This window comes from Biomphalaria glabrata, chromosome 13 (assembly GCF_947242115.1).
Source record: "Biomphalaria glabrata chromosome 13, xgBioGlab47.1, whole genome shotgun sequence".
Taxonomy (NCBI): domain Eukaryota; kingdom Metazoa; phylum Mollusca; class Gastropoda; family Planorbidae; genus Biomphalaria; species Biomphalaria glabrata.
Genome location: NC_074723.1, coordinates 647785 through 769830, shown reverse-complemented (window position 1 = coordinate 769830; position 122046 = coordinate 647785). Strand labels below are relative to the sequence as shown.

At 35.1% G+C, this 122046-nt stretch overlaps 1 pseudogene; it reads left to right on the top strand.

Annotated features, from left to right (window-relative positions):
* The first annotated feature begins 28489 nt into the window (after positions 1–28489).
* LOC106071576 (dynein axonemal heavy chain 6-like) lies at positions 28490–113995 on the top strand (annotated as a pseudogene).
* Positions 113996–122046: the final 8051 nt, after the last annotated feature.

The following is a 122046-nucleotide window of genomic DNA, read 5'->3' as shown; positions in this document are numbered from 1 at the left end:
CTTGCTTTGATAGGTCTGTAGTAAGAAACTGGTTCTTATTTAACATACATAAAAAGAAATGAATTAAATTAAAGTAGTTAAATGTAACATTGGAAAGAACCACTTGCCTTAAAAAGAGAAATATGGTACAAGCTTGCTACAATTCTGATTATAGGTGCTTTTTATTTCTCAGATGTCTCTTAGTCATAGTTCTCATAATCTAGATCCCATTTCTAGATCACTTGGCTGTAAACTGCATTTGGAACTGAAAATGTTATAAAATATGAGAATATGGATGTTATGACTGCAAAGAGAAAGAGTTTATTTTGAAGATATTGACTTTATTACCAAGTTAGTAAGGCTAAACCTGAGTTTACCTATCTCATAAATAATACATCAATCATAATCAGGCTTTTCTAATATGCATATATTTAAAACTAGTTTCCAAAAACTAAGATAACAGAAAAATATACAAAGTGTTATGTTAATATTAAAAACAAGTTTAATTAGCATGCAGTACAAAGTCAAAAAAACTATACTTACTGTGCTGCTCAATATCTATATATACCAACTGCCTGCCTATTCTTTATTAAGCAAGCATCAAAAGAAACTTAAGTCTAAATTACATAAATTATAGCATTTGAAGCAATGTCTTTGGAAAAAAAAAACTTGATCATCTTATCTTCACTACTTTCCATCACAACACCCTCACCTGTTCCTTTGTTGAACTGCTGGGGCACCACACACAATCTGTCAACTGTCCTTCACTTCGCTCACAAGGCTGTACACCTTAATATCTCGTTCTGAACATTTTTAATGTGATATGAAGCTTGTGTTGAAACTTTGGCTGCTAACAAAAAAAAGTTTGAATTCATTATTTCGAGATGCACATCAAGCATTATGAAATTCAACCATTGTTATGCATATATTTTTAATTACAAAATGTTCTATAAAATTAGAAAATTATTCTTTAAATGTTATATAAACATTAAAAATATATTCTCAAATTGCATGCAAAAAAAAAAAAAAAGAACATAACTGAAACATTAAAAAAAAAATACAAAAAAAAAACAACTTGCTAGATCAGTAGTTCCACAGCTTTCCTGTTCCTAATTAGCATACTTCAAATGAAACAATGAATTTAAATGAAAAATGCCTAAATCACAATGAATGGATTACTTGCCTTAAATAACACTTTGTAGCATAACACTTTACACATGTTTTAACTTCTGACCAGTTCCTCACAAGTGATGGTTATAATCATCTGATAACTAGACATTGATCTGAAAATGTTCACAAATTTAATTATGATAATGAATATATAAAACATTGGACTATGAAATCAGAGTTGTTAAGTTTTTTTGAAGATAAAATTTCAACTTAACTATTAAAAATAGATCTATAAAAACTATATGAAGCTTAATGAGTTATTAATTAACATAATTATTCTTTAAATAACTTCAATTAAAAACATGCTCAATTTGCATGCAATAACACAAAGATAAAGCAACAAACAAAAAAAGAATGAAACTTACAGATATTTGCTTTGCTAAATCAGTGGTTTAATAGCTTGCCCTTGCTTATTAGGAAAATTTTATGACAATGACATTAAATTCAAAATTGTTAAATTCTACCTTTGTCAATGACTACTTGCCTTAAAGAATGCCGGCATCCTTGATACACCAATTTTTTTAGCGTTTTTATTTACTGTCTGCTTCTCAGAGGCAATAATTTCTAGCAATCTGTATGATGTTCCCTTTTTATATTACAAAGAAGAGATCTGTGTTTTGATCTGAAAAGAAAAGTTAAAAACTATTCATTACAACACTCCTGTTTAAAATATAATTGGTTGCTAAATTTTTTAAACACTATTATTATAGCTTTTATATAGCGCTACTTTCATGCATATAGCATGCTCAGAGTGCTTTGGTCCAATCTTATTTGTTGACCAGTGGGGGGGGGGGGGGGTATCTAGGAATTGGTTTTCCGTGCTGCCTTAGGCGCTCAGTAAGCGCAACTCTGCCCGAGTCGGGTGTCGAACTTCGAGCCCCCTTCTAAGTAGCCAAGACAAGACAAGGTCAAGCACACTTAGTCTCTCGACCACGCTTCCCACTAGATCTAAGTTATATTTCTAGCATAATAAGGCACCATCTTTAATACAAAGGACTGTGAAGGTTATGGATAAGCAGACAGTCTTTAATACAAAGATTATGGATGAATAACACCATCTTTAATACAAAGATTATGGATGAGTGACACCATCTTTAAAACAAAGATTATTATGGATGAGTGACACCATCTTTAATACAAAAATTATGGATGAGTGACACCATCTTTAATACAAAGATTATGGATGAGTAACACCATCTTTAATACAAAGATTATGGATAAGTAGGCCTGCAGTATTTCACATGGCTATGCAGACCAAGTCGTCAATGCATATTTCGACACAAATGAACAACTTAAGACCTAAAATCTAAACTAAGTAACTAGTTATGTTATTAAGGCAGCATTTTCTTTTCACAAATATGATAAGTACAAAGTAAGACTAGGCCTAGGATACACTTGATGCAGGTAACAATAACACAACAGTAGTTAGATGTTTACTAGATCTAGAATTCTCTCTCTCTCTCTCTCTCTCTCTCTCTCTCTCTATATATATATATATATATATATATATATATATATATATATATAAAGTAAAGTTCCCCTTTTAGACCTTGTGGTCTATAGGGCAGAAGATGTAAAGGTCATCTGATTCTGTGGCCTACGGTTAACGAGGGTGTCATGTGGCCAGCACAACGACCAACCGCCTTTACTTTTCCCAACTAATGTCAGGTACCCATTAGAGCTGGGTGGACTCAGAGGTGCCCAAGGATCCCGATATAAAAATCCCAGCCTTCACCGGGATTCAAACCCGGGACCCCAGGTTCAGAAGGCAAGCGCTTTACGGCTCAGCCGCTGCGCCTCCATATATATAATATACTATATATATAGATCTTTAGCCTAGAAATATATAGTAATAAATATGTAGATCTAGGCTTATAGACCACTAGAATCTCAATCTAGATTAGAGCTAGATCTATCTAGACTTCTAGATACTAAGAGTCTCTAGATCTAGATACAGATGAGCCGGTTATCGTTATCGTGACGTAAGCAAATTTACTTTATCTAAAAGGCCTATATTCCCTATAAGAGTGAATAGTCTATATCTATAATCCATATTATAGTCTATAGCCTATGCATCTCTAGAATCTAGACATAAATTAATCATGTTATAAAAGTTATTTAATCTTTGACAGAATTACCATAAAGTTGATAAAGAGTTAGTTGCCAAAGCAAGTAAATATTGACTAGATAATAAGATGGCATTACTAAATTTAAATTAGATCTAGAAGACACTGCAAACATACCTGGAACCGAAGATTAGACACAAGGGACATAACGAGATAGGCAATAGATAGGATTAGCCTCATAGGAGCGTCCCATTTCATTTGAATGCTGGCAACACACTGAGCTCTATTCACTTCGACCGCATGTGACCAATAGGCTTCTGTGTCAAAACTTGACCGAGATTAGGTCTAATAGATTGGGATTGGCCAGTTTATCCGAGACATGTGCATTTGTTACATCCGGAACTAGATAGACCCACACTTCGACGTTTAGTTGCTATGACACAATAGATCGCTTAAATTACTCTGACCCGTGACCCCTCAATACACATACACACAATATACTAACCAGTGGTCGGCAAACTCGTCATCCAAAAGAGAGCAATATAAACAATACAAAATTGAAGTTTGATCAGAGTTAGTAGCCCTGGAGACACTTTTATTTGAAATAATTAGGATTTAAAGTACAATACTCGCGACTACCGTTACCTTTGTCTTAGGTTGGCGGGCCTACATCAAATTAAACTTAGTATTATACCAGGGCCGGATTTACCTATAGGCAACACATGTTAGAACTATAACTTCCTCACAAGCTACGGTCTGCGGGCAATTTCTGTGCACGGACCAAAGGTTTGGAACTCACTCCCCATTGATCTCAGACAGACATGCTACACTAAATTCAAGAAGAACATTAATAAGACATATCTGTTTAAAACTTTTTATTTAGATTAGTTTGTGTCATTTTAGCTCTCCTGTTAATGTTTGTAATGGCCTTGAGCCTACATTTTTTGTTTGTTAACTGCTCGAGTCGGGTGTCGAACCTCGAGCCCCTTTTATAGGTAGCCAAGCAAAGTTAAGTTCAAGCGTTCTTAGTCTCTCGACCCGGCGCCTTCGACATAGGTCACGGAGGTCACGCTCGACCACGCTTCCCAGATGTGCCGACAAATTCGATGGTTAAATTACACAAAGGATTGCGTAATAACATGTCCTTTTTTTTCACTAAATTATTATGTTTGTTTGTAAAATGTTTTACATGTTTCGGATGTTCATTCAGAGTTGAAGATAATTTACTTCCTAGTCCAAACCGTCCTCAGGACGACGGGATAGGGGAGTGGGTTTGAACCCGGGACCATCGCGAACGACAGTCCAGCGCGCATACCGCACGACCATCCTCGTAAATAATCCCCCATCGTAAATAATTAATAACCATTCCATCAAATATTGACTATGTTTATGACGTTGTTGATCTTTTTTAAATTAGCATTACATGTTCGTAATAAAAATAAAAGAGCTGTCATCTACAGATCGTTCGTTATCTCTGCACAGTGAATAGTGAATAATAAGATGTTTTTTTTTAATCGGTAAAAATTGAAGCTTAAAATGTTTCTCTCTATAACCAACGAACTTTGTCATAGAGCAGAATATCTGCATCATAGATACACACACACTCTCTCTCGCTCTACTTCAATTAAAAATTCTTAAAATGTGCGAAGATAAAGATCACTAGATAAAATTCAAGTAGGCCTACTTTACGAATTTCGGGAATTGTTTGCGCACTTAGTGATTCCTAATTAAAAAATCTCGTGATATATTTTTTTCTTTCAAAATTGAGACAAATCACAGACCTATAGGCCTTTATATTAACACCAATTTCTTCCACCTTTCTACTGTTGAAATCTAAACTCTTATTTTCCTAATGAAATTATTTTTTTTAAGCACTTAGTTATAAAATTTGCTAAATCTACCTCACGTATTATTCATTCAATTGGAAATTAATCCCAAAATTATTCTATTATATATGAGTATTGTGTATTGGAATGATTGCATGCCAAATGCAATCTTTAAATTAAGCGTAATGAAGGATGGCGTAACAGAGACCCACCCCCTCCCCCATGCGCTATAAAGATCAAATGAGGCGCTATTTTGATCGAGGTGACAGAGAAAAACAACTGCCAGAAAAGAATACATTTGATTAGAGTAGCACAATGATCAAAATCACTCAGAAGGTTACAAAGTAAAGTAGCAATACTACATGACACTAGCTGTACCATAATTTACAAACACGAAAGGTCATCTGTCTTCATCGAGAAGTCCATACAAGTCTAACTTTTAAAACGCTGGTTGTGAAGTCAATAGAAGTCTAATTTATAAAACGCTGGTTGTGAAGTCTATAGAAGTCTAACTTCTAAAGCGCTGGTTGTTAGGGTGTATGTGTTCCGTGTGTGAATGGTGTTCGCATTTGCATCTATATTGTTATTGTTACAGTAGTTAATGAGGTGGTCAAAGACAAAGACAGTTCTAGACAAACAATTTCCATTTGATTGGATCAATAAAAATTATCTAGTCTTAAAGTTTTCTGAAAACAAAATAAAATACTCAGAAAGACAGCAGGGTAAAGCACATTACTTGTTCCACGTGCTAGGACAAATGTGTACAAGTGCTCCTTCTTCAATGGTGCTATTAGAGCATGGAATGGGTTGTCTGAATCAGCCAGGAAAAGCAATGACTTGGAAAATACTAAATCACTAATTAACTAGATAACTGGATTCTCAAAGGCCGCAATTTTCCTTTGAAGTAACGTCTGTAATTCATCAGATAAGACAGGCGCAGTCGACGAAAAAAAAAAAGAACGTAGGCCTCAGAGAACCTGCTTTTTATGCATAAGTTGTGGCAAAATATGCAGGTCGCAACTGGGTCTGCTTTGCCACGTTAAATGGGGCATTCATCTTTAGTCACACAATCTTCGGAATCAAAGGCAAAGAGATGAGTATGTATAAAGTTACTATGAAGCAAGCAGCTGGTGATATCGTATGATGTAACCTTTTCTCACTGCTCGCTGCCACAACCGTGACCTCCGTGACCCCACAACACACCTGACCAGAGATTGATGTGCTGTTAATGAACAGATGCCCACTGTTGCAATAGGCCTACTTATCCATTCTCGCCCCATCTCTTCATTTGTATGTGTTGGAAAAAAAGAAGGTGCGAGTCAACACCTACGAAATAGAGACGGAGGTCGGTCTGCACGACTGGTTTAAAGTCCCCGAGATTGTGGGCGCCTAGCTGGATCTCAGAATTCAGGGTCAGGTCTAAACTTGTATCAACTACATGTTATAATAATGGGGAAATGAACAAAAGTAAAACAAGTAGAAAATCGTTAGAAAGCATAATTAGACTTTTTTTTTAAAACTGAATTTGTGAAACTACTCAATGAAAGCAAACATGCTTTCTCTCCCTTGTTTTTAGTACCGGTATTATAAAAAGTATCCTTTCAGACCTCACCATTTGTAGGTCAGATGATGTAAAGGCCATTGTTTTTAGGGCCGGATTTAAGTGAGATCATGCCGGGCTACAGCCTCTATAAAAAAAAAGAAAAATATTACCGAATTATGACGGGTCTGAACTTTTTTTTTTTGGTCAAACATTCTATTTGTATTTTAGCCACCACAATCTTAAGTCGGTTGGCAACATTGTCGTGATTAACAAGTGCCCGCTTGTTGCATGCTCATGAGTCTTTCATAATAATAATAATATGTAAATGTAGCTCCGGATTTAAGTACCGCTATTGTTATTCATAATAATCATATAAGTCTTTTTAAAGCTTTTCGAAAAAGTGTATGGGACAAAATCCTGCCCCGGGGCCTGGACGCATTTTAATCCGGCCCTGTCTGTTTAAAAAGCCAACGCTTAACGATAGTGTCATGTGGCCAGCACAACGACCAACCTCCTTTACCCCGCCCCATTAATGCCAGGTACCCATTAGAGTTGTGTAGACACAGGCGTCATAATTATCACGAAATACCAGTCTTCAGAAATTCTTGCTGAGAACCATAGGAAGCTAAGTGCTTCACCACACAGGTACTTATCCCTCCTCCCCTTTGGAGTTTTTAGAGCGGATAAAACAAAATGGAGCTGGGGTTGTAGCTCATAGTGCACCCACCCACGTTCCCCTGTGTCGACCAACTGACATTTATACTGTTACGAAGTGTCCAGTTCGGTTGACCCATCGAACAGTTCCGTCTTAGTCTTACAGGTCTTCCCGCGCCACAGACGTCTGCCAGTCTACCATCACAACCGTCTATGAAGTAATCTTCTATGCTTGAGATTTTTTTTTTCTGGTTGCGCTACATCGAAGAAGGCGTAAGTCACGGAGAGTTCATAAGGCTGTCTTTCCACAGCCAACGTGATATGACACGGAGGTCACGGTCTTTCCCGGGCGGGTCCTTCGCGATCAGTGCAGAAGTCGGCTCAGTGCAAAACATCGTGATTTAATATAGACCACGGCGACTCGTGCCAATAAGTTAATGGTCTTACCCAGTGCTTTTTATTTTTGTAAAAAGAAACTAGATGCCGGCACTCAGTGATGGATTGCCTTACTTTTAACTATTTATAAATTAATAATAAACGTTAAAATACAAGAAAAGCAATTTTTTGCCCACATTGAAAAAGGTGCCGGTACGCCGTAGCGGTGCGTACCGTCAAAAGAAAAGTAATGGTCATACCATATCGCCCCCTTTCCCAAAATAAACTATTCCAAATCAAATCAAAATAAACTATTCCAAATCAAACAATCTTTTACCTACAATCACTGACTGGTATATTGTTAATTACCAACACTGATTCATTGCTACACTACTGATTACCTACAATTGTGTGATCATCCTCATTTTTGAAGCAACGACTGTATTAGATAAGATAAGAAAGATACGAATTATTGATTGGTACATTACCTAGTAGGCTATTTACAATCATTGATTGGTACACAGCCATAAATTATGAGCCGATTTTTTTAAAATCTATGTTTTTAAAGACATTTATTATAAACTTGTTATGTTGTCTCTGATTGGATATTCTAACTCCCCCACCCCTAGCGGCGACAGTAAAACTTGACACTCAGACATGACAGGTAGCAAGAGTTGTCTGCGTGGGTGTGCAGACGTCTGGTGGCCTTATTCTTTTCCCTACGTGTACTAGCACAAGGTCAAGGTTATTAATGGTTGGAGATGTCGTTGCATACTTGGTGTTGCTTTGCAAGAGACATGGAATCTTTCCAACCCAATAATAATACGATACCGCTACTACAATAAATTGTAAAAATTTCATATTTTAAATAGATCTATATTTCCCGGTGTTGAAAAAACGAAAACTAAATTTCTAATATGTAGCTTATTGTTATAACAATTAGATCTATAATATACCCACACCTTTTGTTCAAGTCTAGATTCTAGACTAAATCTAGGTCCATAATTTCCCGGGTACGCTGTTCTGCCTCATCGTGGCACCTGGGTGGAAACGGATACTTGAGGGGGTAGCTAGGCTAAATGAATGGCGAAACATAACTCCTGTGGGGATGCCCACGGGTAGACGAGAGTCCACCTCTTGAACGGGCGGGGTTGTAAAAAAAAGTCCCCACAAACCTGTCACACATATATGCGCTGTTCATCAAAGGGACCGTTACATAAATGGTGAGTCCCCCACGGTTAGCTTGGTATAACGAAGGCTCCCGGTGTCATCGGCCTTCGGCCATGTGCAGCCAAGCATGCGTCGGGGGCCAAAGGCATTGGAAACAGCAATGCTTTACATAGGCATTGACTCGGGTCTCTCTCAAACAGAACTGTGTTCTCACAGGGTTTTTTTTTTTGGCGTCCAAACAGGTTTTTTTTCAAACTTAGAGCTCGAAGAGCCTTTGGCTCAGCCCTTGGACATCAACAAGGTCCATAACTTAACACATAAATCAACCTTCCTAGCTTGCCATTATAAGATTCTAAATAAAGTGGATCTTGTTGCGCAACCTTATATTATCTTATATCTCAATATCTCAATCAAAACTAAAGTGTGCACGACCGATATTGAACTACTATGTAACAGTCTCAGGCTATACTACCTGCCGAGAGAGTTTACACAATTTTACGTCATACTTGAGTATATAAAACCCACAGCCAACACAGAGAAAGCAGCAAAACATATACCCGGTACTAAACATTGTACATATAATTGGGAAAAAAAGGTCTGATGCTGTCCGACTAGTTATGGAAGATTTCGATCACCTTTCGTTAGCTCAACACTTGCCAACACATAGTCAATATGTTAATTGTCCCACAAGGCACGATAAAACCTTGGACATGTGTTATAGCAACATAAAAATGGCCTACACATCTCGATCGTTATTTCCCCTCGGAGAGTCGGACCACACTTACACCCGTGTACAAATCGGTTTTAAAAACAACAAAACCCGAAGTACAGTCCATTCAGTCATGGTTTGACGACGCTGTTTTACAGCCACAAAGTTGCCTGGAGCAAACAGATTGGGACATGTTTGTAAACAACTGCCCAGACAGATGAACTTACCACAACTGTTAATTCGTACATCCAGTTCTGTGGAAACTATAATTATATCAAAGAAGAAAACTAAAACATTCAGTAATAATAGACCCTGGATGACTAACATAAAAAAAAAATTCTGTCATCGAGAAGTATGTACTATGTCTATTTATAAAGCGCTGGTTATGCATGTGAATGTGTTTTTCGTGTGTGAATGTTGTTCGTGTGTGCATCTATATCGTGCATCTATATTGTTATTGTACAGGAGTTACGCTGAGGCTGTCAATTGTAGTCAAACTGAATTTCCATTTGATTGGATCAATAAAGTTATCTTACATTTTATAAACGTTACTTCAAAAAGGAAAATAATTACGTCATATCACGTGTCAATCTAGTACCAAGTGTCTGCAGTCAACCCGGGCTCAACCCCGCAACGTGTCATACAGCCCAAAACTATCTCCGTGCTTCAACACAGCCATCGCGTGTGTCCATTAGCGCACGAGTTTCTCGTCAAAATAATGCCAACATTGGCAAGACTGCACTGGGTCGGAAATAAGGGAAGTAATTCAAGACATTATAATCGTTTAATAAAGGCCTGCTACCACTGTAAAAAAAAATAAATATGGCAGACAGAGAAAGCGATTAGAAAACAACAAAAAGAATGGACGTGCCTGTCTTTGAAAGAGATTTTATACAAAGCAAAGGACAGAGATGGAAGGAGGAAGACGCTTGACCGATCATGAGTGGTGCCCCAACGGGCTAACAAACCAAGGGATAGGTTGAGGTCAATAAAGGCGCCACGACAAATGGTGCAGAGACAGCTGGTTCAATGACACCGAGTTAATTCCAGATGACCCTGACCTTTAAGGTGGCGCCTCGGTAGAAATGGTAGTGGAAGCAGATAGGCGAACATCGGGTAGTGAGCCTCACTTCTGTCCGTTTTTTTTTTTGTTTTGTTTTTGTTATGTGTTTTGTTTATGTTTTTTTTTTTTTACTCTCCATGTTGAGAATGAAAGGTACACCTGACACACACACACACACACACCCCAGTCCCAGTCCAAAAAGTCCGACACGCCGTTCCACAAATGGGGCCGTCATCAGAGACCCGTGGCTGGAGGAGTGGCGGTCCCCGTGGTCTGTGAACGTGTGCAACTGGAGCTCCCACGCCTGTCCGTCAAATATAAAACGTATGTTAACTCTGAAGAAGATTCAATGACAATTCTTTGAAAACAATAATTAGTTCACTGGACAAAGAGTTTATCGACAAATGGCTCACGTGACCAATGGCGCGAAAAGCATACCAGGTCAAGACTACAACGAGAGAGAGAGAGAGAAATAGAGAGAGAAAGAGGGAGGGAGAGAGTGGGTCAAAGAGAGGAAAAAGGAGAGAAATAGAGAGAGAGAGAGAAAAGAGATAGAGCGAAAGAATGAGATAGAAAGGGGGGAAGAGATAGAGAATAAGAGAGAGATTAAGGCTTAGAGGGAAAAAGAAAGAAAGAGATTGGAGCCCCACCACAAAGAGAATCTTTCGTCACCTTTAGTCCATCGTACAAATATTCGTGTCCCTTTTGGTACTCGCCCAGGGTCCCGTGCAATGCTGAGACGCCATTGATTAATTGCTCTGTAGTAACGCTATCTTCGTTGTTTTTTTTTTTTAAATAAAGTTTTGTAGAAAAAAAGGGAGGATAGTAGAATCAAAGCATACCGATCGACGAGAGAGAGAAAGAGAGAGAATAAGAGAAAGAAAAATATAAAGATGTTGACATTGTATTATGTGTTTGTATATAGAGCTATTCCCCTCGGTAAGCAAGCTCCTATTGTGTGTTATGTGTTATTAAAGAGTTTGATGCACCCAGCATCGAGTGTTAGCGTCGCATATAGAAAATCTAATCGACCACCGGCGAATAATTGTTATGCAAAATATGTAGGTCACAGCTGGGACTGTGTATCCACGAGAAATGTTGCATTCCTCGTTAATATTCGGACTCGAAGACAAGCCTTATTATTTTTATTATTATTTAAGCTAACATGGATGTCTGGAAATTTAGGCAACCGGATAATTAGGCACCCGATAATTAGACACTTTATGACAAGGCGGAAAATTAGGCACTCTTTATTTAGCGACCTTAATTTTGAACATAATTAAACAATTTTAACGGATATTTTATCATTAGGCTATGGGCTATCGTTGACCTAAAAATAAATATAACGATTCTTACTACTTTTCATGATACAAAAGAAAACCTGAAACAAAACGGGGGAAAAAATATGATCATAAGAATGTGTGGCAAAAAAAAAAGAGACTCCCAATTAAGAGTCAATATATAATATAGACATCACATGATTCAGGGGAGGGGAGGTAGAGATGATTCTCCGCTCATTGCTTCACCTCCATCACCAACCCCCATGGTTGTCGGATGAGTTTTTGAAATTGATAATTACGCGATTTGTGTACATGTTTAGTTACCAATGTAAATACGTTAGATTAAATAATATTATAAAATATTTATTGTATATTATGTCGGAGAGTATTGGTGATAAATATAATCGCTCTCTCCTCATCTACTTTAACCCTTAAGAAGTGCTCCTGAAAAAGGAAAGGGGGGGCTCGTACTTTTGAAACGGGGAGGGGGCGGTAAAAATGTGGATGTTGATGATCGGCACATAAACCTTTATTTCTTGTGAGATAGTCGCCTGTGTAATGGAGCCTGATTCATTGGTTATTTTTTTTAAGAACTCAAGGTAATACTCATAGTAAGAACTCTACCGCTGAATGAGGTAGTTCCTTATTTCTGACCTACTTTAACCAAAGTCACGTGATTGTTGGACAACAAAGAGGAGAATGGCCTTGTCTTCTTATAATTCCATTGCTGTTGCTCCTCTATTTTTACGAAATTTTACACTTACAAACATTTTAAAATATATAGAGTACATCAACGAACTCCCTGAATTTTCAAATAACTTTACAAATGTTTTCATAAAGGGCCAAGAACTGTTTAAGGATGGGTTTAAATCAGGGGTGAGCAAATTACGGCCCGCCGAAGTGTTTTATGCGGTCCGCCGACGCCTAATTCGATCAGATGTTTCCACACATTACACATATAAAAATGCAAAAAATATTTAAATAAATAATTGTAAATATCTATAGATCTAGAAATTATTGAAACTTTTGATTCTTATCACTTATCACGAAGGGGCAAAATAAACATTGTCTTTAAACGTCATTCTAAAACGTTTAAAGTAAGCGAAGATTATTTAAAATGGCAATATTTCGAAGCATTCAGTCAAAGACAAACACGGGCCAGTATTTATTCAATTCTATCAAAAACTGTGTTGAAAGTGTTGGGTCGGCTTGTACAAGATGGCAAGTGTAACAACTAACGGAGCTCGTGCTTTGACTAAGAAAAACAGGCTTTTTAATTAAATAAAGCATTGAATATCAAATATATTGTTGGAATTGATTTCTCAATGATCTTATTATTGGCACAAGGCCAGCCTTAGGCACAGACAAACAGCTTAGGGTCCCCAATTGGTGAGGGCCTTGCACTAACTACTGTTTTATTATTTAGAGAAGAAATAGCGAAACGTGTCCTCAATGTTATTGTTGAAGAACAATAGGTTTTAAATAAATTGAATATTTTACTGTTGTCACTTTGCCAAGGGCTTCCAATTATCTGCCGGCCATGACTGGCAGTTCCGAGAAGTACTTGACGATTTGGAAACAAAACATTCCGATGTTCGGTTACATCCGCTGGACTAGAAGAATATGGAATCTCAAGGAAGAAATAGTTAGGTTCATTGAAGGACATTGACTGTGTTACTAATATTTCTAATGAAAAGTTGAAGACAAACTTCATGCTTATCATTGGAGACATAGCAATGTTTTGTTTGCAAATGAAATGTATCTGCATCTTACATTTTTTCAAACAAAGTTATTCCACTTCTTGAGGCGGCGAGTGAAATCGGGTCTTATCATTTTCCTTAGCTGAAAGGTGAAACTATTTCTACTGAAATGGTTGAAAGTACAAGACTTATTTGGATTCCTTTATTGTGGAATTTAAAAATAAATTTTAAGAATTGGAACTAGTTTTTATACCATCAGCTCACCATTTAATGCAGAAGCTGATTTAGCGCCAGATGACATACCTCAAAGCAAAATATGACATGAAAGAGTTATTCCAGTGAGTTCTTCCACAGAAGTTTCATGACTGCCAGAAGCTGTATTCCTATACTTATGAAAACTTTGCTGCGAAGCTTTCACATTATTCTGAACCTGATTTATCTGTGGACACGCTTTATTTCGTTTGTTTCAAAATTATCAAGTGTTATAACAGGCCGATGCTCACTGACTGTAATTTGACAGCAGTCGCAAGAATAAAAAAACTAGTAGGCTAGTTCTACAGTTACAGATGCACGGATGTAAATAGTTAAATGCTTCACATTAAGTACAATTGTACATTTGTGGTGAAATGTTGTGATGTAAAAGGAAAATTCCAAAATTTAAAAAAACTATTCATAAAATTAGTTCAAGATATTGCTAACTTTTTTTGTAATTCCTCAATTGAGAGTAAAAAAAAAACTTAGTGGCCCGCCAGTCCCCAATTGTTTTTAATGCGGCCCTCGGTAGAAAAATGTTGCCCACCCCTGGTTTAAATTATCAATCATTCAATGATATTTCCTTTATAGTCCACAGCAAGCGTCAACACATTGCCGATGATACATACAGAAAAAGATGTTTTTACAAACGTTCTTGTAAGATTAAAAAAAAGGCTTGGTATAAACTACACAAAACACACACACACACGCATGCACGCGCGCACACACACACACACATGTATATTTTTTTATTAATTTTTTATTTATTTATTTATTTATATTTATAGGCCTATATATGGGATAATATGCATATTAGTTGAAACATTGTTATTTTCATAAACTTCAGCTATTTTTTAACGTTATATGTATTTCATATTCCGCCAATCGTTAATACATTATGCACATCGATAACATTAAGAATTATTTTTTGTGTTGGATACATGATGCATTATTATGTTATTAAAAGTTCTATCATTTTTAAGAAATTCACAAAATGTTACATTAAAGTTTCAAAAATGCGTCGACGAAATAGATCTAGATGATAGATCCATTTTATTACTTAGAAACCAAATTTAACAATGAAAGGGCGGGGTAAGACACATTTGACCTGTGTAACTGTAAGAGTAGATCTAGATTTATCCTTGACTATCAGATGTGTTATTTGTTCGCTAAACAACTCAAGCCTATTACGCACAAGGAAAACTCATGGCAGTCTTTTTATCTTTTATAACAACTAGTCGACATATCGACTACATACTAGCCCTAGAGCTATCTGACCAATGCACATTGGTCTGCTGTCCAACTTTTAGTGTTGTACTCAAGTTCAAGCTTGTTTACTTTTGGGCAGAGGAAAAAAGGGGGGGGGGATGAAAGTGTTACTTTTTTTTTCTATGACTGGTTACCCGAATGCTAAGAACTGTAAGTGTAATCATTCATTGTAGATCAAGAAATCTTGATCTCAGTATGGCAGATTATAGGCCAACGTAACTATTTGTTTTAGTTGAAACTATTTAAAAAATGTATCTCTAGATTCTCCTGTTATTAACAAATTATAGTTTAGCGCTAATGAGTAAATTGAAACCACTAAATATTGACTTAAAACGCTTCAGAGTCCCACTACAAACTAACTAAAACTAAGCACGGTGCGCGTTGGATACACACAACCACGTGACTCGGGGGGAATTCGGAACTACCTCTTCCAAGTAGAATTGTTCATTTTTAATTAATATAAAAAGAGAGAACTATAGATATTTGGATTACTATTGTATATTGTATATAAACTAAATACTTGTATTAGTTTATTAACATAAAAACCGAGACATATTGAGTATTGTTATAGCGATAACAACGATTGGTCTTGTTTAAACCTCGAAGTAACGCACGTAATGTCCTTTAGCCCCCCCCCCCCTTTTTCCACGCACTCCCACTAAAAGGAGAGGATTAGTCGTGGCTAGATGTTGAACGTGGCCGTGAAAATTACGTAATGAGTCTCAAGGTTACACACTGGCGGTGTAAGGAAAGTAGATCAGCATATAGTACAAATGGACGTTTGGGGAGTTCAATTTTATAGGCTTTGCACTGACTTTGCAGAGCTTTCAAAAACTTTGGTAGACGAATTTCAGTTTTAACCATCATAATGTTAATAACAGTAATACAAATAATAATATAAAGGAAATGCAGATAGTTAAATTTCATTGGGCAGTGTTGAAAGGGAAACGAGTGTTGTTGTTGTTTTGATCATATATATGTGTGTGTGTAAGTGTTTGTTTAATAATGTGTGTATGAAACCTTTTTTGACTTTTTTATTTTTCATTCTAAAGAGCAAAAAAATTGTACGTGGTACTGAACACAAAAGGAATGTGGGAATTGTTTGTTTTGTTTGTAAAATGTTTTACATGTTTCGGATGTTCCTTCAGAGTTGAAGATAGTTTACTTCCTAGTCCAAACCTCCCGCAGGACGACGGGGGATGGGAGCGGGCAGGATTTGAACCCTCGACCATCGATAAATCCGAACGACAGTCCAGCGCGCAAACCTCACGACCAGGCATTGTAGTAAATAGGCCATATATTAAATTTGGTTTATGATAGAGAATGCGGGGTTAAATTGGAACATCAACAATCTGCTATAAGCAGACTAAGTATCTATAAGAGACCAATATTCCATTAAAAAAAACATGACATAGAAATGTTTAACTCATCTGTCTTTTCAAAACATATTTGATCGTGATTTCTAGCCGTTTTGCAATTTCCAACCATATACCTATTAAATATTATATTACATAAATGTACATATATATTCAATAATAATTAATTACCACAAATAATATTTGAAGGAGGTAACACACCTATACACTCACACAATAGATCTTCGTAAAGGGGCTACCCATTAAAAATAGAAAGAAGGAGTGTTGATAATGGAGATTAAGACTGTTTATAAAATATGAATACTACTTAAGTTGATCAGTATATTTTAATTCCTATAAGTAACGCGCATAAAACCTTCCTCCCCATTCCCACTCTAATTTTAACACCTTGGTATACAATGCTGTTCCCTGCCCTTAACGCCAGTGTGTAGCCTTGAGACTCATTGCGTCATTTTCACGACCTAGCTCAACATTCTACCCGAGACAAATCCTCTCCTTTTAGTGGGAGTGCGTGGAGGGGGGAGGGCTAAGGAGGTGAAGAAATGAGAGGAGAATCATCATTTTATAATGGCTCTTCATCCGGAGTCATTTTTTTCACACATTCTCGTGATTGTCATTTTCCCCCGTTTTGTCAGTTTTTCTTTTATATCAAGAAAATTCAGTAAGAATCGTTATAGATGCTTTTTTTTTTTTTTTTATAACGTCACCGATAGCCCATGGTCTAAGGATGAAATATACGTTAAAATTTTAATATTATTTTCAAAATTAAGGTCGCTAATTAAAGAGTGCCTATTTTCCAGTGCCTAATTTTCCGTCTTGTCAAAAAAGTGCCTAATTATCCGGAAGCCTAAATTTCCTAAATTCGCTAAACCGAGAGGGAAATAGAAAACCAGAAAGAAAAAAAAGAGAGAAAGATTGAAGCCCCGCCTCAAAGAGAATCTTTTGTCACCTTCAGCCCATCGTACAAATAGTCGTGTCCCTAATGACACTCGCCCAGGGCCAGGGCCAGTGATGAGACAGTCTCTGATTATTTGTTATTGTAGTGATGCTATTTTAATTTTTTTAAACAAATTTTTGTAGGAACCAAAGGAGGATACAAGAATAATTGCATACTAAACGACGAGAGAGACAGAGAGAATAAGAGAAAGAAAAATATAGAGATGTTGACATTGTGCTTATGTGAATGTGTTTGTATATAGAGTTATTCCCCTTGGCAAGAAAGCTCCTATTGTGTGTTGTGTGTTATGAAAGAGTTTGATGTACCCAGCGTCGCATACAGAAAATCTAATATCGACTACCGGCGGACAATGAAGTGGCAAAATATGTAGGTCACAGATGGGACTGCGTATCCACGAGAAGTATTGCATTCCTCGTTAATCTTGGGACTCGAAGACAAGCCTTATTATTATTATTTAAGCTAACATAAGAGGGAAAGAGAAAAAGAGAGAGATTGGAGCCCCGATGATACTCGCCCAGCGCCCCGTCCAATGTGTTATTGTAGCAATGCTGTCCTCATTGTTTTTAAATAAATTTTATTAGAAACCAAAGGAGGATATTAGATTCAAAGCATACCAGACGAGAGAGGCATAGAGAACGAGAGACAGAGAGAAAGAAAGAGAGAAAAAATAGACATGTTGACATTGTATTTATGTATGTGTGTTACGTTTTACGTTATACGGATGTATGCAAACGCGACATGAAGCTCTTCAAAATCGACACTGGCAACTGGAAAGAGGTGGCACTTGACAGATCCACATGGAGAGAGAGCATAAAGAAAGGGTCACAGATTGCAGATGTCATACACAACAGAAGCAGAAAGAAGGGTGAAAATGCAACGGCGCCTGGTGATTATATATGCCCAACCTGCGATCGCAGCTGTGTATCAAGGATTGGCATCTTTAGTCACACAAGAAGTTGCAAAGGGAAAAGATCGTCTCTCGAGACGTAAAATGCCACATGTAGTTGTTCCCCTTGGTAAGAAAGTTCATACTGTGTTGTGTGTAACCTGTGTTTTAGAGAGTGTGTTATGAAAGAGTCTCGTGTATCTAGCGTGCAGTGTTCTTTAGTGTTATATTAGGCTAATGAGTGTACCATTATTTTAAGCTAACAAGAGAGGGAAAGAGAAAAATAGATATAGAAAGAGAAAGATAGAGAGGGAAAGAGATAAATATATATAGAGAGAGAGAGAGATCGGAGCCCCGCCACAAAGAGAATCTTTCGTCATCTTCAGCTCATCAAACAAATATTCGTGCCCCTAAAGACACTCGATCAGGGCCTCATCCAATGCTAAAGTCGTCTCTGAAGACTGGCCACCTTTGAGAAATAAATTACAATTTACTTATTTTAAAGATTAGAAGTAGTAATACCATCTCCCAATAGAACTAGTCCGTCGCAATAGGACTCAAGAGATGCCTACATGCCAAAATGGAAATGTGTATTCCCAGACCTGGAAATGTGTATTTTAAGGGGCAATTGTGTATTTTTCTAAATATAAAGAAATATACTCAGGAAAGACTAAAATCCTTCAATCTCAGTAAGATACACTAATACAGGCATGCAGCAATCCAAAAAAATAAAAAAAAATAACACAGTATAAGAGTTCTATAAGACATTCTGTAAAGTTTTCAAACTATTCACACTTTTAGTCTTGGTCGTAGTTCATAGACTTGTCTAGAATAGGAATAAGTTCTTTACATTTGGCAATGATGTTATGATCATGGTGCTTCTAGTGTTTTATTCCTGATTCCGTAATGGCACCAACAGAAAATTCATTTCAAAGAATATGACTTTATGCTAGAAGTGCATTTAGACTTAAACCAGATGCAATGGTTTGTTTGTCTGGATCTAGTGACATCTAGTTTTGTTTATGAGCGATTTCTTTGCAAGCTACCAGTAGAGTATGCAGACACTGGACATTTTTTTCACATTTTTAAAGTATTCAAATTTTAATTTTCAAAATATTATTTGCAGACTCAATAATGAAAGCTTTGGCATGCTTTACTATCACCAATAAAAATAAATAAAGATTTGTTTTAAAAGACATACAATCCTAACTAGTCATTGAACTTGTTTCTAATATAGTCTGCTGAATTATATAAGCTCCCTAGCTGTTGCAAGATAAGGCTATTTATTCTAGGTTCTTATGCTTGAAAACAAACAGATGTGTTGAAGAAGGGCACATGGGATAAAAAAGTTAATGCTTTTTTCTGCATAAGCAAAGGCTTTTCTTTTGTGATCAAAGTAAGCCTTGAATATTCCTGATGTTATTTTTTGAATTCAGGCTTTCATAAGTAATGGAACATAGTTATGATACTAGTGACTATAACTGTAGCTTTAGATCTTCCTACTTTCTGTAATTTTTTAATCAGGGCACATCAGTTTGATTCCCTTTGTCATGCTAAGGGAGAGAGAGATTAACCACCATTTTGTCCATTTAAAACTCTGCCCTACTCACTTTCATCTGCTGTATTATAATAGATTACAAAAATCATATCTAAATCTAGAGCAGTGGTCTTCAACCTTTCTTGGCCTACCTCCCCCCTTTTTTTCTTTCAAAAAATCTGAAAGCTCTAAGAAAAACACTTATAAAAAAGGTTAAGAAGGCAAATTTGAACAAAATGTCATTTTTAAATTAATTTTTATGCTGATGAGAGATGACCGCATGCCAAAGGTGATCTTCTTTGTTGCCCTCACTGGCATAGAGGAAAAATACCTGGTAGCAGATGTCCTCTGAAAGAGACAGTTGAAGAGCTATCATCACAAAAGCTGCGGAACAAACATTTGAGACTCAAAAGAAAAGCCATTATTGAAGACAGGCGCAAAAGACGGAAAGAAAACTAGAATAGACCGCCAGCAGACAATGGCTTTGTCTGCACAAAATTCTGGAAAATATGCAGGTCTCAACTGGGTCTGCGTAATTATGTGAAACACTGCTCTCACCCGTAATCTTCGGAATTGAAGGCGAAAACAGCCAATATTATTATTATACAAAAATGATGTCAAATAATTTGCAGTGATTACACACAAAAGTTAATCTCACTGTCATGACTTTCTTTCAAATCCTTGAGAATAACCCCCTTTTAAATATTTGGGCCTACTGTTTTAGTTTAATAGTAAATTTAGTTTTATTCTTTTAATATAAACATTATTATTGCTGAATTCACTACAAAAATAAATTAAGCTAATGGGAAACTTGTGCCTCCTGCAGTCTGACAATATTAGAAATTTCAAGCTTTAAATTAGCCAAAGCAAGGCAAAGGTCTCCTCTAGTCGCTACATCCAGTCTATTACTTTGCTTATTCATTAAGTTTGTCACCCACTAAATCTTGGTTAACCATGTATGTTGATGAAAAAGCTTAAACATAACTCCATTTTTGACCACAGTTTTGGAACTTTACTGAAACATTTAAATGCAGCCACATCTCAGTTGTGCCTGCAGGGGCGAAGCTAGGAATTTTCCATCATTTGGGGGCCAGGAGGGCTTGAACTCTTTGGGGGCCCCTGCATTTTGCGTAATATTTAATTTATTTAATGAAAAAGACACTCATTTGGGGCCCCACAAAGTGGGGGCCCAGGGGATTTTCAAATTGTTCCCCCTCCTCCCCCCACCATAGCTACACCACATGTGTGCCTTCTATGTTAACATCCCAGCGAACTTAAGTTTTAAGTCTAATCTCTTTTTTTATCATGTTTCACAAAACTGTTGAAAGATGAGATTATTTTTGGCATGGTTATTTAATTAGATTCAAATAGAAATGAAATTGCAGGCTTAACTTTTTGTGTATTATAACTTACTAGGTGAATAGTGTGAATAGGTCTGTTCTTTATTCTATATTACTATGAAGTCATTGTTGCGTTCAACCACTGATGGTTTCCTATATGTTGTCATTTATAAGCTACATAACAAGACAATTTTAAAATAATATTTCATCACTAACAGATCAGATGTATAACATATGTTTTAAAAAAATTTTTTTTGTTTTAATCAATTTTCAAACAGTATCATAAGACTTAAAAAAGCTATGCATTTTTCTAAGAGGCTACCAAAACATATCCAGCTTTGCCGTTTTATGTTTTTAATGTTGTTTTAATAGTAGATCTTTATAATTGTTCATGAATATTGTTTTAAAAATTATTTTTTATATTGCTATATGTTCGTGAAGCCGACCTGGTTTCATAACCTCATCAGAAAATGCCGTCATTCAAAGTAGAACATACTTTTTATCTAGTGGCAATTCACTAAAACTCTTAGTAAGGCTGATACGCCGATAGCGTCCCCATCGGAGACCACTGGTGACTGATCTGGAGGCTGGGGCAGATTCATTAATGGTTTGTTGGTTTTAATGTGCATAGGGCCTATGCCATAGGCTATTTAATTTATAGCTATTTTAATAATTCTATGGAATTGTAAGCTAATGTCCTCAATGTGAAATACTAGAATCTAGAATTCCAGATCTACTACTAGACTAGTCACTAGACCTATATTGCCCAATTTTTAAAGCTACAATGTACCTAGTCAGTTAAATTTAGCCTTTTTTTTTAGGTCGATAAATAAAATACTAATACTTAGACTCGTAGTACTTACTTGTACTACTTGTAGCTTTTTCACAAGAAACAGACACAAGACTATCAAGTATAATTGAGACAGACGTCAATTCAACCTACACAACTATAGTCTCCAACATCTTACAAGCAGCAAAAAAAATACATCCCTCGAGGCCAAGTTAAGAAATACAAACCTTTATGGACACCTGAATTAGATAAATTAGTAAAAGAAAGAAACAATGGCCAGGAAGACTATAGAAAAAAATCCTACTAGAGAGAACAAGACAACGTACAACAAATTGACAGGGCTTATAAGATACAAAATTAAAACAGAAAAAAAAAGAAAAAGTGGACCACAACATGCGAACAACTAGATCTAAACAAGGATGGTCGAAAGGCCTGGACCCTTCTGCACCGGCTAGCAGGAAAGAAACAAATAACAAACCCCCAACCTATAAAAGGCACTGACGACATAATAACAGAAAACCTTAAAAAGGCTGAAACCTTCAATAAATATTTTGCCAGCATTAACAAGTCAAAGCCAAGAAAACAACTGGACCAGGCCTTCAGTAATATCTTAAAGAAAGAAGAAAAAGCTCCAACAGTCAACTGTCAGATCTTTGACACACCCTTCACTCTACATGAGCTCAATACTGCCCTAAAAAGCCTCAAGTCAAGAAAATCCCCTGGACCCGATAAAATAACAAATGAAATGATTCAGGGACTAGGACCACAGGCCCAAAACTGTATACTTAACTTTATCAACCATACATGGAAAACTAGAGACATACCACAGGAATGGAGAACCGCAAACATAATACCCATTTTAAAGAAAAAATAAACCACCTGGAGACCCAAAAAGTTATAGACCAATATCTCTAACATCCAACATTGGCAAAATGGCAGAAAAAATTATCAATAACCGACTTTATTGGTGGCTAGAAAGTACTTGCTCACTCCACAATGCACAAGCTGGCTTCAGGAAAGCAAGTAGAACAGAAGACCACCTCTTTCGTTTTATCCAGGAAACAGTAGAAGGGTTTCATGAAAACAAGCACACTACAGCAGTATTTATAGATTTGCAGCAAGCCTATGATAGAGTGTGGAGAAAAGGTCTATTTTTGAAGATGAAAAAAATGGGCATCCATGGAAAAATGTACAGCTGGATCAGGGCATTCTTAAAAAACAGAACCATCCAAACCTGATTCGAAGGTGCCATCTCTAGTAAAAAAAGTTTGGAAGAAGGACTACCACAAGGTTCAGCCCTTAGCTGCACTCTCTTTCTAATCTTCATGAATGACCTCCTGGACCTCATTTCGGCCAATAAGGCACTTTATGCAGACAACCTTTTCATTTGGACTACAGAGAAATATCCAGTGCTGACTAGATCCAAACTAAATAGAGCCCTCACAACTATCTCCACATATTCAAAATTATGGAAAATGGAAATAAACAAAGAAAAGTCAGTTTATTCAATCTTTAGCCACAGCAACAAAACAGCAAAAAGAAACTACATCCTAAAAATAGACTCTCAGGCAATAAATAAAGAAGAAAATCCAACATATCTTGGTGTAAAACTAGACCAAAGACTGTCTCTAAAACACTTTATGGCAGATTTAAAAGAAAAGGCATCACAAAGATTAAACATAATAAAACACCTAGCAGGAACATCCTGGGGAGCTGAAAAGAAAACCTTAAGACAGTTATACACTGGATATGACATCTGTAATGGAAAACTGTCTCTCCATACAAGTAGCTGCCAACAAAACCTATCAATCATCATTAGATACAATCCAAAACCAAGCCTTGCGGTTAATTAGTGGATGTATGAGAACTACTCCCACAGCAGCCTGTGAAATAGACTCCAATATTGAACCTCTTAAGTTAAGGCGCAACAGAGCAGCATTAGAAGCTATTGAGAGATACAGAAGGTTGGAGGACGATCATCCAAATAAATTACTAACACAGAGAAATAGGAAAAACAACCAGAAAAAGCAAAGGACTCTGATCCAACTTACTGACGAACTAGCCCTAAAACACCACCTACCCAATAACAGAGAAAAAATTACCAGGTTTTCAAACATTACACCCGGACTAAACTACAAACAACCAACCATCAAAACACATTTACTAAATAACACCTTAACAAAAGAATCAAATCCACTGGAGCTCAAAGTAGGCACGCTTGAAACAATCGAAAGCTATCCAAAAACAGCTATCCATATTTATACAGACGGATCGGCTTTCAAAGCTACCATCAATGCTGGTCTTGGTGCCTTCCTGGTCTTCCCTAAAAATAAACACTTTGAGAAAAGCGCACCCTGTGGTGATTACTGCTCAAACTTCCAAGTCGAAATTGAGGCAATTACCATAGCACTCCAGACAGTGGAAAACAAATTATATGAAGGAGTGCAACCACCATCAGATATTGTTGTCTTTACAGACTCCCAATCTACTTAACAGCAGCACCTCAAACAGCCCAAGAGAGTTGACAACACTCATTGTGATAATCCACCAGATGATATCAAAATTAAATATCAATATTACACTACAGTGGATCCCTGGACACATTAGCATCATGGGAAATGAAAAGGCAGATAAGCTATCAAAGGCAGGTTCATCTATGGAACAACCAGATAGACCTGTTAACTACCTCACCCTAAGGTCAATGTTAGTCAACAATCACAAAGAGGAGTGGCTCAACCAATGGGCATCAGGAAACACAGGCAGAGCCATGTACAGAGAAATGACTACGCCTAACAAACTGGACAGTATTAACTTCCTCCCCCGCAAAGAACAATCTACAATCTTCCAACTAAGAACAGGACACACACCACTATTAAATTACCACCTGAACAAAATAAACTCCACACAACTACCCCTTTGCAGACATTGCGCCCACCCCTTTGAAACCGTAAACCATATCCTCCTTGAATGCCCCTCCCTAATCCACCTTAGGCAGACCCTACTTCCACTAGAGCCCAACATAACCAACACCCTGTACGGCAGTGCTGAACAGCTGAAGAAAACAGCACACTTTTTTTCCTTGGCACAGTCTGCAAAAGAGCTCACAGCTCAGCAGCAATAAAGCTGGCTAGAAGAAGAAGAAGTACTACTTGTAGTAATACTAAAACTAAAAGAATTTAATAAATAGATCTAGATTCTAGATTCAAAATTTCAATCTAGATAATAAGATATACTTTGTGAGGTTGGAGTTAGATTCATATAATATATAAATATATACTCATACGGCATAGTCATACTCATGATACTCAGGATACTGGTAGTGGTAACTGGTTCTACTTTTCTAGATTAGATCTATATAATATATATATATAAATATTGATACCAAATATAGACTCTCTAGTTCTATTAGTAGATCTAGTAATTCTAGTAGTTAGTATAGTAGTAGTAGTAGACCTATCTATCATAATCTATGGCTATAAAAAAAAATAGCCTATAAAAATAGCCTAGTAATTCTAGTAGTTAGTATAGTAGTAGTAGTAGACCTATCTATCATAATCTATGGCTATAAAAAAAAATAGCCTATATACTAGTAAATACTACTATTAGTAGCAATTACTTATTACTAGGACTAGAGACAGACTAGAGACACTAGATTTAGCTGAGACTAGACTAGATCTAATCAAATCTAATCTAGATCTATATAAAAGTATAGATCTAGATATAATAATAATAGTATAGTAACAGTATAGTTACTAGATCTAGGTAACTAGTAGATCTAGTATAAGTATAGATTATAATAATTAAACTAATTAAAGTCATTATAATTAATACTAATAGATCATGTAGTCAATAATAAATATAGATAAAAATTAATTAAGTCTAGATGTAGTAACTAGTACATACAATTAGATAACAAGTCTAGGAATAAGCTGACACATTGAAAGGTACTCCACTTTGTTGGCATCAGCAAGATCTAGATATTCTAGGTCTAATTAGTAATAATTAGTCTAGATGTCTAGTTCAGTAGTTGAAATCTTCGCGCATCAGCGCAAGAAACGAAAAAGTTAAATATCGTGGTAATATTAATCCATTTCCGGCATGGATGCACTGATCTATATAGTTCTATATGATTGAAACAACTTTTTGTTTTTGGTTTTGTTCTTTTTGTTTTTGTTAGTTTGTTGTTGTTGTTGTTGTTGTTTTTTGTATTAATTTTTTTTTATAAATTTTTATAAAAATTTTTAAAACTTTTTTTTTTTTGCTTTCGCGGGAGGAATGCGTATTTCCTTTTCAGATGTTAAACCGTACTCGCGTGTCCATTTGCGTACAAAAATACGCAAGATACTTGTAGGCATATCTGTGAAGATATAATTTTTTTTTTTCAATTTTGTATACCAAAAATTAGGTGATGCTTTCATTATCTGCTGGTGTGTGAGCATTTTAAATTACACAGACTAAGATTTATAAAAAAAAATTAAAATCTAATTCTTAATCAGTAAAAAACAAAATACAAAAGAAAACTTCGGTGTATTCATAAAGTTGTTTCTGCCTTTTTTCAGAAGCTAAATCCTACTATAGAATTTTATAGGGCCTATTGATATTTTAATATATAACTATTACATTTTTGACATCATTATTCTCATATTGTGTGTTGCTATGTCTCGCCTAGATTGTAATTTGGTTCTAGATGACAATTTCACTTTTTGTGAATCGTGTGAAATTGGGAGGGGAGGGGGAGATTCATTACTAGTAGAAGAGGAAAAGAAACTAATTATTCAAACAATGTAAACTTATCGCGAATACCGAATAATTGTAAACAGCTGTATATGGGACGGGAGGCGAAGGAGGTGGAACTACACATTAATTCGGTGACGGGTGCAGATTTAGCCAAGCTATGGTAGGCCATTTAAAACAGAAAACTATGCCAAAAAGAAGAACTAGAATCTATTCAAGTTCTAAGATGATACAGGGTGAGTAGGGGAAGGGGGAGGGGTAGACCTACAGAATAAATATGTAAGGCTTTCAAACTTTCAACTTTCAACGGAAAAGTCAGGAAATACACGATATAACAAAAGTATGATCTGTGATGTAATGGAATTAGCAATGTAATGGAAGTAGTCATGTAATTAATGTAGTGACGAAATGGAATTAGCAATGTAATGGAAGTAGTTATGTTATGAATGTAGTGATGTAATGGAATTAATAATGTAATGGAAGTAGTTATGTAATTAATGTAGTGATGTAATGGAATTAGCAATGTAATGGAAGTAGTCATGTAATTAATGTAGTGATGTAATGGAATTAGCAATGTAATGGAAGTAGTCATGTAAATAATGTAGTGATGTAATGGAATTAGCAATGTAATGGAAGTAGTCATGTAATTAATGTAGTGATGTAATGGAATTAGCAATGTAATAGAAGTAGTTATGTAATTAATGTAGTGATGTAATGGAATTAATAATGTAATGGAAGTAGTCATGTAATTAATGTAGTGATGTAATGGAATTAGCAATGTAATGGAAGTAGTCATGTAATGAATGTAGTGATGTAATAAAATGATGATGTAATGGATGTAGTTTTACAATAATAGTAGTTATGTAATGGAAGTAGTTATGTAATGGAGGTAGTGATGTAATAGGAGTAGTGATGTCAGTGACGTAATTATGTAATGGGTGTACTTATGTAATGGAAGTACTTATGTAATGGGAGTACTTATTTAATGGCAGTACTTATGTAATGGAAGTAGTTATGTAATGGAGGTAGTGATGTAATAGGAGTAGTGATGTCAGTGACGTAATTATGTAATGGGAGAACTAATGTAATGGAAGTACTTATGTAATGGAAGTACTTATTTAATGGAAGTACTTATGTGATGGAAGTAATTATGTAATGGAAGTACTTATGTAATGGAAGTACTTATGTAATGGAAGTATTGTTGTAATGCAAGTATTTAGAAAATGATGTTCGTTAAATAATGAGAATGAGGATAAAATTAAAAAGTCGTCTACTGAGAGTTTAGGCACCTGTTGTGCTCCTACACTTTTTCAAAAGCTTTTTTAAAAAAATACTTAGTACAAATAATCATGTTTATATCTAAAAGCATGCCATTTTTTACATGAAAGAAATAGAGAACTAGCAAATTTTTTGCCATTTTCCTTCTTTAAAAAAATAAATATACAAATATTCGTAAAAAAAAATAAAATATATTTTTGAGTTTATGGAGGGTAAGGCCCTGGGTTGACGCACTGCTGTAAATACGGAGCTGCATTTTTATATTACGAACACGCTACAAGCGGACACTTCTTAACCACGTCAGAATTGCCAACCGTAAGATTTAAAGTAGGCCTATAGTCGTACTAATGCGAACAAAAAAAATGAAAGAAATGTTAACAACTTAAAGCTTCTGACCCGTCGAAATTGATATGTTTGAATCTCTATTGTGGGGGTCCCTTTTGCTCTTGCGGAGTCCCCGGGTCAGTAGCCCCGCCTGCCATCTCTGAAATCCGCCAATGTGCATTGGAGAGCTTATATCCTTGCCATTTCCGGTCATAACAACTTTACAGAATCGGTAGGAGGAGTTCGTTAGCCTTGTCTGGCTAGGTAAAAGAAAATTGAACCTTTGCGGCTATATCCAAACATGGGAAAGGATTTGTGAGTCAACCCTAAAAAAAATAGGAGCTGATTACCCTTAGGCAGCATGCAGCATACAGTTCAACATTCTGGCAGAATGTGCGACGCCCCTTATCCCATATTGTATCGGCACTTGATGTTATTAGACACGTCAGCTACGTGGAGAGGGGGGGGGCTGATATGTGGGCGACATCGCTCCGAGTATAGCCAATGCCCAGGCTTTCATTTTATTATTTCTGACAGATGATCCACAGTCACTTTGCGACTGAAGGAGGCTATATATAATGTTTAGAGTACTGTATTAATATGTTATTGGGAAAAAAAGATACAAGAAAAAAAACAGCAAGAAAATAGGGGCCTATCAAATCATTTGTATAATATTTTTTAGTTGAAAGCAGGTCTCTAAGCTTATTGACTTGGCGAGCTACACAAAATGTTAGAATCTCAAGGCGCGGGCCGCACAAAATTCCTTACACAATCTGAAATAATGAGGTTATTATGTAGAGCCTCCCCTTTATCACTCAGCGTATAAGACAATGTATTATGTATACAAGTAGGATAGTATATGTATGCATTTGAGATTTTTAAATATAGTACTCTGTTTTCTTATATTAATCAGACTGTCTTTTTAGTGATTATTCTAAAATAAAACACATTAAAATTGAAGTTAGCCTACATATATTTTTAAACAGTAGTTTGATTTTTTATTTTTTTTCGGGGGGCGGGGGGGGGGGGGAGTCAGGCGTGACCTCCGTGACTGTCGAAGGCGCCTGGTCAGGAGTCAGCTGACACGTGACGACTATTAAAGGGTCGCAAAATTTGGTTATTAGGAGAATTGCGTTTTAAGACGTTTGACGAATAATAGCCTATATTGCATATTGCTGTATATTGTCTGTCCACTTGCTACGGTTGCAGAAGGGAAAATACAGTATGTAGCCTATTAGACTATAATTAGACCATAGCCAGTGGCAGTCTGTCATGGAAAAATAAATGTATGAAGTCATTATGAACATTAGTCCGTCTATCTCTGTCAGTTTTTCCTATGTTCGTGTGTAAAAAAAAAGAGGTAATCGCGGAATAGAAGGAAATAAAACTTGGGTGTAACTGTGTATGGAAATTAATGGGAAAATAATGGTAATAATTGTTTCGATAACTTGAATACCGCATATGAAATATTATATGCAAGGTTAAGACATTCTTGTTTTGTTCCCAGACCATGGAGCCTATCATCTATAACTCTAAAAATTTGATTGACCGAGCATTGTCTGGGAGAGATGCCATTCTTGTGAAGTTCAACAAGTGTGCAGAGAAAGATGGCCAGACTTATTTGTCAGAAGCAAAGAATGTGTTTGAGAAAATGCAGGTTGGACATTTGAAATACCTTGTTTACTTTCCGTATATGTGCATTGTTTATTGTGTTTATTTTTGTTGTTGATTAATATATGGATGTGTTTTTATACTTGGGAACTTTTACTTTACTTGGTTCGCCCATTTTCTAGTGTAATTGTTATGATTCTGAATGCAAACAAATGAATGCTTTCCCCCCAACAGAATCCAATGCTCCTAGATCCTAAAGCAGATCGGGAAGAAGTCCGGCAATATTTGAATGACCTCTTAGAGCAAATGGAATCTGTGCAACAAAAGTCTAAGGCATTAAAAGATCGTCAAAAGGAGTTGAAGGTTCGTCTGAAGTTCTTTAAATGAGTGCAAAGTAGGTCATTTGTAAAGTAGTTCATGATGGTCGTAACAAGAGATGCGTGGATATCAGATTTCTAGTGTGCACCCTCCCCTCAAGAACTAGGTCATGACACCATTGCACAATCAAATGCGTCTTTTGGGAATGGCAACATCCAATGTTCCTTTTTTTTTTGTTTGTTTTGTCAATTTTGCTCTTCATTTTTTTAAATTTCCATCCCGCCTCTTCGCTTGCACGCAAAAACTTAACAATCGTCTGCTAAAACTTCATTGATCGTGATGGCCAACATTTTTTTTTCTCTCCATTACTATATAATTTGTTTGTCCAGTAATTCATGTGTGAACGAGTCAATTTCATGAATGGTCATGCTTCAATGAGATCCTTCGTAGACCCCCATTAACAGGCCATAGACCCCCAATTTATTTTTTCACTTCCGTAGACCCCTTGGAAGTCCTCGTAGACCCCTGGGGGTCTATATAGACCACTTTGGGAATCACTGATCTACATGAAGTCCAAACCGAACTTAAAATAAGAGATGCGATGTGGACATGTATCGATCAATGGGACAACATCGTACAAAGATGGACAGAGGTCAGAAAATTAAATATTTGTAGAAGATAAATACTCGTTTCGATGTTCACAAGTTTTGTTTTATTACAAAGATAGACCAACCTGTATGGTATGGCAGCAACCAGGGTTAGGCCTATAACTCGGATCTATAGTGATGACTTTCCGAAGCGCTAATCATACGACTATTAGTCAGCTATCCCAACCAGGCAGTTAATTTATTATTCTCTAAATTTGAAAAACGATTATATTATTATTATTATTATAGCTTTTATAAAGTGCTACTTTCATGCTTATAGCATGCTTATATACGCTATGGTCCAATCCCATTTGTGGACCAGTGGGGAGAGGGGGCATCTGTAGATGGTTTTCCGTGCTGTCGTTAGGCGCTCAGTAAACACAACTCTGCTCGAGTCAAGTGTCGAACCTCGAGCCCCCCCCCCCCCCCCCCCCCATAAATTAAAACAACAATTAATAAATAGTTTTTCATATTATCACGTGAACTGCAGCGATGCATAACAGCCACTAGACACTCCAACTAAAGGATAATATTTTTTTTTAAGGAAATGTTTTGTTTTTTTAAGAATAAGAGATTGACCCTTTACAAAACAATTAGATCAATTATATATATATATATATAACTATATATATATAGGTCGTCCATCGTGGTTCGATGATAACCACTTTTGTCTTCCAGGGGGCTGAGGGCTTTGCACTGGGGTTTTGTGCCTCCTCATGTGGCTTGTGAGACCTATGTGAGCCTGGAATGTTCGGCTGTACACTGGGCAGGTTATTCCAGCTGGAGCTAGTGTCATTGGCCTTGCTTTTCTTCTCTGGCGTTTTTCTTCTGCCAGCGTTGTTCTGTTTTCCTCAGCAACCTGTGCGTCAGTTTTCATAGCGCGACGCCTTGATGCTCTGTCATGTGCCTCTATCTCCCATGTGGCTGGGTCTATGCTGAACGCCTTCAGAGAAGCTTTGAGGGTGTCCCTGTTCTTGGGAGCGCTTTCCTTCCCTTAATTGGCCATACAGTAGTCGTTTAGGAATGCGGCGGTCTTCCATTCTGCAGACGTGTCCTGACCATCCCAGCTGGGACTGCATCAGGATTGTGTGGATGCTTTGGTGAGCCACTCTTCGAAGGACTTCAGTCAGTATCTGGTATCTTGTCTTTCCATTTGACATTCAGTATTTTTCGATAATGAAATCGACCTGCGCATTGCCAAGGCCAGACGGTCTAAAAATGTCTGGAACAGACGATGTATCACAACAAAGACAAGCTAGGGAGCTAGGGATCTATGGAGCTATCATCCTCACTACATTGCTTTATGCCTCAGAAACGTGGACAGTGTACAGAAAACATGCTAATAAGAAACTGAACCACTTCTACATGACATGTCTAAGAAAAATACTGATATGTCTAAGAGCAATTAGATATTCATTATCAGTTCACAGCTAACTTCACATCCACTTTCACCTATCCATTGGTCTGCTGGGGCACCACACAAGATCTGTCAACCTTCTTTCTCCATTTTTCTTTGTCATTTGTCTTTGATAGAATTTCATTCTGATGTTCTTTCTGAAAATATTGAAACCTGCCTTTTTACCTGCCTGGGTGGACCACTTCGGGTGTCGATTTTGTGTTTCCACACAAACTGTCTTTGTAACCTTGTTTTAAAAAGTTGCCATATGATAATGTTCTCTCATTCAGTATTTGATCATTTTAATAGATGTAGCTCTAGCGACTAGCCGCGCTAGGTCTAGAACAAAAACAAAACCTTTACTTATGTGATACTCGATTTTATTTTTAATGTTGTAATAAATAATATTTGGCCTGCATCACAATCCGGCCATATTTATTCTTCCTTGAAGTCTAATCTATATATATCTAGATCTATATATAGAATCTGTCACAGATCGTAATATAAACAAGCATGGCGTCTGCTACACATGTTCAACATTTGTGCAGTTCTAGCTACGTTATCATTGAATGTGAGTGGCGATAGCAATATTTATAAAAACAACACCGAAAGTCTTAGTCAAAAAAATTACACCCTCACAAGACTAGATCGATCATTAGTATCATAATTATGAAAAGCCTAGATTTTAGTCTCTGCCTCTCTAGAGTACTAGCCTTTACTAGGTAACTAGGTAACTAGCTACATGATACATCTAGATCTAGATCTAGCTAGATCTAACTAGAGTCTAGACTCCTACTCCTAGAGTCTAGAGTAGAGGACTAGACTCTACTGTCTAAGTGACGTCTACTTCTACTCTCTAGACTAGAGTAGAGTAGTCTAGAATACTCTAGAATCTATATCTAGTCAATCTAGACCTAGAGGACTAGTAGTCTAATGATCTAATCAGACTAAATTCACTAATCTAATCTGATCTTGTCTAGTCAGTCTAGTGACTCTAGTCTAGAGTCTAGATCTAGATCTAGTCTCTAGTCTAGCCAGTCGATTGGCCAATTCCCTGCTTAGACCTAGGCTGGCTAGACCTAGAGATCTATTACACTATGACTATTATATTACCATTATTGTATTAATAGTATTATACTAGAATCTAGTATTGCCTATTGGTAATTAGATCTACTATTTTAGTATTTATTAATTATTAGTCTAGATTATAGAAATACATTTCAATGAATTTCGTTGTTACTGACTCAACACTGATTGTAACATTTTGATGCAGTCAATCTAATGACTAATCATATGATCTATAATAACCTAGAATAGAACTTTAGATGTAGTACAACTAGTACTATATCTACTACAAGACAATCTAACTAATAAACTAGAGCCCTTTCATGGCTCCTGGCCTATCAAACTTATACAGTTTTATACAGCCCTATCATAACTCCAGGCACATCTAATACAGCCCTATCATGGCTCGAATTACGGCCAATCTAACTGTATTAGTGTTATTTAATTAATACAGCTCTATTTTCACTCCAGGCCTGTTTAACTAATACAGCACTTTTCATGGGCTTATTTATATAATAATTTGACTCTCTCTCTCTCTATATATATATATATCTTCCCTATAACATGCACATACACCTACACAATAAACTGACTTTTGACCAGACTTTAGAAAACATTTTAAGTTCATTGATAACATGTGGAGCAGCTGTTCAACTATTCAAAGTCACAAGGATAGATATTAACGAGTGGCAGATGCATTTTCTTTTTGGTTCTAATAAGAAGGTTGCAGCAGTGTCTTTCATTTATCAGATGTCTTTGTAAAGATAATTCTGTTTCAAATGAAAATTAGGAAAGCTGTGTAAAAACAAAACCATTGTATTGTTAAATAAAAAGATTTACTGCTACATATAGGAAACCCTTAATGTGAAAAGGGTAATCTATAAAATGAATGTCTGCATATGACTGTTAAGAATCTAAGCACTTCACTGTTAGGTGCACTGTCCCAATGTTTCCCTTGTTTATTTAAATAATAATAATAATTGTAAGCCCTAATATTTTTTACATTAAGTTTTTTAAGTTTTATATATATCTAGGTTTAGCACCAAGTCATTGCTTGCATTTATTGAAATCATTATATTAGACATGCATATTGCAAATATTGCTGTAGTTTATAAGATTTTAAACACAAAAAAAAAAAGATTAAATAAAAAAATATATATATATTTGCAATAAAACAATAAAAAACTTTTAGAATTGTGTATTAATTATTCCTTTGGTTGTGTGTGCTACCAGGTTCCATTCATGAACTTGGAACCAGAGGAGGTGACCTCCACCACTATGAAATACCTGAAGACGGTTCAGATGCTAGAGAAAGGTCTACCACCCAATGATGTGGTCAGCCTGTTGAAGAAGAAAGTTGAAGTTATGAAACAGAGAGTAGGTGTTTGTTTTCTGTTTATTAGAGGCGTAATTCCTCAATTAGGTTTGCTTCATTTAGATTTTTTAATTAACACATAAAATATTTTTGTCATGATACATTTAGATGTGAAGTTTTTAGCTCTGTTACACTAGATTTCGGGTATACTTTTGGATGTTTCCTTTGTTGTTACCACAATATAAATTGTTTTAGAGTGTGTCTCAGTAGCATTTCAGTAGGAAGTAAGGTTATTGTTGACAGCTTGAGATTTTCAATGGTTTCATTGTCATGGCATGTTATTGGGTTTGGTAGGCCTTGGTGGCACCCATCTCTTCTCCCAAAACCAATTATTTTTTGAGGCTTTCTCCAGACAATGGAAAGTATTACATGACTAATCCACTCATCCCTTGTTTAAGATTGATGCTGGTTTTGATCTCCCCTTGGTATTTGATTTTCCTTTAGCCTGCCATATCTGGGGGGCATTCTTCTACTAGAAAAAAATTTCAGTAATGCCATATGAAGTTCGTAAATAGTTCAGAATACTTACACAATTCGGGAAAAGAGAGGTGCAGGAGGAAGCGTCTTAATATCTATTGCAGACATAATTAAATAATTACATTCTACCCATACCCATGTGTCAATCTAGTCATGTAGACCAATACCCATGTGTCAATCTAGTCATGTAGACCAATACCCATGTGTCAATCTAGTCATGTAGACCAATACCCATGTGTCAATCTAGTCATGTAGACCAATACCCATGTGTCAATCTAGTCATGTAGACCAATACCCATGTGTCAATCTAGTCATGTAGACCAAAGCTGACCAATACCCATGTGTCAATCTAGTCATGTAGACCAATACCCATGTGTCAATCTAGTCATGTAGACCAATACCCATGTGTCAATCTAGTCATGTAGACCAATGCCCATGTGTCAATCTAGTCATGTAGACCAATACCCATGTGTCAATCTAGTCATGTAGACCTACATTTAGGAAGTTGTAGGACACATTCAAGCAGTCTTATAAATTTCACACATATTTGAGTTATTTAATTGGTCTATTAAAATTAAACATTGAAAATATAAAGTAAACAGTTGACTAAATGTGAATAGTTTAATATTAAGAAAGGGCGGAAGTTGATAGAACATATAGAATCAGAGAGTGATTGCAGGCTAGTGTAAGGTACAAAACAATAAAGTTCAATGAAATTTAAATGCAAATTTCTTTTTGATAAGACTTCCAAAATTTGAACAGCACAATTAAAATTTAAAGTTTTTTTTTCTTCTCATTACAAAAGTGGTGTGTTAACTAGACTGTTGGTAAATTGTACAATTCTTGAATTCATTTTATTCTTACTCTTGACAAATGGTCGAGCAAAAACTTTTGTTATTGCATGTACTCACAGCTTCAGGTAATAACTGACATGAGAAACCCACATCTTAAAAAAGTTTTGTTATTGCATGTACTCACAGCTTCAGGTAATAACTGACATGAGAAACCCACATCTTAAAAAAGTTTTTGTTATTGCATGTACTCACAGCTTCAGGTAATAACTGACATGAGAAACCCACATCTTAAAAAAAGGCACTGGGACTTGATCCAGGAAGCATTGAATTATAAATTTATCAAAGATGAGCCTCTAACACTTGGCCTGTTGATTGAGATTGATGCATTTGACAAGTCTGAAGAAATGATGGAGATAGCTGGCATGGCGTCCTCACAGGCAGCTCTGGAAGCCATTCTAAAAAAAGTAATTTAACACTAGTATTATAGATCTACCATTGTTTTGCATTTTTTTAGACAATTCATTATTAAGATGAAAATTATCTTAGATTTGTAAGAGTTTTACATTTAGTCCAAATTCTAATCATGACTGTTGACTACTTCATAATTCTTATAGTAGGCTAATGAATGCATCATGATACTATTTTTAAAGCACCTTTGACAACCTTATTTTAACCACCCTTATTGACTTTTTTAAAAACCAACTTTGGTGACTTCATTTACACCTTTTGGAGACCTTACTTTAACAAACACACTCTATTTTAAAGTTAGTGACTATGGTATTGATTAGTGTCACATCATTGTTTTATAGCTATTGTGACATGCACTAGTCAGGAATCACTAATTAAATATGATTTATAGTGTTTATTATTTTTCACGTCTGAAACAAGGGTCCACAGTTGAATGGTGGGTAATAAGTCTTGTTCTGAGAGTTGACCACATGGTCAGAAATCATTAGACGCCATGGACTAGGAAAGAAGATAGATGTTATAAGTATTCGAGGAATTCTATTGGACTACATTATCAGTTTATGTGAAGTATTACATGTGATTTCTTGATGGCTGAAATTGCCAGTATATTATGAACTGTTGTTTTATTTTAATAAATGTATATCTGTTAAGTCGACTTGAATCAGTGAATTTTAATACATGTTGTGTTGTGCTAATGTAAGTAGATATACCTGACGACATGTAGAAGAATACATTGAAAAAGATAAATTTACAATTAGTAATTCATTGTTTTGGTAAATTCCACTTAAAACAATAGGAAACTTATGTCTCAATATCTTGCTCAGGTGGTGGATGCCTGGAAGCATGTGGAGTTCCCTGTATTGCCTTACAAAGATCAGAAAGATGTCTATATAATTGGGAGCACAGATGAGATTCAACAACTGTTAGATGATAGTAACATTAACATCCAGACCATTCAGTCATTCAGTCATCAAGACATGTAGGTCCCATTAAAACCAAAGTGGAAGAATGGGCAGCTAGTCTCAGTTTATTTAATAAGACTTTGGTAAGTAGTTAGAAGTTAATTCGTAATGAACTATTAAAAGTTTAGAAAGTCTTACAGTTTGTTGTTTCTCCCAAGGGTTCCTCCATCAAATGTTAAATATATATTTTATTAAGTTTCCTGACCATGTTTGTTGCCTCTGTATATTTTTGGTTTTCCAGTTGATATTCAGAGGCCATGGTGACTGATTGGTAAAACACTTGGCTTCTAAATCAAGAGGTCTCTGGTTCATATCTTGGTGAAGACTGAGACTTTGAATTTGATTTGTGTATGAAGCTCCAGAGTCCACCCAACTCTAACTCATTCGTTGAGAAATGTAAAGACAGCTGTTTGTTGTGCTGGTGACATGACACCCTCATTAAGTACTGAACAGAGAAACTGATGAACTTTATATCATCTGCTCTATAGATTGCAAGATCTGAAAGATCAATGTGTACACTTCCGTTAATCTAACTCAATGTTTTCCAAACATTTTCATAAATGGACACTTTTACATTCTGAGTATTTAGAGGAACACTTTGCTTATTTTTTAAGAGAGGTTAGAGTTAGGCCTACTAGTTAATTATTCCAGTAGTTCATGGACCACCTATTCAGACCTCGTAGAACACAGTTGGGAAACACTGATATAACTCATCAATCCCGTCCTTTTTTTTTGAATTGCTTTCCAACTATGTTATTGTTATTTTTATACCTTCTTACATACAATTTATATCCTGTTTATTTTCTTTAAAATATTAAGGTCCTATTTTTTTTCAATTGCTTTTCGTCTATTTCAACACCTCTTATCTCCGTTAGAGAGGCGTGTGCAGACGTGTGGGCAGCCCAGCACTCACAAATTTACCGCCCAGGCTTTCCCCCAGCTATGGAGAGGTCACTCCATCTCTGACAGTAATGTCTTTGAAAAATCAAGGATTGGCCTCTTTAGTCACACAAGAAGTTGCAAATGGAAAAGATCGTTTCTCGAGACGTAAAATGCCACAGACCTCCATTACAGTTTAAATCCATTTATCTGACTTTTATTCTATCAAACTTTTTGCTACCCCATTTTATCCTAATTCATTATACTACTATCCTAGATCCTTGTTCCATGGATTGCAGTTTCTTTCCCCTGTCTTTTATTGTGCCATCTCATTATGAAATAGATTTATTTTCCAGGAATCATGGATCAACTGTCAGAGGACATGGCTATATTTAGAATCAATTTTTAGTGCCCCTGATATTCAGAGGCAGCTTCCAGTGGAGGCCAAACTGTTTGTTGAAGTTGACAGATCTTACAAGGAAATTATGAGGAGAGTAAAGAAAACTCCTCTAGCTATACGTAATGGAACACAGCCAGGTTTGTTTTCAGTTCAATTTGTACTTCTTAGCCCTACACAATAAATATTTATTTCATTGATATAATCAAAGCTATGGTAATATTTACATTGTATATATATATTACTGATTATGATTATGGCTCTTAATCTTCAAGTTCATTAGTGTAGTGCAACCATTTAAATTGTAGAGCAAGTATCAAAATGTAGGAACAGGGTTTGAGAAATGTTTGTTTGTCTGTTGTCTGATTCTATTGAAGGTGTCAAAATGTCATTACATTTTTATTTTTTTTTTCTCTTTCAGTAACTTTAGGAAGTATTTGAACAAAACATTAACAAATATTTAAATGAAACATTTCTGCATTAAAAGTAATGACATCTTTACAGGTCTCTGGGAAACATTTGAATATAACAATGAATTATTGGATAAAATTCTGAAATGTCTTGAAGCCTACCTGGAAACAAAGCGTGTTACATTTCCAAGGCAAGATTTAAGCTTAGCTATAGACAGAAATTATTGTTAAGCTTTAGGTTAGATTACATGCACTAATAGAATCAATGACTTGGTTAATGCTCTAATTAACATAACCTAACACTACATGAATGATTAAGTTAACACATAGGTACAAACTGTACACTAAAATCTTTATTTAAAGAAATGTCTCTTCTTTATGTCAAGAAATTTTCTTCAAAAAACAATTACTTAGCTTAAGATTTATTTTAGAATATTCACAAGCAATTTAAATTTTGAATCTTTTTTCCCAAATAGAATGCTTCCTTTGTTTTATAATTTAAATAATTTTTTGGTCCAATTTTCTCATTTAAACAAAATTTAGAAAATGCAGAATATTAAAAAAACAACACCTTTGGGAGCTTTGAGTTACCTAAAGATGTAATAGCTAAGAATGTGAGCTAGTGTTTTTTTTTAGAAGAGATTAGATTGTATTTTTGTCCATATAATATTTGTAGACGGCATAAATTTCTGTCTCTTCTAGGGTTCTACTTTCTCTCCAATGATGAACTACTTGAGATACTTGCACAGACTCGAAACCCATTGGCTGTGCAACCACATTTACGTAAATGTTTTGATGCTATACACAGACTAGAGTTTGCTGTGGTTGAGGGACTTCCACCTGGTATATTTATAGTAGCTTAATAGTGTCTTCATATTTTCCAACTTGAAAAAGCTTGAAAAAAATACAAGTAAGTTATTAAATTTATTTTTTAATTGCAGAGGAGGAGATTCAATTTACAAATGACATATTAAGCATGATATCACCAGAAGGAGAGAAAATTGGATTGGGCAAAGTAAGTAGTTTCTTTTTTTTTTGTTTAGGATTTTATGGCTTAGGAATTACACATACTTTTTATTAAAACATAGATCTCTTACAGAAACTGATTAGCTTTATATTTAATAATGTGGCCAAAGACAGGTGCAGAAGACAAAAAGAAAACTTAAATAAACCCAGGCTTTGTCTGCATTAGATTTGGCAAAATATGCAGGTCAATATTGGGTTTGCAAAGTCATGAGAACCACTGTGTTCACCCTGAATCTTCAGAATCAAAGACATTGCCATTAAATACATTTTATTATGGACTCTGTAAAGAACTACTTAACAAAAAATTGAGAGTTATGTTTTGTCATTGTAAAATGTAATGTGATTGTGACCTTAAACATTATATTTTCTTTCTACTAAATGCAACTATAAGCCTACTAATATTGGTATTAGGGACAATAACAATGAGAATAAATTGAGGTTGTGGCTTCAAAATCAAACTTTGTCAATGACTCAACAAAGCAGAGTCTAACGTAAAGAAGAAATGTTTACCCCAAATTATGGAAATAGTCTACATTATGGAACAAATCTTTTTTTTTTTACCTACAATTCATTTTTTTTTTTTATAGGGCTTGAAGGCAAGAGGTAATGTCGAAGATTGGCTTGGAAAAGTGGAAGAAGCCATGTTTGCCAGCATACGACGATTGTGCAAAAAGTCAATCAAAGACTATGAGACAATGTCATTTCTTTCTTGGATTATGTCTAATGCTTCACAAGTAAGTAAATAACTTTTGTATGTCATTTTATTTGGTGTTAGCTTGAGAAAAGTATTAGAATTTCTCCATTCAATTAGTTTGAATGCAGAAATGATGGGTACTATTACTATTCTTTTGAAAACAATTTTTTTTACAATGTCTATATAATAGAATGCCCTTTTTTTAATCTATGCTATAAAATAAGATATTTTTTAGGTTTCACAGCTTTGTCTAGTTTATCAAGAGAAGTTCAACATTTTTTAACTTGACAGTTAGTTACACTACCATTAAAGACACCTTTGTTCTGTCTCTGCCATGATGCAGGAATTTAAGTTTAGGCTTTAACTAATAATCTTCATTTTGGAAAAAATGTCTGATACATTTAAAACAAATCAAAAGCAGTTGGACAAAATTGGTGTGATGTTTGGCTGAGAGGCCAAAACCACTGAGCTATGGCTTGGCCACCAATCAATGGGGACTCAAGTTTGAATCTGGACTTAAGCAGAGCTATGTTTGCTGAGTGCATAAAAGCAGGAGGGAAACTTGTTTCTATGCCCCCCCTCTCCACTGGTCCACAAAAGAGATTGGACCATAGTACATTGAGCATGCAATAAACATGAAAGCAATAACAAAAAGTATTGATTCTCAGAAAAATCTTTGACATAAAGGACAAATTATAAACTAGGAGGGCTAATTATAAATTAATAGAACACTAGATGTTGGTACATTAAATAATAGAGTACAAAGACTCATAATTAACTATTTGGACAAATAATCGACTGTTAGAACAAATTTAATTTGTGAAATTATAAACAAGTAGAAGAATATAGGTACTAGCAATTCAAATTATAGAAAAGCAGAATAAATGTTTCATTATTTGGACAAGCTATTAGGTGACTGGGCTAAGTTATAAGTTATTAGGACAAGCTATTAGGTGACTGGGCTAAGTTATAAGTTATTAGGACAAGCTATTAGGTGACTGGGCTAAGTTATAAGTTATTAGGACGAGCTATTAGGTGACTGTGCTAAGTTATAAGTTATTAGGACAAGCTATTAGGCGACTGGGCTAAGTTATAAGACTGTCAAGAAAAGAACAAACAAAGACAAGTAAGATAATTAATCTCATATTGACCTCAGACTTTTGTATATAACAGAGCTAACCCATTTTAGTATTGCTCTTAATTGAATATCAAATTTGTATTTAGGTTGTTCTAACTATATGTCAAATGATGTGGACCCGTGATGTCACACCTATTCTTAGAGACTCTCGAACAGTTATCAGGGGAATGAGGGACTTTGAACAAAGAAGCTTTACAGTAAAAAAATTTTATTTGATTTTATATTTCACAAAACTTATCCTTTCTACCATTATGTATCAGCACTTAAAATGTATCAGTAATTTCAAAGTGACTTTCTATCAATCTATCAACAGGAGTTAAATCTTCTAGCTGGGGCAGTGAGAGGAGAACTTCCTAAACTGGCACTAGCTACACTCTGCGCTCTTATTACAATCAATGTTCATGCACGGGACATAATTTCAGAAATGGTGAAAAAACAGGTCAGACATTTTAGACAGTAAACTTTTTAATCTTCCTAATATAATTAAATTCCATTTGATGGCTTAATCACATTGTTTGACATCATTCATAAATGCATATTGCTTCATTCAACAAAGCCCAAGAACTATTCTTAAAAGATGACTGGTGAAATGTGCATTAATGGGCTGCTTTACATGCAGCCCTGAGATTACCAAAAGCTTTAAAATCTTGTTAAAAATAGTATGCCTGTGAATAAATCAAAGCTTTACAAATTTAATCAGTCAAATGGAATTTTGAAATGGTAATCCATTGTAAAAATGACAAAATCATGAATGTCCCAAATGTGGTTAATTATAATTATAATAATAATAATAATAATCTTTATTATCCGTATGGAAATTTGTCTTACAATTTGTGCATTACACCAAACAAAAAACATTATAACTATAAGAAACCAAAATGTACATTCACACCAGACTCACTCAAAATTTACATGTGACAAAGTTTATACCAGATTGTTCTTATTTAATGATTTAATTGCCAGCACTCAAGACTTAATAGTAAAAAAAACAAACATCATTTAAATAAATACAAGATCTTCTTTTTAAAAAGATAGAAAAGAAAAATCACAAGTTACAGTTTCATTCTTTCTCTTTTACAAACTGTGTTTTGGGGACAAAAAATTGTTTTTAAAAAGAAAGAATAGTTTTGGTTATGGTGTAACTATAGGACTCATTTTAGTCATTTTAGGTCCATGTCATTATCATCTGAATGTAAATAAAAAATCTTTCTGGGTTCAGTATAATGCTAGGAACAAAAAACAAAAATATTTTTCTCTCTGTATGTGAATAGAAACATTGCTTGTGCATTGGAAACATTTACAACCTACAGGAGATATATCTTATAAATATGTCTAGTTGTAAGTTGTAGCTGCTGGCAGTTTTAAAATCTCTTTAGCCAAGTTTTTTTGGTGTGGCATTTCTTTTGATCTACCAAGTCTTTGCGAATTCAGTCTGTGTCTTATTCCATTTCAATCTCCTTGGGATTCTTTCATTTGTTTGTTAAATGAGGAAACTACAAAACTTGTGTTAACAGGTATCAGAACTTTTAAGTTTTGACTGGCAAAAACAACTCAGATATTATTGGAATATGGAAGTGGTCCAAACTGTGTTGTCTGCATGTCTACACCTATGGCTATGAGTACCTTGGAGCCTGTCCTAGACTAGTGATTACACCTCTGACTGTAAGTTTATTGATATGGGTATCGTTGGACTATTTATATTTTTCCAAGTGACAGGCATATTGGTTTGATCAATTGATAGGATAAAACATTTGAATTAATGTCAGGATAAAACATTTGAATAATATGACATGACCTGACTAATTTTCAGAACATGCCTAGCTGACTATTTGAGGATTCAAGTGGATATTTCTATTGAATTAAAAAGATAAAATATTTGAATAGCTAAGTTGACATATCTATTACATCAATGATTATTAACTGGGCAAACACGTTTAACAAATTTACTGAACACAACAGAATTAATTGCTAATAAATTTTTTAGTTTTAAACTTAATAGCAATGCTTTTAGTTTAAAAAAAACAACAGCTACCACTTTTGTGTAGATCCCTACTTTTAAATTGTAAATTCTCAGTTGCTTAACTAGCCTGAAGATTTTATGATTAACATATTAGTACCTTATTCATTAGTAATCTAGTAGAATGGGAGCTCAAAGTCTGCAAGTGATGCCAGATGTTACTTTTTGACAAATAGTTACAATCACAATCATTGAGACATTGACAAAATTCTTTCTCCCTCCTAGAAGGATAAGTATCATCTTTCTAGTTAATGCATTAAAACAGCAACCATCTCTATCTTTAGTTTTCTATTCATGCCACATTGCTCATTCATAGGACAGATGCTATCTCTGCCTTATGGGAACCCTACAACTTGATCTAGGTGGAGCACCTGCAGGTCCAGCTGGTACTGGAAAGACTGAAACAACTAAAGATTTGGCTAAAGCTTTGGCTATATGGTGTGTAGTGTTTAATTGTTCAGACAGCTTGGATTATAAGGTGATTAGGACCTTAAATATAATTATGTTTCTTTTATAAATACTTTATTTGAATTAGTGAATATTGAATATTTAGTTCAAATTGTTCATTGACTTATTATTATTATTATTATAGCTTTTATATAGCGCTACTTTCATGCTTATAGCATGCTCAGAGCGCTTTTGGTACAATCTCATTTGTGGGGGGAGGGGGTATCTAGGAGTTGGTTTTCCGTGCTGCCTTTAGGCAGAGACGCCATGGCTGAGGGGCAGACAAACCATAGCTAAATGGTATAAAGAGGCTTACTTTCATTGAAAAACACCATGGCTAATGGCTTACATATTGTTGTGACTGATGAGACTGGGTGACATAAACACTACAGAACTGAATGACATAAGACTCCACAAGGCTCAGTGACTTAGATAATTATATTAACACAATATATTTTAAGATTCTATACCAGAAATAAATTAATCCTCTCTTGATTTATATTTTTTTGTGTGTGTTTTTATTGGCGATGCTCTAGTGTTCTAAACTTCATGTAATCCTTAATATGCTATTGGAAGGGAAGGCTGCTTCCATTTTCATTAGACTAGGCTCACAAGTCTGATAAAACTAAAACTCACCCCAAAAAGATGCAAGTCTACAATACATGCGTTCTGAGTACAAAACATGGTCAATGTATGTGAAACAAGTCCCCACCTCTGCCAAGTGGATGTGATCAAAAGGAAAAAAAACCTTTGTGGTGATCCCTACTTTTAAATAGAAAATAGTTGCTTAACTATCTTGATGATAAAGGTGTGATCATCATATACAAATGAAGCTTTCAGAATGCATCAAATCATATTGTTGTAAACCTGGTGGTGACACAGTTGGGGGTAGTGCTGTGTGTTTTTAGCCTACTCAAATCGCCACAGTCCAGCGCAGGGTGAGCGGTCAACTGTGACCAGTGACAGTACACGCCAGTTCGGCAACGACCTGTGTGTAAATATTACGCATGCAAGTCATGGCGATTGTGATCATTCTGAGTGGCCAAGAACGTTCCATCCCATTCTAGAAGGCCAGTAGAGACTCTATATAAGAGCGAGTGTGTTAGAAAGACTGGACTTCACGTTACCTCGCAATGTGACCAGACGAGTTAGTGTGATGTTGTTGCCAACCGTACAGTATTTGTAATGTATTTGAAATTAAATTGCTACTGTTACTTTTGAGCCCTGATGAGTTGTGAGGTTCTTTGAGTTCGTTGTGTCGTGTGGTGCAGTTTGAAGAGAGCCTGGGCAGTAGAGGAGAGATTGTAACAATATGAATAGAAGAGCATATAAATGCTTGGGAAGACATGGACATAGATCTAGACTTCACCATGTGTAGAGAAGTGGTAGAGAGACATTCATTGAACAGCCATGTAGCAGTAATGCAGCAATGATGTAGCAATGATCTCAGCTGACCTAGCTAGTTAAATGGAAAAGACTGGAACTACCAGGTTCTACATAGTATGCATGGGCACTATAGCCCTAACAAGGAAGGCTCTATGGGATAGCCATAGTCATCTTAGGACAGAGGTCTGTCAATGATGATAATGATTACTCTATGGTTTGACTTCTTCAGCTATATTAAATACTGTTTTATTGAGCAATTATTAGATGTTAAAATTTTATGTTATTTTAACATAACTGATAGTTTCAATTTCCATTGTATTCTTCCAGATGATGGGAGGATTCTTCTCTGGGCTAGCACAGTCAGGGGCCTGGTGCTGTTTTGATGAGTTCAACCGAATCAATATTGAAGTTTTATCTGTTATTGCTCAACAACTTATTACTATCAGAAATGCCAAAGTAGCTAAGGTAGGAATCAAAAGTAGATAAGGCAGGATTCAAAAGTAACATAGGCATGAAGCTAAAGCAGCAAATATGAAGCATGTCTTACCACCAAAGAAAGTGTCGATTAAAAAGTGTTACCTGAAAATAAATAAAATAATGACTAATCAAGATAAAGTGACTTTTATCAAAATGTAATTACTTAGATCTGGTTATCATAATATAGAATAAGCTGTAATAAAGACAAAAAAAATTATTAGCAAAGGAATCTAATGAGAAAATAATATTTTCATATCGAACACTGTGCATGAAAGTAAATACTTAGGTTCTAGGTTTCTGAATGAAGATTTCTCGTGTTTTTATTAGGTCTAACGACCCAGATGAAAGTTTACCTTTATTAGATTATATTTCGGCATGAAACTCAAGGCCTACATGTTTTTTTGTTTTTTTTAAATGAAACTCAAGGCCTACATGCTTGCCTCTAGTGTTTCAATCTAGTCCTTTATTAATCTCCATTATTGCCTACTAAAAGAAGAGTGTTTTTGTTTAAATATTATATGGAAAGGGAGTTAAATAATCAATGTAATTAATCAGACTAAAACATTGTTCTCTAGAATAAGTGGCGAACATCGTTAGGCTTAGTGTTTTTGGCAGTATTATTTATGAAAAGTGTTGCAGACTAAGAAATAAATAACTTCATTTGTACAAGGCACAGTAAATAAAGACACCATATTAACTCCAATAAGTCCTTCATTATAAAATACAAATGTCAGTGTGAGAAAATGTACCTCATTCCTATAATCTTATTCAACTTATTCTGCTCCTCACAAGTCTATAGACTTTTCTAAGTTGTAGGTTTTGAATGATAGGTTTGGAATTTTTATACTAAATACTACTGCAAACTTTCCATATTATAATCAGTAGATACAAGTGTCTATGTAAATATGAATAAATCAGCCACTCTGGTTTAAAAAGCGAAACAAAATCAATCTTTCAAAGAGTTATCAGAATAACACACCAATATTTCATCAGAAAAACACACTAATATTTCATTAGATGAACACAGCAATATTTCATCAGAATAACTCAGCAATATTTCATCATAAGCAGACATCATTATTTCATCATGGGCAGTGTTTTTGTTTTACTTATTTTTCCAAATTCTATATGTGTCAAGCAGTTTCTTGTATTTTCTCATGTTGCAATTTAAAACTTTCATATATATTTTTTTTTTGACATCACACCGTATATTAATATAGTCCTGAGATCGTCTTAATCATTATTTCCTATTTACTGTTGACTATTCATTATCATTACCTCTGTTTTAGTGATGGTTTGAGAGGTGGGTGCGTTTATTCTAAGTTTTAAAATCCCTAGATAGAAGCTTGGTAATTGCATGTAGTGCATGTATGTTTCCGTGTAGGTTATGGTCAAGAAGATTCGGTAATGAAATTGGTTAACCTGATTAGTGTTAAAAACAATAAAAAAATTGTCTCTCTCTTTAGTCTCTTTAGATTACTAGACTGGTAAGAACAACGTTTTCTATGTTGTCTCCCTCTATAGCTCAATAGGTTCATGTTTGAAGGGCGTGAGATCAAACTGGTTCATACATGTGCAGCCTTCATCACTATGAATCCTGGTTACGCTGGACGGACAGAATTACCTGATAATTTACAGGCTTTGTTTAGACCTATATCAATGATGGTACCAGATTATGGTAAGAGGATGAAACATCTAGAAGGTCTTTTCCTTAGTAGTATTCAAAAGCTAAAAGTACAACAATGGCTAAGTGTTTAGAAAAATCCCAAAAGGCCCAAATCTGCAAGTACATGTGATGCCTGTCATGGAGGCTTGAACAAACTGTTCATTGTGCAGAGCAGGCCATTGTCTTGTATTGTCTTGTACTTTGCATGGTTCGGGCCAAAGTTTGACTCCTAAGGACATTTATTTATGTATTTAATTTATAAGACAACAAAAATAGAACCTAAACCTATGAACCAGTTTAAAGTTGAGTGATCCTTTTGAATGTTTTATTACTTTTATCTCTGGTATCACATGCAATTTCTTTCTCAGCCTCTGTCATTTGAGATGGCTTAGATCTTATGCTAGATTTGCTATATTGTCTCTCTATTTAGATGATGGGAACTTGGGCTAATTCATTTCATCTCCTCTCAATATTCATTCATTTTCAGCTGTAAGACAAATGAAGCTTTTTCCATTAATGCCATTAGTCCTTATGTGTTCTCTTTTTCTTTTAGTTTATGTATGCAGCTGCAGTGTTTATTATATATCATTTTTATCAACTTACAGATGATGTTTATATGTAGTTTATTGTCACTCCTGTACAAAGTGACTCCTTGTAGATAAATTATTTCCAGTTCTAATATTTTATTGCTTCTTTTCTTTTAGGTCTTATTGCTGAAGTTATCTTGTACTCAGAAGGATTTGAGTCCTCCAGAACATTAGCCAAGAAAATGGTTCAAATGTACAAACTGTGTAGTGAACAACTCTCGCAACAAGATCATTATGACTTTGGTAATAACCTTGACACATTCATCAATAAGTATTTCCTAGAAAAAAAGTACACACTCATAAATAATAATGTCCTAAAAATAGTAGACACTCATGAATAATTATATCCTAAAAATAAAGACATGTACATACTCAAATAAAATATGCAAATTTATGATAATATACACATTTTGTTTTAGGTATGCGAGCTGTAAAATCTGTCCTGGTTATGGCTGGCAGTTTAAAAAGACAGAATCCTGACAAACCGGAAGATGTAGTTCTGATTCGAGCGCTTCGTGATAGCAATCTTCCAAAGTTTTTGTTCAACGATGCTAAACTGTTTCAAGTAACTCGGTTTTTACTTTTTCATTTATTATTATTATTAGTATAAGTATCACTATTATTTGTTTATTTTTATGCTTTGAACTGTTATAAAAGACTAACAGCTATATATATATAAACTCTTCCAACAAATGTCAAAACAAAAGAAAGATGAAGTTAAAACCACAGTGTTAAGCCCTGTAATAAATGTGAACCATTTGATGAATGGATAAATCACTCTGTTGATTAATAAACCACTACATCTATTCATGTAGGCCCTACTTCTGATTATAAGCTTACTGAACCATACAATAGTAAAGACTGTATATTATTATTATGCCATAAACTAAATTATCACTCATATTGCATGTTAATAATGTGTATTTACTTACATGGAGCTTAAGCTTTTAATTAGTTTTTTAGGCAAACATTGTTATCTATGAATTATCAATTCATTTGTGGAAAGTTTTTCTTATGGTTTTATCACCAGCATTAAACAGAATATTTCTTACAGATAAATCAAAATTTAAAAAATTATATTTTGGGTGGAATAAAAAAAAGTATTAATAATGTGAAGAAATAGTTATGAAACTTGTTCACTGAGTGGTTTATAATGTTTTGCAGGCCATACTTTCAGACCTTTTTCCTGGTGTTAACATACCAGAACATGATTATGGCCAGCTGAAAGATGAGATCATGAACATCCAACTAGAAATGAAGCTCCAAGTGGTGGACATGCAAGTTGTGAAAGTGATACAGTTCTTGGAGACTATGATTGTCAGACATGGTGTTATGTTAGTTGGACCAACTGGGGGTGGAAAGAGCACAATTTACAGGGTAGTGTATTACATTTGTAGCCATTCTAATTGTAGTGTATAGGTATGTAAATCTTAAACTTGTAAGTTTTCATTCACTCTGTGACTCACACATTCTCTACAACTTTTTTACTTTTTAAAGTAATGACTTTATGTTTTTGCATTTGAAAAGTTTGAACCAGGGCCTAAAAAGAAGAGTTTAATAAGGAATCCATCAAAAGTACATGATCTGCTAAGCTAATATTTTAAAAAAATATATAGTCATCTATCCACATTATGTCCCTTTGTTGTACAATGACCTTGTTTCTTAGGTCTATACATTGAAAGTTAACAACAATCAATAATTAAACACATTCAATATCAACTTTCTCTGTGGCACCAGTGAGACAAAGACCAGAAATAAAATAGGCTCCTCCCTTGGAATTATGTATAACAATTTGAACAAATTAAAAAATATTTTAAAGACCATCTTTCACACTTAGAGCATTTATATATATATGTATATATAGTTCGTCCATCGTGGTTTGATGATGACCACTTTTGTCATCCAGGGGGCTGAGGGCTTTGCACAGGGGTTTTGTGCCCCCCTCATTTGGCTGGTGAGACCTATGTAATGTTTGGCCTTCTTCTTCTTCTTCGGATAGACTGTCATATGTAAAAAAATGCATATCTTGTTTCAGCTAATTTGGGACAGGTTCTGAGTTTTCTGAATTTTTTTCACAATTTCATGATGTAGGTGTAGGTTAAGACATCACTGATATTTTAAGGCAATAATGTCTTACAATGCATACAGCTGCTAAAGGGTTATCTGAAATTTTTTACTCAACCAAATAAAAAAATGATTAACTATTGCCAAATTTTCTTTGAAAATATTCTAACAGCATCATTAAAATGAAAAAAGAAAAAAAAGACAGTTGTTTGGAAAGTAAAAAGAATCAATACAAATTTTGACACCTGGCAGGCTTTGTCATGCAGTTGTTTAAATCAGTGATGCCCAACCCAATTCGATATGTGGGCCATTTTAATTTCCAACTCTAGTGTCGCGGGCCACATGATAGAAAAGATACAAAAAAGTAATGAAATTGACTTGTAACTCTTTTATTTGAGACCCGAGGATCTAGTACTTACACTGAATTATTGGGATATATTTGAATTTTCTTTGTACGCTTCAGAAAATCGCATTAAGTTCTGTTTATGTTTTGTTGTTATTGGTCTTTAATACAGCCACACTTTATAAGTCCATTATTAGTTCATATTACTTACTGAAAAAAATAATTTGTTAAAATTACACTGAGTCATATTTAGCCTACCTTTTTTTAGTGATATAAACTAAAACTCATTTAAACTTAAACTCATACAAACTGAAAGTCATATATACTTATCTTATTTCATTTATACCTATTTCAATACCAACAGTGGCCACCAATATAAGACTTATTTTTTCATGCACTTGAAACTTAAAATTGGTTACATTTAAATTAAGTGATTCACATTTCTGATAATGTGTGTTGATTTGTCTTATTTTGAAATGTAATTTTTGTATGTTGATGTAATTATGACATTTAAATGTTAAAACAAAAAAAAAGGGAACCTATACACTAAGTTTGGTCAACCCCTTTATGTGTGAATTGTCCTAGAAATGTGAAAAAGTAGCAATTTTTTCACAATTTTTGCCCTAACATAAACATAACATTTCTATTTTTTAGGATGGGGGAAGTCAAAGTGTCCATTGTAATAGATTGTAATACATTGTAATACATTGTAATAAATGCTATGCTTAAGAGTTACTAAGACATAAATGGCAACACATTTATTTATATTGAAAATCAAACAAATTTTTTTTAAAACTCTAATTATTTAACAAAAAAAAAATGTTGTGCAGTGTATATGATAATGTGTATTCACCTTTTTGAATTTCAAGATTATATCATTACACTGTTAAATGGATAGAGATGGAAGGTAGTGAATAATGTAATGATAGAAGCATGCAGATGCTATTAGCTAAGGTTGACCCATCAGGGTGCCAAGAAAGATTCCAGTGCTTTTTAAAAATGATGTTGCATTAAATACAAAGTATCTTAAAGAACTATATCCATACCAGTAAGAACAAATTAGTTTCAATGTAGACTTAAGAATTCTCAACATTTAGATCTGTACTCTTATTTTCCAGGTAGATAACAGCAAAATAAACTCATTTTGTAAGTTGCTTGAAGCCATTTTCTTCTACAAGCTTGGTCAATTTGACTGGTCACTAGAATCCTCCAAGATGTTTCGATTTCTGTGCCAGATCTTTGTGTTTTGTTACCTTTGGGCTCTTGGGGGTAACCTCAATGATGAGTACAGAGATGCTTTTGATCTGTTTATACGACAACAATTTGATGAAAATCAAGATGCCAAGGTAACTGAAACAATATTATGTGTTGATAGTTTCAATCAGATATTCTATTTATACATCATAGACAATTTAGTGCTGAACGGGCTCAGAGTTGATTTCATTGTTGGATAATATAACAACAAATTTGGACCTTAAAGAACTGGGTATATTTCTTCTACTCACTAAACCTATTGACTTTATTAAAAACTAGACCCATCTAGTAAAAGACTACATTGGTAGTGATAGTAGAAAACAATTTACAAAACATACACCAAGGAGTCTTCTTTATAAGCATAAAAAATAGTTTTTGTGATTGGATACAGAGACGTGAGTCTTGAGTGCATTTTGAATACTGGTGCTTGCTTATAGATTACTTCATTGAGTAACTTAGTATCTGGAAAGAAGTCTAGATGTAGTGCATTCTAGATGCACTGCTGAAGTACTATTGAAATGACAACATGTTCTGTTTAAATTTGATGTTATGTTGTCCTTAAAAACAATACTGAAGTTATGTGCATTGAATTTATTTGCAATATGGAGTGTTTCTCTATTATTAATATAACCTTTCAGCTGCCAGGAACATATCCTTTATGGAGCTATTACATTGAGGTGGATTCAGAGATAATGGATCTGTGGGAACGTCTTGTCTCATCCTTTCGATTTGACAAATCCATTTCATTTTTTAAAATGATGGTGCCCACTGTGGACACAGCACGTTATGGCTACTTCCTAGAGAGGTTACTTTCTGTTCAAAAACCAGTGCTCTTTACAGGAGGGACAGGCGTGGGCAAGGTAGTATGAAATTAGTTTACCAATTTACCTTCATTAAAGATATGATTATAAGATGCTGATTTAATGTTTTTGTTTAAACTATAACTAAAAAAAATTGTTGCAACTTCTGAATATTTCTTGATTGGTTAATGTTTGTGTAATTGAAATAATTGACTGCATATTTGAAAGAATGAATATATTGTCTCCTTCAACTTGTTCTAGTCTGTGATAGTAAGAGATTTACTTGATCGCATCTCTGAGAGAATGAACTACGTACCAGTTTACATTAACTTTTCTACACAAACCAGCAGCGGAAGAACTCAGGAAATTATTGAAGGGAAGTTGGAGAAACGAAAGAAAAATGTTATTGGTAAATTATTTTTTGTCTATAACTGTAACATTTTAACTTCTTATAGAGTCTATGTTGTAAACTAAATGTCTGATGTCAGTAGGTTTTTTGTTTTTATATGTCTTTTTGGTTAATGTCCTGATTTATTAATTACTTTATTTACTCTCTCAAGATATTTTTAGTACTAAAATTTTATTTCAGTAATTATAAAATTATTAAATATCATTTTATGCTAAAAATCGTTTACTTAAAATAAAATAGTTTTCTATATTTTCAAAACCCTACCAATTGAGTCAAGGTTTGTGTACATATATGCAGGCTATATAGGCTACTGTTATGATCTTATGTGCAAAAAGAATCGACAGGGGCTTATTGCAAAAATAAATATATATGAAGAGCGCAACAAGTTAAGAAAGAGATCATGTTCTTCCTCAACTACTGACAACCATTTTTTGTTCAACTGCTAATATGCACTTCTCTAATGACCAACAAAAATCTTTAAAAAAGTTATGTTCACGTGATACACTTTGCCATCTATGCTTTAAGGATATAGAGTGGTTCCCTGCGCCAAATGATTGTCTGGAGGGGTTATATCTGTTTAACAAATGATGTCTGGATGGGTTACATCTGTTTAACAAATGATTGTCTGGATGGGTTACATCTGTTTAACAAATGATGTCTGGATGGGTTACATCTGTTTAACAAATCTGTCTGGATGGGTTACATCTGTTTAACAAATGATGTCTGGATGCGTTACATCTGTTTAACAAATGATGTCTGGATGAGTTACATCTATGTATAAGTAACACACTTCACACATCGCAACAAATGCATTCAAACAATTAGTAGAACAAACAAAATAGGCTACATTTCTTTTTTTTTTTAAAGTTATAAAACAAAAAAGTTGTTTGGTTGAAGTTGTGGCATGTTACCCCACACTGGGGTAACTTGACACATGGCTTGGGGTAACAAATCACCATAATTGGATCATGGTTGTGGCTAAAAGCAGTATGAAAAATAGACTTTGTCCTTTCAATATACCTGCTGGTGGTGAAAGAGTGGTTTTTATATCCTGTTTTGGACAGTTCCAATAGCAGCTACAACAATTTTCTTTCCCCTTTCAGCTTTGGCGTTTCTTTTGATAATGCCCTGTGACCCAATGAACTCAGCAAGATGATTTTTAGTCTATGCTTTGTGTATTTTTAGTTTGTTTTTTTTCTGATTGCTGCGAAGCTAATTCTCTCAGGTCTACCTAGTAATGTCATGAAATATTTCTGACGCAGTGATCAGTTGCTCCATTAAATGTTTTTTTCAAGTTCTTTCAAGAAAACTTGTCAGGTCTTAATTTAACCTGCATTTCTTTTTTCTTGTTTGCTTTCCACACATCAACTGTAGTTTTGTTTTGTACATAACATTGTGCTGTGAGGTAGTTCAGAGTAATGACAGCATAATGACATGGTATCTGCTTGTAGCCTAATTGTACTTTTAATATTTTCCACATGCTTCATCATGATCGAGGGTCAACATGTCCTAGAGCAATTTTTAATACATTAAATTAACTAACTTTTGATTGATTGAAATTAAGAATAAGAACAATTTCAATGTTTAACTAATGCATGGTGACATTATAGTCTAAAACTGACCTAATGTTTCAGTAGTATTAATGTTTAATTACAAAATTTCAGAAAATTGAACTCCACTTTTAGAGCAATTAAAAAAACAGTACAGTCCAATAGATGTAGGTTGGTAACAAAGAAGTGGCAGGGGCTATAATTGACCATCATTTATATATGTTTCTATAAGCATCTCAACTGTAGTCTTACATTTTCGATAGCGCATCAGATTATGTTTTTGAGGATTTGTGACGGCCTGCCCTTTTGACTTAAAGCCCCGCCTTTACCTACATATTTATAAAATGTTCTTTCAGAGTTGAAGATAATTACTTCCTAGTCCAAACCTCCTGCAGGATGACAGGAATGGGAGCGGGCAGGGTTTGAACCCTGGACCATCGATAAATCTGAATGACAGTCCAGTGCGCAAAACGCATGGCCAGACAGCCATCCTATCCTTAATGGCTGACATACAAGACCATAGTAGTAACATACAACTCTTGAAAAGTACCAGTATAATTACATCTTAATTCCTGCTCAAAACTTTGATCAATGTTCATTATTCATACCAATGTCCTTCTGTCATGCTTTTCTCTGTGTACAGGTGCACCTCAAGGTAAACGAGTGGTCATATTTATTGACAATCTCAACATGCCCAAACTGGACACGTACGGCTCTCAGCCACCTATTGAACTTTTACGACAGTATCTAGACTTTGATGGTTTATATGACAGAGAAACAATGACCTGGAAAGAGATTCAGGTGCTAAAAATAATTGCGAACGTTTTTTTTTTCATAAAGGATAACAAAATGTTTACTGTTTGAGTGCATGTGTATGAGTTGAAGATTTTTGATTAAACTGATAATAATAATAGTTTTATTTATAAAGCGCTGTTAACAAACAAAATGTAGGCTCAAGGCGCTGTAATAACATTACAAACACAAACACGACAATAGAAATAAAAAACTAATCTAAAAAAGTTTTAAACAAGTAGGTCTTAATGTTCTTCTTAAAAGTGGTATAGCATGTTGTCTGTCTGAGATCAATGTGAAGTGTGTTCCAAACCTTGGGTCCGTGCACTGAAAAAGCCCGCAGACCGTAGCTTTTGAGGGAGAAACATGACACCACTAAAAGCGTTGAGTCCATTGAGCGTAGGGCTCTCTGGGGGACTTATGGAGTAATCAGTTCTCTAATGTACAGGGGCATCTCATTGTTTTTATATACACTGATGACAAAGTGTGGCGACCTTGTAATCGATTCTTGTAAACTGATGTACCTGGCATGATAACAACAGCCAAAGAACAATGGGGAGAGTCTTGCAATGTGGACCACTTTTTTTTACCCTTTATATATTTAGAGGGTAGCATTCTTAATATACTGGCTCGCCATGATATAAAATGTTAAATAATTTTAAAAGATTCAGAATGGCTCATACTGGAAACCCTCTTTGACTGCAATTTTGAAATCATTAAAACTAATTCCACCTTGGACTGACAAGCTGTGAAGAGACTATAAAGTTGTTTTAAATAGGCATAAATATAAAAGTATTCAATTTTGTCATTGCAAATATCATTTAAAGAATTCACCTATCCCTTAGCCTGTTTAACTGTTGGGACACCACGCATGATCTGTCGACTGTCTTTCTCCATTCCTCTCTGGTTGTTTTTTTTTGCCTTTAATAGAATCTCTTTCAATGACTGGTCATCCATTCTTTTATGTTGTCTTCCTATCTCTTTCTGTGCTGCCTCTTCTATTTCCTGGTTCTGTTCCCTGCAGAAAGTTTTTTGCGAGCCCTGAAGACCTTGTGGTCATTAAGGAATATGGTCATAAAGTTTTAGTTTTCTGTTATTGACAGTGGTTAGCAGGTCATCTCTGGGCCCGATTGTCATTGTGATCCAGTATCTAATCTTTTGTTTATGTTTCAGTCTTTGTATGTGATAATTAGGATCATTCTGTAGCATATATCTATGGCCAGGATCCTCCTCTATAGTTCTGCAGTTCAAGCATATAAGAATGTGGCCATGGCCAAAGTCTGATTTAAGTGTGGAGGGCTATACCTTTGTCTTTCTAAATTGCTATGAGTTAACCAAGTGCTCCTGTGAACTGGCCAGTAGTTCAGTTTTGGTTTCTTTATCTGAAACAATAGCTCTTAGGTATTTAAATTTACTTGTCAACTTTCTTTAAGCCTCCAATACTAATGTCTGTTGGCTATTAGAGTCATAATTAGTGTTTTTTCAACATTGATTTGCACACCCTATGCTGTGGAAGTCTTGTCTTTGAGCAACTAGTAAGCTAGTCCCTGCCAGACCATCTATGTATTCAGCAAAGCACAAGTTAGTAATTTTTCTTCCTTTAATGCTTGCAGTACCTTTGTAACCTTTGATGTTGAAAGCCTTCTTAAAATCTATTAAGACTTGACAGAGTATCCTGAAGCTTAGGATTTTTTTTCTGTTGTGCTGTGACCTTGTCTAAAACCTGCTTGTCCTACTAAAATTTTTGTCATCTATTGGTTTTAGATGGTATAATATAATTTTTAACAGGACTTTGCTGGGATGGCTTATGAGGCATGGTAGTTTTGACAGAGTTGCAAATAGCCTTTTTTTTAGCAGGGTGATGATGAATGATTGAAACCAGGGCTTGGGCCAGTCTCTTGACTGCCAGATCCTGTTGCAAATCTTAAAAAGTGTCTTTATCATCTTTACTCCTCCAGCCTTGTAGAAACTTACCCCAAAAAAAAGTATATATGTGTGTGTGTGTTAATGTCATTAAATGATGGGATAGATTTTGATAAGAGAATAAATAGGCTTTGCAACACAAAAGTTCAGATGATCAATTTAATTCAAATATTTTCACTCAGCAAAGAGTTTCAAGTAGCACTTTTAATATTTAACATTCTTAAAGATATTTTGAGTGTTTATTTCACTTAAGAAATTTGGTTTGAAATTATAGTCCTGTTTCTGAATCTATTCTGAAGTGAAAGTTGGGCTACCAGAAGTTATATTATCAGAATTATATAGAGAATTTAGTGCTGCCAAGAAGGTACAGGTGTGGAGATATATAGGCTTTCACAAAATAATCTATCATCAAACCAGAGAAACCATTACTGACAATCAGCAAAGTGGACATATTTAATCCTGTGTTCAAGATTCCATGAAATAATCTTTCAAATTCTCTTTTAGTCCATTTTAAAAGAAAAAAAGCTGATGCACTGCTACACAGCTTTGTGCACTGACTCAAACAATTTTTTCTGTTACAGGATGTAACCCTTGCTGCTGCCTGTTCGCCTCCTGGTGGCGGTAGAAATCCTGTGTCACCAAGGTTATTTCGACATTTTTCCATGTTCACCATCCCATCCCCAACTGAAATGAGCCTAAAACAGATGTTTTTAGTAAGTTGTTTTTTTTTATGGATACTTTTCTTTAGTACAATATTTGTTTTTGCTTTTTATGTGTTTTCGATGTTCCTTCAAAATTAAAAGATTATTACATTGTAGCCCAAACCTCCCTCAGGTAGTGGAGGATGGTGACTGTGTTTGAACTAGGAACCATTCAGACAATAGTCCAGAGCTCCTACCGTATCATCAGGCAACCATTTTAACAAGGGCCTCACTTAAACATGTTATAATTTAATTTTTAATGGTATTGATATTTTATACTTAAAATATTAATATTGAGTGTAATATGTATTTTCAGTTAAAAAATAGTGATTGTAAATTGTATTGACTGCATTCTCAAATGTCAGGGTAAACTGCCTGGTCATTTAGTATTTGTGAATGTTGTCATGTTGGTCACTCCTGTCAGGTCTGGACTAGGATGTTCTAATCTTCAATTCAGATAGAATGTCTGTCCTGTAACACACATTGAAATAAATTACAATTTATTGAAATATAAAATGTTTTCAACTATTTGTGGAAAAAAAAAAGATAATTAGATAAAATATAACTTTTTTGACTAGTAAATTAAAATACATTTGATAAAGACTTTGTTGGCCTCTTTCAGTCATTGAACAAAGTATTTACTTAATAATAAAAACATAGTTTAGGTTATTGGGCCTATTATGTTTGACTTCACTTTTACTTCCAGGCAATCATCAATGGGTTTTTACTAGACTTCTCTCGCAATGCCCGTACATTAGCTGAACCAATAGTCAACTCAGCTGTTGAACTCTATTTTAGAATGAGCTCAGACCTACTTCCTACGCCTGCCAAATCTCACTACGTTTTCAATCTGAGAGACCTTTCTAAAGTAGTCCAAGGTCAGCATTCTACTTTATAAATTGTCTGCTACTAAGCATTTAAACAACAAAATTTCATGAAATTTGCACCTTTTCAATATCCCATATTATAATAATTACTGTTGATATAATTATAATTAATTGCAAGATGATATGAAAATAGCTTTAAAATACCACTGAAAATATTGTTCGACTAGTACTGTGAATCAGAAACTATGAAAAGAAAACAAAGCTTTAGAATGTCTAAGTGAAAGAATTGTTGTTTGAAAATTATTATCACCTCGAAGCTCGAGAGTGACCAGAAGGCCTAGAATGCAGACTGGTTCTGATTACAAATAAAAGTAAACTAACATTATTGAGAAACAGCTCTTCAATGAAGAAGTTGATAAATTCAATTTCATATCAAACAACTTTAAATAGTTCCACAATAAAAGCACAGATTTTTTAATTAGAGCTACATTAATTTACAGTAACAAAAGCAGGGGGTTAATTAAACACATTTTTTAAAAATAGATTACAAAGTCTCACAAAAATGGTTTGGACTTTCTGAATTTTTTTTTTTAATAGTATTTTTAGATTGATATTTTCATAGGATGAAATTATAGCAAAAATTCTATTTCTTCTTTCACTTTTACTCTTTTTTTTTTTTTTTTTAACAAACCATTTCCTTGTAATTTTATTGCTAGAATCTCAATTTCATTTTCTGTTAGAATTTTCAAATTTGTAATGACATTTTATTGTTTTGTAGGTATATTGCAGGCTGATGCAGGAATCTTCCGTGAAAAAATTCAAATTGTTCGTCTATTTATTCACGAGACTCAAAGAGTGTTCCATGATCGACTGATTAACAATGAAGACAAGCTTTTCTTCCACAAACTTATGGCAGAAATTGTGTACAAAACATTCAATGAGGTTATGTTTAAATTACTGTTATCATTATTTTTAATTTATTTAATTATTGTTTCCAATCTAATCAGTAATGTTAATTAGAACTGAAATAAATACAATCATCAATAGAAGTAATAGCATCAATAGAGGCAAAATAATCTTTATTAATAACTCTTTAAAATGTGAACATTTAGGTCAATGCTCTTAAATTGGTGTAAGAAGTGCAAACAGTCTTGTTCCTATTCATATTACAATGTGAACATTCATTCAGATTGATGAATGTTTGTATAGAAATTTATTCCATTGTTGATGAGCTTGTCATTGTGTTGTAGTTCTAGTAAGCATTTAGCTTACTTGATACAAAACTCTAAATAAATTTTGAAAATGTTTCAACACCTACAATCAACACACATTCTGTCTCTCATCTCCTACTTCTTTCATCAGCTGCTAAGCTTCTTTTACCAACTGTAGAAATCTGAATTTAGCAGCAACAGTTCTCTGTCAATACAAACATGGGCACACACTCCATAACATACATGTTTAATAGTTTTTAGTTAGCTCAGTGCAATGGAATCTATATTTCATTTAAAATGGGGGGGGGGGGGGGGGAGAGAGAGGATCTGTGAAGAGTGGCGGAAAAGCTTAAACTGCTGTGCTATCCATCAAAGGGGCTCAAGCTCATAACCCGACTAAGATCTGAGTTGTGTTTGCTGGGTTCCTGAAGGCAGCACAGAAATTTCTCACAGATAGCCCATACTCTCACAAAAAAAGAGATTGGACCATAGCGCACTACCATAAGCATGAATAATGAAGCTACAAACCAGCCTAAATCTCATTCATTCTCCTGACCTGAACTGAGATTGTCAAGATCTTACTACCCTATTTATTAGACCATCATTTTATCACTTGGCCATCCTATCTAAAATACAAATGTCAATTTTTTTTAATTTTTAAAATTAACTCCAAACAACTGACCCTCATCAAATATCAATGCCAGTAAAGAATTCTTTTAATTATTTTCAGAACTTTGATCCGCATTCGTTTATCAAAGATCCTTTACTGTTTGGTAATTTCATGAAGATGGGATGCCCACCAGAAGAGAAATTTTATGAGGAGATATCTGACATGAACAAACTTCAACATGTTTTAGGGGAGGTAACAAACTGCTATTTAATGATTTCTAAAATTTATATTGTGTAATGAAAATTTCATATGAAAATATCAAAATAAAACGATAAAGTTCTAGACATTTGGAAACTTAGTTTTATACTTCAAATAGTTACATAGGTATAATGTTTTTAACCATTTCAAAAGTTATCATCAAGCACTTTATAGTCTAACCTCTATATTTTATTAAATCATCTAAATTAAAATATATAGAACTCTACAAAGCTTTTATACTTACTTATGTAAAAATTCCTTCTGTTTGAGACAGTATCTAGATGACCTTAACCTTACATCACCTAAAGAAATGCGTCTTGTGTTCTTTATGGATGCAATGGAACATATTACTCGACTAGTCAGGATGATTCAACAAGAAAGAGGCAATGCCTTATTGGTTGCAGTGGGAGGAACAGGAAAACAGTCATTAACAAGGTTCAATATATAAATATCTTTAATATTTTTACCAGATTGTTGAGTTAAAATAATCATTTTTTTACAGTTTTAAAAGAACATTTATATATACTAGTAGATAAAAACACACCTAAGTATGTGATTTTTTTTTTTTGTGTGCAGATTGTCTGCCCACATGTGTAACTATCGCTGCTTCCAGATTGAGCACTTTCGAGGCTATGACTATTCTTCATTCCACGATGACCTGAAAAAATTTTATGATACAGCAGGCATTCAAAATAAACCCACAATTTTTTTATTTACTGATACACAGGTTGGCAAAAGAGTTTTTATATATATATATATATATATATATATAGAGAGAGAGAGAGAGTTACGTATGTATGTGAATATCTGTGTGATCATGTGTGTTTGTCAAACTGTATGTATGTGAATATCTGTGTGATCATGTGTGTTTGTCAAACTGTATGTATGTGAATATCTGTGGGATCATGTGTGTTTGTCAAACTGTATGTATGTGAATATCTGTGTGATCATGTGTGTTTGTCAAACTGTATGTATGTGAATATCTGTGTGATAATGTGTGTTTGTCAAACTAATGTGATACATATTAATTTTTGAAAAATCTAATACTGGTACTATACTATATGGCTTCTTCTATTTGAAAGACAATGGATAAGCCTAGATGTGTCATCGGTTTTAGTTTCTTCTTGAGACTGGGCAGAATCTGGTGTTATTAAACAAGCCAATTCTTAAGTGTCAATGTTTGCCACAGTTAGTGTATATGAATGCACCTGTTAAAGGGCTATGTGACAGGACAGCTTTCTTTATCATCTTTTTGTCTCTAGCTGCTTCATTCCTTTTGTTCTCAATGAGGTTTGTACCAGTATGCACAGTCTATCTTTATGCTGACCAATCTTGGGTGATGTTTGTACCAGTATGCACAGTCTACCTTCATGCTGTTCAATATTGGGTGATGTTTGTACCAGTATGCACAGTCTACCTTCATGCTGTTCAATATTGGGTGATGTTTGTACCAGTATGCACAGTCTACCTTCATGCTGTTCAATCTTGGGTGATGTTTGTACCAGTATGCACAGTCTACCTTCATGCTGTTCAATCTTGGGTGATGTTTGTACCAGTGTGCACAGTCTACCTTCATGCTGTTCAATCTTGGGTGATGTTTGTACCAGTATGCACAGTCTACCTTCATGCTGTCCAAACTTGGGTGATGCAAGTGACATGTCCAAGCCAACTTAGTCTTTTTCTGTGACATAATATTATAGATATTGTGGGTATTGGCTAGTTTCAAAACTTCCTGATGGGAGACACAAACCCTGCAGGAAAAGGACATTATGTGTCACAGGCAGTGCAAGGGTAAACTGTTTAATCTATCCTCGTGATGTATGCATGTTGACCAGCTCTCACTACCATTAAGAAGAGTTCACACTATGCAGCTTTTTTGGTCGCTGTGGTCAGTTTGGTATTTTCCCAGACATAATTAGAGAGTCTTGCCACTGCTGCAGAGGCTTTTTCTTGTGCAAGACTTGAGTCTTGGCGAGACTTATTGTAAGTCTGAACCCTTGACATGCAACTGCCAGAGCATTTACTAGTTTTTGTGATCTTTCTTGTGAATGATAGTTGTGCACCTTATTGTCACTGAACAGCAGTCCCTGATCAGGATATGCAGTTTCTTCATTTTGATGATAAGTCAAGACAGGTTAAAAAGCCATTGGATCTACTGTAGATAAAAGTAGATTGGTGTAAAATGTCTATTTGATCAGTTTCATAGTCATAAATATTTGATATTTAAATTACCTAAAAATTGTATATTGCATACACAAATATTCATTTTATGCCTATACTGAGATCATTAAAGGTAACAAACATTTTTAAAATCATTAGATCTATATGAAAACTTGATTTGTAAAATCCTGTATAGAACTATGCATATAGTACTTATTTTAATTAATTAGTCCATATTATTATGTCTTATTAAATATTTAGTGTTTATGCACTTTCTTTTTTTTTTCAATTAGCAACAATAGAATCTACATTTTAACTAGTTTTAGAAACTGTTTTTTCTTGCAATGCAACCCTTCTCCCATCCTCTTGGAATTTTTTCCAAAACAAAGCAATCCATTATCTTGAAGCCTTTCTCAGTACAATTACCTTTGACTATCTGTGTCTTGCCTTTAATTTGTTTAGATAACATTCCTTTACAAGTAGGTCACAATGATCCCCTCTAAATATGGCCACAACAAAATAACATCCACAAAACTTGTCTTACAAAAGATGGTGGTCAAATGCCTTGTCATCAATGTTTCCCTTGCACTAATTTCAATATAATTGACCATAAACATCAATAATCATACATGTGCACCACTGCTCAATAGTTTTTTAATGTGCTAGCTATACTACAACATAAAGACAGAAAAAAAATATGTGAGTTTTGTCATCTTTACAGATTGTGGTAGAAGAATTTCTAGAAGATATTAACAACATGCTGAACTCTGGAGAAGTTCCAAACTTGTTTGAACCTGACGAGTATGAGAGGTTGATAATAGGCTGCAGACCAGGTGCTAAAGAGGCAGGAATTCCTGAAGGAAATAGAGATGCTATCTATGACTATTGTATCCATTGTGTCAGGTACAGTTGACATTATTGTTTTAACCGTCAGGCACTTATGACCTTACTATATTTCATGTATAAATGACTCTAGACCTAACTGTATCCAGTGTGTCAGGTACAGTTGACATTATTGTTTTAACCGTCAGGCACTTATGACCTTACTATACTTCATGTATAAATGACTCTAGACCTAACTGTATCCATTGTGTCAGGTACAGTTGACATTATTGTTTTAACCGTCAGGCACTTATGACCTTACTATATTTCATGTATAAATGACACTAGACCTAACTGTATCCAGTGTGTCAGGTACAGTTGACATTATTGTTTTAACCATCAGGCACTTATGACCTTACTATATTTCATGTATAAATGACTCTAGACCTAACTGTATCCAGTGTGTCAGGTATGTTTGAACTTTGAACTTGTACCTGGTCATTTGACTTTTCTTTATCCATTTTTCACGTTCATTTGACTTTTCAATGTCCCCCTATAACAGTTTCATTTGGCTTGTTGATGGTCTATTTTGTTGATGATTATATATGTTAATGGTGCATGTGAGTTCATAGCAGACACAACAACAGAATGAATAAATAATATACTTGATAACGCAGGCTGATAACTTCAACAATTTAATGAACAATAAAAAGGGCACAGTCCTCTGTCGTTGCTAGCCTAGCGTCGTCCTCTAAGGCGTCTTGTCCGTTATTCTTCTAGTTCGTAATCCTACTCTGTTCTTACTCGTCACATCACTTAGGAAAAATCCGATTAACCTCAACTTCTATGCATCTTGTGTCATTACAGGCTTATTGTATTCACTGTCAGGTACATGTAGCTTTTGTTGCATTCAGTGTGTCAGATAAGTATCCAACATATCATGGCTAATGGAACCAAAAATTGTTCAATCCTTTACCCTTGGAAACTGCCTTGTTCATTTGAATGTGTGGGTGGAGGATATCTAGCACCTGTTCATAGAAAGTCATTAATTCATTGTCATCATGTTCAGAGAATTGTGCTTGTCACTTGACTGGTGTGTAGCATTACATACATATGGTCATCTTCACCTTACCCTGTCATTCAGTCTGTTGAACTGTTGGGGCACCATAAACATCTGTTGACAGTTTTTCTCCATTTCTCTCTCTATCAGGATTAGAGTTTCTTCTGTAGACAGCCCCATCCATTCCTTAATGTTGTCCTCCCAATCCTTTCCATTTACACCACCTTCTTTATTTCCCTGGTACTGTTACCTGCAGACAAGTTCTTGCGAGCCCTGAGAATCTCACTGTACAGTCTTAACTTGTGTTTTTTAACAGTGGTCAGAAGGTCATCATGGGGCTTGGTTGCCATTGTAAATTGTAATCCTGTTTTGGATTTCCAAGTTTGAAAATATAATCTTTGTATGTGATACAAGTTAACAATTTGTGCATGCATAGGTAAATATATATTTGACGAATGAACAGTCACAGTAAAAGTTAAAAGTTAGGATGGCTGCCTGGTCATGCGGTTTGTGCGCTGGACTGTCGTTCGGATTTATCGACGGTCGAGGGTTCAAACCCTGCCCGCTCCCATCCTCCGTCGTCCTGCGGGAGGTTTGGACTAGGAAGTAAACTATCTTCAACTCTGAAGGAACATCCGAAACATGTAAAACATTATTTTACAAAATAAAAAAAAAAGTAAGACAAGATGATTAGAAGGCACTCAAGAATGAACTATTAGTTGCAGATTTGTTGAGAGCAATTAAAGTGAATTTAGAGTATAGATATCATGTTGTGATAGAGTCAACACTTTTACCCTTTAGATCTTCATTTGGACATTCTTAAAAAGAAAACAAAAGAGCTGAAATTACAAAAGTGTTAAGGTCTAAAATTAATGTGCATAACTAGATTAACAAGGAATATCTGTAGACTGATAAGATAGAAAAATTATTTTGATGGTTATGAAGAAAACTTTTCAGAGAAATAAATTCTTTAAGACTCTGTACTGTTGTAATATTTTAATCCAGACATAATAAATTTGTTTAATATTATTTTCTGTAAAGCTGTCCTTTAAATTTAATTGCACTTTATCGGTCTGTATTTTTTTCCAGAAATAATCTGCACATAGTATTGTGCATGTCTCCGGTGGGCTCTGCCTTTCGATCAAGATGCCGGATGTTTCCATCTTTGGTCAACTGTTGCACCATAGACTGGTTCATTGAATGGCCGAAAGAAGCTCTTTTAGGAGTGGCACAGTCTTTCTTTAAAACCTATCTTTAGGATGTTCAGATGAAATCAAAGTAAGTTTTACACTAAATTATTATTTTATTGAGCATTAGAAAGAAAATGTGATTCTCAAATATCTATGATCATTAACATTCACTCAAGTCTTCAATTGAAAAACTTGACTTGCATTTTTCTAGAAACTACCACTTAAAAAATATGAAGCAAACTAATCTTCAAACAAATAATGTTTACTATTTAAGTAAACAAACAAAACTCAATAGTTAAAATTGTTCTTAAAAAAATATTAATATTGACACTTAATACAAATAGACATACAAGAAATGTTTAATTTAGAGCAAAACAAATTTGAATATTTTGTAGCAAAATATTTTGTCAACAAGTTACAATTAAGTGTAGCATCTGAACCATTACAACAAGAAAGTTCTTATTCATTTTACATTGGTGTTTTATCAAAAGGACTTGATTACATAGGTTTGACATTGCTATTTTATTGCCCTAAACACATATTATATAGAGGTTCCTCTTTCTGAACTTGTGATCTATAAAGGCAGATGAATAAAACTTGTGTTGCCTGATCAAGCAGTATTTACTCCAGACTGTCATCTTGATGGTCCTGGGTTCAAACTCTGCGCACTGGTTTCCCCTGTCAACCTGAAGGAGGTGGGGGCTAGGAAATAAGGATATTCTATTCTGAAGTAACATCTGAAACATGTTAAACAAACAAAGCTTATCTGTTTCTATAACCAAAGGTTAACTAGGGTGTCACGTGGCCAGCACAATGCCAACTGCCTTTTCTTTACCTATCATATATCAGGTACCCATTAGAGTTGGGTGCACTCAGGGGCCTCAAAATAAATCATATATCAGGTACCCATTAGAGTAGGTGCACTCAGGGGCATCCAAAAATCATATATCAGGTACCCATTAGAGTAGGTGCACTCAGGGGCATCCAAAAATCATATATCAGGTACCCATTAAAGTTGGGTGCACTCAGGGGCCTCCAAAAAATCTCAAAATTAAAACTCCAAGTCTTCACTGATTTTCAAACTTGAATCCCTCTCATCAGTTTGAAGCCAAGTGCTTCATCACTTGACTATCATGTCCCACAAATTGTGTAATAGTTTGAGTATTTCATTTACAGGACAATGTATCTAAAATGTGTGTAGAAATTCATATGAGTGTTACAGAAATGTCAGAGAGATTCTTCACCGAGCTAAAGCGTCGTTACTACACCACACCCACTTCCTACCTTGAGCTGATCAACCTGTACATTACCATGGTACAAGAGAAAACAAGGTACACTCATTTCTTCTAAATAAATATAATTTGAAAGAAGTGATCATAAATTGCACTTCCTATTAAATCCTAGAATAGAAACTACCTTCTATTGTTCTAATATTTCAAAATAAAAATGTCAGTTCTTCCTTATAAATATTTTTTTATTAAATAAAGCCAGACTTATTTCACATTTTTGGATGTTATTAATGTAAAAAAAAACATCTTGGATTGTACTAAATCTTGCTCTTCCTTTTCGACCATTGCACAAATCTATCCTTTTCGACTATTGCTCAAATCTATCCTTTTCGACCATTGCACAAATCTATCCTTTTCGACCATTGCACAAATCTATCCTTTTTGACCATTGCACAAATCTATCCTTTTCAGAGAGACTTATCTCAGCCCTTTATTCTTTCTCTATTTTTTAATCCTTAAAGTAATGTTCTTTTGCTTGACTTTGACATGAGTATATATTATTGGTTTAGAATAAGTTATTAGATTTGTCAAAAGAGGTTAGTTAAAAATAGCTAAGTTGTAGTAGAGCTGATGGTTGTAAACATAGTGAGCTAAATCTGGATATAACTGAAGTTTGATCTTTCTATCTAAGTTATGACTGTCACTAAATGGTTCATCTCCTTGGTTCTGGATGCACTGATATATATTGCTGGTGGCTAATTCTTAATGCTTGTAAAAAAATGTTTATTTGTAAAATGTTTTACATGTTTCGGATGTTTCTTCAGAGTTGAAGATAGTTTACTTCCTAGTCCAAACCTCCCGCAGGACGACTGGGGATGGGAGCGGGCAGGATTTGAACCCTCGACCATCGATAAATCCGAACGACAGTCCAGCGCGCAAACCGCACGACCAGGCAGCCATCCTTATCCTAATGCTTATCCTAATTAAGTCATTTTTTTATGCTACTACTATAGTGCACTTGCAGGTCACAGCTTGGACTGTGTAGCCATGTAAAATACTGTACTCCTCATTAATCTTTGGAATCAAAGAAAAAGCCTTACTATTATTATAGTGCAGTTGTATTAAAAAGTGATATTTCAAATGATGTCATTATAAGTGTCCATAGACATCAATTAGTTTTATAGTCATATTTAAAGCTAGGATTATCTTTAGTCATAATAAGAGTAATATATTTGTCACACAGACATCTTATAATGCAAGCACAACAAAAGAACACTAACATATTAGTTTAGGCTGTAGAAAATGTTAATAGCTTTACTCATGTTGATTTATTTAATACCCTTCTGTTGCATATATTTCTTGTAGTAATATTAAGACTGCTCGTGAGAGAGTAGCTAATGGACTTTCCAAACTGTTTTCAACCAATGATTTGGTTGACAATATGAAGAAAGAACTTGTTGCTTTAGAGCCTGAACTTAAACAGAAGTCTGCTGACACTGCTGCCTTGATGGAAAGACTTAAAATAGATCAAGAGAAAGTTAATGTTGTAAGTTGACATTTGGAAATAGGACGTTTCTATTTATAACATAATGCATTATTTTTGTGCATTCATCATTCAATTATTTTTACTATTTAATTTTTGAAGTTGGGACAAGTAATGTTGTATGAGTTCAAGTTTCATTGAATGATGGAATTTTAATAAATGATCATCAGGTGTATGGTAGTATTGGTAATTATTAAGAAAGTATAGGATGATTGCTGTCAAACTCTTATTTAGCTTTAGAAAAAAAAAAATATGTATATATGTTCAAAGAGAGACAGAAATGAACTTTATATTATCACTATATTTCAAATAGGATTACAAAACTTGAATAAAGAACTCAGAATGTTCATAAAGTTTACTTTAAAGAAACAATCATGTCAAAATATACCTTTACCTTATCCCTTAGTCTGTTGGACAGTTGGGTCACCAAGCAAGATTTGTCGACCGTCTTTCTCCATTCCTCCCTTTTTTTGCCTTGTTTAGAACCTCTCTCAATGGCAGGCCTGTCCATTCTTTAATGTTGTCCTCCCATCGCTTTTTCTGTCTGCCTCTTCTTCTTTACCCTGGCACTGTTCCCTGAAGGAAGGTCTTTGCGAGCCCTGTAGATCTTGTAATGTGGCCAAAGGTTTTAAGCTTTCATTTTTTCACAATAGTTAGCAGGTCGTCATGGGCTCCGATCGCTACAGTAACCCTATCTCTGATTTCTTGGTTTGTGATGCGGTCTTTGAATGTGATGCCTAGGATCCTTCTGGAGCATCTCAATTCCATTGCTAGGATCAAAATATAATTTGTACTTTAAACTTACTGATTTTTAGTAGTAATATAGTATTTTTAAAAAATAAAATTGTACATAGGTTATCGTTTACTAATTGTACTTTTTAATGATACATTTTAAGATTTGATGAACTAAGGGCTGTTTTTGGCAATTAGTATTTAAAAAAAGAAAGGACAAGCTATGGCTGAATAGTACCTAACACAACAAAATGCAAATGTACCTGATTCAATTAATAGATATAAAAGGGGTGACGCTATTATGTAGATAAATTATAGTTGAGGTCTGAAGCCCTATGACTTTGTTTGGGACTATTTATTGTTTGATTTGTAGGAAATAAGAAGAAAACAAATCTCTGCTTTTTTGTATATTATATTGAAATTCAAGGGCTATTAAAATTACTGTTCTTGTTTCAAATACCTGAAAAGTCAGCACCTCTAGACCATGAAAACATCACCTTCACTTATCCCTTAGCCTGTTCAACTGTTGGGACACTACACATGATCTGTAGACCATTTTCCTTTGTCTTTTGCCTTAAGTAGAATTTCTTCCAGTGACGGGTTTGTCCACTCTTTGATGTTGTCTTCCATTCACTTTCTTTGCCTTTTCTTCTTTTTCCTGGTATTGTTCCCTGAACAATTGCAGTGTAATAAAATTCACTGATAATAACAATTAAGAGTTGAGTGATTATTAAAGTTAATATCTGATGTAGAAACCAGTCAACATTTAAGAACATAAGACCTCCATCAGTATTTCAATGCACTAATGAGATTCTAGGCTGCTTTTGATCTATCTATTACTTTGTTCTGATTAGGCTCAGAAATTGCCGCTGTGGATTGTTTCAAACCTCTAATCAATATGAAATATTTAATATGTATGGGTAACATTTTCTTTCAATTTATCAATCAGGTTCAGAAACAGGTGGCTATCGATGAAGCCAAAGCGAAAACAACTGCTGAAGAAACTCAGGCTATAGAAGATGATGCTCAGCGAGACTTGAACGAGGCGCTACCTGCGCTGGAAGTTGCAGAGAAAGTAAAACATTTTTTATGAATTACAGACACTCTTTCTAAACAGAAGAGAGTTATAGATTAAGCATATCCATTTGTTAATCTAGTCATGTAAGTTAATAACAACTTAAACTCACCTAAGTCTTGATTGTCCTGGATGATTCAGGCAACATGTTCCTTGCTGCAATAGCAATAGGGAAGAAACACTTGTACCAATTGTCCTACCAGATGGAATAAGAAATGTTACTTGTTACTTTATCTTTGTGTCTTTTGGAGTATTTCATTAGGTTGTGCTTTTGTATTTTTAAGTTATGGTTGAGTGTTTTATGTATTATTATTCCATCCCATCCCAGTGGCGCTACAGCTCTGGCCTACTTCAACACATCCTTCCATTCAGATCTCTCCTGGGCCTTTCGTCTCCACGCTCTAACCCCAAATTGTTGCAAATCTGCTTCCACATCATCAATCCATCGCATTCGGGGTCTGCCTTTGGGTCGCCTGCCTTTTGTTTTTTGCCTGTATATGATTTTCGCTCCTCTGTTATCTGACATTCTTTCAAGGTGACCTGCCCAACGTAGTCTTTTCTTTTTATTTTGGTCACTATTGGTGGGTCTTCATACAATTGATATATCTCATGGTTAGTGCGTGTCATCCACTGTTTCATCCTGTATGGCACCATAGATTTTCCTAAGAATTTTTGTTCCCAAGTATTAAGTAAATTTTCAGATGTCTTAGTCTGTGTCCAGGTCTCACTTCCATGCATTGCTGCTGGTCTTATTATGGTTTTGTATATTATTTTCTTGGTTTTCCTTGAACTATGTATTATTATGACTTGACTTTTGTATCTTCTGTCTTTCACAAAGTGTCATTACATGACAAGGTAGTTGTTCCTTCTCTGTCATTGAACAAGGATCTCATTTTCTTTTAACTCAAAGACTGCTATGGAAGATTATCTTCATTTTGAAAAACAAGCCGCACACATGGCATGAAAAGGTTGGGTCTCTTGAGAGTTGCCCACTTTGATAAAACAAAATTTTTTGTAAGAATGTTCTTTACTGATGACCATAATCTCCTTGTCTTCAATCTCATAATGCTGCCATACACGACTTCATGCCATGAGGTGCAATAATAAATAGCATTTCACAGTCATGAATGTCAATTTCATTATCTTTGTGTCTTTCTGAGTAGTTTATTAGATTTAGTTTTTGTATTTGAAGATTCTGGTTCAATGTTTTATGTATAATTGCTACCTTACTTTTGAATCTTCTATCCTGAAGGCTTTCTAGATTTAGTGATTTTACTAAAGGTGTTATTCTAGTCAAATGTGAATATTATTTGTTATGAATCTCACTGATCTATTTTGTGTCTGTTCCAGTTTCTTAATGTTTTCTTGAGTTGAGGGGTCCCAAACAGAGGATGCATATTCTATTATTGGCCTAACAAACATTTTAGTTATGCTTAATGCTTTGTTTGATTTTTTGTTAGTTTAATCAATATGGGGATTCCATGGCAGTTTTTCATTTATCATAACACCTAAGTATTTTGCGTTTTTAGTCTGTGTTACTGGTTAACCATGAATAAGATAAGTGGAATTTATTTGTTTTAGTTTTTATAATAAGGCTCAAAAGTAAAGTAGCAATCATACATAAAACACTGAACCATAATCTTCAAATACAAAAACAAAATTTAATAAAATACTCTGAAAGACACAAAGATAAAGGCACATTCCTCGTCCCATATGCTAGGACAAATTTGTACAAACACTCCTTCTTCCCTAGTGCTATTAGAGCATGGAATGGGTTGCCTGAGCTAGCCAGGAAAACCAGTGACTTGGCAGAATTTAAGTCATTGGTTAATATGCATGACTAAATGCATGATGCGTAGGACGTAATCATCTTCTTTTTTGAAGTAATGTCTGTATTATATAAGATTAAGATTAATAAGAATGACTATGATCTGTTATGACTCTGTGCTTTCAGGCTTTGTTAGCACTAGACAAAAATGACATTGCTGAGATACGAGTATTTACCAAACCTCTAGAACTTGTTCAGACAGTTCTAGAAGCTGTTGCCATTCTCTTAGGCAACAAGTAAGTGGAATAAACAAACGAAACATTAATGTTTTATACTTGGTGAACGTCTAATGACCGTGACCTTCAGTAATTCATTGCACTAAAATGTTTTTCAGGACAGACTGGACAAGTTGTAAAGCCATGCTGGCAGACACAAACTTCTTTAAAAAAATTTATGAATATGACAAAGAAAATGTCCCAGCTGCCAAGCTGGCTAAAGTCAGGAAATATACATCCATGCCAAGTTTTGTACCTGACGTTGTAGCCAAAGTTTCAAAGGTAACTTATTTTATTGTCAGAGGAATCATTAAATTATTTCTAAAAACTCATTAGACTGAGTCCCAAAAAGCCTGTGGAGTCTGGGAGCACATGAGGCGCCCTGACTGCACTCCCCGTGGTGGAGGCTGTCCAGGCCTGAGCAAGCTATTATAGCACAGTGCAGGACAGGCCACTGTCCTGTTGCCTCATATTTCTCGCGGCTATGGCCAAATTTTGATTCACTGTGCCCCCGCTGCGGGGAAGAAGAGGAAACCCTGCCTCATATTCTATTTGACTGCCCCAGACTTGCTGATCTCCGTCTCGACAGGTCTGGGAAACCCAAAATTCTCAACCTGTATGGCGACATGTATGCACTACGCAAGACAGCAGGGTTTCTGTCCAGGGCTTTTGCAAGAGAGGATTTGAGCCTCTCAAGCCCTCACTCTAATGGAGTTTGATGATTATGATTAGACTGAATAATGAAAAAGTAAAAAGCTGGCAACACATGCATTCAATGGACAAAAAAAAATGGAGGATCTAGATTTCACAGAGGATATCTGCCTCCAAAAACTACAACATGCTCATTTAAAATGAAACAAGATCATTATAGAAGTGGAGAAAACTGATTTAAAAATCATAGAAGCACAACTACAACTTCAAGGAGAAAACCTAGTAGAAAGAGATGATACTGTCTATATTGAAAGCATCATAAGCAAAGAGGGATGATTAACATAGATGTTTAAAATTAGATCAACTAGGCTAGTCATGTGTTTAATATTCTACAGAAGATCTGGTGTTGAAAAAAACACAACAAAATGTGAATGTGAAATCATTTCTTTTATTTGGATCAGAGACTTGAAGAGTAACACAGTCTAACATTCACCCACAAATGTTGTACTAATAAAATGATCTGTCTGATAAGTTAAGCCCACAGTATGTCAAAACAACTCCACTTTTCATTGAATGTTGTTTTGTTTTGTTTGTTTTTTTTCTTCTTTTTTATTTGCCAACCAGCAATCTTCTAAGCTGAAAAACAATTTCTGTATTTGGTGTGAAAAAAAAATGTCTATAGATGCATTATTGTTTTTTTTTATTTAGTAGACATTATATTTTGTAATTACATTGTTTATGGAAAAGTTTCATAGTGAATGTAAATCTTAAATCATTAACTACTTATCTGAAAATATTTGTAATATAATGTTTTGAAGATTCTTATGACCACCGAGTAATGATGGAATGTTGTTTGATAAATCTATTCTTCGTCTAGGCTTGTAAAACTTTAGTCCTATGGGTTCGAGCAATTGATGTTTACTCTGCTGTAGCTAAACAAGTTGAGCCAAAGAAACAAGCGTAAGTAATTGGAAGTCAAAGGATTAAATAATTAGCTGACAAAGCATTAAATAATTAGCAGTCAAAGCATTAAATAATTAGCAGTCAAAGCATTGCTATTTTTTAAATCATTCTAGGTATAAGTAAAAAAATATTCAATTATATTTGTTTTCTTAGACTTATTTTAATATAACTTTAGTGGTCATTACTTAGTAAACTTTGTACTAAGTCATAATGTTATCACTTTGAACATGGGATATATATAGTTTTATTACAGAAGTATATGTATAGTTGGTATATTATTATTACAAGATGTATTATCTCTTCCTTGTCAGACTGGCTGAGGCTCAAGACGTTCTCAATGAGGTTTTAAGTGTCCTCAAAGCTAAACAAGACCTACTGGCTGAAGTGGAGAAACAAATTAAAAATCTTCAGGCTGTCTTTGACAAGAGTATGGCTGAAAAAAAAAGTTTGGAAAGAAACATGGCTGTGACTGCCGCCAGATTGAAACGCTCTTCCAAACTGACAACAGCCTTAGCTGATGAACAAGTAGGTTATTTTAAAATCTATGAGAACTATTATAACATTAAAATATGATTCTTAGTCAGACTTGGCCTACTGGGCGTAGTTTTTATAATATCAAAGATAAATTGAAATGATCAAACAAAAATATCACCTTGAGGAATAAATTAACGATTTGAAAATATGTGCATTCATTCACTAAAACCATATTTCCATATTGGAGATGAGACATGCATGACACACAATCTTGGAAAGAATTGTGAGACTACAATGATTTTGTCACTTTCTTGGTGTGATTTTTTTTCATATTTCTACTTTAAAAAATATACATTTCAGTAGCTCAACTATCTTTGAATCCCAAAACAACATCTCAATCTCATGATTTCATGTTGAAATAAGAAATGGGACCTTACTAAAAACTCATTTATTTCTCATCTTTATCATTGAACTATTTATTCTCTGCTCCTTGAAATATTTATTCTCTGCTCCTTGAAATATTTATTCTCTGCTCCTTGAAATATTTATTCTCTGCTCCTTGAAATATTTATTCTCTACTCCTTGAAATATTTATTCTCTGTTCTGCAAGGTTGTTAAAAGTGGTAATGGATATAAGCACTCCACTACCTAAAAAATACTTTCAATGGCTTTCAGATAGCCTCTGACAAACAGCCTCTACCCGTTAGATGTTAGATATGGGAGAATTGTTATCACTAACTGGGGAAAATGTGTAACCAGTGCCTAAACCAGTAAGCTTCAGGCAGGAGGGGCTCATTAGCCTTGGTTGACTACCCACCTAGGAGAAGGAAATCTGAATTCAAACCTCTGCTGCCTTGGGGCTATACCCAAATATGTGAAAGGCTTTGGGAGTCTATCTTGAGGAAAAATAAGGAGCAGACAAGGCAGTTTGCAGAGCCTGCGCCACCGCATTTCGCATTCTGTATCAGCAGTTGCTGTTCCTTTGGATTCATCAGCTGTGCAGAGAAATTGGAAAATAGCTGTTTGGGTTACATTGTTCCAACCATAACTAATGCCCAGGCATTCATCTCATTTCTCATTTCCATAGTCATTTTGCAACTGAAGGAGGCCATTGTATTTGTTCTCTTTCTACATCATGTTTCTTATAGGTTCGTTGGGAGGAAAGTGTTGCCAACTTTGATGTACAGTTGAAAAATGTAGTAGGAGATGTTTTTATAGCAGCAGCTTGTGTAGCTTACTATGGAGCCTTACTTCTACTTACAGGCAAAAACTTGTAGAAGGTAAGTCTAAACATCAAAAACAATGTACTTTTAAAATGTTTAGATACAGACACCCTTGAAAACTAGTACCATTAAGAGAGCAAACTGGTCGTGTGGTATGCCTTTAGAACTGTCATCAGTTTGAACCCTTCCCACTGCTGTCTGCTTTGGTTCTCAAGAAGTTTAGATTGGTACATGATAATCTTAATTTCTGAATGAATGTCCAAAACTTAAAAAACGAAACCTTTATTAATGCAATGTCTGCTTATACCATATTAACTGATTGTTTTTTGACTAGCTTAAGTCTTGTGTTAGATACATAAATACATTTTTTAGACCTTTGTAGCAGCTTTTGATTCATTTCAGTTGTAAGTTTTCCTAATCGCCCATTAATCTTGATACATGACAACTAATCATCCTCAATAAGAAAATATGAATAGTACAAAATGAATTAGGTTTTGAAAATGGTGAAGGCTGTTTCTAAAAAATGTTTATAAAATGTTTTACATGTTACGGATGTTCCTTCAAAGATAAGGATAATCTACTTTCTAGTCCAAACCTCCTGCTTTCTGCTTTTGAATTGATCATTTGAGACTGTATACCTTCCTGGCCAAACATCAAATTATACAAACTTCTTGTTCTCATAACTCTTGAAAATATTACTAGGTCTAGCTTGATTTTTCATTATTTAGTTATGCTTTACTCTCAGATATATGATTTAGTAGTTAGAAACAAAATATTTTACTTCAATTATTATTAACTTAGGAGGTGCGGTGGCTGAGCGGTAAAGCGCTTGACTTCCAAACCGGTGTCCGGGGTTTGAATCCTAGTGAAGACTGGGATATTTAATTTCAGGATCCTTGGGCGCCTCTGAGTCCACCCAGCTCTAATGGGTACCTGACATTAGTTGGGGAAAAGTAAAAGCGGTTGGTCGTTGAGCTGGCTACATGACACCCTCGTTAACCATAGGCCACAGAATCAGATGACCTTTACATAATCTGCCCTATAGACCACAAGGTCTGAAAGGGGAACTTTACTATTATTAACTTAACTGTATCTTGTATTTCTCACATTTAATTATTTGTTAAAAACTTTTAGAAATATTTATATTAATATATATATATGAATGATATATATTTATATTAAGAAAGAACATTTTTAAGAAAGTAGCATAACATAACCTAAATATTACCGCAACGACCAATTGACATGACTGAAATACTCTGATGTATCTAGCATGAATACTTAGATTCATTATAAGACATTTGAATGTATTTAATAATTTGGATACAAAAACTTTTCTACAGGTTGGACTAAACGATTGATTGAGCTTCAAATACCTGCAACAGAAAATATGACGCTTGTGTCAGTCTTGGCAGATATATATGAAATTCGACAATGGAATGCTGATGGTCTGCCAAGAGATGCTGTGTCAATTGAAAACGCTGTTCTTGTAACTAAAGGTTGCAGGTGGCCTTTGATGATTGACCCACAAGAACAGGTAAAGTTTCTAAGTAAACAAATAATGTTTCTAGTATGTACTTGTATTGATTAAAGCTGAGTTTTATTGTTGACACTTCTTTCAGGCCAACAGATGGATCAGAAATAGAGAGGCTCTAAATAAGCTTAAAATTATTAAATTATCAAATTCCAACTTTCTGAGAACACTGGAAGCTTGCATAAGAGCAGGTTTACCTGATTTGATGGAGGATGTTGGTGAAGCTTTGGATCCAGCACTAGAACCTGTCTTGTTAAAACAAACATTTATACAGGTAACATTTTTCTATTACAACTAAACATTTAAACACTTTACTGTATACCAAAATTTTCTCTGTGTGTGTAAAAGCTGTGTTTGTAAAAGCAAATAGGTTTAATGATGGAGTTGTCTCCTGACTTGTTACAACTTCACATAATCTACCCTTGGACTCCAATATGTTTTGAGGGTTTGGTCAGTGCAACATTCAATTCATTTCTCCATCTATAACTAAAGTGCTTTACATTACAAGTAACATATCAATCTTTAAACTCCTTTAGGTAATTGAACCTTTTATGTAACCTTATTGACTTTTTCAGTTATATATTCATAAGTAAGGTCACTTTTATCAAATTTGACACTATGAAAATGCTTCATTTCTAAGGACTTAACATGTTTCTTTATAAGAGTAGATCCAAAAATTTTGACTTTTTTGGGGTGCCTAATTAGGTATATGTGAAGTAAAGCTATTGCTTGTTTTAATCTCAGAATTCTCAAAGAGATGCACAGGACTGTGTTAATGCAGAGTGTTTAGATGCAAATGTATTGTTGAACAGAGAGGAAAAAAATGTTACTGTAATCTTTTAGAACACCTGTCTTGGTTGCTGAAGTTATCAAAATATATTTTGTACACAAATAAATAGTATAGTGTTGTAGGTAACTGTGAATGAAAAAATGCGAGGCTAAAATGATAATACATAAAAGGTTAAGGATGATTTTATGGAATGCCTCCCCCCTCCCCATTTGCCAATGCTTTCAATGAATTTCATAGTGTTGTATCTGGTCTCCTTAGTGGTTTTCTTGGAATGTTCCTGGTTTTAATTGAATAGAGTATATGAAGTCATAACGTATGTCCAATTAGAAAATTATTTTCTGGTCAGAGCCTACTTGTTATAATATAGCAGAGAACAGATCATCTTACCTTATCTTGTCTGCCTACCATATTCCTTTGTAGATTGAAATCTTGATAATGATATTTTAAACATTCTCGAACATCATTCTCATTATAACTATGTTATGGGCTGATTTATGATAATTTTTCTTTCCTTTTCTAAGGGAATGAACTAAGTTTTATGTTTAGGCTCACAATAGATTTATAGGAAATATAAGAAAATATAAGATGGAGTTCATTTGCCCCTGAGTCCACCCAACTCTAATGGGTACCTGACTTTAGTTGTGGAATGTAAAGGCGGTTGGTCGTTGTTCTGGCCACATAACACCCTCTTGTTAACTGTTGGCCATAGAAACAGATGACCTTAACATCATCTGCCCCATAGATAGCAAGGTCTGAAAGGGGAACTTTACTTTTACTTAGCTCGTGTCTCATGTTTACAGGAAGTATTCAATGAACAGCGTTTTGGATGTAATCTTTAAAATTAAAACAAAAGTTAGTTTATCTTGTAATATTTCTAAAAGTAATGAAGTCTATTCACATGTAAAATATTTCACATGTTCCTTCAGATTTGACGGTAATTTCATCCTAACCAAACCTCTCGCTGAACTGTAGGTTATGAATCTGGTACTATTGAGACCATCCGAACAACAGTCCAGCCAGCATATCACACTACCTGGCTGCCATCAATGAAATCTTAGCATGAATAATATTATAATAAATGAAATGACCATAAATAGAATCATGATGAATCAACTAGTAATGAATGAGATTATTATAAATAAAATCAACATGAGTGAAATTATAATTGAATTTGTCATGAATGAGCTTAAAAGGAAATTGGAAGGATAGAACTTGCAGTTAAAAACTAAATTTTCAAAGTGATACCCAATGTATAGAGTTTTAGGCCAACATTCTGATTAAATAAAAATTACTTTTTAATCTTTTTTTTTCGTTGTCTTTTTTCAGTGTGGGCGTGTGCTGATTCGCTTGGGGGATAGCGATATAGACTATGATCGAAACTTTCGCTTCTATATGACCACCAAACTGTCTAATCCACATTACTTGCCAGAAGTCTGCATCAAAGTAACAGTTATCAATTTCACAGTCACCAAGAAAGGCCTTGAAGATCAACTTCTTAGGTTGAAAATTTCTTTCGCATCTTTTTTTTTTTTCTTGTTACATACATTTTATTTTAGCTCTGGCTTAACATCCAAAGCATTCTTTCAAGACTAAATTAACCAGTCGAATTGTTAAAAAGATTTAAAAAAAAACAAACATTGGTTAAACTAAATACATTACAATTTTTATTACTACTATAAAACCTACATTTATGTAAATGTTGTTTTATTGTTTTGATTATGAAAATATAAATATAATTTTTTTTGGGAATACAATCTGTTTTTAAATAGACTAATTTTCAACTAGGAGCAGTAAAAATTTCAACTAGTTACATTTAAAAGGTCAGACATGAAAAGGTTGTTTTTCTTTCTATTGGTTGTAGTGATGTTGTCAGTTTAGAGAGACCAGACTTGGAAGAACAAAGAAATGAACTCATCATGAGAATCAATGCTGACAAGAACCAGCTGAAATCTATTGAAGATAAAATTCTGAAGTTACTTTTTGAATCGGAAGGAAATATATTGGACAATGAAGAACTTATCAATACATTGAATGATTCTAAGGCAAGTATCACATAGGCCTTGAAGTGTGAGAGTTTCACTTGTTTCCATTGGTAATGTGGGTGTTTATAACCAATAAAGCATCAATCAAATGTCCCAAGTACATCTTGAGGATCTCTCATTCCTTATATCTCTCGGCAGAAGTAACACATCACTAAAATAATTTTTTTTATAATTCCGCTAGCAGAGTTTAATATGTAATAATGATCATATAATTATAATGTGATTTAGAAAACAAAGATGTAGAAGACTAGAAATCAAATAGAAAAAATACCATTATGTTTTATTAGACTTGGTTCAAGAAAAAACAATGTGCATAAGGTTAAACAAAATTCTAATAAGATTAAAATGGGTCTGACAATATTACCAGAAAATTATATCATGAGGGTGTCTACCAATAAATTTTACAGCTATTGGGAAAAAATTGTTTTTTAGTTGCCAATTTAAAGTAAAAACATCAAGTAACAGTCTAGATACACTTGTTGAAATAAGTTCAGATGTAAAATGTATAGCAGACAGGTATTAACTAGTTTTTATTTCTGATCAACTTAAAGAAAAATATTGAATGGTTTCTTGACAGGTCACCTCAGCAGTTATCAAAGACTTACATTGAATTGTTTCTTGACAGGTCACCTCAGCAGTTATCAAACAAAGACTTGCTGAATCCGAGACAACAGAAGAAAAGATCAGTGTGGCCTGGGAGAAGTATCGCTGTGTTGCTGAGAGGGGTTCGGTTATGTACTTTGTGGTGTCTGACATGGGGGAAGTAGATCCCATGTATCAATTCTCTCTCAAGTATTTTAAACAGGTAAAGGAATGGATTAGCAAATAAATCATCACATTAGTATATGTACTTTACATTCTTAAACCAATAAGTATTGATCTTAGTACCCAAAGTTGATCTCTTTCAAATTGTAGTGGGCCCATGTATAAATATAAATTTTTAAACTTTACCCATATTTACTTTATATACATTTTGCAAGTATTTAAAAAGGATATTGTTGTATATGAACTTATTGATATGGGTAAGGTTAGATGTGCATATGACAAGCTCACACAGGTGACAGAAGCCAGCTTACTGCTAGCAGTGAACAGGGACGAGGGACGGCCCTTCAGGAACACTCTACTTGAAAATAGGTTATGATGTGGTCATGTGATTTGTCTAAAAAGGGCTGGGGACATTCTGTCATTTCCTAGTAGGCCTTCAGGGGACCTTTATAAAGAGAAGAGGTGGCAGAGTCAAGATAATCTGGTAGAGTCCAGGTTCAGTTCAGTTCTGGACAAAACAGATAGTCTAGTATGATTCAATTAAGTAGAGCAGTACCTTTTTGTAAGGTTCTTTAAAGTGAAGTGCTTGTGCAGCCTTTCAAACTTCCAACTGTACAGTATTTGACTTAGTTTATTAGAGTTGATAAAGTACCAGGCAATCTGAGTCCAGTGTTTCAAGGCAGCCAGATAGATAGTCATAACAATAAAAAACAGATAATTTACTCATGTATAAGCACATGTGTTTCTCATATTCTTTGACAATCAATATATGTTTTATCCAAAATATCCATTATTTACAGTTAAAGTTTGAAATACAGTGTCATTATTAACTAATTTAGAAAATTCATTATAAAATGTTTAGCTTCTTTGTGTATTGTGTTGCTGATGGGCAGAACCACTTTAAACATTACCCCTGTAAACCGATTATAATAATAATCTTTATTATCCATGAATGCTTTGCTAGATGGTATATTAGATGACAAAGACGGTATATTAGATGATAATGACGCCAACCTGCAACAAATTTTAGCACTGCAGCTATGGTTCTTGACAAGGCTAGATGGGATTCTTCTGTAAAATCCATTGTTTCTTTGTGATTAAAAGAATGAATTACAAGGTGTCAACATTTTTGTCATCTGTGCCTCTGTAATAAATTGGTAGGGTTCGAAAACAGGACTAGGCAGTAGTCAAAAGGACCGAGGAGCCATCTGTATGAGTATGAAGTAGAAATTAGTTTGGTGTATTTTTTAGAAAATCTGAAACAAATTTGAAAAATGAAATGATGCTAGAATAGAGTAGTTTTCTCCCCTACACCCACATTACTAATAAAATTTAAAAAAAAAAAAAAATCTCCCTCCCCATCATCTGATTGTCTGAAAGGAAAATTGGTCCAGTCCAAAGTTAGGCAATCATGTCTGAGTTTAATTTGAATTTTAGCCTTTATTTTTCCAATGTTTCAAATGCTTAGGATTTAGTCAGAAACATCTTAACCATTTTATTATTTTAAAATTTTATTCAGCTATTTAACAATACAATCTCAACCAGTGAGAAGTCTGATGACCTTCAAACACGACTGGACATTTGCTTAGAAGAGACTACAGTATGTATTTACAAGAATGTTTCTAGGTAATTCTTGTATTGTTACCTGCATTGTGTCTCATGGTTTCAGTAATATTGACATTACTGGAATTGGTGTAATGCAAAAAAAAGCACTCCACTGCCTATAAAATGCTTCCAATGTCATGCGTCTCAAATAGCCTCTGATAACTAGTCCAACTCAGATATTGGATCCGGCTTGAACTGTTATCTGTAAAGAAGAGCACTGGTGCTTTAACAAGTAATCTTCAGGCAGGAAGGGGCTCCTTAGCTTGCTGGCTACCCACCTAGGAGAAGGAAAACTCTAATTCAAATCTCTACTCATTGCAGCTATATCCAAACATGGGGAAAGTTTTCAGGAGTCAACCCTGAAGAAAAATCAAGAGCCAGTGACCCTTGGGCAGCTTACAGTGCTACACCCTGGCAGAGTCTGGGATGCTGATAAAATTTACTCCTTAACTTTATTGGCATTAACCTTCATTTGGATAGATCAGCTGGTTGCAAGGGGAGGGGGGGGGGGAGGACTGCTGCGTGTGTGACATGGTTCCAATCATAGCCTATGTATTCATCTCAATTACATGAGACCAATAGTTGTTTCATGACTGAAGGAGGCCATAAAATAATCAAATATATCTCATAGTGCCTCTAGTATATGGTTTTGTGGGTCATGCTTTATTTTAAATGTATCTCATAGTGCCTCTAGTATATCTTGTTTTGTGGTCATGCTTTATTTTGTGGTATGCTTGGTCCCCTTTCACATCCCTCAGATGCAGATGATGCAAAGGTCATCTGTTTCTATTACTGATGGTTAGTTAACAAGGGTGTTATGAAGCTAGCCTTTCCTTAGCTAATGTCAAGTACCCATTAATTATATTGTAAATCTTAAAGAATTCATTAACTAAATTAACTTTGATCTTACTTACAGATTAATGTGACATGTGAAATGAGATATTCCTCTAGTGATTGCTTTGATTTTCTTTCAGAGGTCTCTTTGAAAAACACAAGCTTGTATTTTCATTTTTGCTTTGCTCAGAGATTATGAAAACTGAAGGGGAAATAACTCCCTTGGAGTGGAATTTTTTTCTCCGTGGACCTATTGGAGGTATAGAGAAGGTACTAGACATTTTGATTATTATTTGTCTTCTTCTCTTATTTCAACTTCATTTATTTTAGGAAATGCCTTCACAGAAATGAAATGACTTTCTAGAGATCCTAGAGATATATAAATATGTTATCATTTTATTATATACATTAGGAATAAAAAGTTTTAAATAATAGTACACTTGTATGGAGTAGTGATTTTCTGTGACCTCGGCTGTGTATCAATGATTAGCCTCTTTATGCAGAAGAGAAGTTAAAAAGGGAAGATTATAAGTTTCAAGAGATGTAAAATGCTGAATGCCACAGAATTTTCTGTACATCTTAAAGATTGTAGCTTATTCAAATCAATTAGATTTGAGAGTTTAAATTTATATAACCATTGAGAATCAACACACTTTGTCACCACTGACAACTTGACATATTTATGGATTATTTAGAATCTCATTGAAAGAGGAAGGTTAAACAATTATAGAACACACAACTTCTATCAAAATAAAAACTTTTTTTCTTTTATTGTAATTAAAAGCCATTACATTTTCTACAGCAAAATGTCCCCAAACCAGAAAACACAACGTGGCTTCCATTAAATGTTTGGAAAATGGCCTGCGAGATGAGTGACACATTTGAAGACTTCCGTTACATCCATTATGATTTGGATAAAACACCTGTATGGATAAGACTGGATGAAGGCCCTGAGGTAATGATAACGATAACAAAATGCATTACCCATATAAAAAAATATTAAAACAATCAGTCTCAATCAAACTGAAGGCTACATATCTTAATAATTAGGACATATCTTCAATAAAGATCATTTCATTCTTTGAAATCTGTCTCTTTAATCTATTTGTACATAATAATGAGAGACTTAACTCTGCAAAGGCATTGTTTTTCTGGCTGATTCAGGCAACCCATTTCAGGCATAGGAAATAAATAGCACTTTTAAGAATTTGTCCTAGCATTTAGAATGAGAAATATGCCTTAATCACTTGTCATATATTAAATTGTTTTATTGTGGTTCTAAATTATACAAAATATTTTACAGTTTGTGGCATAGTAACCATGGCACAAATGGGTTCCGTGAGCCCAGGCTCATTACCAATCTCTTAAAAACAAAATGTGTTTTAATGTTTTGAATTCTTACTTTTATTTCCCATTAATTCTGTGATTATAATTTTTAAATTGTCTGCAGTATATTGCAATTTGATAAAGAAACTGATGGGGCCTCCGTACAGGATGACTAAATTTAGTTTTGTCATTCTAGATTCATTGTTTTAATCCTGTGCCCAAGAGTCTCTTGCTACCCCTTCTGTTTACTCTGTAATGCTAGCCAAACACATTTTCTGTAATAGTATATAGCCTGGTGAGCCAATACACATAAAGCGATGAACAATCAAAATAAACCCTATATTTCTTATGGTCATAAAGAATTCACATTAGTCTGAACACATTTGGATGAACCTATAATAAAAATCTGTCGTTGAAATCATTAATGTATACTGTGTACAGCTCTCTGTACTTTAGTTCCAGTGTTACTGAATTAGACTCAGATGGCAAGTCCAGTCACATTTATTGGGTTGGTTAGTTCTTAGCTTCATATCAGGATTTCCTGACCACAAACTCACGAAGCTCTATTACTATCTTAAAAAGCTGAACACATGGACCAAATGAAGATCGTAAAATTAAGAGCAGATAGTTGCTATCTTTGCACCAAAAATGCAACAGCTTTTGTTGAACCTTATGATGATAATATTCATGAGGTTGAAAGGCATTTTATTGATCAAGCCAGTTACCTGATGAAAAAACAACCACAAAAGTGCAAACATAAAAAAAAAACAAAAGCAGAAGATGCAGATTAAGGAGACGCCCACAAAAATTCAGACTTAACAAACAACCAGCAAGCTTGCAGACAAAAGAAACAAGCATGAAGATTAAGACAAGAAACAATTAGCAGAAAATGCAGACATAAGAAAAACACCTTGAAGATACAGACATAAGGAACAACAGGCAGAAGATGCAGACATAAACCTTTAAATTCAAGAGTGTAAATTTGAGCCTCCAACTAGGAACAATTAAGTGACTTGGCATCTTTCACACAAAAATTGTAGTGCTTGTGACAATAACAAAACAATAGTGCCTTGTGACAAAAATAAAGTTTTTTATTTCACTTTCTCTAGTGGGTATTCCCATTTTACATAATGATTTATCAATCTATGTAAGCAATGGACATAAAGTTTATACAATAACTGTTGGAAATAAAGAAAATGAACAAGATAACAATTATTTTGGTGTATGGTTAGTTTAGTTCTTTCCTTGTAAATCCTAGGCACAATTTGAACCGGAGGGGGTATGGGGTGAATGTTATGAAAATGATTTAATGTATCAGTTGTTGTTGTTATGTTAACGTGTGCTTGTAACTTTCCATAAGAATGTGTTCAGCAAATATTAGAGATGTGTGTTGTGTAGTCATTCAGTGTATTTCGACTCTTGTATTATTATGTTCCTAAAAGGAGGCAAGAGAAAAAAAGTGTTTTTCTTTACAATAACTATTATCCTTAGGAGTTTGAAAAGGCCACTTCTGCTGACCATATCAAAGGCTTTAGTAAGATCAACGAAAACAATGTAAAGGGGTCTGTCTCTCTCTGAATTTCTCCTGAGGGAAATTTAATTATTATGTTATTATTAGAGCTAACGAAAGACATGACATTTCCTAAATTTTATTTATGGATGATTAGTTATTGCTTAATTACATTGTGGTTTTTTTTATTAAATCCTCATCACATTTAGAAAGTAATTTGTAGGTTTGATTCCTTATTTTGACTATTCACTTATAGTGTGAAATCAATTTCACTTGGCCAAGGTCAAGGTCCAGTGGCGGATAAAATGATCAAGAATGCAACCAAATTTGGTGAATGGGTTTTTGTACAGGTAAGGAACAGAAGCTAGCATTTTGTTTTTCTTAGACCTTTCCAATCGTCATTTTTAAAAAGTATATAGGTAACTGTTATATTATAATCTCTCCTAGCCATTGACTAAACAGAAACCAATGTTTGTTATTTTTGTATAAACATAGATTTTTTTTCCCCAGATTTATAAATATATTAATTAAAAATTTGATTGTATTAATTTTAAAAGACTTAACATTTTTTGCTTTAAAAAGTTATTTAAACCAAAACATTTAGTTTAAATTTAACTGAAAAATTCTTTTTAGAATTGCCATTTAGCCGCTTCATGGATGAATGCCATGGAAGACATTATAAAAAATATCCAGGAGACCAGTTCACTTTTACACAGTAACTTTAGACTCTATCTGTCTTCAATGCCTGCCAAACATTTCCCTGTCAGTGTTCTTCAGAATAGTGTCAAAGTCACTAATGAGCCACCTAAGGGCATTAGAGCCAATCTAAGAAGGGCATTCATAGATATGTCAACTTCATTTTTTGAAGACCACCGTAAGACTTTTTTGTTTTTGTTAGAAAATTGTTTAATAATTAACAATAAATTCCAACACTATGATAGTATTGAGAGATGATAATGTAGTCCTCTGTGTTAATAGTAATAATGTTATTTACACTATGTATTGTGTATGGATTATTATAGTGTTGGTTTAATCCTGTGCACTCCCAGGGGAGCATAGGGCCGCAGCCACACCTCTCCACTGAACTTGGTTCTGAGCAGCTTTCTTAATCTGCTGCCATGTCATTCCAGTACCCTCAGCTTCACTGATGACTGACCTCTTCCAGGTTTGCTTGGGTCTGCCCACTTTCCTCTTTCCTTGTGGGTTCCAGTCAAGTGCCTGCCTTGCAACATTGGTAGCTGGTTTTCACAGGATGTGTCCTATCCAGCTCTATTTTCGTTTTGTGATGTCTTGGGCTATGGGCTTTTGTCTAGTTCTCTCCCACAAATCGATAGTAGTTATCTTTTCTGGCCACCTAATTCCTAATATGCGGCGTAGGCATCTGTTAACAAAGGTCTGGAGCTTTTCCATATTTGTTATATTTGTTATTATAGTGTAGGTTGATTGATTTTTTAATTTAAAAATGACAAAAAAAAGATATTTTAAAGATTAGTAATAATAATGACTGACTTAACTTGTGTTATTGTTTCTATATAAATTAAACATTTTTTAATAACAGCTCTGGGAATGGACTGGAGGAAGATCATTTTCGGCATTTGTTTTTTTCATGCTGTTATTCTTGAGAGGAAAAAATTTGGACCATTAGGCTGGAATATAACAGTAAGAGTCATGTTAAGACTGTAGAATCGGAATATAGCAGTAAGAATCATGTAAAGACTGTAGAACTGGAATATTACAGTAAGAGTCATGTTAAGACTGTAGAACTGGAATATTACAGTAAGAGTCATGTTAAGACTGTAGAACTGGAATATTACAGTAAGAGTCATGTTAAGACTGTAGAACTGGAATATTACAGTAAGAGTCATGTTAAGACTGTAGAACTGGAATATTACAGTAAGAGTCATGTTAAGACTGTAGAACTGGAATATTACAGTAAGAGTCATGTTAAGACTGTAGAACTGGAATATTACAGTAAGAGTCATGTTAAGACTAGAACTGGAATATTATCTATTAGTGTAAGGACCCATTCAATTTTTTTTTTTTTAGATATTATTAAAGCTATAACATAACAGACATAAACTCAAGTGTTAAAATGACCCATTAATCTAAAAAAAAAAAGTTTTGAACAGATAGGTCTTAATGTTCTTCTTGAATGTAGTAGTGAAGCAAGCTGTTTGTCTGAGATCAATAGGGAGGGAGTTCGAAACCTTTAGACAAGCACTGAAAAGGCCCACAAACTGTAACTTTTGAGTGAGAAACATGTCACATTGAGTCCATGGACTGCAGGGCTCTCCGAGGGACATATGGAGTGATCAGTTCACTCAAGTAAAAGGGCGTTCTTAGCTTTGTAGTCGATTCTTGCATTCTTAGGAAGCCAATGGAGTGTACACAAGAGAGCAGTAGCAGAATCACTTCTTTGTTTTTCATAGGACCATTCCTGCAGCATTGTCCTGAATTTGCTCTAGCTCAGCAGTTCTCAACCTTTTAAGGTCGGCGACCCCTTTTAGAATCCCCCACTCTGACGCGACCCCCTAACACACACACACACAGCAATAGAAGAATAGAAAAAAACAATCTATATTTTCGATGGTCTTAGGCGACCCCTGGCAAATTGTCAATCGACCCCCAAGGGGGTCACGACCCACAGGTTGAGAACCCCTGCTCTAGCTGAATGATGATGTTGTCCTGTATACCTACCTGCTAGCACAGGATTGCAGTAGTCAAGGCAGGAGAGTATGAATATCACAGCTAACTTTTTTTTGTTGACTCTGTTGTCAAATATGGTCAGATCTGGTCTAATCTGCACAGCTGCAGATAGAGATCTTTGCAGAGCTGACTTATGTGTGGGTCAGAAGAAAAGAGCTGAGGCAAAGAAAACTCATATTAGCTTAATTTAAAGAACTAAGCCACGAGCTAGCACTAGTGCTCAAAATACTTTTTCAGGCAACACTTAATCAGGGTTAGGTACCTAAGATTGCAAACTAAGTGGATAAAAGAAACCTGGCAGTTCATGATGAATAGGGAATCTATACTCTCTACATTTGTCATGTAGTTTTCTTAATTGCTTTTGTCCTCTCTTTATTCATAGTAATATATATATATATATATATTAGGGGTGCACCGGATAGTCCCTCCGGCTCCGGCTTCTGCCGAATATCCGGCATTTTTTACTATCCGGTGCTATTCGGCTCCGGTCGGATATCACTACCGGATAGTAAACCGGATAGTAAAAAATACACCTATTTAATATGCATAAAGTGGACCTCGTTCCATTAATGTTTGTTGTAGAATGTATTAATGTTTATATTAAAACAAAATAATGTGCTTAAAAATAGAGCCATTATGAATATGCACCAAACTTTGTTTATTATAAAGACAAGGCGTGTTAATAACTTAATATAAATAGAGATGAAACTTTACATCATAAATGCGCTTTACATACAGAGCAGCAATGGCTGGCACTTTTTTCAATTTGTCTTGACCTTTGAGTAAGTTAGTTAACATGTTAAAATGCTACATTCCTTGACTACGTCATGCTGACCAGACGTCTGTCTAGCTGTGCGGGTATATCTCCAGAGGTAGAGATGAACAACTCCCACCCCCTTTTATTTGTTTAGTCCATCACATTGAGTTTTTTATGGGTGGGTAACCACAAGTTAAATACGATGGACGTAGGTTTAATGTCAGCGTATTGACACTCTCTAGTGGTCACACCTTTCGAGGGAACTGAGTTTGTTTACTTAGTAGTTAATCTTTATTAGGGGGGGGGGCTGGACTACAAGAGCCACACCTCTAATGTAACCAGGTATATTTCTAGATGAACAACTCCCTTCCCCTTTTATTTGTTTAGCCCATCACATTGAGTTCATTGATTGACAGGTGACCCCAAGTCAGATACGATGGACGTAAGCACTCTCTAGAGGTCACACGAGGGAACTAGATTTGTTATTGGGGGGGGGGTGGACTAGACTTTACATTATAAATTCGTATTACATACGTAGCAGCGATGTCTGGCACATTTTAAAAGCTTGTCTTGACCTTTGAGTGGTCTTGTAAACACGTAATATTCCTTAACTACGTCACGCTGATAATCTGTCTAGATGTGCGAGTATATCTCCAGAGGTAGAGATGAGCACCCCCACCTCCTTTTGTTTGTTTAGTCCATAACATTGAGTTCACGGATAGGCAGCTGACCACATTAAGCCAGATGTCAACGTGTTGACACTTTCTAGAGGTCACATCTTATGAGGAAACTGAGTTTGTTTACTTGGAGTAGATTTTTTATTAGGGGCGGGACTACAAGCCAAATCTCTATAAGGTTAATCTGGTATGAGTTTGTTTATTATGAGATAGGTTGTCAATCAAGGGTCTGGTCCACAAACCAAATTGTTAAGACATATTGACACTGTCTAGAGGTCACTAGATGATGACACTAAGTTTGTTTACTTGGAGAGAAATGTCAATTAGGGCGCTGAACTACAGGACACATCCCTACATGTATTTTGTTACACAAGCCACGGGTATAAAAGTGGCTTGCAAGGGCATTTAGTAAATTAAATAGTAATAATAATGGCTGATAAAAAGTCATCACTTATATGGCGTTACTTTAATGTCAAAACAATGGACTACTCTAAAGCAGTTTGCAATGCTTGTAAAATAGTAATGTCACGTGGTAAACCAGGCAAACCTAAAGACTTCTCAACCACCACTATGATTAGTCATCTACGCTCGAAACACCCAGACTTATTCAACGAAATGACTGCATTGAAATCAGCATCAAATAATATCACTGCCTGTGCCAGTACGTCTACGAGCTCCAGTGATTCGTCAAGCCTCACACACAAGCAGCAACCAGGGATTAAAGAGGTCTTAGACAAAGCTAAATTGTGGGATATTAATAGTGATAATGCTAAACGCATTCACTTGGCCATAGCAAAGATGATTGCAACTAACATGGAACCTTACCAAGTAGTTGAGAAGCCTGGATTTATTGGACTTTTAAAAGTACTGGAGAAAAGATACACTGTGCCTAGTCGCAAATATTTTACAGAACGTGTTATTCCAGATATCTACGACAATATTTCCTCAAAGCTTCGTGAAATGCTATCTGATGCTAAAAGCATCGCTTTCTCAACGGTCACTTGGACAGCTGATAATACCACCGAATCATATTTTGGTTTAACTGCCCATTGGTTGAATGAGTCATTTGACCGAAGCAGCTATGTTTTGCATTGTACAAAATTTAATGGCCAGCATACGGCTGCAAATTTGCTGTACTTAAGATATTTACTAAGCCATTATCTGTATTAGATACAAACCAGAAGCGGTTTGTGGCCTTTAAAACACGAGCCTAATGACAAGTTGATGGTGTCAAATACATGAACACAAACATCTACCCACTATACAACTTAGATTGTACTTAAGAAAGATTTACGCTATAAAACCAAGAGTGAACTTTACCTTTGAAAGATTTACATTAGTTACATATATGTTTATATATTCTGCATGAGTTATCCCACATTCTACTTTACAATACATACGCACACACCATCTCATGTTACAAAGATTAGTTTATGATAAGCATATCTGTAAAAAAAAATGCTGTTCATTTTAATTTATCAATCAGTGATAGAGTTTAAAGTAAGAAAGTAAATAACAAAATAATATGAATATAGGTATGTTATATAGAAGATTTGCAAAAACTTCAGTAAAACGAGTAGTTTGAGTCATGTAGGTATCCGGCTCCGGCCGAATATCTAATTGTACTATCCGGTTATATCCGGCTCCGGCCGGATATCAAAAAGTACTATCCGGTGCACCCCTAATATATATAATCCGTCAGTCATGAAAATGAATGCTGTAGTAGTATAGTGCTTATTGCCATTACCACTACCAGAAAAGAAAACCTTACAATATGAACAATGAAAAGAAATAGAAAAGCAATCTCAGCCACATGTGTCATGAAGTTATTTAAAAAAATAAGTTATTTATGTTAAAAAATAGCTGGAAAAAAAAACCAGTGAGGCCCTAAAGAAAAAGCTTAAGAATTTTGGGGTAGAGAATAAGGGTTTCTTTTTTTTTTTTCTGTGTTTCTATTGCTATTATTAGAACTTAATGTTTGCTATTATTATTATTATTGTTTTTAATGTTTGCTATTATTAGAAATTAATGTTTGTTTTTTTTTCCAAAAGAATCAACTTGTTTATTAAGGCTTGTCCCATTAAATTAATTATGACATGAAGCTGATATAAAATAATAAATTGACGAGAGTTGGCCTTAATTAATGCTAATTAGGCATGTGGCATCTGACTGTGTTAAGATATTAACTTTCATTTAGTGCTGGATATTCAAAACTAAAAACTTTTCTCTAGGTTACTAGGAAAAAATTTTGTTAAACATTTATTATTGTCTAACAACCTTTTTTTTTTTCGAGAAAATTCATCTACCTGGTATATTGAAAATAATTTTTTTGACCTTTCCTTATAACAATTGTGAAAGACTATACCAGTATAGAGTCAGAAGTAATTGAAGCTGGATGATTACTTATATAATATTGTTATTAAATCTTATTTGGAAAAAAGACTCCTGACAGACATTAATCAACTGGTAAAGGAAGTTATGTATTAGAAAAATGTATTCTCTGTGCTGTGTAGAAAAAAAAAGAGATAAAGAGATAATCAATGTTTGAAAGTAATGAGAGGCTGTATTATGAGAGCAGCTACTGTGATATATTGTAGACTAGATTTGTTCAATTTAAAATAGAAAATGCAATTAGGGAAGAAAAAATGTGTTTTTGTTCAGTGCAGACCATCCTGGCAATGCAAGCTCTAAAATGAATTGGTGGCTCATGAATATTAAACAAAAAAAAAAAAAAGACAATGCTCAACACACACACAAATATAATAAACACACATATAAAGTATAAATATTTCTTTTATTTTTTAAAAAAGAAAATGTTCAGCATCAAAACATGCAGCAATATGGACCTGTTAATTAAACATTTAATAAATCATAATGAACCTAACACAGTTAACAATAATGATATTGTTGTGTCTCTCTCCTTTGTTTCTTGATTGAAATCAAAACAGCTACCACCAATTGCAAGAATGTGGCAACTCAGATTCCAAATAGGCTGATACTTTATTGAGTCTAATGTATTACATGCCAAATAGTGTACTATTGGCAACACAAAATTTCTAATTGAATAACTGTTGTACTGTACTGATCTTGTACTGGACTCCACTGTGCTAGACTGTCTTGACTCTGCAACTCTCTCTCTCTCTCTTTATATTAGGGTTTCTGAATATCACTAGTCCTCTCTGGATGATCATTTCTTCACTTTCCTAAAGTAATTCATTTCAAAATATTATCTTTTTAGAAAAAAAAATATTTATGTATACAGTTTTTCTTATAAATATGTCGTATCTATTTTTATTTTTATTTTTAGTGATAGCGACAGAGAGTGTGCATTGCTCAACATGGAAATGTTTTGTAAAGATGGTTACATCCCTTGGGAGACACTGATCTATATAACAGGAGAGGTAGAGTATTGTGTGTATTGTCATTTGCGCAGCATGAGATATAAATATTTTAGTTTCTTTCTAAAACACTAAGCCAAAAATATTTATCTCTTGACTTTTCATGACTTTGTTATAAACGTGTAATTAAAAAGAAAACTTTTAAAGGAAATTATTGTAATAGTTTGAGACAACTTAATTAATAATTTTGTAATTGAAATTGACCAGACATGGATGCCCACTTCATGTGGAGCGAAAATGACAAAACAGTGCACATTATATCAAAAATGGTTATAGACTTTCTATATGGATTTTGCTCAGCAGCTAGACATGCAATATCAGACTTTGAGACCAAGCTGGATTAAAGGAGTAACAGAAGTGGGCACATCTTTCTAATGATGCCTTAACTAAATTGAGTCAAGAGAGAAAATTATCATTTTGTCATTAGACCTCAGATGGCTCACATTTAATTATTATCGCATTTCTTAAAATGCAATTGCGCATTTTAACATTTTAAAATAAAATACCACCACAATTTTCAAACTACATACATCCATAAAAGACTTCATACATTAATCTATATTCGTTAATTTCCAAATTTTAGGTTTACATTTATGAATGATTATTTTTTTGTACAGTATAATACACAATTAGTTGAATGATTAAAAACTTCTTTTATCACCACAGATTACCTATGGTGGTCGAGTCACAGATGCCCAAGATCAAAGATGTCTAAGGACAATTTTAAAGTTTTTTTTCAGACCTGAAACCTTAAAACCAAAATATAAATACTCGGAATCAGGTAATTGTAATGTATGTTTAATATAAAGTACATTATAAAGGAAGTCCTATTCATTTATTTGCGGCAGATGTTGATGTTTATTAGCAGGTTTCAAACTAGAACTAAAATAAATTGAGTATGTTTCCTTTTTTTCTTTTTATACACCATATCTGTGATCTAACCTTTGAAAGTAGCATCTTCGTCTTCGTACAAGTATTACTTCATTCAGTATACACACACATACACACATTGTCCTTAACACTGATCAACATATTTTGATGTAAAATACAAATATTCAAAATTGATTTCTCATCAGTAAGTTTGTATAATGTTCTACTAATAATTTGTAAAAGATTAAGATGCTGGTATAGTCAATAGCTTATGGCACATCAACATTATTTAGATCTCTATTGATTGTAGAGAAGCTGCAGGGTTTAGAAGCATTGACAACTGATCAAAAAGTTTGTATTGCTATTAAGATGCATGTCATAGAGAGGGGTGTAACATGCACTTTAAAATAGTTGCATGAAGTGATCAAAGCAAAATTCCTTTTCAAAATAGGCAAACAAAAAAACATACATAAATTATAACCAGTTACAGAATTGAAGTATGAGCCTAATCAAAATTGATATAACAAATTAGAATAAATCCATTCTAATCTGACTTCAGAATCCTATGCAACTTGAGCAAAGATTTAACATAGTGAAAGTAGATTTGATTAAGACTGTTTTGGTCTGTCAGGGTGAGGAACTTTTTAGCTCGTGATACATTGTTTATTTTACTATTCCTCTTATCAGCTGGCAAAAGGGTAAAAAAAAAAAAACAAACTTGGATGGACACAGATCTCAAAAATAGCTCTAACAAATTTAACAGTTTAAGTATAACTTTGGGAAAAGAATAACTAGCTAATTGGCCGCACTTGAAACTTGTTTGACCATTATAATTTTTCAAAATATAAATTTCTTACAATTAAATTTTGTCTGGAGGTCAAAGAGTTCAATAAATACATTCAACTTTTTCAAGAACATTTGACATCTTTGAAACTTTGATTACTTGTATTAATATCTAGATTCTAGATCCAGTATTCTAGTCTAGGCTACCCTTTTTTAAAATATTGCCATGTCTGCATCTGTATCACCAAGCTAGAATTTTATATATTCTGACTAGATTTATACATGCCCTTAACCTTGATTTATTTCAGGTATGGGGGAGAGGGAATTGTTCTTTTGTTTAAAATGTAGTATTCATTAGTAATTAATAGCAAAGTAATTGCTTACCAAAAGTCATCAGCCTCATAAGAAATAATGTCTTTGAGAAAAAAAGTTATGTTGTTTTGTATTAAATACAATGGGCCATGGAAGGTAATTTTTTTAATTTAATCTATTTTTAATCTAAGGTATTTACTATCCACCTCTTGTCAAGACATTGGCTACTGTCAAGGCTTACATAGAATCTCTACCACTTATAGATGAGCCAGAAATCTTTGGGCTCCATGAGAATGCAAACATAGCCTTTCAGTTGAATAAAACCAATGCTTTACTTGGTAAGTCTGTGTTTGTTTTGGTAATGGTTGTATAGAAACAAAAACAGTCGCAATTGACTGCTATGTACACTTACACTGGTTTTGTTTTGAAATACTTTAGTTAAGAATATGATTCATTGTCATATAATAAATTGGCATATAATCTTTTTTTACACTGCTTTATTATGGCTTACAACATTGTAGCCATCAGTGAGTCTTATGCTCTATGGACAGACTCCTTTGCCACTTTTCTCCCTAAAAAGATACAGGGTCATTTAGAACTTGCTTTTTGTTGATCTCAGGAGAACCACATTTGATAATGTTCAAGAAGAACGTTCAAACTAGTTCGAAACTCTTGCTTTATATATCTGTTTTGTTCACCTATTACCTTGAGCCTACTGTTTTGTTAGCAGCACTAATAAATCAATTGATTCTTCTTATTCAAATAAATCAACAAAAAAAGGGTGAGATGTTTGGAATTTAAAACAAAAATTTTTGTTCATGCAGAACTAAAGGAGTAAAACACATTTTTATCTAGCTACAATACTTGATGTTCAACCGAGAATCGTAGCAGCTGATGGTGGGATGTCTAATGATGATATTACTTATGAACTTGCTGAGGCTGTCCTGGATCGATTGATTGACAAACTGGATATTGAAAGAGCGAATCCCAATATGTTTACAGTATGTTTACAGTACGTACCAATATTATTAGTTCCAAGTAAAAATGGTAGTTTTTAAATCTTAGTACTTACTTTACTTAGAGTCCATCACCCCTATTGAAGTATGGGCCACCAGCAATGGATTTCCATATTCCTTTATCCTGGGCCATCCTTTTAATTCTTAGTACTTACTTTACTTACAGTCCATCACCCCTATTGAAGTATGGGCCACCAACAATGGATTTCCATACTCCTTTATCCTGGGCCATCCTTTTAATTCTTAGTACTTACTTTACTTACAGTCCATCACCCCTATTGAAGTATGGGCCACCAGCATGGATTTCCATATTCCCATTTATTGGGCCATCCTTTTAATTCTTAGTAGGCCTTTCTGTTTCTAATATTGTTAGTGATCCTATCATTCCATAGTTCCTAGTATTACATGATAGTCTTTTAGTTCTTGTGATGCTTTAGTGTCTAGCTTTATATAGTAGTAGTTCTTAGTTTTTATCATGCATTACCTAACATAATAGATTGCTCTCTTGGCATGCAATAATACCTGACAGTAGATTGCTCTCTTAGCATGCAATAATACCTAACATAATAGATTGCTCTCTTGTTCTTAATATAAGTTCCAAGTCTAACATTTATTGTCATAGTTCTGAACTTTGCTTAGTTTCTAGATTGCTGTTGTACGAGTGAGATTGTTTTGATGTAGCACTTCTGTACAACTTGTGGATATGAGTCTCTGGTATACTGGAATATTGACAATGACTAGACAAAAAAAAAGAATCATCATTACTCAAAAAAAGAAAAAAGAAACTAAGACCTTATTTACATTTGTAGAAATATGTGTTGCATGTGTTATCTGCCCTATATGGCTGCCTGGTCGTGCGGTTTGCACGCTGGACTGTCGTTCGGACTTATCGATGGTCCCGGGTTCAAACCCTGCCCGCTCCCATCCCCCGTCATCCAGCGGGAGGTTTGGACTAGGAAGTAATTATCTTCAACTCTGAAGGAACATCCGAAATAAGTAAAACATATATAAGGACAATTGTTAAAATGTACAAGTTTTAATAGACAAGCTAACCAGTAGAATCATAGCTCTGTTAAGCAAATCGTAGAAAAACCTGTAAAAAAAAAAGAAACCTGTAGCATGGCCATTATTCTGTATTAAGCAAGATTAATTTTTTAATATATATCTATAAGCTTTGTGATAGTTTACAAAAATAGTGTTCTTGAAAAAGCAGGAAAAAAAATATCCATGACTTTAAATACACAAACAAAGTATATAGATTAACAATAAGATTATGATATACCAGTTGATTTTCCAGCTTGTTTTCAGTTATTTTAACTGCTTTAAAAAACATAAATACTATGACTCTAATGATACAGCCATGTAAAAGCCAAATGACTTAACTGTATACAATTTAGCTCTTTGGTTATGACTGTATTAAACATTGAAAAATTTTAAGTCATTGTTTTATTATTTACATCTTATGACATTTGAGTGAAACAAAATTGTTATAAGTCAGTCTTACATCTGGCTGAATGTGAAAACTACTACATTATTAAAAGCTTCTTATTTAAAGAAAAACAACATAATAGTGCATACAATATTTTTTAAAATATCAAAAACCATGTTGTTTTTTTTTCAATAATATTAGATACGCTTAGTAGTAATTGACAAATTGATTGCATAATATTGTTTCTTTATTCACTAGCCTGACGCCAAAGGTCGCATAAACTCTTTAACCATAGTGTTGATGCAAGAAACTGAAAGATTCAATAAACTGCTTATAATAATCAAGGTACATGTTAATAAGATTTAAATATAGAATAATTAATGAGTATGTTTTATATTATTGTATACAAAGACCTTACTGATATTATAAAAGGTTTAATGTAAACGAAATCTGAAGTCTAGATTTATTTAACGAATAGTTCACGAGGCGAATTACATGAAGATTGCTTATGATATGATATTGACACAGAATAAGTTCCCCTTTCAACTTTGCGATATTTATGGCATATGATGTCAAGGTCATCTATTTTGCTGGCCAAGGTTAACGAGCAGGGTATCATGTGGCCAGCACAATGACCTACCGCCTTTTCTTTCCCCAACTAAAGTCAGAATTTGGATTAGAATTAAAATTTGAATTAAATTAAAATTAGAATTTGGTGGACTCAGGGGCGTCCTAAAAATCACAAAGCCAAGCACTTAACCACTCAGCCACCGTGCCCTCAATATCTCATGTAGTGAAATCAAAAATTCTTAACTGGCCATTTCTTGTAAAAGCAAGTTGGTAGCTCCATTCAATTTTCTAGGCTTTCAATGCATTCATCAACTTGAAAAAATTACTCTGGAATCCTCGATACACTATAATGAATCTCCACCCTGGGACGAAAGCCCTCTTCCTACTATAAGGGACCATATTGAAAACATAAAAAGAAAATCTGACTACAGACCAACAGGAAATAGTGAACTGTTTTCTACAAACCAATTATCCTAGCAATCAGTGGATCAGAGTTTACACAGACGGCTCATCCCATAAAGCCACCACAAATGGAGGAGCTGGAATACTCATCGAATGGCCATATGGAGGAAAACTAGAAAAATCTATTGCAACTGGAGAGCTCTCTGACAGTCACAGAGCAGAAAGGGAAGCACTAGCACTAGCTGCTACCATGCTAGCAAATCATCCAAGTTCCCCACACAGTCAGATTGTCTTTCTAACTGATGTGAAAACAACCCTCCAAAGCTTGCAAAACTCTGATTCCTCTTGTATTAAAAACGTCAGAACAGCACTTACAAAGCTCAACAACAGCAGCAAAAAAACTGTTATTCAATGGATACCAGCTCACATACAACTAGCAGGAAATGAGAAGGCTGACACACTCGCCAAGAGTGGGAGAACAAACTCACAAGTAAACTCTGCACTCTATCCAGAAGAAATGAAGAAATTAATTGTAGATAAAATAAATGAGAAATGGACAAGCTCCCATCCAAATCACAAGAAAGATGATGCTTACTATAAGCTATCCCGACAAGACCAACGTCTAATCTTTCGACTCAGGACCGGACACAACAGAATGCGACAACACATGTTCCGGAAGCTCAAAATTGGAACCAGTGAAATCTGCCCATGTGGAGTATCACCAGAAAATGCCGACCACGTCCTCCAAAACTGCTCTCTCTACCAAGAGGCCCGTATAAGACATTGGCCCCAAATCACCCCAATAGAAAGAAAACTATATGGAGAGCTCCCTGATTTGGAAACCACTGCGCAGTTCATCTCATGTATTGGTCTAGTCATATGAACGTCTTACTCCATTCCTATGTTAATGAGGACAACATTAAAGAATGGACGGGCCTGCCATTGAGAGAGGTTCTAAACAAGGCAAAAAAAAGGGAGGAATGGAGTAAGACGGTTGACAAATCTTGCCTGGTGCCCCAACGGTCCAACAGACTAAGGGATAGGTAAAGGTAAAAGGTAAAGGTTTCACATGAGCCAGTGGGTAACAGGATGAATTCAGGTTGGAATTATTATCTTCTTTTTGAACTAAATTTGTATAAGAGAAGCTGACTTTAAGTTGAAGCTTCCAATGAAATGTGTGAAGTTTTTCGGGAAAAATAAGACTAAAATTTAACAGATAGATCTACGTTCATTCTAAATGTAAACAATATATTACTTACATGGTTATTTAAAAAAGCATTGTATACATTCTCCAATTCCTCACTCATCACTACGAAACCTTTGATGGCTTTTTTCAGTTGTTCTAATGATGTCTAAAGGAGTAAAAATAAATTTTTTTTTGCCTTGTTTAGAACCTCTCTCAATGGCAGGCCCGTCCATTCTTTAATGTTGTCCTCCCATCGCTTTTTCTGTCTGCCTCTTCTTCTTTTTTTTCCCTGGCACTGTTCCCTGAAGGAAGGTCTTTGTGAGCCCCGTAGATCTTGTAATGTGGCCAAAGGTTTTAAGCTTTCGTCTTTTTACAATAGTTAGCAGGTCTTCATGGGCTCCAATCGCTACAGTAACCCTGTCTCTGATTTCTTGGTTTGTGATGCGGTCTTTGAATGTGATGCCTAGGATCCTTCTGTAGCATCTCAATTCCATTGCTAGGATCCTCCTCTCAAGCTCTGCATTCAACGTCCACGACTCGCAAGCATATAAAAATGTGGCCATGACCAGAGAGCGCATCAGTCTGATTTTGGTGCCGAGGGCTAAGCCCTTATCTTTCCATATTATTTTAAGTTTTGAAAGGGCTGCTGTGGGCTGTGCTATTCGGGCCAATAGTTTGGGTTTTGTTCCCTCATCTGAGACAATAGCTCCGAGGTATTTGCAGCTTCAAATACCTCATGTGAAACAGAGCTTAAAATTCTTTTAACTCATTGTTTTTCTTTTCCTCCTTCCTTTTCATTTTCAAATTGTTCTTGGAAATAAAGATTATTTATATTAATTTGTTCTAGCATATGGAATAAGAAATGTGTCTTTAGCCTTGTGTCTCTGAGTATTTATTATATTAGGTAATGTTATTGTACTTGCAAGCTATAATTTAGTGTTTTAGGTATTACTACTACTTTGTTTTCTAGTGTTTTGTCTTGGAATTCCTCTAAATGTTGCTAATTTAGTTTAATGTAAGTATCCATTTGTGATATGCCTCATAGCTCTATATGACATCTTTTAGATTCTTTATCTATCACATGTTGAAGGATCCCCCAAATTAAGATGCAATTTTGCATTGTGGTTTAAGGTGAAATAGAATTTTGTTGTGATATTACTGTCTGATTTGCAAACATTTATGATAAACTATAGTCTTTTGTTTGATTTATAATGTCAATATGGGAATTCCAAGACACTGGTAGCTTTTCATTTATTTAGGTATTTTGAGTTTCTAGTCCTCACTCTTCATTCAATGTATCATAAGATTAAACATTCATCAAGTCAATATATGAATTGTTGTAGTGGTGTTTCTTGTTTGACATAATTGAGTAACTGTGTCAGGGGGCCAGGACAGATAAGGCAAGGCTTTAAAATACAACCTGACACATGTATGGATCAACTTTCCATTCATTATGTTTTTTCTAACAAAATCATTGTTGTGTAAATTATATGACTTACTCAATTTCAATAGATTTTTAATTTGGTTAGGGTTATTTCTTTCTGTTTGTAAAGCACAAGTTTCTTGCTTTATAGCAAGCTTCTTGAATTATAGTCCAATTCCTTTTGTGGATCAGGGGGAGACAATGGGTTGCCTTCAGGCACTCAGCAAACACGTCTGGTCAAGTTTGGAATAAAACTCAGCCCCTACCCTCCTCTCGATGGGTTGCCACAGAATTCTTGTTACTCAGCCACACATCTCACATAATTTATAACAAAAAAGAAAAATAGAACTTCAATGAAAATAAATTATTAGAACTTCAATGAAAATAAATTATGGACTATCTTAAATCCACTGTGCTTACTAATGGTTTAAACTAATCCAGAGTTTTTCAAATCACTAATGTGTTTTATGTAACAATAATAATCAAATAGTTTTAACGATATGTTTAGAAGCACTTTAGTATATTTGATACGCATTTTGATACACATTTTCAGGTCCCAGAATTATGGGCCAGAAATGCTTATCCTTCGTTAAAGTCTTTAGCATCTTGGGTTAAAGACCTGATAATGAGGTGTTGTTTTATTGACAATTGGATCAATAATGGACCTCCTAAGTCTTTTTGGTTGTCTGGCTTCTTCTTTCCACAAGGTTTGTAATTTTGTTGGGAAGTTGTAGATCTAGATGTCAGATACTTACAATATCTTTTCACAAAGTTTTATGTGTCCTATAAACATCATGAAAATGTGTTTGAAAATAAATTACTGTGCTACCTGTTTTTTCGGAGTATTATGTTTCTTAAGCTGTAACGTAACATGATTGGGTATGACTTTATTGCCCTATATTAAAGGATGAGTTTTGATCTTCCCATTTATGATCACCTTGTTTTAAGGCAACTGCAGGTGATTGCTGTTAAAGCTAAAGTGTCAAAACCATGTCAGGAACAAGTGAAATATAAAAAGTACTTTTAAAAACAAATAGCATTACTTATTTTGAATCAATAATCTAATTAATTTTTAACAGAGCTAGACTAATAATAATAAACTTGTGCAATTGGAAATACTTTAATTAGTTGTTTTTGTTTATTGCCACTTTAATGCTAATAGCTTGCTCAGTGCACTATGGTCCAATAAGTTTCTGTTGGGGAAGGGGTTGAATCTGGGAGAAAGTTTTGGTGCTGCCCTTTCAAAACCAATTTTTTTTTTTTTTTAAAGTAAGAAAGTTGCTTGATTCTGTATTTGAAATGGAGGTCTCAAGTATCTAGGATGAAAGGCTAATGTACTAGTCACTGAGCTGATCAAGTACTGATAAAAAAATAGAAGGTTTTACAGTCTTAAAAAAAATGTGTCACCTTATTCTCTACACAAGGCTTATCTCACTTAGCTTATTACATTTAGGACTAATAATGAGAAGGCTTGTATTTGAGTCTCAAGGAGGAGTGCAGCATTTCACTTGGCTAGGCTGTCCTAGCTGTGACCTACATATTTTGCCACATCCAATGCAGACAAAATTGTTGTAGACATTGCTGTGATCCGTTTAGGTTCTCTTTCAGTAGTCTACGTCTGTAGATTTCCTGTAGATCTCAAATTATGTATCCTTCTGCCTTTGTAACAGACCTACTGCTGTCTTGTTCACAATAAGCCTGCTGTCTGGTAATTAACTATTTGCTTAATTTTGTGATTGATTCATGTGTTGTCATCAGCAATCAATAACTGTGCTCATTTTCAATTTGGTTTAAGAATGGGAAGTGGAAGAAAAAATGTGTAAAAGATTCCACTTGTACTTAGTTGGCAAGCATTTTTTTTTAAAACAGTAAAAAAAACAAACTTACTTATTGAAGACTATATCTTCTATTTATTTACAGGTTTCTTGACTGGAACTCTTCAAAATTTTGCTAGAAAGTACAACCAGCCTATTGATCATCTCTCATTCAAGTTCATTCTCCTGCCATATTCTAGAGAAGAAGCACTAGTTGTGGAGCAGTTGCGTACAGTTAAAAAGGGCGAAACAATACCTATGGATCAAAATGTAAACTCTAAGTTAAAATCAAATTATTTCTCTAATAAATCAATATTTATTTTTAAAACAATGGTTAAATCAGTTTACGAAATCAAAATATAGAACTTCAAAATTAAAAACACTAACAAATGATCAGACTTGATATGGAAATTTAGGAAGTATAAAAAGAATTTCACTTGATTCAATGAAATTATTTCCCATTAATTAAAAAAAAAATTAGAGAAATTTAATTAAACTTTTGTTGTTTTCTCCTCCTCGTTCTCTGTCAGATCTCAATTTTATCATAACATAATGAGGAACCTAAATGCTTCCCAGGGGGTGTGGTGGTCAAATGGTTAAGGGCTTGGCATCCGAACCTGAGGGCCAGAGTTCGAATGTCAGTGAAGGCTGGGATCTTGAATTTCAGGATTTTTATGGCGCCCCTGGGTACACCCAACTCTGGGGAAAGTAAAGGCCATTGGTTGTTGTGCTGGCCACATAACACCCTGCTCGTTAACCGTTGGCTTAGAAACAGATGACCTTAACATCGTCTGCCAGTGTAGAAAACATGGTCGGAAAGGGGGAAACTTTTACTTTACTTAAATGTTTCCCAAACATGTTTAATTTTAAAAAAAAACAGCATATCTAGTAAACTTATATTTCAATCCTATCTATTTCAGTTGGATGTTCCTGATGATGGAGTGCTTGTACATGGACTCTATATGGATGGTTTTGCCTGGGACTGGGATCACATGACTGTTGGTGACCAATTGAAAGGCCAGATGCAGGCAAAGTAAGAGCTCATAAAAAAAGGCCACATTGGCAATAATGTTTGCAACACGATCTTATTAATATTGTATACAACTTTCATTCAGCTACATATCATCTAGCAAAATGAACCAATACTTAAATACTCTTAGATAGTACAACATGGGGCAAACTAATAGCCTGTAAAGCCACAAACTTGACATGTATTGCAGTGTGTGTCTTGTAATGGCTATAACAAACAAAATGTATTTTAATTAATATCTACTTTTTCATTGTATTCAATATTTAACTGTAACTCTTTCCTCCTTTCTACTGTCTGAATAGAAGCCATCTGTCTTCTACTGACTGAATAGAAGTCATCTGTCTTCTACTGACTGAATAGAAGTTATCTGTCTTCTACTGACTGAATAGAAGTCATCTGTCTTCTACTGACTGAATACAAGCCATCTAACTTCTACTGAATGAATAGGAGCCATCTGTCTTCTACTGACTGAATAGAAGCCATCTAACTTCTACTGACTGAATAGAAGCCATCTGTCTTCTACTGACTGAATAGAAGTCAACTTACTTCTACTGACTGAATAGAAGCCATCTAACTTCTACTGACTGAATAGAAGCCATTTGTCTTCTACTGACTGAATAAAAGTCATCTGTTTTCTACTGACTGAAGTCATCTTACTTCTACTGACTGAATAGAAGCCATATAACTTCTACTCACTGAATAGAAGCCATCTGTCTTCTATTAACTGAATAGAAGTCATCTTACTTCTACTGACTGAATAGAAGCCATCTTACTTCTACTGACTGAATAGAAGTCATCTGTCTTCTACTGACTGAATAGAAGCCATCTAACTTCTACTGACTGAATAGAAGCCATCTAACGTTTACTGACTGAATAGAAGTCATCTGTCTTCTACTGACTGAATAGAAGTCAACTTACTTCTACTGACTGAATAGAAGCCATCTAACTTCTACTGACTGAATAGAAGCCATCTGTCTTCTACTGACTGAATAGAAGTCAACTTACTTCTACTGACTGAATAGAAGCCATCTAACTTCTACTGACTGAATAGAAGCCATCTTACTTCTACTGACTGAATAGAAGTCATCTGTCTTCTACTGACTGAATAGAAGCCATCTAACTTCTACTGACTGAATAGAAGCCATCTAACGTTTACTGACTGAATAGAAGTCATCTGTCTTCTACTGACTGAATAGAAGTCAACTTACTTCTACTGACTGAATAGAAGCCATCTAACTTCTACTGACTGAATAGAAGCCATCTGTCTTCTACTGACTGAATAGAAGTCAACTTACTTCTACTGACTGAATAGAAGCCATCTAACTTCTACTGACTGAATAGAAGCCATTTGTCTTCTACTGACTGAATAAAAGTCATCTAACTTCTACTGACTGAATAGAAGCCATTTGTCTTCTACTGACTGAATAAAAGTCATCTGTTTTCTACTGACTGAAGTCATCTTACTTCTACTGACTGAATAGAAGCCATATAACTTCTACTCACTGAATAGAAGCCATCTGTCTTCTATTAACTGAATAGAAGTCATCTTACTTCTACTGACTGAATAGAAGCCATCTTACTTCTACTGACTGAATAGAAGTCATCTGTCTTCTGCTGACTGAATAGAAGCCATCTAACTTCTACTGACTGAATAGAAGCCATCTAACTTTTACTGACTGAATAGAAGCCATCTAACTTCTACTGACTGAATAGAAGCCATCTAACTTTTACTGACTGAATAGAAGCCATCTAACTTCTACTGACTGAATAGAAGCCATCTGTCTTCTACTGACTAAATAGAATTTGTCTTGTCTTCTACTGACTGAAGTGAAGTCATCTCTCAGTGCTCGTTGAAGTTCAAAAAGCAAGTTTGAAAACATGTTTCAACTATAAAAAAATGACTGACAAAATGGAAGATCCAAAATAATGCAAACAAATATTGTTAGACTTAGAGAAAGTGATGACAGAAATGAAACCAAGAGTGTCCTAGTCTCGTCACAATTTATGTGAACATGACTCTTATACACACTACAAAAAATTCAGCCTAAAGAAAAAAAAATAAAATTAACTCAACTACATAGGACAATGTAATTTAGAAATGCATTCCCTGGAAGATGAAAATCTGAACCAGCGACACAGACCCAAGTAGAATAGTTCTAAAAAATGTTGCTCAGATCTGTGCTTTTCTTCATAAGAAACTGGCCTCAAGCTAACCTTATAAAAGTGTAAAAAGAACTAAGCAGTTTGAAACATGTAGGACTATTTATGACCTCCATCAATTGACCGTAATATAAAAAAAAAGAAACAACTTTCTGTTTTGATAGTCATATTGAGGGAAACAAATCAGAAAAAAAGAAATTACTGCTTTCATTATTTCTATACAAATTGAGTCATTTAATTCTTTGTTTCTAAATGATATCCAGTTTGCCTGTAATGCACATGGATCCTCGCCTAGACTATGAACCAGATTTATCTCTCTATCCAGCGCCACTCTACAAAACAGCTGCAAGAGCTGGCACACTTTCCACTACAGGTAACAAGTTAACAAATTTCTTTACAGCTGGGATCAATGTTCTCACAAAACACTTTCTATCTTTTGTTAACTCCTACCATAGCTTTCATGGGCATGTCTGGTTAAGTCTTGCTACAGCTCTCACAGATTTATTTTCTCCAAGACCTAACTTGTTTACTTTAAGATCTAGCTCTCACTTGTTTCTTCTTTGTATATCTCTCACTGATTTACTCTGTATATAGATATTGTTAAGGCTTCCGCACAGTGTTGATTCTTTGAAATATAACTAGTGTAGATCTACGTCTGCCTGGAAGTAACACTGAACTCAAACTACTTCAGTAACACCGGCGAAAGGCCGAAACAATCAAAATATGTAGTCGACGCTGATGTTGTTCTACAAATATATTTAATAATCAAGAAGGGAATTGTCCGATGTCAGCTATGTCCGTAAATCCGTATATCTATGTTACTGCTCTACACGAAGCATCTTCTTTTTAGCGTCACTTGGAGCGTTCTTGTTTTTTAAAGATCTGTCACGTCACTTGTCACTAAGTAAAACTTTCCCCTTATTCCCGAAACAAATAACTAAATCCTAATCATGTCATAACAATATACAACATTTTTTTCTGTTCATAACAAGATTGGTTAAATATCAAGATAGATTTTTGTGTTCAATAGTTTCTGTAGCTAGTACAATTAGTCTTTCTGTGAATAAGAAGAGGATTCCTGAATTTCTCAATCATTTCTGTGTTGAGAACATCCTCATTTGCACAGCTATTCATTCAAAAATTCATTTAGGAAATGGACTAAAGTCATGCCTACTACATACCCAGCCCAGCAGAGTTTGGACATTTTTTTTTAAAGTATGGACACTGTTGATTTGAGATGTAAAGGATCTTACTATTACATGTGAAATTTTTCTTAGGAGGCACAGATCAAAAAAGAGTTCAGCTATTGAATGTGTCAAGACTATAGAGACCATGGCTTATAAAAGTGAGGGAAGAACTGTGGACTTTCAGCTTTGTTGATGCTGAGTCCTCGCCTTGGTCCTCCTTGTTCTTGAAGTCTACCAAATGCTGCACTAGCATGTGTAACACAAGTTTGTTTAATCATCTATATTAGCATATATTGTTACAGTGCTCCCCAACTGGACACATTATTACATGTTGACTCTTTGTTTTAATACATTGTGGGTGTTCCTTTAGAAATGGAGATTGTTACCCCTTAGCTCATTCCTCCTGCATGACTGCTTTGAACTCGGGACTAGGTTGATGACAATCCAAAGTGCATACTGCTCAACCTATCAATCAATGACCTGACATCAGGCAGTTTATGGTCATAGTATTTCTGGTTCCATGCCTACTGTGTTTGTGAAGCCAAAATGTGTACAAGGATAAGTTCTGCTTTATTTGAGGCATTCAGGGTGCAAGCATCAGTCAATAGCAAATCTCTAATGCAGACATATTTTAGTCTTCAGTCTCTGTGTGTTGAATAGACCTGCATCAGAGAGAGATATAAGATGTCATAGTATTACTATAAGGCTTCTAGCCATGTTGTTGGTGTTTCAGGAACTCTCAGATTTATTCATTGGTTTCATCAAATCAATAATGGTGTTTGCATTTTGGCTGTGCTAGTCACAGTATATAGAGTGCATGTGATCTTTCTAGTGGTTTTCCAGTGTAAAGATTGTAATTGAGGTTTTTGATAAGTCCCTGTTTGCTTTCTGTTTTTTTTTTAACTTTAGTACATCCATTGGTTTAACATGATTAGTTTCCTGAAGCTGTCCATTTTCTTTACAGCTTAGTTTTAATATATGTCCAGATCTCAGCTCAGCACATAGTTTTTGTGATTGCCTGACAATAGTTAGGTATAGATCTATTTGATGCCACTGCTTGGGATACATTCAAGGGAACTGAAAAAGTGTATATGTTATGATTATAAAGTAAGGTAAAGTTCATCTTTCAGACCTTGTGGTCTATAGGGCAGATAATGTAAAGGTCATCTGTTTCTGTGGCCTATGGGTGTCATGTGGCCAGCACAACAACCAACTGCCTTTACTTTTTCCCAACTAATGTCAGGTACCCATTAGAGCTGGGTGGACTCAGAGGCACCTGTTTCAGATGTCCTGAAGGTCCGAGAACTTCCGGTTCCCTTTTATGGACCTCTTGACCAAGGAAAGGCTTTTATCCATGGCCAGGATGAGGCATCGGCTCTTCACCAATCCCTCTGTCCGAAATCCCGCCTTATCCGAAACGATCATATACTCTCGTCCGGTATGTCGCTGGACACGACCCCCTTGAGCCCCACACGAGTATCCCCCTCTTGTGCGAGGCCGGAGGCGTGGGGGCCTTTCGTATGCCTATTATGTCCCACCGAACCCGTGCGAGGGTCCATCACAGCGCGTATGGCCCCCGTTGGGGGAACGAATCAGTGGGGTTTTGGACGGGTTAGCGAGCCTTTGTTACATCCCTACCATGTGCAGTGTACAGTCTCTCGACCGTATGAGTGGTAGCTCACTGAGAGCTATGTGCGCTACCATTCTTAGCCTATCCGCATCCCCTGGCGGACGTATCTACGGAGGCGCCACGCTGAGGCGACGGTAGCTGGAATATCCTCAGAGGCACCAGAAGATCCCAAAAAATTAAAATCTGTCTTCACCAGGTTTCGAACCCTGGACCCCAGTCATCCACCGTGCCTCCTATGTTATGATTATGAGCTGAGCGTATTTCTAATAGCAATATGCCATTACTTCTATAAAATGGCCGATGACATGTTTGCCCAGAAAATGACTTCAGGTTGTCCAATCAGATTATGTATTTCAATACTGGTATAGTAGGCTTATCTGGTTTCTTTGTTTGTTTAAGTTTAAGTTTGATTAGAAGCCTTCTTTGATGTAGTATGGATTGGACCAACTGTACTTTATAGAAAGCTAGACATGTTTCCTATTCTTTCCTATATGTTGACTGAAACAAGAGATGTACTACTTTGAGAAATGATGTTAACAAAATGCTAAAAATAAGAAACTTAAAAAAAAAAATCAAACATTTAGTAGTAGAAATTACTGAATTTAAAATTATGATCAGGCTTCAGTGCCTGCTTTGAGCATTTATTTTTTAATTGCTTGCATTTAATGTCTAATTTTTTATGTTCTTATTTCATCATAATTAATTTTATTTTACACTTTTTTTTTCTGATTTTAAATAATAAGCATAAAGTTATATTTATATATTGTTGTAACTCTAGGTTAGGCACTCAACGAATAGGCATGCAACTCAACACAGTGTAACAGGAAATAAATACAGGTGTTTATTCACTAGGACAAACACATAGCATCCTTCAGCTTCCTCAGAGTCTTCCTACTAATTTACCAGTCCTTTAAACAGCAACCCGAATGTGGACCAACGACAGCCTTCCCCGCTTCGCTCCAGGTCCCTTCTGCAACCTTCAGGCAGCACCAAAAGCTGGCTTCTTAGTTTCCAAACATTCAGACTCTTCACAATCCCTGATGCAATGTTATTATCTCTCTCCTAGTGTCTTCCTGTTTACGTTCACTAGTGCGCTAGTGCGCACCTCAAGCACTGGTGCAAGGCAGGGTTACAACACTACCCCCACCTTAGTCTTTTCGTCCCGAAAAGAAACATGTTCACGGTTGGTCAGTGCAGGTGGAGGTCGGTCAGTGGGAGTCACAGATTGAATGGAGCGTGCTTCCCACAAAGCCATCCACACTGCTCTCTGCAGGTGCCGCTTTCTCCTTTTGCTCCAATTGATCCGCCTTTGGTTAAGGGGAAGTCGTTTTCGTTGTCTGGCCTTTCTCTTAGTTACAACCGACGGCAGACTCATGGCGAGAAGCGATGCAGTGGATGTCATAGCGTAGGTCATCAAGACCATTTGTCTTACACGTTGCTCCAGCAGGCTTTCTCGATGTGCCGTGGGCCCCCAGGAGGCCAAGTTGTCCAACACGGTATAATCTTTAAGCTTGTCTGAAAGACATATCTGTGGGGCACGTTTACAACGTCCTATGTGTCCATCTGCTGTACCACCATCAGCGCTTCTCTTGCTGATACTGGTATCAGGACAAATACTTAGTTGGCAGGTCTTCCGGTGCTCGAATTCTCCCTTTGAGGAGGTCCCGTCATCACAGTTATTTTTCAACGTCTGAGTGTAGGCAGGAATCACGATAGCATGATCAGATCTGTGCTCAGTACTTTCACAACAAATGTTAGGATTCTTGTCGTAGGAGCCAAGCTTGCACGGCTCACTATTACAGTCATAGACAGCGCCACCATCAACGGCGTCTCCGTTGAGTAACGGATTGTTTATACCTGTCGCCATGGTAGCCATCTGATCGTCGGTCTTGCTCATCACGGTATCAAACGTATCATCAGTCTTGTTCAGCGAGGTACTGATACCTATCTGTTTAATCATGGTACAGATCTGCTCGTTGACCTCTTTTAGCTGTACCTGGAACGAGTTCATCTGATCTGTCACGGTATTCATGAGCTCTCTGATATCTGGTTGTACTTCGAACAGATACGAGTCCGGATCTTCATCTTCGTCCAGCAAGGCTTGTCGAAGGCGTTCTCTCATTTTTTCTTTGGCACAGAAGATCCTCAGCTCCCTGGCTCGGAGCTCCTCTTTTAACTGTTTACAGCTTAGTTCATCTAGCTTCCTCAGCGTTGTCATTGTTTCCTTTCGTTGAGCTGCCCAAATCCCACTTCTGATACCAATTGTTGTAACTCTAGGTTAGGCACTCAACGAATAGGCATGCAACTCAACACAGTGTAACAGGAAATAAATACAGGTGTTTATTCACTAGGACAAACACATAGCATCCTTCAGCTTCCTCAGAGTCTTCCTACTAATTTACCAGTCCTTTAAACAGCAACCCGAATGTGGACCAACGACAGCCTTCCCCGCTTCGCTCCAGGTCCCTTCTGCAACCTTCAGGCAGCACCAAAAGCTGGCTTCTTAGTTTCCAAACATTCAGACTCTTCACAATTCCTGATGCAATGTTATTATCTCTCTCCTAGTGTCTTCCTGTTTACGTTCACTAGTGCGCTAGTGCGCACCTCAAGCACTGGTGCAAGGCAGGGTTACAACAATATTATAATAGAAGGCTAAAATAGACAATAATTTATTAGGGTTAATGACGAAATGTGTTCACATTGACATTTCTAAGATTACCTTTGACCATTCAATAGATTGGTTTTTAATATTAAGTAGATTTAAAAAGTGTTTTATTTGTGTAAGAACGCAGCATACAAAACAGATTGGCTGACATCTAGGGGTGTTTTTGTGTTTTAGAATATTGTTATTACTGATTCATGTAGGGGTAATTGTGTGTGCAATCAGCTGACACTGATAGCCCAGGCCAGAACTCGGTGAGTGGTCTACTGTGATGAGGGATGACACTTCAAGAATGATCTGTATTCTGAATACTACATATGCCATTCATGATGATAGTCTTATGATCATCAATCACTTTCTAGAAGGTCTTTGAGAAGCCCTATATTAAGAACAAAGGTGTCAGTCTAGATGATTCATGATTGAGGGTTTCATGATTCATTGTGAAGGCAATAGGAAACAGTTCAATCCAGGAGGAGGTGGAAAGGCCTGTAGAGTTTGGTACAGATGTATAGAGGCTTAGACTGCAGTACAGTTATTGTTCAGTATTGGCTGTGTATTTATTAGACATTAAAGTTTTTACATTATTTGGAGCCTGAGTTGTGAAGTTCTTTAAGTTGGTTATGTTGTGTTGGCAGAAATCCTGGATAGAGGCGTTATAATATTATATATCCTTTTTTTTTTGTGTCATTCCTTTGGAACTAGCAGCTGCCAGGTGAGGGGCTTCTTTGTGGATGACAAGATCTCCTAACCAAGACCATAGCTTCAGGCTTTGATTTAATAACCCTATAGATGTAGTTTTATAATAACAGGCAGTAATATTCTTTATGCAATGATGTTAGGAGCCTCTGCCCTGGTCTATTATATTCACATTTTTAGAGAAAATTAAAAAATAAAAGTTTTTTTTTAGCTGCTGCACCTAGGTGTATAGTATGATCTATAAATATTTGAACTCCACTGTTTTGACTTTGCTTTCCTTGTTTGTTTCTTTGGCAGGACATTCTACTAACTTTGTTGTAACTGTCCACCTTCCTTCAAGCAACACACAAGATTACTGGATAGCCAAAGGTGCAGCACTCTTATGTCAAATTTCTGATTAATTTTGCTTACAGATAAGTTGTAAAGCATTTAACAATAAAAACAATGTCCATTACAAATAGTTCTCTAGTTATTACTTTGTGTTTGTTCTCCTGTTTGTTTGTTTGTAGGCTCACACAATGTTATATATGTTAGTGAGCAACTTTCTTCTCTGATGTCGATCTAGAACATGTTGTGTTCATATCACTAAAATAAAGTCTTTAACTACTTGAAGATAATTATATTTTTTACCACTATAAAAATGAAGTAAAAAATTCTTTATAAAAATTTCTATTTAGTCATAATAAAATACAATTTTTATACATTGAGACTATGTTTCTATACAGTTGAAATTATATGATCCAGGCATTCAAATCCACTCTCATTCAGTCAGAATCACATTGCATAGTTAAGCAATAAATTATTCTCAAGGTCCGCAAAGTTGTAATTTTGGAAGTGGTAATGGATATAAGCAATCCACTACCTATAATTGCTTCCTAATGGCATACATCTCAAATAGCCTTTGACAACCAGTCTAATTCATGTGTGGCTCATAGATTTGAGTCCAGTGGAAGTTGGTTTGGTTTTTAGTGGGGTATAATACCATGCCCCCAACTGTAGAAAATCAACTGATTATGGGTGTGATACTAAAAGTATAGAGCAATGAGTACTGGTCATTTAAAGTATAAATATTTATTGTACTCTGGTCATTCAAAGTATAATAAATAAATATTTATATCTATTTATATTCAACTTGAAGGAGATGACACAGAAGTCGACTCTTTGATAATATTATTATAGACTGCACAAACTAGTAAGCTTCAGGGAGATGGGGCTTGTTAGCCTTGGTGAACAGGATACTGTAGAGAGACTTGAATTGATGCATTCATGACTACATAACTTATTGTATTTAAAGGCTGGTATACTATAAATATAATAGAAATATGGAGTGTCCCGGCTTGGCCTCCGGTCTTCGCATAAAAGAAGGTGTAATCATGGTTCCAGTTAAAAATCTTACCTTTTCTAATTTTTATATTGAGGATTAACAAAACTCCCATGGATGCCAGGAAAGGTTTGAACCCGGGATTTTCGAGACACATATCACTAGACAATATCCCACGACCAGGCAGCCATCCGTAGTTTCATAGCTCACACTATGCACAATAATAAATGTGATATATTATTTATTGCATATATATGTTTGTGTTTCACATATGTTGGCTTGAGCATGTTTGTTTATTAAGTTCAACATTTTTTAAATGGTTAATTTAATTTCATTAATTTATGGACTATCCAGCTATATATAGGCCCTAACCCCATTCAGTGAGGTCTTGTCTTCAGTTGTTTGCCTTTATCGGTGCCAATAGAAAATCCTGTTACGAATATCATCCTTACCCAAAATAATTTTTTTCAATTAAATCTACCTTTTAAAAGTTTCTTAGCTTTTACAGACATTTTAGCCTAAAAGTCTATTGGAAATAGAAATCAATGGATCTAATTTAATGCGCTTGGCAGAGCTCGAAAATAATATAGGGGGGGAGTGAAGCTTGATCCTAATAAAATGACCATATGTCCATGCGACCAAAATAAAAATTAATGCTACATTACCAATACCAGGCAAGGTTGACTCATCCAGCTGCACAGTCATAGAATAGGTCAGCGTGTGTGTGTGTGTGTACTGTATCGTTATGAACTGTTTTGTCATTCGTATGTAAAAAGCCTTAGTGTTCTATATAAGGTTATTACCATTGTGTTATTCCATTGCAACGTCTATGTCAGTGATGATAAAAATGTAAAAAAAAAAAGGGACACGAAAGGTCATCTGTCGTAATCGAGAAGTACATAGAAGTCTTAACTTATAGAGCGCTGGTTGTAAGTATGTATGTGTTCCGTGTGCGAATCTTATTCGTATTTGCATCTATATTATTATGGTTACAGTAGTTACTTGAGGTGGTCAGTTCTAGACAAACAATTTTCATTTGATTGGGTCGATAAAAATTATCTTGTCTGAAAACAAAACATAATAAAATACTCAGAAAGACAGATGGGTAAAGCACATTACTTGTTCCATATGCTAGGACAAATGTGTACTAGTGCTCCTTTTTCAATAGTGTTGCTAGAGCATGGAATGGGTTGTCTGAATCAGCCAGGAAAAGCAATGACTTGGCAAATACTAAATCACTAATTAACTAGATAACTGGATTCTCAAAGGCCGCAATTTTCCTTTGAAGTAACGTCTGTAATTCATCAGATAAGACAGGCGCAGTCGACGAAAAAAAAAAGAACTTAGACCCCAGAGAACCTGCTTTTTATGCAAAGGTTGTGGCAAAATATGCAGTTCGCAACTGGGTCTACTTGGCCACTTAAGGGCAGGGGAAACACTCAAAAATGATAGTTTTGGGGAAAAAAATCGATTTTTAGTTTTTACATGTTTCAAATAGTTCAACATGTTTTGCTCGTATTTTACTTAATGATAACATTGAAAAAAAAATTTAATATGTAAAAAATACATTTAATAATGGTCATCTTTTCATAATAAGAGCTGAAAATGACCAAAATACCCATTACTTTTACTTGATTTTCGTTAACAATAATTAAAGGGAGCCCGCCATGTTTAGCCTCATTTAAAATAAACATTCTGTCATCGAGAATTCATAGAAGTCTATTTATAAAGCGCTGGTTATGCATGTGTATGTGTTTTTCGTGTGTGAATGTTGTTCGTATGTGTATCTATATCGTGCATCTATATTGTTATTGTTACAGTAGTTACTTGAGATGGTCAGTTCTAGACAAACAATTTTCATTTGATTGGGTCGATAAAAATTATCTTACATATTACAAACGTTACTTCGAAAAGGAAGATAATTACGTCATATCACGTGTCAATCTAGTACCAAGTGTCTGCAGTCAAACCCGCAACGTGTCATACAGCCCAAAAGTATCTCCGTGCTTCTACACAGCCATCGCGTGTGTCCATTAGCGCACAAGTTTCTCGTCAAAATAGTGTCAACATTGGCAAGACTGCACTGGGTCGGAAATAATAATAATAATAATAATTTTATTTATAAAGCGCTGTTAACAAACAAAATGTAGGCCGTGAACTGAAAAAGCACGCAGACCGTAGCTTTTGAGGGAGAAACGTGGCACTACTAAAAGCGTTGAGTCCATTGAGCGCAGGGCTCTCCGGGGGACATATGGAGTAATCAGTTCGCTAAGGTACAAGGGCATCTCATTGTTATATATACACTGATGACAAAGTGTGGCGACCTTGTAATCGATTCTCGCTTTCACGGGAAGCCAATGGAGCGCGCGCAAGAGCGTAGGAAAGTAATTCAAGACATTATAATAGGTTAATGAAGGCCTGCTGACCACTGTTAAAAAATATATTATGGCAATACCATTATGTCCTCAGTACTTGCAAAGTCCTTCATTCAGAGAACAATACCAGGAAAAAGAAGAGGCAGACAGAGAAAGCGATTAGAAAACAAATATAAAAGAATGGGAGGGGCTTGTCTCTGAAAGGATAGACAGGGATGGAGGAAGACGGTTGAGCGATCGTGAGTGGTGCCCCAACAGGCTAACAAACCAAGGGATAGGTTGAGGTCAATAAAGGCGCCACGACAAATGGTGCAGAGACAGCTGGTTCAATGACACCCGAGTTAATTCCAGATCACCCTGGCCTTAAGGTGGCGCCTCCGTAGAAATGTTAGTGGAAGCGGATAGGCGAACATCGGGTAGTGAGCCTCGCTTCTGTCCGTTTTTTTTTTTTTTGTTTTGTTTTTTAGTTGTTTTTTTAAATGTCTTTGTAACATTGTTTTTTTGTTTGTTTTTTTTTTGTTGTTGTTGTTTTTTTTTGGTGCTTTTTAAAAATGTTATTTTTATGTTTTTGTTATGTTTTTTTTTTCAATGTTTTCCAGTGCCTAAAGAGAGAAAGAGAGAATCTTTAGTCACCTTCAGCCCATTGTACAAATATTCGTGCCCCTAATGCTATCTTCAATTTTTTTTTAAATACAGTTTTGTAGAAACAAAGGGAGGATACTAGAATCAAAGCATACCAAACGACGAGAGAGAGAGGAAGAGAAACACAAAGAGAGAAAGAAAAAATTAGAGATGTTGACATTGTGTTGATGTGTATGTGTTTGTGTGTGAGTTTTTCCCCTTGGTAAGAAACCTCCTATTGTTGTGCGTGTTATGTAAGAGTGTGTTATTAAAACAGTGTTTCTCAAACTTTTTTGTCTGGCGGCACAGTAAAAAGAACTACAAAAGTTTCGCGGCACACCACGAAGAGCAACAGTTGTTTTATAATAAAAAGAAAAAAAAATATATTACCTGTTTTTAAGTAATATATTTAATGTTAAGGGTGTGCCTGTTTTTGAGAGCAAATGTGATCTAATCGAGGCTCCAGAGTCGACAAACAAACTCACATTTCATCGTCTATTGTAAGAAGTCTCTCTCTTTTCTTAGACTTGATTTCAGTCAGTGCTCAAAATCCAAACTCACAAAACCATGAAGATGCAAATGGAAGAATTATTTTGATTGCTTTTAAACTGATTGCAGGATATAACTTGTTGATTGAAATCTAAAACACATCCAGGCTTTTCTCGGCAAAACTTGACTTAAGAACGGCATCGTTGCTTTAAATCAATGAGCTTCTCTGCTTCTTCAGTTGTCAAATTTGTAGCTTCATTGTTTCCAAATGGATAACTGACCCATCCATATTCATTACTTTCAAGTGTTGAAAATTAATGCCACAATGCTGATTGCAAGTGTCCAGAATTTCGGGGGTGATTTCTTTAGATGAAGCACATTCATTGTAAGTAGGAAAGCAGTCGAAGACTCCTTTCGAGATCTTACTTTGCCACAAAGACAATTTTTCACCAAATGATTCAGTTTGAGGATGCAGTGATGATGGTTTCCGATGGTCCTTGAATTTAATTTGTCAAATAAATCAGAGAGAAACGTCACATTAACCACCAGATCTCGTCATGAATAGAAAATCCAACTTGAAATCAATCCCTTTTCTGGCAGCTTTAGGTAGTTCGTAAGTGTCTTAGCTATTTTATTTGGTTGAGCCCTGATGTATTTCTTCGGTTGCGCTTTAACAGCTGGATATTTAGTTTCCAAGTGTCTCTTCAATTTGCTTGAAACAAGCGTCTCATTCGACAGAGTTGCATTGCAGATCAGACAGAATGGCAATGGTTTAGAAGATATGAAACCATATCTGGTGTAATCTTCTTTGTACCTTCGTTTGGTTCCTTGCTTTTCATTTAACGCTTTCGCAGTTTCATTCTTGCTAACGTATTTCTCCATGGATAACAATGAATAAGGCTTATTATTAATTTGTTATTATTAGCATACACCTAACCAATTTACTTGAAACACATCGCTTATTGTTATCGTTACCAATTCGAGAACTGCTGTGCGTCTGCTAAGGCGGCCAACATTTTATTCATTATAATAATATATGTATAGTGGACAATTCCATAGCCTGAATAGCTAACACCCCTTTCCGTCGTAATGGAAAGATCCACTACTACTACTGGTCATTTCAAGTGGAGATGTCATCGCAACGTAAAATCAAAATTTAATAGTAGGCAGACCTGTGTAACGCTGCACGTGTGGCGTTCTAAAAACTCCCGCGGCACACCTGCAAATCTTCGGCGGCACACTAATGTGCCGCGGCACACAGTTTGAGAAGCATTGGTGTAAAGAAAGGACAGTTGAGTCCAGGACAGCAAGAGAAAAACTATGCAGTACCTTGAGAGTCCTCGAAGATGTAGCTGTACGAGCTAGAGAGACTTGTAGGGATTAGTTAGGCAGTTCTTTTGTGAAGAAAAGCATTTCAATTAGTGTAGCCAATTGTGTTTATTGGCTGTTGTTAATGTATTTTGTCATTAAACCGCCACTTTGTTTAATGAAGCTCTTGTAGTCAAGTTGTTTTAGATGTGTTGTGTTGTTGGCAGTGTTTGCAGAAGGCCTGATAGAGAAGATCGTAACAATATAAACACACACATACACAATCCATATTAAGGCCACCAAGTGAAAAACAAATAAGCGAAAAGTTTCGCTAAATACTCAGAACGTGCGAAGTGTTTGGGAAACACTGCACTAGAGACACAATAGCGCTGACTTTGATCTAGGTTTTCCTTCAGTGGACAGTGACTTGAAATTCCCATCTTAAAAATTAATATATGAACAAGAACACATAAAAAAATACTTTTTGAACAAAAAAACTACAAAACTTTTTGACCAAACAGACAGAGTTGATATAAGCTTTGTACAAAAAAATGGGGGGGGGGGAGTATTTGAAAATCCCCACGGCCCCCCCCCCCCCCAATTTGAGAAAGCACCCAAATTAGTGTGTTTTTTACATAAAAAAAAATATTACGCAAAATACAGAGGCCTCAAAAGAGGTCAAGCCCTGGGCCCCCCAACGATGGAAAATTCCTAGCTACGCCCCTGGTGGCCGCCTGTTCGAGCGATATGCACTTCAATGCTCGTCGTCAATGACGTCATCCCCCCGACGTCACGCATGAGGTTTGCCCTGGAATGAATGATCTTCATTTCAAAAGAAGTGTCAGAAACTTTAAAAAAAAACCCACATCACTTACACTATAGACCTGTTTTTTACAAAGCGTACACCAACTCTTGTCTGTAAAAAGTTTGAACATGTCATTTCACCCATTCCCATTCTTGGATCAAGTTGAGTGAAACTTTTGCACAATTATTCCTTGGCGAAGAAAATACATGAATCAATAACAACAAAATTAACAAATTTGTACTGGGGCGTGGTGGCTGATTGGCTAAGCGCTTGGCTTCCAAACCTTGGGTCCTGGGTCCGAATCTTGGTGAAGACTGGGATTTTGAATTTCGGTCCACCCAAATATAATGGTGACCTGACTTAATTTGGGAAAGTAAAGGCGGTTGGTCATTGTGCTGGCCTCATGACACCCTGCTCGTTAAGTGTTGGCCATAGAAACAGATGACCTTAACATCATCAGCCCCATAGATCGCAAGGTCTGAAAGGGAAACTTTCCTTTTACAATATTGAAATTTATAGTTGCGAATGTGGAGTTCTTCCCCATACCATAGAAAAGCTTTTTAAAAAGTATTTTCATATTTTGCCTTTTTTATGTTCCTATTCTTGTCCAGATAGTGTATCCAGTACTTCTGAAAGACCTTTTTGTTCCAGGTAATTTGCATTGCTGACGAGGAGCAAGATCACTCAAAGTAATCTATGTGCGTATTCTGAAAACCAATATGTTCATTACAAACTTAAATTCCTGTATCTAAATTTATCTATCACAATGACTTTTTCAATGAAAAAACATTTTTAAACGAATCATCTGAACATGTTAAAATGTGGGTAAGTTAATAGCGTACACAAATTCTACGTTCAAACTATGTCAGCATAGTCTAGGGCCTGGCCTAGACTATTGATCAATATTTGTTTTATTAGTTTTCCTTCTTACTTAGATCGATCTCAAATTACATAATTCGAGATAATTTAAAATTTAGAGCATTTAAAGCGAAGACCAGAAAGTGAGAACTTAAAATTATAAATATGAATTACAAAAAAGATTACTTCTGCAAGAAGTTTATCTTATTGACGTCTGAAACACAAACATGGCAAGCTATAGAGTCAATATTTAACCATTTGACAACTAGAGTTGCCGGGAGTCGCCGCTACTGGTAGTCAACTAGCCGGAGGAAATTCCAGCTACACGTCGCCTCAGCGTGGCCCTCCGGAGGAAACGTCTAGTGGTGGAAACTAGATAGTCTAAGTAGCTTACGTGTAGCGAATCAGGCCCGGCCGGGCTTCCCTGGGTGAGCTTTTGTTTTGTTTTTTTCTCTCACTCGGGGGTTGGGATGGAAAAAATGCCCGGAACCCAGTCCAAAAAGTCCGTCAAGCCGTTCCACAAGGGGGCCGTCATCAGTGTCCCGTTAGCTGGAGTGGCGGTCCTTGTACGGAACAGTGGCGGTTACAGTATTAGTATAGGAATATGAGACAAGCTCCCCTCAGTTAGCATTACTCTCGGCCACTTGTAGCGAGTGGGGCCCAGGAACGGGGACGGTGCGCTGTGTAGCCTACACGTCACGGTCCGGTCTGGCCCAGTCAATCGATATGGCC